The sequence below is a fragment of the Chlorocebus sabaeus genome, chromosome 20, assembly GCF_047675955.1.
Source record: "Chlorocebus sabaeus isolate Y175 chromosome 20, mChlSab1.0.hap1, whole genome shotgun sequence".
NCBI classification, from domain to species: Eukaryota; Metazoa; Chordata; class Mammalia; order Primates; family Cercopithecidae; genus Chlorocebus; species Chlorocebus sabaeus.
The window spans coordinates 102128314-102271694 of NC_132923.1; the positions used below are offsets into that span (position 1 = coordinate 102128314).

Sequence of the window (143381 nt, forward strand, 5' to 3'; positions counted from 1 at the left end):
GTACTCCAGCCTGGGAGACAAGAGCAAAAATCCATCTCAAACAACAACAACAACACAGCTGGTTATAGCCATATGACATTTTCCAGGTCCTGAGACTGAGTGTGGAAGCCTGGAAAGCTAGGTTGAGGGCTTCTAAAAGCCAGGGTGAAATCCCCCCTAATCTTGAAATGCTTAGAACACAAAGTCCAACTAGAGGAATGAGGCCTGATACAAAAACATGATGGTATCCCCCTCAAAAAATTAGCCAGTTTATAGCTGTGAGGGTGAAGAGGAGCTTGGGAAAAAGGTTAAAATTCTAAGCTCAGAACCTTTCAAGGGAATCTTCTGTAGGTCTAACAGGGTTGAGGAGACAGAGAGCCACAAGATTTTCAATCAAAAACCTAGGAAGCCCTCACATGAAAACAGGAAGGCAATGCAGGTGGACTGCATCCATCTATCTATCTATCTATCTATCTATCTATCTATCTATCTATCTGTCTGTCTGTCTGTCTGTCTGTCTGTCTGTCTGTCTATCTATCTATCTATCTATCTATCTATCTATCTATCTATATTTTTTTGAGACAGAGTCTCATTCTGTTGCCCAGGCTGGAATGCAGTGGTGTGATCTTGACTCACTGCAACCTCCGTCTCCTGGGTTCAAGCAATTCAAGCAATTCTCCTGCCTCAGCCTCCCGAGTTGGGACTGCAGGTGTGCACCACCACACCTGGCTAATTTTTGTATTTTTCATAGAGACAGGACTTCACCATGTTGGCCAGGCTGATCTCGAACTCCTGGCTTCAAGAGATCCTCCCATCTCGGCCTCCCAAAGTGTTGGGATTATAGGCCTGAGCCACTGCGCCCAGCCATGGACTGCATCATATTAAAACTGCAGCCCAGCTCTGCCTCAGTTAACTCCTGATTGGATTGAGGTGGTCAGTCCGTCATCCTATCTGCCTAACGGAGGAAAGCTGGAACTTGGTGGGAAATACCATACAGAACCTCTACAGGTCTTTCATCTACAGGTCTCTGCAGCTCTTTTTACATAGAAAGTCACTAGATATCCAAAGATGCAGGAAAATGTGGCTGATAATCAAGAGAATAGAGAGACAATAGAAACAGACTCATAAATGATCCAGATGTTGAAGTAATAAGACAAGGACTTTAAGTAACTGTAATTAAATAATTATAGGCTGAGCGTGGTGGCTCACACATATAATCCCAGCACTTTGGGAGGCCAAGGTGGGAGGATCACTTGAACCCTGGAGTTTGAGACCAGCCTGGGCAATATGGTGAGATCCCTGTCTCTACAAAAAACGTCTAAAAATTAGCTGGATGTGGTGGTGGTGCACGCCTGTGGTCCCAGCCACTCAGGAAGCTGAGGTGGGAGGATCACTTGAGCTGTGGTTGCACCATGGCACTGCAGCCTGGGCAACAGAGAGAGACAGTCTCAAAAAAACAAAAACAAAAAAACTCAAACTATTAAAAAAACACACAAATTATAATTAAATAATTATAATAATGTAATGATATAATGATAATTAAAGTGGTTTTAAAATAGAGGAAAATATCAACAAATGAGTGAAAAATGGATATTTTTTAACAATTGGAATTCATAAAAAGGAATAAAATTATTGATTTGAGAACTATAGGTAAGATAACATTGACAGGATGTGGGATTCTTTTACAATAGAATAACAGCTAATAAGCAGAATTCGATATTGTATAATTTCTCTCAGTCCAAACCCTATAAACTACAACAAATTAATTGACCTCTTGCTAGAAGCAAATCTATCAATAAACATTAATAATTTATGTTACATGGTAAAATTTCACCAGAGATATCTGGAAAGAAGGAATCACTAGCATTTCAACACTGGTGGAAACAAAGTAAGAAAAGTCTACTATCACGTATTTTATTGGCTTCAGCCATTCAGGAGGATGAGTGATCCAGGGCCTCCTGACATCCTGTAAGCTGTCAGGGCTTTTATCCTGGGGCATTAAAGGAAATTAGAGGTGGGGTAGTTTACCCTTGAACACTCTAAGTACAGCAGCAGTTTTCAGAGACAAGGGGAAACCATAGGAGAAAACTGTCTTTGTAAAAATGTCAGCTGAGAAAAAATTAGGTATCATTTTGGTTTGAAAGAAAATGCAAAGTCTAATATTCCAATTAATTAAAATCATTTTGCTTGGATTGTCAAATTTTGCTTGGAAATTAAGGCATGATGAAAGCCTGGAATACAGATGGGAAAAAGCATGGGATCTGGAGTTAGAGACACCTAGGATAAAATCTCAGCTCCATCATGCTCCAACTCTTAGCAAAATGTTGCTCCTCCACATGCTTGGTTTTTCCCAGGTGTAAAGGAGGAGGCAGCATCCATAAGGCATTTCATATAGTGCTTGGATGTATCAGGGGTCAATTGGTAGTAGTGATAATTCTTACAAATGGGATAGAACTGATGTTTGGAGATAAAATGCTCATTGTTTTTTTTAACCTCCAGTTTCATGCTGGAATTTTTTTTTTTTTTTTTTTTTTGTCTTGCTCTGTTGCCCAGGCCAGAGTGCAGTGGTGTGTGTGATCATGGCTCACTGCAGCCTCGACCTCCTGGGCTCAAGCAATCCTCCCACCTCAGCCTCCCAAGTAAGATTTTGTTTTTAATTGGGCTTTGTTTGAGCAGATTTACTTCTATGGTACTGTAGAAATAAAACACAATGTGATTGAATATGAAATGTGGCATCTAAACACTTGTCACATGCTCAGGACAGACACTGAAACTATACTTCTTCTGAATATTGAAATGAAACTCTGAATATGTGCAAATGTATTTACATTTATGTATTTTTTTCCAAAGTAAAACAGAGAAGATGGAATGTAACAATGAGCAGAAACTAATTAGCAGCACAAATGTCAGAAGTGGAGACGTTTGAGATTCTGTGCTATAATTTATCTTCTGCATTGTGAATTTTAACTAAAACAAGAGGCTGTGCTGAAAAAATAGGTTCCTCTGGCTAATTCAGGGGAATGGCCATTCCGAAAAGCCTGATGTTATCACAAGGTGGGACAAACTTAAGCAAATGGGAACAGCAGCTTATACCCCCTGCTAAAATAAATGCTTACAGATTTCCATTGCAAATGGAACAGAGAATGTTGTTTGCTAGAAGGGTCCCCTTCTAACACTACTTCTTGGCAAGGACTGTGATTGGCAATGACTGGTCAGAGTTGGACTTCCAAACTAAGCCTACAGCCCATCTTTGTCTAAATTCCCCAGGTATCACCATTTGCCGAAAAAACAAAAAATAAGACTGAGCTTTGCCTTTTTCCAAAAAAAAAAAAAAAAAAAAAAAAAAAAAAGGACCAAATGGACATTTAGAACTAAAAAATACACTATCTGAAATTTAGAATTCCTTGAATGGATTTAAGAGAGGACTCAATGTAGGTAATAAAATTAGCCAACTTGAAGACAGGTCATTAGAAAATATCCAAACAGAATGTAAAGCGAATTAAGAATACATTTATTTGTTTGTTTGTTTATTTTATAGGTATTGATTTATTTATTGAGACAGGGTCTCACTCTGGTCCCCTAGCTGGAGTGCAGTGGTGCGATCACAGTTCACTGCAGCTTTGACCTCCTGGCTCAGGTGATCCTCCCACTTCAGCCTCCTGAGCAGCCGAGACTACAGGTGTGAGCTACCATGCCCAGCTAATTTATTTTTTTAACTTTTATTTTAGGTTTGGGGGCACATATGAAGGTTTGTTCTATAGGTAAACTCATGTCACGGGAGTTTGTTGTATAGATTATTTCATCATTAAGGTATTAAGCCTAGTACTCAATACTGGCTAATTGTTTGTATAGATGAGTTTGGCCATGTTGTTCAGGCTGGTCTCCAACTCCTGGCCTCAAGTGATCCGCCTGCTTTGGCCTCCCAAAGTGCTGGGATTACAGGCATGAGCCAGCATGCCAAGCCAAGCATTATTATTATTATTATTATTATTTTAAGTTTAGGTCATAAAAGACATGTGGGATCAATCAAAATTCCATTATGCTTGTAAATGTAGTGCCAGAAGAGAGGAGAGATGGGGCAGAGGGCATATTTAAATAAATGAAAGCCAAGAACTTTTCAAAACTGATGAAAGGCATTGCTATGGTTTAATATGATTTGTCTCCCAAAATGTATGTATTGAAGACCTAGTTCCCAGTGTAACAGTGTTGAGTAGTTGTGGGAACTTTATGAGGTGTTTGGGTCCTGGGGACTCTGCATTAACAGCTCTTTCAGGACTGGATCCATTACCGTGAGAGTGGCTTGTTTGTTGTTTTTGTTTTGAGATGGAGTCTCTGTCGCTCAGGCTGGACTGCAGTGGTGCAATCTCAGCTCACTGCAACCTCTGCCTCCCTGGTTCAAGCAATTCTCCTGCCTTCGCCTTCCGAGTAGCGGGGATTACGTGTGGGCCACCACGCCTGGCTAATTTTTGTATTTTTGGTAGAGACTGGGGTTTCACCATGTTGGCCAGGCTGGTCTGGAACTCCTGACCTCAAGTGATCTGCCTGCCTCAGCCTCCCAAAATGCTAGGATTACAGGCGTGAGCCACCGCACCTGACCGAGAGTGGCTGGTTACAGAGTGCACAGAGTTTGGTCTCTTGTGCATGTGTTCGCTTCCCATTCTGATTTTCTGCCATGTTATGAAAAAGCAGTATGAAAGCCCTTGCCGGAAGCAATATATTTTATAATATAGAGCCTTTCCATGGTTTATTTTCAACCTTTCTGCCTCATTTTATGTAAAGTGAATCTCATAAAAACCAAATAGTTGGTGTTTTTTATCTAATGAGACCAACATTATCTCTTAATTTGATTGTTCAGTTCATTTACATTTAGTGTAATTACTAATATGCTTTGGTTTAAATCTACCATCTTGCTATTTGTTTTCTCTTCGTCTCACCTTTTTGTTGTTCTTTTATATATTTTTCTTGTCTTCTTTTGAATTAATCAGATATTCTTAAATTTTTCTCGATTCTATTAACTCTTTTGTTATACATTCTTTTATAATTCCTTCAATATTTACCCTAGAGATTACAATATTGATTTATTATTGTCTACCTTAGTTTTTATTGTATCACAGATCTATTAATGAAGACTATTCTCAGCTCTGATTTTTTTTTTTTTTTTTGAGATAGAGTCTCGCCCTATCACCCAGGCTGGAGTGCAGTGGCGCGATCTTGGCTCACTACGACCTCTGCCTCCCAGGTTCAAGCGATTCTTCTGCCTCAGCCTCCCAAGTAGCTGGGACTACAGGTGCATGCCATCATGCCCAGCTAATTTTCGTATTTTTGGTAGAGACAGGGTTTCACCATATTGGCCAGGCTTGTCTCGAACTCCTGACCTTGTGATCTGCCCGCATTGGCCTCCCAAAGTGCTGGGATTACAGGCATGAGCCACTGCAGCCAGCCTAGCTCTGAAAATTTTTTTATTTCGCCTTAATTATTTATTTATTTAGAGACAGAGTCTCACTTACTCTGTTACCCAGGCTGGAGTGCGGTGGTGTGATCATTGTCCAATCCCACCCAAACTCCTGGGCAGGAGCAATCCTCCTGCCTCAACCTCCTGAGCAGCTGGGACTATAGGTATATGTTATCTCCCTGGCTAATTTTTAAATTTTCTATAACGAGATGAGGTCTCGTTATATTTCCCAGATTGATCTTGAACTCCTGGCCTCAAGGAATCCTCCTGCCTCAGCCTCCCAGAGTGTTGGGATTACAGGCATGAACCATCTCACCTGATCTTTTTACCTTTATTTTTGAATAATTTTTTCTAGGTTTCCAGTTTTTTCCCCCCTCAACACTTTAAAGATGTCATTATGTTGTCTTCTAGCTTGCATATTTTCTTTGGAAAAATATTTATCACTTTTATTGCTCCTCTGACTGAAATGTGTATTTTCTTCTGTATGATTTTAAGATTTCCTACTGTCTTTGGATTTAAGCTGTTTGACTATTATGTGCCTATGAAGGTTTAGTTTGGTTGCTTGGTGCAATAAAGAAAAAGAAATAAATATTAAAAAGATGGGAATGGAAGAAATAAAGCTATCAATATTTGTAGATAATTCTGTACAAATCCAAAGAATTGACTATTAGAATTTAAAAATGAATTTACCAAGGTCACTATATATAAGATCAATGTGCAAAAACAATGGTATATCTACATTGAAGCATACAATTAGGAAACAAAATAAAATAATATCAGTCGCTATAGTGTATGCACTCATACACAGACAAACACACACACAAATCCTATGAACAAAGTCAATGAAAGATGTTCTTGACTTATAAACTGCAAACTACAAAATGTTTAAGATATTCTTAAAGAAGATTTATATAAATGAAGGGATATACCATGCTTATGAATTGGAAGTCTCAATGTTTTTAAAATGGCAGTGCCCCTTGAATTGATCCATAGATTTAATACAATCTCAGTAACAATCCAAACAGGGTTATTTTTGTGGAAATTGACAAGCCAATTCTAAAATTCATATAGAAATATAAAGGACCTAGAATAGCCAAGGCAGTCTTGACAGTAGAACTAATTTGGAATACTTACACTTCCAGATATCAAGACATATGTTTAAATTTCATGCTTGATTCAGTTTGCTAATATTTGTTGTGTACTTTTTGTATTTATATTCTTGAGGTATATTGACCAATACTTTTCTGTTCTTCAGAGGTCTTTGTATGACCTTGGTAACACGGTAATGCTGATCTTATAAACAAGTTGGGAAGTGTTCTTAACTATTTTCTGAAAACGTTTTATGTAGAAGGTATTATTTCTTCTTTGATGTTTCTAGGATCTCTCAGTTCTCCCCATTTTTTTTTTCTTGTTCAGACGGAGAAGCACAGAGTGCCTTGTCTACTCTGTGCCCTGGCCAGCTGCATGTTTTATCACGCAGGCTTGAACCCAAACGTGGGCCTTGAATATTCCCAGACACCGATAAAATTGTTTAGGTTGTTGCCTGAAATACACATTGCTAAACATGTAGGAAAAAGTAGCTCTCACTCTGAGCCAAATTCCTTAAACCCTCATATCAACTCCATAACCTGATCCCCTCCTTGCAGACATACTTAGGCAGAACCTCTCTGTCGCTCACTGTTCAATGCAATGATCGCTGCATCAGGCTATACATTGCCCTAATACATGTTTTGGACTGATCACCCTGGTGTTTAGTGCCTCTTTCTTTGGAATTCGAACCATCCCCATATCCAGAAGTTCTGGAGTAGGCCCTTGAAGGAATTCCCCTGCCATCGCTTTTGGGGAAAGTCTAGCTATGGGTTCAGCTGGATGGAACAATGATAGAATTCACCAGAATTCATCTGGGTTGAGAGGTTTCTTTATGGGAAGGCTTTAATTAGAAAATCAATTTTTTTTTTTTTTTTTTTTTGAAATGGGATCTCACTTTGTTGCCCAAGCTGGAGTGCAGTGTTGCGATCATGGCTCATTGCAGCCTCGAGCCCCCAGGCTCAAGCGATGCTCCCACCTCAGCCTTCTGAGTAGCTGGGACCACAGGCATGTGTCACTGCACCTGGCTAGTTTATTTTTATTTTTATTTTTGTAGTGATGAGGTCTCCCTGTGTTGCCCAGGCTGGTCTCAAACTCAAGTGATCCTCCCACCTCAGCCTCCCAAAGTGCTGGGATTACAGGTGTGGGGCACTGTGCCTGGCCCAGTTTCTTCAAGAATATAGAGCTATTGAAGTTTTTTGTTTTTTCTCCAGTCAGTATTAGGTGTTTGTTTCTTCCATTGAATTTGTCAATTACATCCAAATTATTGAATTTATTAGATAAAATTGCCATAAGATTATCTTGTTATCACTTTAATATCTGTAGGATCATGATGTTTCCACTTTCATATCTGACATCAATAAATCGTGTCTTTTTTAAATTAAAGGTTTATAAATTTTATTGACCTTTTAAATAACAGCTTTAAGTTTCATTGATTTTTTCTTTTTCTTTCTTTTTTTTTTTGAGACACAGTCTCGCTCTGTCACCCAGGCTGGAATGGCTGGCCTTGGCTCACTGCAACCTCCACCTCCTGGGTTCAAGCAATTCTCCTGCCTCAGCCTCCTAAGTAGCTGGGATTACAGGCACGTGCCACCGTGCCCAGCGATTTTTTCTATTATTTGTTTTCTACTTTTTAAATTTTGCTCTTATCTTCATTATTTCTTTCTTTCTACTAATAAGTAGAAGGAAACTCTCTTTGAGTTTAATATATGCTTCTTTTTTTCTGAAGGTGGAGTCTTATTGATTTTTGACCTTTATTCTTTTCTAATGTCAGCATTTAGAAGTATACCTTGGCCAGGCACGATGGCTCACACCTGTAATCCCAGCACTTTGGGAGGTCGAGGCAGGTGGATCGCCTGAGGTCGGGAGTTCAGTACCAGCTTGGCCAGCATGATGAAACCCTGTCTCTACTAAAAATACAAAAATCAACCAGGCGTGGTGGCAGACACCTGTAATCCCAGGCACTGAGGCAGGAGAATCGCTTGAATCCAGGAGGTGGAGGTTGCAGTGAGCTGAGATCACACCATTGCACTCCAGCGTGGGCAGCAGAGCAAGACTGTCTCAAAAAAAAAAAAAAAAAAAAAAGTATGCATTCTTTGCTAAGCACTACTTTAGCCATGCCCTTATACATTTTGATATATTGTGCTTTCATTATTATTCAGTTTTAAATATTTTCTAATTTCTCTTGTGATATTTTCTTTGACCATGAATTATTTAGAACTTTGTTAATTCCTAGACATGAGTTATTTGCATATATGGCTGTTTTTTACTTTTAATGTAATTTTGTTATGGCCAGAGAACACATTCTGTATGATTGAAATCCTTTTGAATTTATTGAGATTTATTTTGTGGCTCAGCGTATGATCTATTTTGTTGTACGTTCCCTGTGCACTTGAGAAAAATATTTATCCTTCTGTGTTGGTAGAGTGTTCTATTAATGTCAGTTAGGTCAGGTTGGTTGATAATTTTCAAGTCTTCTACGTATTTACTAATTTTTGTCTCCTTGTTGTATCAATTACTGAGACAGGAGTATTGAAATTTCTAACTATAATTGCAGGTATGTCTATTGTTTTTCTCTTCTCTCAGTTTTTGCTTTATGCTGCTGAAAGCTCCTTTATTAGATGAATGTGAATTTAGAGTTATTATGCCCTCTTGTTTAATCGACTCCTTACTATTATGAAATGTAGCTCTTTATCACTGGTAACAGTCCTTGTTCTGAAGTCTACTTTGGTAGATACTAATATAGTCACTTCACTTTATTTTGTTGTATGCTGTATCTTTTTAATCCTTTTACTTTTAGCCTGTCTCTCTTTTTTTTTTTTTTCTTTTTTAATTTTGAGACGGGATCTTGCTTTCTGGAGTGTAGTGTGTGATCTCGGCTCACTGCAACCTCCACCTCCCAGGTTCAAGCGATTCTTGTGTCTTGGCCTCCCAAGTAGCTGAGACTATAGGTGCCACCACCATAGCTGGCTAATTTTTGTATTTTTAGTAGAGACGGGGTTTTGCCATGTTGGTCAGGCTGGTCCCAAACTTCTAGCCTTAAGTGATCTGCCCACCTGGGCTTCCCAAAGTGTTGGAATTAACAGGCATGAGCCACTGTGCCAGGCATGGACAATTGGCTGGGCTTGGTGGCTCACCTCTGTAATCCCAGCACTTTGGGAGGCCAGGGTAGGAGGATCACTTGAGGCCAGGGGTTCAAGACCAGGCTGAGCAACATGGTAAAACTCATCTCTACAAAAAAATACAAAAATTAGCTAAGTGTGGTGGCATGTGCCTATAGTCCCAGCTACAGGGGAGGCTGAGGTGGGAGGATCACTTGAGCCTCGGGAAGCTGAGGCTGCAGTGAGCCATGATTGTGCCACTGCACTTCAGCTTGGATGATAAAGCTCCAATAAATAAATAAATATGGCTCATGCCTGTAATCCTGGCACTTTGGGAGGCCAAGGTGGGCAGATTGCCTGAGTTCAGGAGTTCAAGACAACCCTGGGCAATGTGGAAAATCCTCATCTCTACTAAAAATGCAATAAATAAATAAATAAAAATAAATAACGGGGAGTGGTGGTGCCTGCCTATAGTCCCAGCTACTCAAGAGGCTGAGACATAAGAATCGCATGAACCCAGGAGATGGAGGTTAATCTGCACTCACTACTGGCTTATTAGCTATATTCTTCGTTTTGTTTATTTAGTGGTTGTTCTAGGATTGTAACTTATTTCTATTAACTTTGAAATAATATTATTCTACTTCACATTTCACCTATTATATGAGAACTTCACAAGAGTGTACTTCTGTGCCCTCCCTCCCATCCTTTGTACTAGTGTTGCCATGCATTTGTTTTCTACATATGTTATAAACTCCAATAACAAATTATTACTATCTTTTCTTTAAACATCAGTTTTTTTTTTTATCATGGCAGAAAAAAACCACATAGCATACAATTCACCCTCCCAACAATTTCCAGGTGTGAACTACAATATTCTCAACTACATGCACTTTGTTGTGCAGAAAATCCCCAGAACCTCCCTATTGTGCGTGACTGAAACTCTACACCGCTGAACAATAACTCCCCATGTCCCCTCCGTCAATTATGGTTTACAGACTTTAAAAAATAATAAAAATGTTTTCATAGGCACTGTTTCCAGCACTTTTTATTCCTTCGTGTAGATCCATGTTTTCATCTAGGATCGTTTTTCTTCTACCTTAAGAATTTCCTTTAATATCTCTGCAAGTGCAAGCCTGGTGACTGTGAATTATCTCAGTTTATTTTGGTCTGAAACAAACTTTAGCTTTCCTTGATTTTCAAAACAGCATTATCTAAGTGTCATGTACATACCATAAATTCGCTCATTTTTCTTCATTTTAGAAGAGTATCTTCTCTGCATATAGAGTTCTCAGTTGATGGAGTTTTTTTGCTTTTGTTTTCTGTTCAGTACTTTCAAGATGTTATTCCTTGTCTTCTGGAACTTGCTGTGTTTCTGATAAGAAATTTGCTTCCATCCTTATTTGTGTTTCTCTTACTCGTATTTTGTGTTTTGTCCTAGTTGCTGTTAATATTTTCCCTTTATCACCACTTTTTAGGAATTTTAGTATGATATGCCTTTATGTGCTTTTTTTGGTGTTTATGCTGCTCTGGGTTCTTTGGGCTTTGTGGATCAATGACTTTAGAGGTTTCACCATATTTGGACAAATTTTGGATTGTTTCTTAAAATAGTATTTTGTCTTCCTCCTTCTGTATTTCTGTGGCTCCAATTACAAATATATTCAACCACTTGAAATTGTTCCATTGAGTCTCTGTTTATTTTTCCCACCTTTTTTTCTTCTCTCTGTTCTTCATTTTGAATAGTTGTTATTGTGTCACTGATATTTTTTTCTCCAATTTCTAATTTGCTAATAATTCCATCCAGTGATTTTTTTTTCATGTTGTATTTTTCATACCTAGAAGTTCCATTTATTTATTTATTTATTTTTGAAAAAAGTCTCATTCTGTTGCCCAGACTGGAGTACAGTGGCGTAATCCTAGCTCACTGCAACCTCCACCTCCCAGGTTCAAGTATTCTCCTGTCTCATCCTCCCAAGTAGCTGGGATTACAGGTGCCCACCACCACACCTGGCTAATTTTTGTATTTTTGGTAGAGATGGGGTTTCACCATGTTGGTCAGCCTGGTCTTGAACTCCTGACCTCAGGTGATCCACCTGCCTTGGCCTCCCAAAGTGCTGGGATTACACGTGTAAGTCACCATGCCTGGCTTAGTAATTTTTAAATCTTCCATTTCTCTTTTCACTATATTCATATTTTTCTTCAAATTCCTGAATATATTAAATATATCTATGATAGCTATTTTGTTTTCTAATTCCATAATCTTTCACATTTCTGATGTTTGTTTTTATTGACTATTTTTTCTTTTGTTTATGGATCACATTTTGCTGTTTCTTGGTGTATCTGTTATTTTTGGATTGGATGTTGGGCATTGTGAAATGTATGTTACAGAATTTTAGTGTCTTTCTCTAAAGAACTTTGGGCTTTGTCCTGTGAGGCAGCGAAGCTACTTTAAGATCATATTGATCCTCTTGATATTGAGGATTGAGACTTGTTTTTAAGTTTTATGAGAGATGGTCTGGAATGGTCTCTACTCTGCAGATTTTTGTTTGTTTGTTTGTTTGTTTTGAGGCAGAGTCTCCCTCTGTTGCCCAGACAGGCTGGAGCACAGTGGCACCATCTTGGCTTACTGCAACCTCCGACTCCCGGGTTCAAGTGATTCTCATGCCTAAGCCTTCTGAGTAGCTGGGACTACAGGTATACACCATCACACCCGGCTAAGCTTTGTATTTTTAGTAGAGATGGGCTTTCGTTGTATTGGCCAGGCTGGTCTCAAACTCCTGGCCTCAAGTGATCCACCCATCTTGGCCTCCCCAAATGCTGGGATTACAGGCTTGAGCCACTGTACTCAACCAGATATACAGATAATTTGTCTCTACTACTAATATATTACCCTTCTGTTCTTTACTAAATGCCAAGGGTGTTCAATGAAGACTCTTCACTCTGGCTGGTCAGAGCTTGAATGTCTCCTAACCTTGTGTGAGCTGTGATAAATTTCCACTTTACAACTCTCTACATGTTCTTTATCTAGCTTTGTGGTGTTCACCCTTTCATGCATGACTTAGACTTTGACATAAACTCAAGAGGACCCCTAAACAGATTTCAGAAGCTCCTTTTCTATAGAGTTCTTCTTATTTATAACTCTGCCCTGCTACTTGCAACTACTGTAGGCTCCATGAGAGACAGTTTCTGTTCTCCTCAACTAAACAAGACTTCCGTACTCTGCTGGGATCTGTTATCCTGCACCATGGTCCAGAATGTATCCTCAAGTAGTAAGTTTAGGATTCATAGGGCTTACTATGCTTATTTTCCTTTTCTCAAGTTCGCAGTTTTGTACTATTTGTCTGATGTATGAAAAAAATAGTTTCTTATATTTTGTCATGTTTCCTAGTTATTTGGGTAGAAGGGTAAGCATGGGCCCTATTACTCCATCATTGCCCAAAGCGGAAGTCAAGACACGTATTGCTTTAAGAGTATGTAATTAAGCTGGGTGCGGTGGCTCACGCCTGTAATCCCAGCACTTTGGGAGGCCGAGGCGGGCAGATCACAAGGTCATGAGTTCAAGACCAATCAGGTCAACGTGGTGAAACCCCATCTCTACTAAAAAAATACAAAAATTAGCAGGGCTTGGTGGTGTGGGCCTGTAATCCCAGCTGCTCGGAAGGCTGAGGCAGGAGAATCGCTTGAACCCAGGAGGCAGAGGTTGCAGTGAGCTGAGATCGTGCCACTGTACTCCAGCCTGGTTGACAAGAGCAAGACTTCATCTCAAAAAAACAAAAACAAAACAAAAAAAACCCCCAAAACAAGAGTGTGTAATTGATTCAATAACAGACAAATAGCCCATGGAACAGAATAGAGAGGAAGAAACAGACCCCCACATATACTGTCCTCTGATTTATTACTAAGGTCCCACCGCAATTTAGTGGGAGGAGGAAGATCTTTTAAATACATGATAGAGAAAAAAATGAACCATATCCCTACCTTACATCATCCATATAATTGGGTATGGAGCATAGATGTATGTGTAAAAGGACAAAGCTTTCAAAACAAACCATGGAAGAATATCTTTACAACCTTTAGGTAGGCAAAGATTTATTTCCTTTTTTTCTTTTTTTTTTTTTTAGATGGAGTTTTGCTCTTGTTGCCCAGGCTAGAGTGCAATGGCTCCATCTCGGCTCACTGCAACCTCCGCCTCCCGGGTTCAAGCGATTCTCCTACCTCAGCCTCCCTAGTAGCTGGGATTACAGGCATGCACCACCACGCCCAGCTAATTTTGTATTTTTTAGTAGAGACAGGGTTTCTCCATGTTGGTCAGGTTGGTCTCAAACTCCCAACCTCGGGTGATACGCCTGCCTCAGCCTCCCAAAGTGCTGGGATTACAGGCGTGAGCCACCGTGCCTGGCCAGGCAAAGATTTCTTAAACAGGACATAAGAATAACTAAAAGAAAGACTGGTAATTGACTTCATTAAAATAAAAATCTTCTCAACAAATCACAAACTTAAGACAGTATAAAGGCAAACCGCAACTTGGGAGAGAATGTTTGCAATACATATTTTGGAAAAAGAACTCATAACTGGATTATATCATGAAACCTTTCAGAGCAGTTTTTTAAAAAGACTGACAACATAAGTTTCAAAAAGATCAAAAGACTTGGATAGGCATTTCGCAAAAGAAGATATCCAAATGGCTAATCAACATTTCTAAAAGTGTTCAACGTCATTATCTATCAAGTACAGGCAAATTAAAACTACCATTAGGTACCACCTCATCTCCATCTAATTTTAGAATGGCTAAAGTGAATAGACTGATGAATCTAAGAGTTGGTGAAGATACAGAGAAGCTAGGAGTCTCATATATTGCTTACGTGAGTATAAATTTCCGTAAACATTTTAGAAAACTACTTGGCAGCATCTACTAAAGCTAAGCAAACATATAATGCCTGACTGGGCAACTCAGCTCCTGGGCTGAGTGTATACCCAAGAAAAATGAATGCATATGTCCACTAAAAGACATGTATATAGCATACTCATAGCAGCATTAATAGTAATAGCCACGAATTTGAAGTGAAACAAATGTTACTCAACAGTAGAATGAATACATTATGATATAGTTGTATCTGGAATACTACACAGCAATGACAAAGAATTAACTGGATGCAGTAACATGGGTGAACCTCACAGACATAAAGTTGAGCAAAAGAAGACATGAAAAATTACACTCTTTGGGTTCTCTTTTTATATAAAGTTCAGGTAAAATATTGTGTGATAATAGAGTTCAGAATAGTGATAATATTTCTTGAGAGGTGTTAGCTGGTATAGTGCATAAGGGAGACATTATGGGGTACTGAAAATTTCTGTATCTTTATCTGATGGAAATTACATATGTAACAGTGGCTCTGTACACTCAAGGTTTGTGCACTTTGTTGCCTATAAATTACATCCCAATTAAAAAAAATCTTGTACTTCTTACAGCACGCATAAAACTAATGATGTGCTAATTATTTTTGACTTCCATATTTTCTTCTGGTAGTTCACATTATATATATTAAAGTTAGTTGTTCAACATGACTCTGGTTCCTGCACAATCTAGTTGAATGGAGTAATAGTTACATTTTGAAATTTTACGTATGCAGTGGTTCCTTGGTATCCATGGGAGGCTGGTTCCAGAACCTTCTTGGATATCAAAATCTGCAAATGCAAAAGTCCCTGATATTAAATGGCATGGTATTTGCATATAACCTATGCACATCCTCCTCTATACTTTAAATCATCTCCAGATTACTTATAATATCTAATGCAAGGTAAAAGTTATATAAATAATTGTTGTATTGTTTAGGTAATAATGACAAGGAAGAAAGTCTGTATGTTCAGTGCAGACACAACCATTCATTTCTTTCCTGAATATTTTCGATCCCTGGTTGGTTCAATCATTGGACGCAGAACCATGGATATAGAGGGCTGACTGTTGTTTCTTCTTTCACTATGTTGCCCGTTAAATTATTAATTTCATTTTGAACTCGCCATCTCAGACAGTGATTGTTTATCATTACTTTTTTATCCATTTTACAGGTTTGTCCATTCTATCATAAAATTTCAAAATATTTTCTACTGAACCTAGAAAATAGATATTTTTCTTTCCTGGAAATAATGTGCTTTTGTTGGCTAAATATCAAAACATAACATTGTTCTTTTAAGAATATCATGCCAACGTTTTATATCAAAGTTTATATTTAATACTCTCAATTGTTGCTATTTTTAAGCCTTTTAAAGATATAATTATTAAATACAATTTCAACAGCTCTGGATTTAGAGAGACAGATATCCATGTGTTCTTTAATAAATTGTGGTGTGTGTGTGTATGTGTGTGTGTGATGTAAGGCCCTCTAAAGCACAGGGACCAGAGACAGACTCTTTTTGCTTCAATTCAAAGAGGCTACTGGCTGGGTTCATCTGGTTTTTTCCCTAACACCTGTTTGTAGTAAGCAGTTGTAAATATCCCGATATTGAGAGCACTTCTCATTTCAAATATTTAGTTCTGTTGTCCCCATAGGCAAGAGTGACTAACATTTACTGAGTGTTTCCTATGTGCCAGGCATTGTTCTAAGCATTTTACATTTATTTACTCATTAAATACTCAGTATTTACTCATAAGGATTCTGTAAGTCTGGATGCGGTGGCTCATGCCTGTAATCCCAGCATGTTGGGAGGCCGAGGTGGGTGGATCACCTGAGGTCAGAAGTTTGAGACCAGCCTGACCAACATGGTGAAACCCCATTGCTAATAAAAATACAGAAATTAGCTGGGCATGGTGGCTCACACCTGTTATCCCAGCACTTTGGAAGGCTAAGGCGGGTGGATCACTTGAGGTCCGGAGTTTGAGACCAGCCGGGCCAACATGGTAAAACCCCGTCTCTGCTAAAAATACAAAAATTAGCTGGGCGTGGTGATGCATGCCTGTAATCCCAGCTACCTGGGAGGCTGAGGCAGGAGAATCACTTGAACCCAGGAGGCGGAGGTTGCAGTGAGCTGAGATTGTGCCATTGCACTCCAGCCTGGGCAACAAGAGCAAAACCCTGTCTCAGAAAAAAAAAAAAAAAAAAAAAAAGAATTCTGTAAAGTAGGTAGGTACCATGATTATCCCAATTTTACAGATGAGGAGATTGGGGATAGAGAGGTTAAGCAAATTTCCTAAAGCATTGAAACATCCCAAGAATGTCAATACTTTGGTATTAAAAATTTCTCTCTCAAGTGTGGGAGAAGCACAAAAATGTGCTTGTCATCAAACCTACCTATCCAGCCCCAACATTTCTCTGGAGTTTTAATCCCATAATTCCAACTGAGTACTAGAAATATTATTTTGTGTGTTCCATAGGCATCTTCAACTCATGTTTAAAATCAAACTTATAATTTATAATTTTCTCCTCCATACCTCCTTTCTCTCCTGTGTTTCTTATTTTAGTGAATGGCACCACAATCCACTCAGTCATCCAAACCAAACTCTGGGATGACCTTGGGCTCTTCTTTCTCCTACCACCGAGTCCTTCTTAACTTGAACATATACATGAATACTGATAATGTTGTTTTGTGATCAGGGTTGGTGACAGGCATATGTTTACTTTGTGACATATTTATCAAATCGTACACTTCTAATTTATGCACTGTATGTAGATATATACACATCTATATACACATACAATGCAATTACAATTTAATAAAGCTATTTAAATTTTTAAAAATTTAATTCATTAAAAATGAAAAAATGTACTTTAAAAATGTACCTCTAAAACTGCTTTAAATTATATAAATGTAACAGAATGCCATGATTAGGTATGAATTAGGGCTCAGGTCTTTCGGAGAAAAGTTAGGCAAATCTCTTCCCTTTGTATCCATTTGTATTTACAATTTACACAAGGCCTGAGTAATCTCTGAAGAAAAGTCCTGACCTATTTCAGACATATACAAATAAGACTATGGACTGCGGGTGACCCCAACAGAAGCTGGAGGGCAGGGAAGGAGATCAGAAGTCAGTGAGGGAGACTTACTATAAATAGAAGGAGTTGGGCACATGAACCAACTCTAGCAGTAGATCCTAAGTAGTGGAACGGAGTGCTGGGTCTCGATACAAGACAGAGGCTAGTACTGGAGGTAGTTTCAATTTGGTCACTCCGGTGGTAGATGTGCACCCTGGGAGACATGGGTTATGAGTTTGAGTTGAAAGAATGAAACCACCAATCTCTAAAACCTGATGAGGTTTAGTCAACCTTACTATGACCCCCTCCTTTCTTCCACTGAGTACTCCTCAAGGGGAGCATCTCTTTCTTACTTCCAAGGAGCAAAAACACAAACCTCTCCCTTGAATGCAATGCAGCCTCCAAGTTCCATGGCCTTCAGGCTACGGCCGAATTCCCGCTCCACCTGCATGTGGCATGGCTGAGTTCCTGCTTCATTGGTTCCTAGTGGTGGTGGTGGTGATAACATCAGCAGGAATGGAGTTGCAGCAGGAGTTTGACTCTTGTGAAATCATTAGGGCCTGAGGTTATGGAGTCCCTGCCTGGATGTCCAAGGCAATGAGAAAAAGAGCCATATAACTAACAGCTCAAGCAATTTTACTGCAGGACTTCTCCAACTGAGCATAACACAGAAAAATCATTCGCTCCATTTCACAAGAGATAACTTTAATCTCAGGCATCAAGCCAAAGCAGCAGCATTTCAATTCCACTAACAATGGCACATGGCAATGATTGGAGTCAACTGCCACTGTGGAGAGGCCCTTCCCTGAATGGTTGGTTCTGAGTATACAGATTTATGGCTTGGCTAGCCATGGCCTAAAGCCTCCACACTTTGCTTGCTTGCAAAAATTCTAGGTTAACTGGGCATGGTGGCTCATGCCTATAATCCCAGCACTTTCAGAGACTGAGGTAGGGGGATCACCTGAGCTCAGGAGTTTGAGACCAGCCTGGGCAACATGGTGAAAACCCGTCTCTACAAAAAATACAAAAATCAGTTGGCCATGGTAGTGTGCGCCTGTTGTCTCAGCTACTTGGGAGATTGAGGCAGAATTGCTTGAGCCTGGGAGGAGGAGGTTGCAGTAAGCCGAGATCATGCCATTGCAGTTCAGCCTGGGTGACAGAGCAAGACCTTGTATCAAAAAAAAAAAAAAAAAAAAGAAGAAGAAGAAAATAATAAACATCTCAGAAAGTTTGAGATTTCTGCTCACCTTCATGAAATTTTTAATTTTTATATTTTTAGATAGGGTCTCACTATGTTGTCCAGTCTGGAGTTCAGTGGCTATTGACTGGCACAATCATATCACACTGAAGCCTCAAACTGTCCTCCTGCTTCAACCTTCCGAGTAGCTGGGACTACTTGGAAGTAGCCCCTGCACCCAGACCTTTGTGAGATTTTATAATATCTCAGCATGAAAGTCTAGGATGCAAGAAATAATAAAAAAGAAAATGGTAAATATGTGGATTAATAGGGCCGGGAATGGTGGGTCTCACCTATAATCCCAGCATTTTAGGAGGACAAGGCAGGAGGATTGCTTGAGTCCAGGAGTTCAACACCAACCTGGGCAGCATAGTGAGACCTCATCTCTACAAAAAAATAAACAAGAATTAGCTGGGCATGGTGGTGTGTGCTTGTAGTCCCAGCCACCTGGGAGGCTGAGGTGGGAATTGCTTGAGCCTGGGTGGAAGAGGCTGCAATGAGCTGAGATTGCGTCACTGCACTCTAGCCTGGGTGACAGAGCAAGACACTCTGTCTCAAAAAAAAAAAAAAAAAAGATAAATGTAAGTAGATCTTGAGTGTATAAAACTGTAATAATAAGGTCTAGTGGGTTTTTCAATAGAATTAAAACATGACAATTTTGTGTGTCTGTGTGAGTAGGTATATGTATATATATATAGAGAGAGGAAAGAATGGAGTTACGGTGTGTCTAAGTTTCATGTATTTTGGAGTTTGATTAACTTCAGACTTTGATAAGTTAAGTATATATGCTAAAATTTCTGGAGCAATCATTAAAAGAACAGAAAGAATGTATAAATTCCAAAATAGTTGTAGGAAATTTGAAATAAGAGACATTCAAGGGAAGTGGAAATCCAAGTACCATTTCAGAATGATTAAACTGTGTGGGGATAGTGGTAAGAGATGAGGTTAATGATATAGGCATCGACCTCACAGGCTGCGATAGCTTAGATTATGTATATATATAATATATAATATATTATATATATTTTATCATATATAATATATTATATATTATTTATATATTTTATAATATATTATATAATATATACTATATAATATATAAATAATCTATTATATATAATATATTATATAATATATTATGTATATATTATATATATTTTATATATATATATAATCTGAGTTTTGTGTGTGTGTGTGAGAAACCCACCAGAACTTATTATTGTGTCTGTGTGTGTGTGTTTTTCCAGACATGGTCTCACTCTGTCACCCAGGCTGGAGTACAGTGGTGCGATCATGGCTCATTGCAGCTCCACCTTAACCTTCCAGACTCAACCAATCCTCCTACTTCAACCTCCATGTAGCTGGGACTGCAGGTGCATGCCTCCACTCCCGGCTAATTTTTTTTGTATTTATGTAAAGACGAGGTCTTTTTTTCTTGCCTGGGCTGTTCTCAAACTCCTGGGCTCAAGTGATCTGCCCACCTTGGCCTCCCAGAGTGCTGAGAAGACAGGCGTGAGCCACTGTGCCTGGTCTCGATTTCCTTTTAATTATTCTACTTGAAATTAGTTGGGCATCCATAGCTTGATATCTTCATCAGTTCTGGAAAATAATCAGCCCTTGTCTCTCCACATATTGCTCCTGCCCCATTCTCTCCCTCTCTTTTGGGCTTCGGATTAGATATAACTTGGGCTGTTTCATGTTCCCTTCTTAACTTGTCTCTCATAGTCTCTCTCTAGGATGCTTTTTGTGTGTATTTTTCAGATCTCTCTTCCTGTTCATTGATTCAATTAGCACCTGCTTCCAGTTGGCTGTAAAACCAATTTATTGAGTTTTATGTTTCAGTTATATTTTTCACTTCTAGATGCTCCGTTTAGGTCCTTTCGTTATTTGCTTGGTCATTCTTTAAATGTGTTTTCTGCTCATATTTTGTCTTTTATTTTTTAATGACTTAAGATTCATAGAATTGGATAAATCATAATTCTTGGTTTATGGTTCACTGTCATCAGTGCACATGGACCTGTTATTTGTGTATGAGTATATATCTGTGGATATTTGTAAAAGAATGTAATAAATGCCTAGAATTCCACAACCCAACTCACGAGCTACAAGAGCACTCTCCCTGATTCTCCCCTATCCTACAACTCTGCCTCCTCCTCTCCAAATTTGTGATTTATACTCTGGTTTCTCTTCAAATTGTATAAATTTTTTGCCTTTTACCAAATTTGTGATTTACATTCCCTGTGTTTTTATAGTTTTATCAAATGTATCTGTGGCCCAAATATTATTCAGTTTTAGTCACTTTATGGTATATATAATCTTCTGGGACTTTTCAAAAACCCCTCAATGTTATATTCACTTAGATTTATTCATATTTTTGCATGCTGTATGTAATCTTTCATTGTGTGACTATTCTATGATTATTTTATCCATTCTTCTGTTAATGGGCGTTTGGTTGTTTCTAGTTTTCTTTCCCCTACCACAAACAATCTTGCTATGAATACTTTTGTATCTGTCTCTTGATTAAATATGAGCAGAAGTTCCATTGGGTACATATTGATAACTAGGGGTGAAATGCTAAGTTTTAAGTGTATGTAAGATTAGTAGTCAGCCAGTACACATCAGCAGAACTATTGGCTAGCATCTGGTTTGGCTGGATCTGTTCTGCTTGGTCAGTCCCATGCAGTACTCGTTGTTAAAACTTTGAATGTTATCCCTGAGGGACTATGAATGGCAAACTTTGCAAGCCAAATTATTTTAAAATGATTATTCTAATCTATACACCACCAAAAATGTGTAGGAAATCCTGTTGATTCACATTCTGTCCAACAGTTGAGATTATCAGATTTCTTACTTTTTGCCAATCTGATGAGAGCAAATTGGTTTCTCATTCTGGTCTTCATTTGCGTTTCCCTTGTTACTAATAAATTTGAGCATGTCCTCAAGCGTGTATCTGCTATATGTGTTTTCTCTGAGAAGTTCCTGCTTAGTTATCTTGCTCAGGTATCTTATTCATGTATCATGTATTTTTCTATTTGATTGCCTTTTTCTTATTGATTTGAAGGAGTTCATATTAAAAAATAAAAAAAAATCCTAGATCCTGATTCTTGGCCAGTTATGCTTGTTATAAATAGCTCCTCCCCATTTATAGTTTGTCTTTTCACTTTCTTTAAGATGATTTATGAACAGAAGTTCCTAACTTTAATATAGTCAAAGGTATCCAGCTTTTCTTTCCTAGATAGTGCTTTTTTTTTTTTTTCAATTTGTTTAAGAAAATCTTCTTAATTCAAGGTCAGAAAGATATTTACCTATACTTCTGTGATGGTTAATTTTGTGTGTTAACTTTAGTGGGTCATGGAGTGCCCAGATACTTGGCTAAACATTATTTCTGTGTGTGTTTGTGAGAGTGTTTCTGAATGAGATTAACATTTAAATTGCAGACTGAGAAAGTAGATCACCCTCCCCAATGTGGTTGGGCCTCATCCAGTTCATTGAAGCCCTGAGTGGAATAAAAAAACCGAGTAAGAAAGAATTCTTTTTCTCTGCTCGACTGTCTTCAAGCTGGGACATCAGTTCTTCTCCCGTCTTTGGACTTGAACTGGAACTCTACTGTTAGCTCTCCTGCGTCTCCAGCTTGCCTTACTGCAGATATTGAGACTTCTCAGCTTCTGTAATTGTGTGAGCCAATTCCTTATACTTATCTATCTACCTGTCTGTCTATCTATGCATCTATGCATCTATCTATCTATCTATCCATCCATGCATACACACACACACACACACACACACACGCATGTACACACATTTGTTGGTTCTGTTTGTCAAAAGAACCTAGACAAGTGCAACTTCTTTTATTATTATTATTTTTTTTGACACAGAGTCTCCCTCTGTCACCCAGGCTTGAGTGCAGTGGCACAATCTTGGCTCACTGCAACATCCACCTCCTGGGTTCAAGCGATTCTCGTGCCTCAGCCTCCCGAGTAGCTGGAACTATAGGTGCGCACCACCACACCCAGGTAAATTTTGTATTTTTAGTAGAGACAGGGTTTCGCCATGTTGGCCAGGCTGGTCTCAAACTCCTCAAGTAATCCACCCACCTCAGCCTCCCAAAGTGCTGAGATTACAGGCGTGAGCCACTATGCCTGCCCGCAACTGCTGTTAAGAGTTTTGCATTTGACATTTAAATCATTAACCCAATCCAGCTGGAGATGAATTGTGTATTGTGTGAAGTAGGAATTCAATTAATTACTTTTCAAAACGGGTAATCCTTTTCCCTCCTTTTTCCACTTATCTGCCATGCTGCCTCTGTTACACATCTAAGTTCCACATATAAATATGTTTTTGAGCTCTCTAGTCTATTGTACTGATCATGTTGTCTCTCTGAGCCAGCACCACATGGTCTTGATGCTATATCTTTTTAATAAGTACTGATCCTGATAAGGCAAATAACACCTCTTTATTCTTCTTCTTCAGAAGTGTTTTGGTTAATTAATGAAATCTCCTAGTACCCGGTTTGAAGGTTTTAATACCATTTTGAATTAAAAGCATTCTGAATCCTTGGAAAAAATGACTATTTTGTACAGAAAATGCACAAACTGAATTGAAATGCTTTCTTATATTAAAAAACAAGGAAATTACCAAATATGGGCTTGTGAAGGACCCAGCAGCCAACTTAAAGAAACTACCTTTGGTCAAATTTGGGAAAAATAGAGCATAATAGAATACCTTCAGTGGATTAAAAGATATCAAACATGTTTAAATGCATGAGTTCATTATCTTACCAAAGGCCAGGCACGGTGGCTTATGCCTGTAATCTCAGCACTTTGGGAGGCTGAGGTGGGTGGATTACTTCAGACCAGGAGTTCAAGACCAGCCTGGGCACCATGGGAAAAACCTGTCTCTACAAAAATTACAACAATTAGCTGGAGGTGTTGGCATGTGCCTGTGGTCCTAGCTATTCTGGAGACTCAGGTGGGAGGAGCATCTGAGCCTGGGAGGTTGAGACCTCAGTGAGTCGTAATTGTGCCACTGTACTCCAGCCTGGGTGACAGAGTGAGACCCTGTTTCAAAAAAAAGTTATAATTTTACCAGAGAAAATCCCACAAAATCCTTATTAGTCACCTTTGTAATATGCAAGGGAACTATTACTTTTATTTCATTTTTATTGAGTTAAAAAAGACACATACTAAAGTGCATCTTAAAAGTATAGATCTTAATATATACAACCTAATGTACAATCTTAAATGTATTGACTGATGAAAATTTACATGTATGTATATCTATGCAACCATTACTCAAAAGATATGTAAGATATATCTACTAATGGAAATATACAACATTACTAATGAAATCTTGCCTAAAAATTGAACCTGCATCTGATCAAACCTCTAAAATGAATTACAAATTTACAGGAAATATAGGGGATAGATAAATATGATAAAACTTCAGAGGCAAAACCCAAACTGGGAAATTCTCAGGATAAACAATTTGGTTTCTTCAACAAACACAATTGCTGGAATAAAAAAGAAGGCGGGAACCTACAGATTAAAAAAGACTTAAGTGGGCCGGGAGCCATGGCTCACGCCTGTAATCGCAGCACTTTGGGAGGCTGAGGTGGGTGGATCATTCGAGGTCAGGAGTTCGAGACCAGCCTGGCCAACATGGTGAAATCCATCTGTACTAAAAATACAAAAATTAACAGGGTGTGGTGACGCATGCCCGTAATCCCAGCTATAGGGGAGGCTGAGGTGGGAAAATTGCTTGAACCCAGGAGGCGGAGGTTGCAGTCAGTCGAGATTGCACCACTGCCCTTCAACCTGGGCAACAGAGTGAGACTCCGTCTCAGAAAAAAAATAAAGACTTAGATGACATCAATTGATTGCAATGTATAAGAAGAATCAGAGAAATTTGATTGGATATTTAACTAGATATTTAATGATATTATGATATTAAGAAATTATTAAAATTTTTAGATGTGGTAATAGTATTGTGATTATGTTGAACAAAAATCTCTTTTATTATAGAGATAGCTACTAAAATATTTATCGATAAAGTACTATGTTTAGCAATTGCTTCAAAATAGTACAAAGAGGGGAAGAGTAGAAAATACAGATTATGGCTGGGCATGGTGGCTCACGTCCGTAATCCCAGCACTTTAGGAGGCCAAGGCAGGTGGATCACCTGAGGTCAGGAGTTTGAGACCAGCCTGGCCAAATGGTGAAACCCTGTCTCTACTAAAAATACAAAAATTAGCTGGGCCTGGTGGTGCCCATCTGTGGTCCTAGCTACTCAGGAGGCTGAGGCAGGCAAATCACTTGAACCCTGGATGCGGAGGTTGCAGTGAGCTGAGATAGCACCAGTGCACTGCAGCCTGGGCAACACAGCAAGACTCCATCTCAAAAAAAATATATATATATATAATATATGCATAGATTAAACAAAACTGGCTAAGAGTTTATCATCACTGAATCTGGGTAAAAAACACATGGGGAGATATTTTTCTATTCTATTTAAAAACTGTTTGAAATTTGTCATGATGAAAAGTTAAAAAATTGTAACTTAGTTCCTGGTTCTTAACTTTTTCATACTAATTTCAGAATCAGGTTATCAAATTGCATGTATTTTGATTGAAATTGCATTGAATCTAGGGATTAATATTGGAAGAACTGACATCATTGCAAATTATAATTTTTAAATACACGAATGTGAAATATCTCTCCACTTATTAAGTATTTAAAAATGACTCAGTAAATATTCATAATTTTATTCATCTTTCGTTATATTTATTATTAAATATATAACTTTTTGTAATGATTGTAAGTGGTATGCTTTTAAAAATTATGTTTTATTATTGTGCAAATATAAACATGCAAATGACTTTTGTATATTGATATTTTATCCAGATTCCTTGGTAAGTACAAGTACTCTAACAATTTGTTTAGATTCTTTTTTATTTTCCAGGTGAATTTTGTGTCATCTGAAAATAATGATAATTTTATTTTTTTCCTTTTTTAATCCTAATATGCATGCACCTAATAAAGTAGCATTAAAATATATAAAGAAAATTTAATAGGGCTACCATAGACAAGAGGTAGACAAATCCTCCACTATGGTGGGAGATTTCAACACATTTTAAAAGTTGTTGATAGGTCAAACAGAAATTTAGTAAATATGTTGAAGATATGAACAATGAAACTGAAAAACAGAGGCTTAACATATACATAATTCTGCTTTTTACGGTCAGAGACTACAAAATCTTCTCCAGAATTGTCTTAGTTGTCCAATTGCTGTGGAAACTTGGTAGTGTAAAACAACTACAAGTATTTCTTATTTCTTATTTATTATTTCAGGAATTTAGGAGTGGCTTAGTTGGGTGGTTTTGGCTTAAGATTTCTCATGAAATTCAGAGAGATGTTGTCAGGAGCTGCAGTCATCTGATGGCTTGACTGGAGCCGAAGGATCTGCTGTCAAACTGACTCACTCACATAATCACAAGGTTGGTGCTAATGACTAGAAGTGATGCAGGACAGATGAACCCCCAAATTGGGGCTTAGCCCAGGAGGGTCCTTGGCTTCACCAAGGAAGGAATTCAAGGGCTAGCAGTGGTGTTAGACAACAACATCTATTGAATGGGCCGTGCACAGGAGCAGCAGAGGTGCTGCTCCTTGCAGAGCAGGGCTACCCTATAGGCGGTGTGCCCAGAGTAGCAGCTGAGAGGCAGTTGTGCACTCATATTTATACTGACTTTTAATTATGTGCAAATTAGGGGGCAGTTTATGCAGACATTTCTAGGAAAACGGTGTTAACTTCTGGATTCATTGCCAGGTCAGGTCATTGCCGTGGAAAGGGACAGTAACATCTAGGTGCAATGGTAAACTGACATGGCACACTGTGGGAGGCATGTCTTATAGAAAGCTGCTTCTGCCGCAGCCCTGTTTTAGATAGTTGTCTATTTGGTCCCGTGTCCCCACCTCTGGAGTTGAGTCCCACTTCCTGCCTCAGAAGGAGGGCTCAGTTCTGCCCCATGTAGGTCTGCTTGAGTGTCTTCATGACATGGCAGCTAGCTTCCCAGAGTTAGCTATTGAACTACCTCAGACAGCAAGGTGAAAGCTGCAATGTATTTTATGATCTAGCCTCAGGAGTCATACACTGTCATTTCTGCAAATTCTATTGCTTGTACATATTAGCCCTATTATCCAGTGTGGGAGGAGGCTACCCAAGGCCAGACATACAATGAGATGAGAGTAAATGAAGCCACCTTGGAGACTGACAGCTGCGAACACACACAGAACATTTACAAGCCTTGATCACATACTAGTCACAGAGCAAGTTTCAACAAACTTCAAAGAATAAGTACCATACAGGCAAGATTCTTTGAGCACAATTCAATTAAGTTAGAAGTTAATAACAAAAATATAAACTAAATGTTACTATCTAGAAATGAAAAATACACTTCCAAATAACTCATAGGTCAAAAAAATCATAATATGGATTTAAAAATACTTAGAACTAAATGATAATGAAAACATGAGATGCAGTGAAAACAGTTCTTTAAAGATAGTTTATAGCCTTATATATTTATATTAAAAAAGAAGAAAAGCTGAAAATTAAGGAATTATATTTTCAACTTAAGCAATTTCTTAATGAGTAAACCCAAAGGGCGTAGAAAGAAGTAGATAATAAAAATGAGAGCAGAATCAACAAATTAGAAAAGATATAACAGAGAAAATCAACAAAGTTAGGAAGCTAAGCATTTGATTCTTTTTCTTTTTGAATAGAGACAGGGTCTCACTATGTTGCCCATACTGGTCTTGAACTCCTGAGCTCAAGCAATCCTCACGACCTTAGCCTCCCAAAGTGCTAGGATTACAGGCGTGAGCCACCACACTTGGCCTAATTCTTTTTTTTTTTCTTGAGAAGGAGTCTTGCTCTGTCACCCAGGCTAGAGTGCAGTGGTGCGACCTCAGCTCACTGCAACCTCTGTCCCCCAGATTCAAGCGATTCTCCTGCCTCAGCCTCCTGAGTAGCTGGGACTACAGGCACCCATCACCACACCCTGCTAATTTTTGTATTTTTAGTAGAGACGGGGGTTTCACCATGTTGGCCAGGCTGGTCTCAAACTCCTGACCTCAAATGATCCACCCACCTTGGCCTCTCAAAGTACTAAGATTACAGGTGTGAGCCACCACACCTGGCCTAATTCTTTAAAATGATTAAAATATGGATCTCTGGCAATGTGAATCAAGAAAAAGAAAGCAAGTACAAATAAATATTATAAAGGAGGACATAATTATAGGTAAAGCAGATATTTAAATGATAGAATAATTTTATAATAACTTTATGGCAATACATTTGGAAACTTAGACAAAATAGACATATCCTTTAAAAACACAATGTATGGCTGGATGCGGTGGCTCACGCCTGTAATCCCGGCACTTTGGGAGGCCGAGGCGGGCAGATCGTGAGGTCGGAGATCGAGACCATCCTGGCTAACACGGTGAAACTCCGTCTCTACTAAAAATACAATAAATTAGCCGGGCGTGGTGGCAGGCACCTGTAGTCCCAGCTACTCAGGAGGCTGAGGCAGGAGAATGGCGTGAACCCGGGAGGCAGAGCTTGCAGTGAGCTGAGATTGCACCACTGCACTCCAGCCTGGAGGACAAGAGTGAAACTCTGTCTCAAAAAAAGAAAAACAAACAAACAAACAAACAAAAAACCCAAAAAAACCCCACAACTTATTAGAAGTGGTTGAAAAAATAGAAAACCTGAACTAGTACTTTAGATAGTCCTGTGACATGGTTTGACTCTGTGTCCCCACCCGAATCTCATGTTGAATTGTAATCCGCAGTGTTGGGGGAGGGGCCTGGTGGGAGGTGATTGGATGATGGGGGTGGATTTCCCCCTTGCCATTCTCATGACAGTGAGTTCTCATGAGATCTGGCTGTTTAAAAGTGTATAGCACTTCCCCCTTTGCTCTCTCTCTCTCTCCTGCTCCTACACATGAAGACGTGCTCATGTCCCCTCTGCCTTCTACCATGATTGTAAGTTTCCTGCGGGCTTCCAGTCATGCTTTCTGTACAGCCTGCAGAACTGTGAGTAAATTAAACCTCTTTTCTTCATAAATTACCCGGTCTCGACGAGAACTGGGTGATTTACAGCAGTGTGAGAACGGACTAATGCATCCTGTTAAGGAAATAGAAGCAATAAGAAAAAAAAATTAATGAATAAACACCAGTTCTACAGATGAAACACATGTCTTACACAAATCTCACAAAAACTTACAAATAACGGATCATTCCGGTCTTACACAAACTTTTTCAGAGAAAAAGAAAAGAGGTGGCTGGGCACGGCTACAGATTAGCTGGGCATGGTGGTGCACACCTGTAATCCCAGCTACTTGGGAGGCTGAGGCAAGAGAATCGCTTGAACCCTGGAGACGAAGGTTGCGGTCAGCCGAGATCGCACCATTGCACTCCAGCCTGAGCAACATGAGTGAAACTTTCTCTCAAAAAAAAAAAAAAAAGAAAAGAAAAGAGGTAAAACTCCCCCAACTCATTCTACAAAGCTAGACTAACCTAGATGCCAAATCATAGGTAACAAAGACAGGAAAATGTCAGACTTATTTTTGTTTATTAATATAGATGCAAAAATCCAAAATAAAATATTCAGATTGAGTCTGATGGTATTATCTGTGTAAAATAAGTCATAACATTCTATGAGTGAGTTGGGTTTATCCCAGGAAAGTAAAATTTAATATTAGGAAAATCTCTAAATATAACTGAACACATTATATGATCAAGTGAAAAGATCCAGCCTTTGATTAATTTCAACGTACATTTGATAAAAACTCTCAGTAAATTAGAAATCAAGTAGAACTTCATTCACCTGATCAAGAGGGGTCTCCAAAAACCCTATGATAAATGTCATCCTAAAGAAGAACTATCAGAAACATTAAAGTTATGAACATGACAAATATACCCACCATCACCACTTCTGTCCAACATTATACTCTAGGACCCAGCCAGCACAATAAGACAAGAAAAATAAGCCAAACGAGCAAGATTATTTTATTTCTCTAAATATACTCAACATAGTTATTTTACATTCTGTGTCTCATAATACTATTAGTTGTTATTTGCAGGTATTTTTCTACTATGTGTTGTTTTTGCTGGTTGTATCAGTTAGGTTTCTCCAGGAAACAGAGCCAGTGGTCTATATGTAGACATATCGAAGGGGATTTATCAGGGGAATTGGCTGACACAATTATGAAGGCCAAGAAGTCCAACGATATACTGTCTAAAAGCTGGAAAACCAGGAAAGCCATTGGTATAATTCAGCCTGAGCCCAAAGGCCTGAGAATTGAGGCAGACAATGGTATAACTCTCAGTTTGAGGCTGAAGGCTTGAGAACCAGGAGCTCTAACGTCCAAGGGCCGGAGAAGATGGATATCCCAGCTCAAGAAGAAAGCAGCTTTGCCTTGCTCTGCCTTTTCCCCTCTATCTGGGACCTCAATGAATTGGATGATGCCTGCTTACACTGATAAGGTCGGATCTGTACTCAGTTTGCTGATTCAAACGCTAATATCTTCTGGTAACATCCTCACAGACATACTGAGAAAGAATGTTTCACCAGCTATCTGAGTATCCCTTAACCCAGTCAAGTTAACACATAAAAATGAACAATCACATTGTTTCTTGTTTACAGTGCCATGTTTCCTTGTTCAGTGATAGACATTTAACTGTAAGTCATTCATTTTATTTGGAATTTTATCTGTGGAAATTATTTGAGGCCCAAGACAAAGATTTACATTTGCTTCTGCTGGGCACCTGAGGCACTACCAGTCTGGTACATTTTATACCAAATTATTGGCTTGAGTTTTTCCAGATCCTCTAGGTAGAGTGGATCTGACTGCATATGGTGTGAAATCTAACTTGTAGTAATGGATACTCAGGAGGTGATGCTTCCTTCCTACACTCATTACTACTGCCGAGGTTTAAAGCATGCAATTTTCTTACAATTTCCTAGGTTTGAGGATGGGGTGAGTTTTTTCTAGCTCTCCTGTACATTGAGAGTACAGCCCTTTGGGGTTCTAAGCTTATGCAGGGGAGTATGTGACCATGTTTGGCAGACTCGGGTTTTATCTTTTATCTCTGGTGCCCTGAGAGATCATGAAAACTGAAGTTAAATTTCATCTGTCAGCAAATGACCCTGTATTAGTTACTAAGTGCCATAATATTGTGGCATAATACCATACCATACCAAAGCTCAGTAGCTTAAATTAATGAGTATTCATTATTGCTCAAGAGTCTTCAAATTGGCTCGACGGTTCTTCTCATTCAGCTGGTCTCACTAATGTGTCTGCAGTCAGCTGTGGACAGGTGGATATCTCTGCTGCTCTTGCCTGGGCTCTCTCACATGTTTGGAGATCTGCTGGCTACAGGCTGGTGCATGATGATCTTAGCTGGGATGGTTGTGATGGCACAGCTCTCTTCCACCTTGTCACTCATCCTCCAGCTGTCTCAGGCTTGAGGCTTGTTCTTATAGTGAAGGCAGGAGACCAAAAGAAAGAGTAGAAGTATTCATGTCTCTGAAGGCCTAAGCTTGGAACTGGCACACCATGATCTCTTCCAGATTCCACTGGCGAAAGCAAGTTACAAGTCCACTCAGATTTAAGGGGTGGGAAAGCAGGGTCTGCCGCTTTTTTTTTTTTTTTTCTTCCTCCTCAGAGATCCTTGTTCCAAAGAGTCCACCTCTTGATGCAGGGAGCTGCAAAGTCACAGGGCAAAGGAGATGGATTCAGGTGGAGGCAGAGAATTGATGCTCTTTTTGCAACTCATCTATCACAGCCCCCAAGACTAAAGTTGGCTTCAGTGCTCTGCTTACTTCTCTGGTTCTGCCTTTACCTAGATTTTGGCTGGAGTGATTCTTATTTTCTTGCCAGCACATTGATACATTTAAGAATATTAAAAAATATACATATTTATACATATATATTCTCTTCTTTATTGTGTTTTAATAAAAATTATTTTATTTTTGTTTTGTTTTGCTATTTATCATGTTTTCAGTGGGAAGATCAAACAAGGCACCTGTCATACTGTCTGACTGACACTGGGTGAGTCTCTGTCTTTGCACATGTGACTGTCTACCTGAAAGTCTCTCTCCCAATCTTTGAGACTTCACTCAAATGCTGCTTTTGTGCTTTTTTTTTTTTTTTGAGATGGAATCTCGCTCTGTCATCCAGGCTGGAGTGCAGTGGCGTTATCTCTGCTCACTGCAAGCTCCACCTCCCAGGTTCACGCCATTCTCCCGCCTTAGCCTCCCGAGTAGCTGGGACTACAGGTGCCCACCACCATGCCCGGCTAATTTTGTTTTTGTATTTTTAGTAGGGACAAGGTTTCACCGTGTTAGCCAGGATGGTCTCGATCTCCTGACCTGGTGATCTGCCTGCCTCTGCCTCCCAAAGTGCTTGGATTATAGGAGTGAGCCACCACGCCCAGCTTTTTGTGCTTCTTTGTCTGTCCTCTTCACCTAGGCAGAGCTAGGCCCAGGGTGAGCCCCTTGTTCAAAAATTATTAACAATTTTAAGACAGTGACAGCAGAATATTCTACTAAGAGTGATGCCCTTCTACATGTGGAGTTCTGTACAACCACACAGGTCACAATTCCATGAAGCTGGCCCGTATAGTAATTATTGGTTTACATCTCCATTTCCCTTACTAATCACTGGATGGCTATGAGAGAACGCTGACTAAGGTAAGCCTGTCTGATTAATCTGTATGCCCCCAAGAGGCTAGCAAGGTGCCAGGTATAATCAGTAAAGGGTTGTTGAATGAACAAATGAAAATAACATCATGTTCTCAATTCTAAAATGCACCAACTCTGATAGCTTTAACAGAAAGGTAGAAGAGTCATATTAAATGTCCTCGTTTATTGTAAGATGCTTTCCAGTTTCAGAATAGTTTACAAAATACAGGTCTTAGAACTGCGAAAACACTGTGGTGCTATTTAGCATCCTCTGTGATGGCTGTTCTTTTTTTTTTTTTTTTGAGACGGAGTTCCAGGCTGGAGTGCAATGGCACGATCTCAGCTCACTGCAACCTCTGCCTCCCGGTTTCAAGTGATTCGCCTGCCTCAGTGTCTGAGTAGCTGGGATTACAGGTGCCCGCCACCACACCAGACTAATTTTTGTATTTTGGGTAGAGACGGGGTTTCACCATGTTGGCCAGGCTGATCTCGAACTCCTGACCTCAGGTGATCCGCCTGCCTCAGCCTCCCAAAGTGCTAGGATTACAGGCGTGAGCCACTGCGCCTGGCTGTCGGCTGTTCTTTTTTTTTTTTTTTTTTTAATCTTTAAGACTGAGTCTGGCTCTGTTGCCCAGGCGGCAGTGTGGCACAATCTCAGCTCACTGCAATCTCCGCCTCCCGGGTTCAAGCAATTCTCCTACCTCAGCCTCCTGAGTAGCTGGGATTACAGGCACATGCCACTGCACCCGGCTAATTTTTTGTATTTTTAGTAGAGACGGGGTTTTACTATGTTGGCCAGGCTGGTCTTGGACTCCTGACCTCAGGTAATCTGCCCCCCCTCGGCCTCCCAAAGTGCTAGGATTACAAGCGTGAGCTACCGCGCTAGGCCTGAGGGCTCTTCTTATGCTCCACGGAAAGTGAGATGTTTCCTTCAGTTCTAAAGTAGGTTCCTGGGAACAACTTTCTCTCTTATTTTCTCTGACATTTGCTCTTGACTGAACCCTGGGCTGGAAATGGTCTGCAACCTCAGTTCATGATTGAAGACAATGAACTGTTCTTGTGAGCAGCAGGGTAGGTGACCAATCCACTAGTCTCTTACCAGACTTCTAGGTCTCCCTTGGGAGGAGGGCTCTCCAAGCCCCTTATGTTAGTTAATATAATGTGGCATCTTAAAACCTCATCTCCCTGAGGAAAAGAGGTCTTGGTTCCCAGTTGTAGCTCTTCTGGGTCTTTAGCTTCTCCGTCCCCTGCCTCGGTTTCCCCCTTTATACAGGGAGGAGAGCCGGTGGCTCCACAAGGAAACAGAGAGCAGGAAGTTGTTGGGGTGCAGGGTGGGGGCTGTTGAATCAGAACAACTCCAAGGTATGTTCCTAGAGAGGTGGGCAGTCTCCCAAGCCTCCGAAGCTCACACCTCACCACCCCAAGTTTTCAAGATCGGAAAAGGTAGAGGAGGGAAGAGGGCCCACTGAACCTCCACCCCCAACTTTCAGCGCCGGAGGCAGTGTTCCCTCACACGCACCCTGGAAAGCCAGAATCCGGAGCCACCCCTTCCCCCAAGTCTTCAGCCCCTCCCCCTGCGGCTTCCCCACCGCGGCCCCCTCCCCCCCATTACAGCATCGCTCTGGGCGCCAAGACGGATTCAAGCCAGGGGACTGCTGCAGTCAGCTCTCCGCCTCTCGGCTCCCGCAGCCTGTGTCCGGGCTCCGCAGCCTCCAGCTGTGCTTCGAACAGTCCCTTTCCCCCGACCCCGACACCGCCACCGCCACGGCACAATCCCAGGCTCAGGGCCCACAGGCGGGCGGGCACAGTGGGCACAGGCGGGGGCCCAGCACAGGCTGCAGGTACAGCGGGGCTCTCCCTCCACACTGGGGATGCCTCGGCTGTACGGACTGTGGGTGGGGGATGCCTGCCAGCGGCTCCGAGGCCGGGCACAGCGCCCCATCCTGGCAGGGGCTGGGGCAGAAGAAGAGGGGCCCCCTGACCCCAGGCCAGTAGCTGAGGTCGGGCGGCCGACTGGGAAAGCCCGAAGGAGAGTCTCCTAAGCGGACGGGCCTGGGAGCTGTGTGTGACATTCAGGGCGTGACTGCGCCTCGGCGGGGGGCGAGACCCGGTCAGTGAGGCTAAGCTGGCCCCCGGCCGCCCGCCCGCCGCCGGGCTTGGGTCCCTGTGCCCAGGTCGGCTGTGCGTGGCCGTGACACTTCGGGTGCCTGTTCCTGGGTCCCCGGGGAGGGGGATCTCATTCCTGCCCCTACGCTGGGCGCCCCCAGCACCGTCGCTCAGCGAGGTGGGCGCTCCTCGGGGACCCCGGCGGCCGCCCGCGGGCGGCGACCTCGGCTCTCCTGGGTCCGCGCGGGGGCGAGGAGCTCGGTCCCCCTCCCTCTCCCTCTCCCTCTCCCGGCTTGGTCGCCCTGCGCGGGGGCGGGGGCGGGGGCGGAGCGCGCGGGCGGGATCCCCCCCGCCTCCCCTTCCCGGTCCCCGGGAAATCCAGCCTCCGTGGCTTGGCCGCCTCCCGCTCCCGCGCCCGCTGCCGCTCGGCGCTCGCTCGGGGCTCCGCAGCCGGCGCGGCCCCTCAGCTGGGGGCTCCGCAGTGCCGGGCCCCGGTCCCTGCCCGCCTGCCCAACGCCGCAACGCCCCCGGCCCGGGCCGCTGGCACCATGTAACCCGGCCGTAGCCCGAGCCGGGCCAGGTAAGCCGCGGGGAGGAGTGGGGACGGGGCCGCGCTTGCGGCGCCCTCTGCAGCGCCCCCCAGGCTCGGCCCGGCTGCGGCCCGGGCGCCGCCCACGCCCCGGGCTCCAGCGGCCTCGGCTCCGGGCCCCGGGAGGGGGGAGGGGCTGGGCCTCCTCGGCTGCCCCCGCCCCTGCCCCGGCCTGGCTGCCAGCGGGCCAGACCCGAGGGGCGGGCGGGGACCACGCGGACCGCGGACCCACTCTCCCGGTCAGTGCCGCGGGGGCAGGCCAGCCCCGGCCCAGCCCTCGCCCGCTGGAGGCTTGGGTCTGGGAGGGAGTAGCCCGCTGGTTGGGGGGGGAAGTCGTAGTGTTGGGGAGATCCGGAGAGAAGTTTCCTCTGCAGGTGTGTGAATGTGAGTGCGTGTCGCTGTGTGTCTGTGCCGAGTGTGTCACTGTGTGGGTCTGTGGGTGATTGTGTGTGCCGGTGAGTGTATGCCGTGTGTGCGTGTGCCACTGTGGGCGAGAGTGTGTGTGCATGTTAGTGGGTGTATGCAGCGTGAGTGTGGAGGGTGGTACTGTGTATGTATCTGTGGACATGTGAGTGAATGAGTGTGTGTTGTCCCCGTGTGTGTCTCTGTGAGTGTGTGAATGGATGTGTGTGCCGGTGTGACTATCTCTGTGAGTGGATCCCGGTATCTGCCCTGTGTGACTGTGTGTGTGTGTGCGAGTGTGCGCGCGTGCGTTGGCTGTGTGAGAGAGAGTGTATCTGAGCACGGTTAACTCTGAATCACCCACACCTGTGCTTTGTCCCCCCACCGTCCTCCCATTCCTGGTGGGATATAGGACAGGGAGATGAGACTTTTCCGAGGTCAGATCATCCCCCCTTCTCTGGGGACCCCTGACCCTTCATTCCATTCAGGCAAGAGCTATGTGGCACTCCCCATCTTGGTCTCTACCTTCACCTACCTCGGGGGGTGCCCTCTGGGATGTTGCTGGTCATGTCCTTCCTGCATGCTGAGGTCCCTGGTGGGTGGGAGGGGGGATCTGGGGTGAGCTGGAGTATGTGCCTGTGTGTGCTGCTTCTCCTTTTGGGGGTCTGGGAACTTGTGTCATCTCAATAATGCTTCACCGAGGGCCTTTTAGAGCTAGGAGATGAGGAGGCCAGGTGGAAGCGTCTGCCCTGTTAGTCATCAGAGCAGGTGGCGCTCTCCTAGACTTCCAAGTCCCAAGCCTTCAAGTTCTGGGTCATTGGTTCAGTCCACTGGCTCCGGGTGGGTCTGTACTAAGCTCTTTGAAGTAATAATAATAAAATAATGCCCTCATATTAGTTCAGGGCTTTTGAAAATGCTGCCCTCTGAACTCTTCTTATTTCCCCAACAGCCTTGGGAAGCAGGCAGGACAGGTATCACATTAAGCCATATGAAATTGCCAATATTCAACTGTTTTTATTTAACCTACAAAAACAGCAATTTCACATGGTTCAACCAATTATAATGCCGATTTACAGATGAGGATGTTGAGGCTTGAGAAATGAATTGCATTTCCCACAACCACACACTGCTAGTCAGTGGTACAGAAAGACTTCAGCCCAGGTCTTTCAGTGACCCAAAGCACTGGGCTGGGCCAAGGTTAGAGAGTGGTACTTCCTGGTGTGCTCTCTCTGACCCTGGGGGCACTGCCCTCTACCTCTGCGCAGCATTCCCTGAATGCTGGGGCTACTTCTGCACCCAGCTGCCAATGCCTAAAAGGGGGGGGGGGAAGAGAGGAGGGAGGGGAGGGAGAGGCTTCGTGAGCTGGCAGTGAATCAGGGTCTAAAAAGGGAGCTGGGAGGGCTAGGGTGGCAGGTGTTTCTAAAAGGAACATGAACATAGGATGAACGGCCTCACATACAGCCCCCGCATCTCCCACCCGCCACTGCCCCACTGATCTGGCAGGCAGAGCTCACTGAATTTTGTGCCAGGGGGCTCACATCCAAGGAGTGAGCTTGTATGTAGCTGTAGAATGATGGCCAGGAGAGGAACCTTCGAATTGACTTGGTCCAATGTCTTCATTACAAACTGGGGACTCTGAAGCCCTGAGAAGGGAGCGGATTTGCCCAAGGTCACACAACAAATTTGTGGGTTCCTAGGCTAATCTTAGACCAGGAACTTTGCAATCCTCCATGTTGCCTTCTATTCCTGAACTCTCCCCACCCCCATCAGAGCTGAGTACAGGGGATTTTTGGAAAAGAAATGAAGACTCAAAAAGCCTAAGGCTGTACATCTTTCAACTTGGGACTCCTTGCCAAAGAGAGGGTGCTACAGATGTCGCTGGGGATGGGGATTCCTAGCCACACCCACCACCGAGGTAGGCCATGGGCTTGTCTTGTCTTGATTCCTGCTGGTGAGGGGCTGGAGCTGCTACAGGCCAGACTCCCAGACTTTCTCGTGTTAGTACCTGCTTTCAGCGGCTGCCTGACACCTAACATCATCTCTTCCAGCTGATGTTGGGGCTCGAGCTGGCTAAGCTCGTTTTCCTTCATCCTCCCCAATTTCCAATGCATTTTGCCTCTAGCTGGATGGACTATTCCTTACCTTATTGGGTTCCTAATGAATAGAGAAACTTCTGGGGCTTGTCTGATTTAGGAAGGGTCTGTAGTTACCCCTAAACCCTTTCTAATGAAATCTTCCAGGAGTCTAGGACAAATGATAAAGGGATTGCCCCCATATTACAGGTGGGGAGACTGAAATTCAGCAAGGGGCCCCGTATTTGGTTGCTTTTTAGTTTTTTGGGGGTGAGGTGGTGAAGGGAGCAAATGATGATAAAAACTTTTGCCTAGAGGAGCTTCCAAAGACCCCTTCCGGTCTTACCATCCCCATGGTCAGGAAACCTTCCCAGATTCTGATTTCATTCCCACTTGGTAGAGTCAAAGCTTTGTCACTCAGTGGGGGTTGGAAGAACAGCTGTGTACCCTCCACTATGCAAGCATTATGTCTTGATTTCCTCTTTATCCACCCCGCCCCTCCCCAGTCTGAAGGCTGCTGGCTCAGCGGGCCTCCTGCTGTCTGGGGAGTCTGGGTTTGAGCTGGGGTGAGGCAGTGGCACCATCGTTATGGTAACGAGCTGCCAGCTCATCGTTGCTAATAACTTGTCAGGCCCCTGGGCTCTATGCAGCATCTCTTCCTACCAGCCCTTCTTCCCATGTCACAGACAGAAAAAGTGAGGCTTTGAGGGAGGGGTCTGGGAATAAGGGAGTCTGGAGAAGTGGGTGGCCTTGTCCCTGGGACTGTAGCTGGAGAGCTGCGGGGAGGCTTCTTGGAAGCTGGTTTACACATATGGTTACATAGGCTTGCATATGATTGCGTGGGCTGTTAACATGTGAAAACACTCAGAACATGCTTGTATAAACTTATACATGCTAGCTGACATGTTCATGTGTTTTTACACAGCAGCCCACAGGCAAACATGCTTCCAAGCTTCAGAACATGCTTGTGCCTGAATACTGTCTCTACCATCTGCACATAAGGCACCCAAGAAATCTGGGTTTGTGGGGGTGTCCAGGTATGTGGGTGGGGATCTGATCTTTTTCTGATGCAGCTTCAAAGTGTCTTGTTAACAAAGGGACAGAATGGTCCCAGGGTTCCTTCTTCTTCCTTCCAGTCAAGAACTCAGAGTGGAAGTGGGCTGGGGATGGTGTCGGGGGCCCAAGCTCCTAGCTCCCAAAGGTCCCTGCTTCTATGCCCTTTGAGCTCAGGTAGTCTCTGCCCCCCTCACTCTCTGTTCTTTCTCATCCTCTCCTCTTCCTGTGTGTAAATATTAAAGAGCTGAGCCTGCAGGGCTGATGTAGACATGGGGAGAGAATGCAATTAAAAAGGATTCCCTCGCCCCCATCTCGACACCCCCGCCCCGCAGTCCCTCGCTCCTGCTTCTTCCCCTCTCCCCTCTCCCCTCCCTTCACTCAGTGCTTCCACATGTCTCTCCTCCCCCCAGTCCAGATGGGAGCTGGCTCCTTCAGAAAGGGGGCTCAGAACAGGGTTTGGGGAGCTACCTCTCTCTGCCTCCCCCCACCACATCTGTCTGCAGGGCTGGAAGCCCCCACGTGAGTATTTCTTTTATTTTTGGGGTGGTGATTAAGAAGGAAAGTGGTTTTTAGAACCAGCTGTGAGTGGCGTTGAGAGGCTTTGGGCTGAAGGAAGGTGGGTGGGGTCCTCTCTCAAGGCTCGCTCAGGGAAGCCCCATGTCTGGGTTTCTTTTCTCTCTTGGGACATAGAGGGAAGGTAGGGGGGATTGTCAGGTGCCCCCGGTGGATGGGAGCGACAGTGGGAGGGGCAGGGGAGAGGGGCTTCTGTTCTAAAGAGGGTGTGTGGTGGGGTAAGCCTGTTCCTTCCTGGCAGCCTGGGTTTCTGAATACCGGGGCCGGGAATGTCGCTGGGAACTGTCCCGGGTGCTGAATGGGACTCGGCGGGGATTTGCTCGTTCGGAGCTGTCCCGAGTGCTGAATGAGGCTTCGTTTGGTCCCGATGGTGGAAAGGCGGTGGGCAGTGGGAAGGGCTCACTAGAAAAATTCTCCCAGATGACCCACTTTCCAAGGGCACAGTCCCTGGATGGAAATATGTATTTGGGGTTCTTCCTATGTTTTAGGTCTTACAGTTGTTAGTGGTATTTAGGAAACCTTCCGCCAAGGGGCCCCTCTCCCCTTTTGCTGTTTCAGTTCCCCCTCTCCCTTCCAAAACCATCCTACTGTTATTATTGGGGTAGAGTTGGAGAATGATTTTGTGCCTGTGAGATCTCATCTCCTGGGAACGTTTTTTTAGCGCAACAAGCTCAGAGATATTGATACCAACCTTTCACCTACTGGGGCCCAGAAATTCAGGCTCAAGGTGCTTCTGGATTAAGAGAACTTGGGTCTTTCTGGTTAGGTGTGGGGTGGTTACAGCTCAGTAGTTCAGGATCACTTGATTGACCGCTTGCTATTCCCTTGCCCACCATACTTTGGGATTTGGGAGAGGGGACACTGAAATATTCTGCAAGCCTGTCTTGTGTTCTGTCCATTTCCAAACCTAGCTCAGAGCAGCATTTGGGAGAGACTTTTTGTTGGGGAGGAAGATTTTTAAGCAAAAGATTCAAGGAGTGGGTGGGGTTGTTCAGTGCCATGGAGAAGAGAAGGAGGAGGCTACTGGAGACAGGGCAGTGGGAAAAGAGGAAGATCTGGGGGAGTAAAAAATATTCAAATGGAGGGATGAGGTCTGGATCTCAGTCTTTAGTTCTCTTGGATATCTTTCTCCTTATTACTTAGAGTCAGGGTCATTTCAAGTATCTGTATCTTATGCACTGTCTTTGTAACAGTGAAGGGAATAGAGCAAGGAGTTATTTCTCAAGGTCCCTTCCCTTGTCATCCCAGGGGAATGAGAGCCAAATGTCAGGACATGCAGATGAGTCTGTAGGGGAATAACAGGCAGGAAGGGTTGATGGTGGCTTCGCCTCCCATCCCCAAGAGTACAATCAAATATTCAAATGGGATCCTCCCTGTGAGGAGAGGAAGGAGACAGTTTCCAGATAATACTGGGCAAAAATTGGGTGTGGCAGAGAGTTCAAGAAAAGGGAGAGGAATCTAGGGACCTCAAACTGAACCAGTTGATCCCTTCCCAGATGTGACTTGTAGTTCATAAGGAGCCCCTCACCCATCATGTTTTTGATGTAACTCATCAAGATGATTCCTGCCTTCTCTAGCTGCTTGGGAGGAGCTGAGTTTTCCTCTGCTGTGGGTGCTGGAAGGTGGTGGGTGTGGGTGTGGGTGCCTGTTTGGGGAGGGGAGGTGTTTGTGCTCCACTCAGCTCCCTTGGTTACATAACAGCTTTGATAAGACTTTACTTTGGAGCTGCTGCTCCTGCCTGAAGCAGTCACCCCTCCACCCCCACATGAAATGCTAGATGTCCACCCCCTTTTCCCTGGCCCCTTGGAGAGTCCTGCTCTTCCTGATCCACTGTTCCAGCAGCTGCTTCCCTGCCAGGAGGTGTCTGCAGCTTGCCTCTCTGCTCCTTTCCCAGCTTCTGTTTTTAAAATACTTGCTTCTTTTGTTATTTGAGCCCAGGTCGTCCCCTTTACATTTTTAAGCCCCCTGGTCTAACCTCTCCCTTGGCAGGGCCCACAGGCTGGGAAGGGAGGGGTTCACTCATCATGAAGTTGCCCTCTAGGGAAGAAAAGGGGTGTCCTAGGAGGTTTTAGTGCCCACAGTTAATTTCCTTACTGTTTCTTCCTCTGCCCCAATAACTGTTTTGGAGTTTGAGAGTGTTAGACTTTTACCCAGAGGTACTGGGAGGAAGGCCTTTGGCCTTGATATTTTCTCTTTCTTTTCTTTCATTCTTTCTTTTTTAGAGTTAAGGGGTTGCGTATACGGGGGGATTGTTTCCTGGGTTTGAAGAGGTACACCTACTTTATTGTTACTCCTACCAAGGTTGTCTGAGGAAATATTCGTTTCTCTAGGCATGGGATGAGGGCATAACAGAGCCCTTTTTAAAAAAGTGATGTTTCTTTTCCCCCTGAGAGTGGGTGGGAATGGGATGTGTCCAGGAGTGGGTATATCTCATTGATAACAGGAACAACTTTCCAAATAGAGAAGTGGGAGACTAGCAAGAGGAGAGAGCAAACGCAAACTTGTGATGTACTTGGAGAGAATACGAACTTTGTGGACAGGATAGAAGCCAGGGGAGAGGCTGGATATCTCTGCAAGATCTGGGACTCCATGGACATGCATGTGTATTTCTGCCTGTGAGTGGGTATATGACTGTGTATATGTCCATAAGTATGTGTGAGTATGCTGTGTATATGTGTATAAGCACATTTATTTGTATAAGTGTGAATGTGTGTATATATACGTATGACTCTATGTATGCATTCAGGGATATATGTGAATGAGAAGGAAATTACTGAACTAACTAGTGTGTGTGTCTGTGTGTGTGTGTGTGGTGTGCTTATCCAGTAATGCATATGTGTGAGTGTAAGCATGCATGTGAGCATGTATGTGGGGCACGCATATACATACTGTATCAACCACATATGAATATATGTACACAAGTTGAGCCAAACCTGTGAATAAATGTGAGAAAGAGAGAGAGACCAATTCTGACTGAATATTGGGCTACCCAAAAGTGTCTTCCCATTACCTTGAACTTGATCACCCTGCTACTTGTAGCTCTTCTCAAGAAAGTAGGCTCTCTGAGGTCTCTCAAATTCTCATGTCCTTGGGAGCCAGCTCTTCTCCATCATATGAAAGGAGTTTGCAGAGGGAAAACCTATAAGGCCTTGGGGATAGCCGAGTAAGAAATCCAGGCTTCAGGCTGTTCAGATGCTGTGGTGCTCAGAGCTGTCTGTGGGGAAAGCGGATGGGAACTTAAATATTAACATTGCTACAGAGGTTTCAAAATCCAACAAGTTGGGCCTAATGGATGAAAGGGATAGTGAGCAAGAGGGGAGCCCAAGTGCGTGCATAAGCCTCACACATACAAGACGTAGCAATACACGTGTACAGGTACATAAGCATATTACTTGTCTGTGCCATAATAGGGATATATCAACATAGGTGCACTTTCTAACATGTACATCCATTAACAAATCTACAGGAGTGTCTATACCAACATGGGGATTTGTCAGCATGCACATACATGCTAACACATATACATGTGAACAGAATATACAGAAATATGTGGGCATATGCTAACATTTGTCTGATTACAACCCATGGCCATACATTTGTGCATCTCACTCATCCAGGTTAACAATAGCTTGCAAACATATCCTTCCCCATCACACGTGCCTCACCCAGTGCATCCATTCATTCAACCAGTGGTTATTTTATGCCTCTAATGTGCCACATGCTGTGTTGGGCACTAGGGATGGTCCCTGACCTCGAATAACTTGCAATCTTGGGAGGATAAAGGACCTGGAACCAAATAAGGAGAGTGTTAAGGAGGGTAGATACACTTAAGTGTTCATTGGAGGGATTGGGGACCTAAAGAGAGGTAGGTTGGCTCTGGAGTGGGGAAGGGAAAGGTTTGGTAAAGGATCCATAGAAGGGGAGGCTTTTGAGTTGAGGCTTAAAAGTTGAACAGGTGCTTACCAGGTGAGCAACTGTGGGAACAGGTATTTCAGTGACAGGAAATATTCCAGATGGTCTTCCCACTTCCACCCTTGCCAGCCCCACCTCCAAAGACTCTTCCCCAAAAAGCAGCCAGAGTAAAATGAGGTCTTTCCTTTCCAGTTGCTTTCCATCTCACTCACAGTGAAATCCAAAGTGTAGTGCATCCTGAGCAACATGAGTGCTATGTGTGCAAAGTCCCCTATTACCTCCTGGATCTCAGGGGCCACTCCTACGTGGGCTTCTTTTCTGTTCCATAAAAAGCACAGTTCCATGTGGAGGCAATCGCCCTTGCTTTTCCCCTCAGCCTGAAATGCTCTTCCCCCAGATATCCAGGCAACTCACTTCCTCACTGTATTCAAGTCTTTGCTCAAAAGTCACGTATTTGGAAAGACCTCCCCAATAGTCTATCTTAAATAGCCCATTGTCATTCTATCTCCTCACTGCATTATTATTATTATTATTTATCTCAGTACTTGCCACCACCATTATTTTATATGTTTGCTTATCATCCCTCTTTTTCCACTAGAATATAAACTTCATGAACATGGGAGCTTCATCTGTTTTGTTCATTACTGTATCTACAGTGTCCAGAAGAGTATTCAGCTTGGAGTAGGCACTCGATACATATTTGTTGAATAAAGAAATTTTACATAGCTGGCAGCCAGTGAGGAGAAAGGATCAAGGTGGAGCAAGACGCAAGGCCGGGAGACCAGTTAGGAACCTGTTGTCATAGCTTTGGTGAGCAATTAGGATGAGAGTGGCCTGACTTAGAACACCAGCAGTGGGGGTGGAGAAAAGGAGACACACTCTACAAACACATGCATGCACAAATATACATGCATGTGCTTGTACTTTAATCACATCTGCTGTTTTAGTAGGGGAAGGCTAAGGAGGAAAGTAAAAGTGTCTTTATGTGTATGTGTGGTATGTATGTCATGAACACCTCATGACAGGCTGGACACCCTCCAGCTAATGCCGACTGCAGTTCTCCCTTCCTTTGGATCTTGTCACCAATATCCCATGTATGTTAATTCTGGCCAGCCAGGCTGCAGAGGCCTGCCACGCAGGGGTCTCTGTGGTTCCACCCTGTCAGTGACGCAGGGCTCCTGCCGTAGGGAACAGGAGTCGGGAGCTGGGTCTTGAACAAAGGGAATAGTCTTAGGAGGTCAGAGCCACATATAGAGACTTAGAGACACTTGGAGAGAGGCACGTGGACTGTGAGAGGAGTAGAGAGAAGGGGAATGGCTGCGGAGAGCTCAGAGATGGAAAGCTCAGGCATGGCCCAGACTTCCTGAAGCCAGATATGGTAGGGGCGGGACAGCATCCTCAGGCAGCTTCTAATGCCTGGCCCTAACCTCTTCCCTTCTTCCCTTCTTCTCCTGCTCCACTCTTGGTCCTCTACCCTGGTGGTGTTGATGCCTTAGCCAAGTATGGACTTAGAGATGATTTGTCCCCAGGGTTGTGATGTGAATTCAGGTATACGGGGAGACCTAGAGGAAGGGATCCCCATTTCTATAAGACATTTTGTGGTCTGGCAGTAGGGGAGGAATTTCTCTGAGTGTCTCAACTTTGGTTGTTTCCTTTCCTTTCCTTTTTTTTTTTTTTAGATGGAGTCTTGCTCTGTCACCCAGGCTGGGATGCAGTGGCATGATCTCAGCTCACTGCAACCTCTGCAGCCTGGGTTCAAGCGATTCCCCTGCCTCAGCTTCCTGAGTAGCTGGGATTACAGGCATGTGCCACCACACCCGACTAATTTTTGTATTTTTAGTAGAGATGGGGGTTTCACCATGTTGGCCAGGCTGGTCTCAAACTCCTGACCTCAAGTGATCCGCCCACCTCGGCCTCCCAAAGTGCTGGGATTACAGGCGTGAGTCACTGAGCCCGGCCTGGTTGTTTTCCTTTCTCCCAAGAGAGCATGGAGAATTGAGCTTGTGTGGCAAAATGAGCAACTGAGGTTAAACCTCAGGCAGGACCAATCAGCTGCTAGCATGAAGAGACTACCATAGTATGTGGGGAAAGCTGGGAGGATAGCTACTAAGAAAAGGAGGAAGTGGGAGTTGGGGGTCTGCCCCACCCCATGCCACTCCAGGGACCTCTGGTGGAGGGGAGTGGTCAAGGCCTAAGATCCTCTTTGGCACTTCCTTCCCCAGACCTGCAAGCACGGGGCTGGGTTGCTTCATGACTGAGAGGCCAGTGATAGATCCCCTTCCAGGCTCTAGGGGTGTAGGGGGGCCTCTTGCCTCTCTCTTCTCTCATCTGGGCTAGGGGCCAGGGTGCTGCAGCCGCTCCCCTCCCACCTGGGCTGTGAGCATGGGGGTTGGGCCGAAGCAGCCGCCAGAGCCGCCCACCTGCCCGCGGTGTCATGGCAACGACTCTGCCCACGTGGACGATGAGGAAAGGGAGGAGAAGAGAGGAGAGGAGGTTTCACAGCAGACACGGGGATGGGAGGGGTTCCTCAGGGTCCTGCGTGCGGAAGCCCCCACCCCTCTAGCTTGGCCCCGGCCCTAGCTCCTTTCACCCCAGATCCCCTGGGGCAGGGTGGGGCTGGTATTCCAGCCCTGACTTCGGAGTGTGCATGTCCTTGGATGTCCTGAGTAATGATGACCTTGGCTTCCCGCACTGTGGGGTCCTGGCCAGGGTCCTAGGGTATATGGGGCTTTGGCATGTTCAGGCGTCTCCCTCTCTCCTTACCTCACAAGTCGGGGATGGTGCCTGGGGCTGAGGGGATAAGAGCCCGACCTACTTCTCCATTTTCTCACTATTTTTCAAAAGGAAAATGACCCACTTTTCAGCCAATCGGACTGGGGCCTGTTCCCCGGCTGATTTCCTGAGCCCCCCTGCCCGGGCCTCTGCCCCATCCTCAGCCTATTAGCCACATGCTGGACCCACTTCCTAAGGGCAGCAGGTGAACCTGTGTGGAGGGGTCCTCCCCTGCCATCTGCACCAGGCTGAGTTTGTTCTCAGGGGGGCAGGGGTGGGCTAAGGCCTGGCTGAGACCACATCAGCTCTGCATTGAGCAGACCCCTTGTCTGCCTCCACCCTGGGCACTCTGAGGGTCCTGCTTGCCATCCCCATAGACCCCCAGGACACACCTTGAGGCGAGGCAGGAAGGGCTCCGGAAGGGTGGAAGGAGGATTCTGCCCCTCCTCTCTCCCTGTGTCAGTGGATGGTGGCAGGCCGTCTTCCCAAGCTGCTTCACTTCCATGTGAAAAGGGAGCCTGTGGCACTGGAGAACCATGCCTGCCTGTCTGTCTATCTGTCTGTATGCCTGACTGGCAGAGTTCCTCTGAGAGACCCCCCAGAGGGTTCTGCCTGTGCCTCATTTCCCAAGCCCCTCCTTTTCTCTAGGATATTGGTCTGGGCCTCCGAGCCCCCTCCCTCCCTCAGCTATATTGGCCTGGGCTGGCTTGGGGGGTGATTAGGGATTTAATTATTTAGTTTCTCCAGCTCAGTAGATTAATTCCATCCATCACAGGCAGGCTGAGCCTTCTTCCCCTCTCTGGATGGCCTGGCCAACCCCAGAGAGAAGGAGCATCATGGCTCACCTGGGCGTAGTACTGCATCTGGGAACAATGGATAAAGTTCTTGTTTGGGGAGGATTTGGTGAGTGATCTTGAGCGGATGTGGGTGCCTAAGCGCTGTGAAATGGTCATGTATTTCTGTCATATGGGGATAAACATGTGGACACGTATTTAAGGTTTTGTATCTGTGCAGCTTCTATGCACACAAGCATCAAAGTCTATTGGATGGATAGGTGTGGTGGCTCAAGCCTATAATCCTAGCACTTTGGGAGGCCAAGGCAGGAGGACCTCTTGAGCCCAGGAGTTCAAGACCAGCCATGGCAACATAGTGACACTGTCTCTACAAAAAAATAAAAAATTAGTCAGGCACGGTGGTACATGCCTGTAGTCCCAGGTACTCGGGAGGCTGAGGCAGGAGGATTGCTTGAGCCTGGGAGGTCAAAGCTGCAGTGAGCCATGATAGTGCCACTGCACTCCAGTCTGGGTGACAGAGCAAAATCATATCTGGGAAAAAAAAAAAAGGAAAAAGGATCTATCAGATGGAAATGCACACGAGGTGTATGAACCCTCTCAGGAGCAAGTTTGTGTGGATCTGTGTATAGTGCGTGACACTGACTATATAGATGAGGTCAGGTGCTGTGTAAGTTGTGTGTGGATGACTGTGTGGCTGTGTCATTTGCCTCTGGCTGAACACCTGTTAATTTGTGAATGAGCAGTCTTGGGGCCGTGTATAGCTGTGTCTGAGGAAACGATGACAGAGATGGAAGGTTTCCCGGGGCTGAGTGATGAGAAAGGGCACACTGGGGTCCACCTATTGGCCTCCTCAGACCAGTTTGGTCAGGGAGACATGCTACTTTAAAGGCGCTCTGAGGTTGAGCACGGTGGCTCACGCCTGTAGTCCCAGCACTTTGGGAAGCTGAGGCCGGCAGATCACGAGGTCAGGGAGACCGAGACCATCCTGGCCAACATGATGAAACCCTGTCTCTACTAAACTACAAAAAAGAATTAGCCAGGCCTGGTGGCACCAGCCTGTAGTCCCAGCTACTCGGGAAGCTGAGGCAGGGGAATCGCTTGAACCTGGGAGGCAGAGGTTGCAGTGAGCCAAGATCGCGCCAGTGCACTCCAGCCTGGTGACAGAGCGAGACTCTGTCTCTAAATAAATAAATAAATACATAAATAAAATAAACTTTAAATGAAAGTGTTCGTTCAGCCTGGGCCTTGGTCAGGCCTGGACCCAGACTGAGATTCAAATCCTTCTTCCACCATCTGTATGACCTTGGGAAATTTTCTTTACATTTATAAGCTTCAGCTTCCTCACCCATAAAATGGGAGTAATGATAGTGTTTACTGCAAAGGATAGTTGTGAGGATTATACGAAGAAAAACATCTAAAGCACTTAACGCTGGGTCTGGACAATTGTAGGTATTCAGGAGCCTAACCTTAGACTTCAGAGTTGAAAGGCACCAGAGGTTGTCTGGTCTGAAATGTATTCAATGTATTCAGTGCTTGAATGCACACTGTACCATCCTGCAAAGCGGTCCTCTGCTTGCATGCCTCCCCAGACAGGACACTCCCAGCTCTTTAGGAAAGCCACATCACGCTGGAGCAGTTCTATCTGCTGGGAAGTTCTGGTCCAGCTGCAGGGAGTCATTGCCTTCCTTTCCCCCCTGTTTCTCCCCGTTTCGCTATGCCTCAGCTGTGGGGCACTCCTTGATGGCTCAGTTGCTGACCTTGAACTCACTGAGCACCTCCTGTATGCCATGTCTGTCCATGTAGCAATAGATCCCCTGAATCCTGGCCTTCAAGGAACTCACAGCTTACAAACAACTCTTTACCCCACTGTGGGGAAGGAATAGAGGTATGAGACCCAAGAGGAGCTGGCAATTGTGTCCTGGGATTGATGGGAGGGTACTTGTAGGGGAGGCCTCTTGGAAAAGAGTACACCTGCGTGGCAGTGGAGGGTTTAAGGTTGGGAGGACAGGGGTTTTGCAGTCTGTGCTGCCTTTTCTCTCTGTGTGCTCTCATGCTGTGTCTCTCAGCTCCTGGCTGTCTTCTGTGAAACCCAGAGAGAGCAGAGGTATAGACATCCCTGAAGCTGGGGCAGGGTCAGGCAGGGTTTCAGGCAGAGCTGAGGGGTGGGAGGTGCCACGACATGAACCTGGCAGTCAGCCAACCAGCCAGTCTTCGTGGTTGGCTTCCTGTGGTTGACTCTTCTGTGGGAAAGGCCCAGAAAAAGGGCTCAGGCCCCGTTGCTAGAAGCCCTTGTCCCAGTTCACAGAGAGAGCTTACGGGACAATGTGCTAATCCAGGAGGCAGTCCTAAGCTCTGGACACAAAGAGGGGACCAGATGCCTGGGCCAGAGAGTAGGAAAGGTCATCGGTGTGGCCAGGCTGAGAAACTCCTGCCCAGTGGACCCCTGCCATGGGCTTGGACTCCTATCTGCTATTCTTTGACGGCCCTGGCAGGCTCAGGTGTGGAGCATCCTGGAGGCTAGGGTAGCAGCAGCCCAAATCATATGCAAATGAAAGAAGGTGCTTTGGTGCTAAAGTCAAAAAAAGCCAACATAGGGAGATATATGTGCAGTTGCGTTGGATAGGTCACCTTAGTTACTCATTGCCACAAGCTAAGGAAGTAGGTATTGTGATCCCATTTTACAGATGAGAAAACTGAGGCTCTGGCAGATAACACAAATTGCTCATGGTCTTAAAGATAGGTTGTGACATAATGGATGGAGGTGGATGATTGGCTCTCCAATACCCAGCTGTGAGGTTGCTGGGCTTTCCCTTCCAGATCCCTGGAGTTGGAAGAGAGGCCACTAACCCTGGCTACAGGAATTTGTGGGAGTCTGCAAATCAAGGTCCTCTCGTCCTCTCAGGTGCCACCATCTTTGGCTACCAGGACTGCTCTGCTGTCTTTGGTATGCTTAGGGTGTGGGAGGTCTTCAAAAGGAGCCCAGGCCAACAGAAATTCCTACATGTATGAAACAGATGAGTTTTCAGACTACCCATTTCTGATCCAAACCAAGTCATGTATGGATAGTTACAGCCTTTGCCCAAAGCTGTCTAGAGATCCTCTCCCTGTCTCCAAGTCTCATGCATTTAAGTAGTTTCTCCCTAGTTAGCAATAGTTAACCCTCAGCACCCTGCTAGATACTTTACCTTCATTATCTTAGTCCTCGTTGACATCACAGTGAGTAAGGGGCTACTCTTGCTCCCATTTGAAAATGGGGAAACTGAACTTGAGAGAGGCGAAGAGGCTTCCTTGAGGCCACACGTCTAGTAAGTGGTGGGCCTGGGATATGAACTCAAAACAGTTTAGCATAAGACCCAGAAGCCACAGTTTCTCACCAGCTGCCCCTAACGAGGGTCCTAGAAGAGTTCTGGTCCTAGAAGAGTTCTGGTCCTAGAAGTCCTCCCTTTCAGCAGTTGTGCAGTCTTCCCCAAAGAAGGCCCCTAGAGACTTTCAGGAGAGGGGAAAAGTGGAAATGATAAGGCAGCATAGCCTAAGAATTGGTTCAGTTGACAGAAAAGGAAGAGATAACTGAGAAAAGGCTGGAAGCAGATGGCCATGGCTGCAATTAGGGGACATGAAGGAGTGAGGCTGATCAGGCTGAATTGTGTCTCAAAGGGCCTTTGGCAGCCCTGGAGAAGGAGGAGGAAACCCAGGCTCTGCTTCCGATGCCTGTTGGGTACATGGCGCTAGCTGGGAAGGGAGCTGGGGCCCAGCAAGTCTGAGTGAAGAGACCTGTGTGGGACTAGGTGGTAGACCCCGAACCCTGCTCCTACAGTCCATCCCTGAAAGTTGTGTCTCATTCTTTCTCTCTGCAGCATGGGGAGGGCCACCTTTTTCCTTCTTACTCTCCCTTCTCCCTCCACTACCTTCCCTGAGCTCTGTAGAGGGACATATCTGGGGGAGACCTAGATGCAACTGGAAAAGCACCATCTTTACCTGCTAAGCAGAGTGGCTAGACAAACATCATGAACAAGGCCCCGGGTATAGAGGCTGGATTTCTAATGCCAAATTCTCCAGGACTCTCCAAAGCCTTTGAAGAGAAAGGAGTGGAGGTCCTTTCTGTGGGCTGTTGTACATAGGAGCAGAGTGGATGAGGGCAGCAAGGGAAAACATTCATTCACAGAACAGGTATTTTTTCAAACACTGTTTAGTGGCAGGCATTGTTCTAGACGCTCAAAATGCTGCAGCACACAAACAGACACAGTCCCTGCCCTTCTGGAGCTTATGTTCTACTATGGGGAGACATACTGTAAACATGCAATAGACAAAGAACATAATTTCAAAGGGCAATCAGTGCTCTGAGGGCAATGAAGCAGGTGATATAGAGCATACCCAGGGTTGCAGCTCAACTATAGTTGGAGTGAGTGGTCAGATAGGCCTGTCTGTCTCTTCTGAGACAGAGGAAGCCATGGGAATATCTGGGGCAGAGTGTTCCAGCAGAGAGAACATCAAGTGCAAAGCCCCCTGAGGTGGGATTTTCAAAGAGATTATAGGTAGTGTGGGTTATTCACAGGCTGAGCACTGTCCAGTGGGTCAGGAGATGGATTTAGACTTGTATCTGCCTAAATGGCTTGAGTGTTTTGGAGCTGTAAACCCATTTTCTGTAAAATTTCTGCCCTAAGCCCCTAGGAAGACTTGATTAAATAAAGTAATAAAGATGAGTGAATAAAACCGCAAGCCTCCCTCCTTCCGTTCTGTTTCCCCTTCTTCCTTCTCCATTTTCTGGGGTAGTGAGGGGAAGAGGAGGTGATTTCCCTTGGGGTCCTAAGGTGTGGGGTTGGATACAAGGCATGCCAAGTCTTCAGCAACAGGGGTGGGTAGTGGGGTTGAGGGAGGCCAGGGACTAGGACACCAGCCCAACTACAGAGATCCTGCTACAGGCATCTGGGCAAGGCCAGTGTCAAATCAGTCAGGGGGCTCAGGCAGAACTGGATGCAGGAAGAGACCAGGGGCTGAGGGGGCAGAGGGATGCCTATCCATGGGCACAGTTGAATAATCAGGGGTATGAGCTGCAGGTCAGAGGCTCTGTGTTAGGGCTCCCAGTGTGAAGGGCTGGACAGAGAAACTGAGGCACAATCCTGTCTATACTGGTTGGTTAACACAGGGAGAGGGGGTGGGTAGACAAAGCCTAAAACTTTGGGATCCCAGGGACACACATGGCTTCTCACGGGCATGGAGGAGCCAGGCTGACAGCAGCAAAATGAATTCTAGGCCTCACTTGCTAGAAGTTCTACTGTGTTGGAACTGGTGTGGAGATGACCTTATAGGCTCCAGGTGAGGGGACTGGATAGGGCTGACCTTCACAAGGGAACAACTCTAACCTTTTGCTGCTGTTTGGATCATCATGTCCAGCTTGTAGCTCTCCCAGACAGCTTCCTGGGGAAGGAGTGAATTGGCTAAAATTTGGTTTTTGAAATCTTCATCTTGGCCCAAGGCATCACTTTGTGCCAAACGCTGAGATACTGGCCTTTGTCAAACACACCTGAATCTCTGGGTACCTGGATGTGGACAATCTAGAGTAAGAATGCCTTATCTTTTCCCCAGGTGAGTATCTTTGGTCTTAGATGGTCATCCAGAGAAATTAAGTGACCTACCCAATGTTACTGTAAACCAATGGAGGAAACAATGATAAAGATAGCTACCGTTAGCGAGTATTTATCATGTGCCAGCGACAGTGCTAAGGGATTTATATGCTTTACCTTGTTAAACCTTACATCATTCACATCTTTATTATGGCTCTAATATTATCCCCATTTTACAGATGAGGAAACAGGTTAAGAGAGGTGAATCACTTACTTAAGTACACACAGCCATTAAGTGAGTGGAAAGGGATTTGAGCCCACAGAGTCTGATGGCAGAGTCCATACCAATAACTGCTTTAATCAAGGGAGTCTGAGTTGCCTAGTTCTCAAGAAAGGAAAACCAACCGATTTGGCTGGGCAGGGCCCTAGGGGAGAGGGAGAGAAAAACTCTGACTCCTTCTCCCATTTTCCATTCTTTTTCTGGAAGGTAATTGCTTGGGGCAGTGACAATCTCCTGGCGAATTACACAGCTGGTTTCCCAGTGAGATTTGTAACAACAACCCCGCCAGCCTGGCAGCCCCCAGCAAGTTCCGGTTTAAGAAACTAATTGCTGGATTGTGTAGTTGGTGCTAAATTGGGTAATTTCTTGGTGACGGCATCTGTGCCACTTCTTCCATTCCCAGATAGATTTGAGCTACATCAGAGAAGAATTTGTCACACACGGCACCCTCCCAGACTCCTTCACTCACCACTTTCCAGCCAACCATAGACTACTGCAAAAGTGGCTGCTTCCCTCGGCTCTCTCACCATTCGGGCAGCTCTCTGTGTCCTGGGATAGTGGATGGATGACTTGGTGCAATAAAAATGAGAAAATAACACCAGCACCCAGAATTGTCATAGGACTTCAGGGAGTGTCCTTTATTCTATACTAATGTGACCTTGGGCTTAGTATAAACTCAGTGCTCACCACACATGGGAAAAGGCTAAATCACACTCTGGTTAGCTCTGGGAGATATGTATGGATGAGGTCTTTTTATTTGTTTGTTTACTTTAAAAAAAAAAACATATTCACTTTCATTACTTTGCTCACTTCAGAATGGCATTGAATAAGTTTGACTTCTCTGGGCTGGCAACACAGATAGGAGAAAAGCTAAGGCTTTGGAATCGGCCAACACTGGATTTGACTTCTGGCTTTGACAGCAGCTCTCAGTGTGATCTTGGGGAGCTCAAGTTAGCCTCTCCAAATCTCAGTTTCTTCTTCTGTACACTGGAAGGTGGTGGGGGGCGGACAATACCTATCCCTTGGAATAGTTGTGGGAATCACACAAAATATCATAAATGAAAGGATCTTGTTCTTTGTAGACTCACATGCACTCAGCAAATGCCTGCCATATGCTAAGCATTGTTCTAGGGACTGGGGACAATTCAGTGGATAAGATGGATAAAATTCCTGCATTTATGTGGAGCTTACATTCTAGTGGGAGAGACGGACAATCTAGGAGTCACACATATTTTAAATGGTAACAGTATAAGAGACAGGTACATGGTGCCTTGAGAGCAAACAGCAGGGGGATCTGACCTAGTCAGGGAGGCCAGAGAAAGCTTCCCCGAGGAAGCAACAACTGGGCTGAGATCTGAAGGGTGTGTAGGAGTTAGCAAGGCAGAGGTGGGTAGGAAAAGCTTTCCCAACAGGGGGAATAGGCCGCGTGATGCGAGGGATCATGGGACTGACAAAAGACTGTCCTGGCTGCCGCAGAGAAAGCAAGGGGAGCATGTTGTGAGAGGATGTTGGAAAAGTAGGAAGGGCCAGACCCTGCAGGTCTTGTTGGACAAGTGAAGGCATTTTATCCTAAGAACATCAATAAACCAATGAAGAGTTTTAAGCAGAGAAGTGACATGATGAGATTTGCATTTTCAAGTGACCATTTGGATTGGAGTGGGGTAAGAACGGAAGCAGGGAGACCAGTTAGGGGAAGACATGCAGGCATGCAGGCAGGAGATGGTGTTCTCAGGAACAGTTGGATTCATTAGCAGTGCTTTCTGCTGCAAATACTACAGGAAATCTGGCCAACAGTGGTTTAAATAAAGAGCGCATTCCTTATCACATGTAGACCTGGAGTAAAGCAACTGTTCACGTTGGTTCCATGGCCCGATGATGTCAGAACTGACATCTCTGCAGTTCTCTAGGCCTCTTGTGGTGGCACGATAGCGGCCCTAGCTCTGGCCATCATGGTTGTAGTCAAGCTAAAAATAAGGGGAGGAAAGATGGCACTAGCAATTCCTGCCCCTTTGGTCACAAAGGCGAAGTCTTTCCCAGAAACCCTCATTATGCTTCCATGTATATATCATTAACCAAAATGGAATCATGTGGCCTCTAGTTACAAAGGAGGCTGAGATAAGGACAAGGAGGCTGGGAATAAGTTTTAGCGAGTCAGCCAACAGTGATATGGTGGATATGGAATAAATGGGTACATCTGCTTTTTTTTTTTTTTTTTTAGGAAGCAAAATCCACAGGGCATGGTGATGGACTGAATTATTAGTGTCTTCCTCACTTGTTTTTCCCTCCCATTGATTTTGTTTAGTAATGGAGTGAAGGCGAGTGATATGGGGGGAGGAATGTGATCATAAAGCATAATATATAGGAGGAAGCCAGTTGTTAATTAAATATTTTCTTTAGAAAATCCATAAATTGGATATCTCCTACTCCCAGTAATTTGGATTTTGATTATACTGTTTACTATTTGGACACTGGGGATTTTGTAAATCCAGAGAAAGGCTTCTCATGAGGGATTACACTGTATTAATCTTTTAGAGTTTGTAAGAGTGATTTTATTATTTGATACTCATTGAAATCCTGGGAGATAGGTGAGCAGGTATCCTGAGGCTTAGAGAGGGTAGGCCGCCTCTGGTACGTCAGGTGTCACATACGTTCTGGTCTCAGGACCTGTGCTTTTTCACTATACAGGGCTGCCCTGTAGCATCTGGGTAAAGGAGTTGAGGGGTGATCTGTCTGGAGAGCAGCAATTATAGGGCTCATCTTCTCCAAGACAAGAGCAAGGAGAATGTGGATTGATGCCAGAGGGGCTGAAGTTTCATAGGATCTTGATGAAAGCTGAACAGCTTGCCAGCAGCACCTGCGTGAAGCAGGAGACAGAGGGGCACCTGGGAATGTCCACCCCTGGGAAGTTCCATGAGGCCCTAGCTTGATGTCGCCACACACAGAGCAAATGGGACGATCTGGGCTTCTGCCAAAGTGGCCTTTTGTGCCGTGAGTCTCAGATACAGGTCTTGCCTGGGGCAGGAAGAGGAAAGAGAATGACATGGATGAAGGACCAGGCTGTCTTTCTGTCTTCTTTCCAAGGCAGAGAGATGCTTCCAAGTGCTTTTTCAACAACTACTTGAGAGGCCATCTTGACCTGAAATTCCCTCTGTTTCCCCAAAGAAGGGCAATGGAGGAGAATTGTCATCCAGAACCAGGCAGCTGGTATCCGTGAGGTCACCCAAGTCTCCCTTTAGGCAGTGTAACAAACAGCTTCTACAGTTCAGGCTCCAGGGTGGGCCAGGGGCTGGGCATGTCTCACCCTGTTCTCTATGGAAGATTCTTAGGAAACCACAGTCTTCTTCATTGTCTCATATCCTTCAGGGTCAGGAAGTTCTTCCTGATGTCTGACTGTGCCTCTTCCACTACTATTAATCATGCTTGCAAAGCTAGCTCTTCTTCCTGATGTCCCTGTGTCTAATAATGGCATCATTAGTCTTCCAGTCACGGCTGCTGCAAACTTCAGGGTCGTCTTACTTTCTGAATTTCTCTTTCCTATTCCCACTATTTGCCATTCCCTGTCTGCCAGAACCCTCTGAGCCTACCCCTTAGAATTCCCTATTTGCACACCTCTTCTCCCTGTGCTTGTTTTTTCCTCCACTGGGTAGGTTCTCTTCCCCATCACCTATGTGTATGGGACACACAGACATCTTGTACTCCATCACAAACACCCTCTCCTCTGAGAAGTCTTCCTTGACTGCCCTCTATTGAATCTAGTCCCATCCTCATCTGACGTAGCCTAACATTTTGGTACCTCTTTACAGCACAGTCATTTGTTCGTCTACTTAGTGAATATTTATTAAGGACTGGCTCTGGGCAAAGCCCTGAGTTAGGTGCTGGAGATGCAGAGATGAATAGGACTTGGTTCCTATCCTGAAGAAGACCACATTCTAAGTGGGGAGACAGAAACCAAAACAGACATTTTCAATGCAGTGTGAAGGCTGCTTTCATGGGGACACCCAGGGTGTTATAAAAGCCCGATAAAGAGCATAACCTAGAATAAAAGCACAGAAAGTCTTTAAGGGAAGGTGGGGCTTAATATGAGTAAGTGTTAGCCAGGGGGAGGGCTTTGAGGTGGATGAAAGGAAATTCTAGGAGGAGGGTACAGTTTGTGCAAAAATAAAGTGGCCTGAAATAACTCTGTCACGTGAGAGGTTGTTCCCCTGTTAGACTATAAACCCCTCGAGGACAGGGACCACTCTTAAATCACCTCTATACACTTCCCACTCTCTTGCTTATGGTAGCTGTTCAACAAATGTTTGTGGAATGGAATCATATTTGAGGGCAATGAAAAAAAAAAAAAAATGCAGTGGCTCAGCACCATGGACAGATCCCACAGACACCTGCAGTTGGAGGTAGTCCAACCTGTAAGCTCATTTGCATGTATTTGAATAATGAAGCCAACCTCATTTCCCTGGGGGTTCAAAGGCTCTGCATCATGGCGGATCCAATCAGTCCTGGTTTTGTGGGGGTTGGGAAGGGAAACTGTCAGGGCCAGAGACCAGTCCTCTGAGGACTGTGGGAAAACATCTCTCCCCTTTTGCTTACCATCCTTTTCTTTTCCATCAGGAGCCAGTGGTCCTGAGCCTTCTGAAGTTAGGATTCTGCCTGGTGGTGGGGATCCTGACATTAAGGATGGGACACCCTGGATGGTGAGTGATAGAAGAGTCTGGGAGCGGGGATTAGACTCAGGTTCTCATGCCAGAATAATGGGTTTGAATCTTGATTCAAAGTGACTCATCCACTTACTGGCTGTGTGACCTCACCATTTTGAGCTCAATTTTCTCATGGGTAAGTGTGGATAATATCTGCATTACAAGATTTCAGTAAGATTAGAGAGTATCAGGTATGCACAATACCTGGTATATAGCAAGTACTTGGGAAATAGTAGGAGATGAGGGATGAGCAGGATCTGAAGAAAGGTGGGTGTGGGGAGGTGGTGGTAGGGAGAAAGAGAATGAGTCTCGGAGGTGCCGCTGTCTGGAGCCTTTGAGGCTGTCATCCCTCCTAGTCAGCAGATGGCCCAGGAGCCTGGTCGAGGATGAGGGAGGGCACCGTCTGCCAGCTCCTCTGTCCCTGTCCCTCCTGCTGTCACTCCCTCCTGCCGTAGCTCCTATCCTGGCAGCTCCTGGAGTCCTGATTGGAGGCAGCTCTTGCTGGGAGCTGACCTCTCTGTCCTGTAGCCTTGGCAAGCCTGGGATGGAGGCCAGGAGCACTGGTTCCTGAGTTTTTTCTCCATCGCTTTCCTGTCTTGCATTCCCTCTGTTCCTGGGAGGAGGAACTCCTGAGTTCCAATCCCAGTTTAGGATTCAGATGCTACTTTGTGTAGCTGCTGTTCTTCTTCACGGATTTTCCTCCTTCATGATTCCCCTCCAGTGGAATGGGAGTGGAGGGTGGGGGGTAAAAGGCAAAAGGGGTAATTTCATAGGGGAAATATTTGGAACCCAGAAGAGGAAGGAGGAAGAGTCATCTCAGATTCTCCTTATTTCAATCCACAGGAGAGGGAGAATGAGCCTGCGGCCAGATGGAATGCACAGGGCATGGAAGGAAGGGGAGGGATTTTTCTGTGGGATGGTGCTGGATATGTAGATTTGGGTCCAGTGTTCTCTTTGTTCACAGCAGCTGGGAGCTGTGACCCTGAGGCTTGGCTCTTGCAACAGTGGGGTGTAGGGCAGGGTTGGGGTAGAGATGTGGCTGTGGATCTATTTGCCTAATGCCAGCTTGTTAAAAGCTAGTTCACCTAAAGACTGGTTCCTTTGAATATTTTATGTCTCCCTGGGTATCCTTTTGTTTTTGGTAAACTAAGGATATACACACACACACAAACACACATCCCAAAGTATATCTATATATTTACAAATAAATGTGTATGTATGTATATATGTAAATATTTCTATGCATATATAAATATATATGCATTTATAAATGTTTATTAATATACATTTACAAATATAAAATCAAACAAATATATATATATATATATATATATATATATATATATATATATATAAAAATTTAGAGGCCAGGTCTTGCTCTGTTGCCTGGGCTGGAGTGCAGTGGTATAATACAATCATAGTTCACTGCAGCTTTGAGCTCTTGTGCTCAAGAAGTGATCCTCCTGTCTTGGACTCCCAAAGTGCTAGAAGTACAGGTGTGAACCACTGTGCCCAGTCTCTAAGGACACTTAAAAACCCATTTGACTGAGGGAATATCCTCCTGTGAATAAGTATTTATCGGATTTGCAGCATTCGTTGAATGATGGGATTACTTTGTGCCCTTGAGTGTCTATCTGTCTATTATGACTGTTTAAAGGAGTTTTTAGTCCATTTGTGGGAGGATAGTAAAATTAATCATAATAAATTGATATGTATTACCTAAAGGGATACAAGGATGCCTAATAAAAGATGGTTTTAGGTGAAGAGGGCTGTTCAATTCAAATACCTTTTCTCCCTATTTTTCTAGGAGGTTCCTGGGGCCTGGCCCCCAAGACTATGAAGAGCCTTTGCTGAGGCCATGAGGGGTTACCATGGCGACCGAGGCAGCCATCCCCGCCCAGCCCGCTTTGCTGACCAGCAGCATATGGACGTGGGCCCAGCTGCCAGGGCCCCATACCTGCTGGGCTCCAGGGAGGCCTTCTCCACTGAGCCCCGCTTCTGTGCCCCGAGAGCTGGCCTGGGACACATTTCTCCCGAAGGGCCCCTGAGCCTGAGTGAGGGGCCGTCGGTAGGCCCTGAGGGAGGGCCAGGGGGGGCCGGGGTTGGGGGGGGTAGCAGCACCTTCCCCAGGATGTACCCTGGCCAGAGCCCCTTCGACACCTGTGAAGACTGTGTGGGCCACCCACAGGGCAAGGGTGCCCCCCGCCTGCCTCCTACACTCCTGGATCAGTTTGAAAAGCAGTTGCCAGTTCAACAAGATGGCTTCCACACACTACCATACCAGCGAGGGCCAGCAGGGGCAGGGCCCGGGCCAGCGCCAGGGACTGGCACTGCCCCAGAGCCCCGCAGCGAGAGCCCTAGCCGCATCCGGCACCTGGTTCATTCTGTGCAGAAGCTCTTTGCCAAGTCCCACTCTCTGGAGGCGCCGGGGAAGCGGGACTATAATGGGCCCAAGGCTGAGGGAAGAGGTGGCTCTGGAGGAGACAGCTACCCTGGCCCAGGCTCCGGAGGCCCCCACACCTCCCACCACCACCATCACCACCACCATCACCACCACCACCAGTCCCGGCACAGCAAGAGGAGCAAGAGCAAGGACCGCAAGGGGGATGGGCGGCATCAGGCCAAGTCTACAGGCTGGTGGAGCTCCGATGACAACTTGGACAGTGATAGTGGCTTCCTGGCGGGTGGCAGGCCCCCTGGGGAGCCTGGTGGTCCCTTCTGCCTGGAGGGTCCAGATGGGTCCTACCGGGACTTGAGCTTCAAGGGGCGCTCGGGCGGGTCGGAAGGCCGCTGCCTTGCCTGCACTGGCATGTCCATGTCACTGGATGGACAGTCGGTCAAGCGAAGTGCCTGGCATACCATGATGGTCAGCCAGGGCCGGGATGGATACCCGGGGGCCGGGCCAGGCAAGGGACTCCTGGGTCCGGAGACCAAGGCCAAAGCCAGGACTTATCACTATCTGCAGGTGAGGCTTTTTGGGGGTTGGGGAACAGGGTCCTCAGCCTTCACCAGTCTTGTCAACCAGGGAGCAGTGGAAAGTGTTGGGTGAGAGCCAGCTGTCCCTGTGATGGAGGGCCTGGATGCCGGGAGGCTCTGCCCTGCCCCATTGGGTCACTCTGAGCTCCTTTGGGGCTTCACTTTCCCTATTTGTGCCATGAAGGGCCCTTCTGTTCTAATGATGTGTCAGTCCCTGGAGACTTCCGCCTGACCTACTGTTTTGGACAGGCTGTGCTGATCTCTGTCTTAGGAGGTTGGAGGCATAATGAAGTTGAGGACAGGCAGTGGACAGGATACTGAGGTGCACCTTAGCTGTGGCTGCTCTTAAGATTGAAGGTCAGCAGTTGGAAAGCAAAGCCTTCTCCAGCCCTCTTTTCTGCTATAATCCGGGTGGCCCACATGTTTGAATATGAAGATCCGTTATTTCCAGAATGTGCCTCTGCTGAAGTTTGTCATTCCGGGGTACCTGTGGTGGGACAGCCGAAGCTGTGGAGGGGTCCTGGGAGTTTCATGTGTCTCATGTGTTTTCCTAGGTTAGGGGACAAACTGGATTTCAGCCCTGATACAATTCAGGCAGGGCCTCCTGGGAGTGGATGGTGCAGGTGATAGCTGGCATGCTGTTCTCATCTTGTCTTACCATCTCTATGGTCTCTGCAGGTGAGGCCAGGAGCTCTGATTCCTACTTTTTATGGAGCCTTCACCCCAGCCTCATCCAGCCCACATCGTTTTCTTAAGTCATGCCATAATTTTAGGAGAAAAAGTCAATGCAAGTTCTGGAGGTTCAGTGTATTTCTGCATTCCACATAGCTGATACAGATCTATTTATTCAATGAGCATTTCCTGGGTGCTGTGGATACAAAGATGAAGATACAGATGCTTCTTGTGAGGAGCTCACAGTGTACAGTGGGAATAGACAAGGAAGCAGATAGAATATAGTGTGGTGAGGCTGTGATAGGAGAGAGTCCTGGGCTTCTTGGGAACACAGAGGAGACACCTCACCGACCTGGGTGAGGAATGTCCCCTGAGCTGAATCTCGGTGGAGGAGTTGCCGACTAAAGGTATTCTGGGAAGAGACTATACAGCATGTTCAAAGGTGTGGAAAATAGAGTCTGCGTGTGTCTTGGTGGGACATTGGCCTTGCTAGGTAAGTTGTGCACAAGTTAGGGCTCTCCTGGAGAACTCATGAAGGCCCAAGGGAGCACATAGGGCCACAGAGCAAATAAGAAGGGACTTCTGGATTCAGGACTTCTGGATTGGCCTGGTTTGCCCCCTCCCTGGGTAGGGAGGTGCTCTAAGCTGGGAACTGAAGGGTCCAGGGAGGGAACACCCATCCTTTCTCCCCCATAGCCGACTCCTTGCCATCCCTGAAGACTCACTGCCATTTCACTGCTCCCTGCTGCTTCTCCAGGGCTGCCCTGACCTCCCTGGGGGCTTCCTTTTTAACATGCACCTCACAGTGTCCTGCAGAGGAGTGAGGAGCTCTGCAGTGGCTAGAGTGGGAACCCTGCAGTGTGGCCTTCCCATCTGCTGGCCTGCCTCTCTCCACCTGCCTGCTGCTCTCTGTAGAGAATGGGGAAGGGGAATGATCCCTCTGATCTGGAGTTCCAGGGTATCTGAGGACTGGGATGTCTGAGCCCATGTGGGGTAGAACCAAGGGGCTACAGGGACCCTCCAGAAAACCTCGTGCTCCCCTGGTACAAAAGCAGGGGAGACTGGCCACATGCGGCCAGGTGTCTTTGTCGGACTCCCAATCCGATTGTTGAAGCCCTGTTTCTCCCACTGGATACCAGCTTTGTCTTAAGCCTCTTCCAGAATCCCTCTGTCCACTCTGAGCCCCTGTTTCTTTATGGAGCCTCATCTCTTTGTTTCCCATCTTCCGATTGAGCCCCAGCCCCTCGAAGAGGCCTGCTCCTCCCCATGGGTTCCTTCTCATCCCGAGTCTCCACCTACCCCCTGAACCCTATGCTGTCCCTGAGGTGTTACCCCTTTTGGAGCTCCCATCCCTACCCCATTTAACCTGTTCTTTACAACAAGGGTTTTAAATCCACCCTACCTCCCCCAAACCTCTCCCCCACGTCTTCACTTACACCTCATTTTCCGAAGTGTAGGCTGACATCACAGACTCCCTCAGCTTCCTGACAGCATCTCTCTAGACACATCCAGATTCTCAGCCACCCTCATCCCCTTCCTTGGCTCATAGGAAAAGCTGGGACCACCCATCCCAGGCTGATCCTTCCTCCAGGGCTTGAGCCCATCTCCTCATGACCCCCTCCATCCCTGAACTGTTCTCCTCCCTTCTGAGGTTTAAAGACTATTTTTACTGGCTCTTTCTGTCATCCTGAAAACATGTCCAAAGTTACTTGCATCCTAAAAAATATTTCTGCAGCTCCATCCCACCTTCCATGTCCTTCATAATCAAGTTCTTAGAGCATAGACGCCTCTTCTTCACTTCCCTTCAATTCTCCCCTCACTGTGGTCTGATTTCCACACTTCCTGTCATTGACATGCCCTGGCAGTGGCCATAGATGATCTCTTGAGAGCTGTCTTCAAAAGGTACTTTTTGGTGCCTATAATAATTGTTACCATTTATTGAGCACTTTCTATGTCCTGGAAACTCTCTATTGGCTCATTTATCTTTGCCACCAACCCTCCGATGTAGGCATAAGTATCATGACCAACTCGCAGACAAGGAAACTGACACTTAGAGGTTAATCCGTTTTGCTTAAGTTCACCTATCCAGCAAGTGATGGGGCCAGAATTGCACATGAATCTTCTAACTCCCGAGCCTGAGTTACTAACCTCTGAACGCACTGTGGCATTTGACATAATCGACTCCTTTTATTCTTGAAATGTCTCCTGTTTCTATGACATGGCATTTTCCTGACTTCCCTCCTACCCCTCTGCCCACTCCTTCTCAGGTGACTTCACAGGCTCCTCTTCCTTTCTTCACAGTCCCTTTTTAAATGTCAGTGGATCTCTGCTCATCTCTCTTCTTCTCTCCCCGGGCTGTCTCATTCACTGCTATGGATTCAGCTGCCGCCCATGACTCCCACATGTCCGCCTCCAACCCCGATCTCCCCACTGAATCCCAGAACCAAACATCCAACCACCTGCTCAACAGTTCTATGCCAAGCTCAAGGTGCTCAACCCCGACCCTACCACCTTTTCCCAGACTTGTTTCTCTGGGGTTCTATGGCTCAGTGAGCGGCAGCACCCTCCTCCAGGTCCTCAGCCAGCAGCCTGGCAGTCATCCTCGACTCCTCCCGCCCCCTTATCCCCCACGTCTAATCAGGCTCACTGATGCTCCTTAACACCTCTCATTTCCATCTCCTTCTCTTCCCCCTCATTGTCATTGTCTTAATTTAGGCCTCATCATCTCTTGCCTGGATAACAGCGTCAGCCTCCTAATTGGTCGTCCTCTCGCCACTTGAGCCTCTGCCCTGCTCCTGGCCCTCCACAATCCAGCCTCTGTTTGGACTGTGGGAGAGCTCTTTCTGCAACACAAATCTGATGTCACTCCCCTGCATGAAGCCCTCTGTGGCTCCCCACAGCGGGGAAGGAGAGAGGATTTGGAATGTAAGCAGGTTGAAAGGATGAAGGAAAAGGAAGGGTAGAAGGTTGACTGAGGTCAGGTGATGCCTGACTGCCGGGCATGGAATTGACACAGGTCACTTTGGCCTCTGATCATCAACTGCTTGACGCCTGTCATGTCACTCCCTCAGACTCTCTAGGTGGCCCTTAATTAAGTGCAGAAGGTCTGTGGAGGATGACGAGGTGTCTCTTGTAAGGGAGGGGGACAGCCTGAGACCCTCCCCTTCTGCCTCTGCATGTACCTGAGTGGGCCTGTTTAAGCCAGGGCAGAGCACCTCCCACTGGCAGTGGGGAAAGAGTCCTGGCCTCTAGATTTACTAGGGTCAAGTCTGAGAGACAGAGGCCCCTGTTCCTGCAGGTGCCGCAAGATGACTGGGGGGGTTACCCCACTGGTGGCAAGGATGGGGAGATCCCCTGCCGCAGGATGCGGAGCGGCAGCTACATCAAAGCCATGGGGGATGAGGAGAGCGGAGACTCAGACGGCAGCCCCAAGACATCTCCCAAAGCAGTCGCCCGACGCTTCACCACCCGTCGCTCCTCCAGCGTGGACCAGGCCAGGATCAAGTAAGGACAGGGAGGGCCGGGGGGTGCGGGTCGGGAGGCTGATGCTGGATTCCTGCGGGAGATGTGTGTAGAGTGGGTGAAAGTCAGGTAGTCCTGCTTAGGGTTCAACTGGGGTGTCTCACTCCGCTCCACATAAAGGGAGGGTCTTGGTGGGAGTCCTTCTCTGGTGCCTCTTTGGGAGTCTCTTTACCCAGGATCTCCTAAGGGATCTCTCTTTGGGGGTTCTGAGGAATAGGACTTGCTCAGGGGCCCCAGTGCTATTATCTCCCCTCCCCCACCTCCTAGCAGTCCTCTGTTCTGACTCCGGAATTTTGCCCTTCCCAGCTGCTGTGTCCCACCCCGGATCCACCCCCGGAGCTCCATCCCTGGCTACAGCCGTTCCCTCACCACTGGACAGGTAGGGAGAGGCCCAGTATGCCTGGAGGAAAGAGTGAAAAGGGGATTCGGTGCCATGCTTAGCTTAGGACTTAAAATCAGAGGGTCTGCCCGTGGAGAGAGCTCAGGCCTGGCTCTGGGGAAACTGGGAAACCTGCCTTAGGACTCCTGGAGCTGACTCAGGCTGGGAGTCTCAGAGAATCACAGCCTTAAAACCCACCAAGTGTCCTCAAAGTGATGAGCTTGTAAGGGCAACTCCAGAGCCCTGGGGCTCTCCACAGGCCCGATTGCTTCCTCCCTGCCCCCGTGTAAAAGGTAGGATTGATTTGTACAGACAGGGCACAGGCCAAGCTGCAGTCTCAGACATGATCTGGGCCTGAATTCTGCCACCCTGCCCCTCTGTCCTGAGGAACCACAAGCAAGAGACCTTACTTTTCAACACCTCTGTTTCTCATCTTTAAAATGGCAATAGTAGGGACAGTTATTTTGCAGGGGTTTTGTGAGAGTTCCGTGAGAAAATGTATGCAAACACAAGGTACTTGGCCTGAAAATGGCATTTGAGAAATGTGAGTTCCATATCTAAGTACAGACTTTCCCTTTAATTAGACGGAAGCAGTGCCGTTTAGTAATTAAACACACGAGATGGGGTTGAATTCCAGCTTGGCTACTTACCAGCTGAGTGACCTGGGGCAAGTTACTTGACTTTTTTTGAGCCCCACTTTCCCTTTTTAAAAATAGGCATCATAATAGTGTTCTTGGCACATAGCCAGCATTCAATAAAGGTTAGCTATTTTTACTGTATGCTGGGGAAAAAATGCAATGCAAAAGACCATCCACGTTGGCTCCCATTGTTCACTGCTGCAGTCTCTCAGTATTCCTTTTCCATCGCCTGAACCAGGGAATCTGATTGGCACAGCTCTCTTTTTACATCAGACCAGCCTATGTTGTTAAACCCACGAGTTAAATGCTTAGCCCTCATTTTACCTGGCCCATCAGTCACATGTAACACAGTTGAAGACTCCCTCCTTCCTGAAAGACTGTACTTGGTTGGCTTGGAGGACACCATGCCCTCTACATTCTCCTGGATTCTCTCCCTGGCTGCTTATCCTCAGTCTGTGTCTTGGGTGCCTCTGCAACTCCCCAGGATGTGAACACTGGAGTTTTCTAGAACTCAACCCCTGGACTTCTCTCTATACCTACTCCTTAGGTGATCTTGTCCGGGCTCATGGCTGAGAGCCTGATGACTACCAAATGTATATCTCCAGCCCAAACTCTCCCGTAAATGCCAGGCATATATGTCTAACTGTGCATTGAAGTCTCATTTGGATGTTTAGTAGACATCTCAAACTTAAGATGTCCAAAACTAAACTGCTGATACACACACCCTCCACAATCCCCTCCCGTCCCTCGCTGCCGCAGTTGCTGCTCTATCCTCTGAATTCTCCATTTCAGATGACAACTTTATCCTTCTAGAAGCTCTGGTTTAAAAGCCTGAAGTCAGTTTGACCACTTTCTCTCTCTCACAACTCACATCCAATCCTTCAGCTAATCCTGCTGGTCCCACCTTTAACATATATCCAGGATCCAACCGCTCCTCACCACCTCCACTGCCACCGGTTCTTCCAGGCACCATGTCCTTTTGTCTGGATGATGGCACTGCCTTCTAGTTGGTCTCCTGTATTTGCTCTTGCTCCACTTCATCCTCTCTCATTACAGCCTGCATGATCTTTAAAAACTATAATCACACTCACTCACTCTTCTGCTCAAAACCCTCACTTTGCTCAGAGTAAACTCAGGAACCTAACCATGGCTTTCAAGGCCTGCATGACCTGGTGACCTCGCTGGAGTGGAGCTGCCTCTGAGTTCCTCTTCTAACGCTGTTCCCCTCCCTCTCCAGCCACACGAGACTCCCTAGGGCCCTTGCATTTGCTACTACCTTTGCCTGGGTGTCACCTTCCCAGACACTCCCATGGATCACTTCCTCACTTCTTTCAGGTCTTTTCCCAAAGGCTCTAAAATTTTAATTTAACGCCCCCCTTCCAACATTTCCTATTCCCCTTCTCTGTGCTGTCATTGTTGAGGTCTTCTCCGCCTTCTTCCTCCTGCTCTTTTTCCTTCTTCTTAGCACTTTGCACTATCTAACATCACATATACTTGACATATTTAGCCTGGAGGTATGACTTCTTATTCTTGCTTTATAGAAGATGAAATAAGTTTAAACCACTAGAGATGTCACCCTATTATGTCTCATAATACTTTTTTTCCCCTTAAGTCTATTGTTTTTTTGTTTAGTATTTGCCTGGAACACCTTGTTCCATCTTTTACTTTAAAGCTTTTTGTCTACGTCTCAGGTATATTTTTTGAAAATAATTATAGCTACATTTTACCTATATCCATTCTGATAATTGCTTGAGAGTTTAGTACATTTATATTTATTGTGATTACTGATAATCTGTGATTACCCCTTGGCCTAAACCTAGGGTACTGTGATGACCCAGGCCCTAACCCTTGGATTTATTTCTATCATCTTATTTTGGGACTTGTATTTATCTTGCCTTTGGGCTGATGCTTTTCTGTTCCTTTGCTGCCTCCTTTTGGTTTGAGTTTTCTTTATTCTTCTCCCCACCAAATCCCACACTGGTTTAGTAGTTATATATCCTATTTTATTCTTTGTGGTTACCCTTATAATTTTCATATGCATATTTGACTTAATGACTGAAGCTGACAGTTTTTTCTGTACTCCTCCTGAACAATGCAGAGACCCTAGGACTTTTTTTTTTTTTTTTTTTTTTTTTTTGTGACGGAGTCTGGCTTTGTTGCCCAGGTCAGAGTGCAGTGGCTAGATCTCTGCTCACTGCAACCTCCGCCACCCAGGTTCAAGCGATTCTCCTGCCTCAGCCTCCCGAATAACTGCCCCACTATACCTGGCTAATTGTTTTGTATTTTTAGTAGAGACAGGTTTCACTATGTTGGCCAGGCTGGTTCCAAACTCCTGACATCAGGTGATCCACCTGCCTTGGCCTCCCAAAGTGCTGGGATTACAGATGTGAGCCACCATACCTGGCCAACATTTTGATTTTGATGACCTCTTCCCTTCTTGTTCTTTTTTTTGGCAACAAAAATTTATTTTCTCACAGTTCTGGAGGCTAGAAATCTGATCAAGCTGTCAGCTGGAGTGGTTTCTACCATTCAGTGATTTGTATTTTTATATTTTTTATGTTGCTGTTTGGAGAAAAAAACATTTTAAATTTGATGGTGCATAATTAATCAATTTTTCTCTTCTTGATTGTGCTTTGGTGCAAAATTTAAGAAATCTTTGTCTAATGCAAGATCACAAAAAATTACTCTAATATTTCTACTAAGCATTTTGTAGTTTAATATGTATATTTAGATGTATGACCCACTTTGAGTAGTGTGTGTGTGTGTGTGTGTAATTCGAGTTAGGGGTCCAGCTTTATCTTTTGGAATGTGGATATCCAATTTTCCCAGCATCATTTGTTGAAAAGGCTTTTCTTTCCTCATTGAAATTTCTTGGCCCCTTTTTCAAAATCAATTTACTGTAAATGCATGTGTTTATTAATGAACCTTAAAACTTATTCCATTGGTCTGCATGAACCTATCTTTATGCTATTACCACATGCTTTGATTGCTGTAACTGTGTAGTAAGTGTTGATTTTGGTAAGTTGAAATTATACGATTTTGTTACTCCTTTTAAAGATTGCTTTGTGTTTTGTGTTTCCTTTGCGTACACACATGATTTTTGGGTAGGCTTGTTGATTTCTATAAGAAAATGTAGTTGGGAATTTGAAGGGATTGCCCTGAATGTATAGATGGGGTATTGTATTCTTAACAATATTAAGTGTTATTATCCTTGAATATTGGATGTATTTCCATTCATTAAGTTCTTCTTTGGTTTCTTTCAGTATTTATTTTATTTTTATTGTTATTATTATTTTAATTATTATTATTATTTTTTTGAGATAGAGTCTTGCTTTGTCGCCCAGGCTGGAGTACAGTGGCATGATCTCAGCTCACTGCAAGCTCTGCCTCCCGGGTTCACGCCATTCTCCTGCCTCAGCCTCCCGAGTAGCTGGCACTACAGGTGCCCGCCACAACACCTGGCTAATTTTTTTTTTTGGTATTTTTAGTAGAGACGGAGTTTCACTGTGCTAGCTAGGATGGTCTCAATCTCCTGACCTCGTGATCCACCCGCCTTGGCCTCCCAAAGTGCTGGGTTTACAGGCGTGACCCACCATGCCTGGCCTATTTTACTTTTAATTTTTATTATACATTGACAAATTGTAGGTGTATATATTTATGGGGTACAAAGTAATGTTATGATTTATGAATACAATGTGGAATAATTAAATCAAGTGAATTGACAGGCCCATCACCTCAAATACTTAAGTGAACTTAGGACACTTTAATTTCCTTGACTTCTTCCCTTCTTATGTGGACTTATTGCCCAGTATTTTAGTTCTACCTTTTAACCTGTCAAATTAGTCTCCATTATTATTGTTACTTTTTATATTATTAGCTCTTGATTATATATACTCACATCTCTACCTTTTTTACTCCTCACTTTACCCCCTTACATCTCATTGTTTCCACCTATATTCTTGGTAATTTTTTCAGTGAATATCTGTTAGTAGCAAACTTGAACTTTAACAAAAAATATATTTTACCCATACTGTTTGATACAGTTTAGCTTATTGTGGGAATTCTAGCTTAACATTAACTTTCTCTCAGTGTTTTGAAGATACTCTTTTGTCATCTGTATGTTGTTGCTGTTAAGGAGTCTACTATCAACCCGATTGTCTTTGTAGGTAGTTTTAATTTCTCTCAGGTTGCTGTTGAGATCTTGCTTTGATTTTTATCATTCTGCAGTTTCACTATGATATGTTCATGTGTGTGCTCCATAGATCTGTGGATTCATGTTTTTCTTCAATTCTGGAAAATTCTCTCATGTTATAATTTGCATAGTATATCTTTTCCCCATTCTTTTACTTTCAACTGTTTGTGTTTCAGATTTAAGGTATGTCTCTCGTAGATGGCATCTAATGGTTTTTTTTTTTTTTTTTTTTGCTTTATCTTATCACTATGCGTTTTGAATGAATGTTTTGTCCATTTGTGTTTTATTTTATTTATTTAATTTGTTTTTGAGGCAGGGTTTTGCTCTGTCACCTAAGCTACAATGTAGTGGTGTGAACATGACTCACTGCAGCCTTGACTTCCCAGGCTCAATCAATCCTCCCACCTCAGTTCCCCAAGTAGCTGGGACTAGAGACACATACCACCATGCCCAGCTAATTTTGTATTTCTGGTAGAGATGGGACTTCACTATGTTGCCCAGGCTGGTCTCAAAACTTCAAGGGACCCACCCACTTTGGCTTCCCAAAGTTCTGGGATTACAGGCATGAGCCTGCATGCCAGGCCTTCACATCTTAATGTGGTTATTGATGTGGTTGGATTGTCTCATATTATTTTTTGATCCTCTGTTCCTTCTTTAGTGACTTCTTTTGTATTAAATCAATAAATATTTTAGTGTACCATTTACATTTATTTGTTAATTTTTTGCTATACAATTTGAGTTACTTTCTTAGTGATTGCACTAGGAATTACAATGTATATCCTAGCTTATCAAAATATAATTACAGTAAAATATAGAAGCATTGCTCTAATATAACTCATTTTCCCCCTTTGTGCTATTACTGTCATATGTTACCTATATATGTTTTAAACCTAACACTTGTTATAAACAAACATTGGTATTATAATAAGTGTTTTGTGTAATCTTATGTCTTTTAAAGAGGTTAAGAGAGGAAGTGAGGAAAATATATTTATAGAGGCTCTTGTATTTACTCACATATTTACCATTTCTGGTGCTCTTTATTTCTTCTTCTGTATTTGAGTTACCATTGGGTGTTACTTTATTTTCCTTTTAGCCTGAAGGACTTCCATTAGTGCTTCTCATAATATAAGTCTCTTGGCAATAAATTATTCAGTCTACAATTATTCAGTAACATCTGGAAATGTTATTTTCACTTTGTGTTGGAAGAATAGTTTTGCTGGATATAGAATTCCTGGCTGACAGTTATTTTTCTTTCAGCACTTTGAATATACCATTCCACTGCCTTCTGGTGTTCATTGTTTCTGATGAAAAGTGAGTTGTTTCCCTCTGTGTGATGAATTGTTCTTCTTGTGCGGCTATTAAGATTTTCTCTGTTTTCAGCTTTCAACATTTTGACTATAATTTGTGTGACTATGGATCTCTTAGCGTTTAGCCTACTTTAGGTTCATTGGGCTTCTTTGATCTCTAATGTTTTTTGTTTTTAAATTAAATTTGGTAGCTAGGCACAGTAGTGGGCACCTGTAGCCCTAGCCCCTTGGGAAGTGGGGGCAGGAGGATTGCTTCAGCCCAAGAGTTTGACCTGTAGTGCACTATGATTGTTATGATTGTGCCTGTGAATAGCCACTTCACTCAAGCCTGGGCAACATAGTGAGACCTCACCTCTAAAAAAAAAAAACAAAAAACAAAAAACAAAAACAAGAACAAAAACAAAAGGAAAGTTTTTGGCTACTGTCTCTCCAAATATCTTTTCTGCCCTATCTCTTCCTTTTTCTCTTTTTTCTCCTCCTCCTTCTGGAACTCCCATTACATGTATGGTGATATGCTTGATGTTGTCCCATAGGCCTCTGAGGTTGTGTTCATTTCTGTTTAATATTTTTTCTCTCCATTATTCATATTGGATAATTTATACAGATCCACCTTCATGTTTCTGATCATTTATCATGTTGACCCCCTCTACTGAATTTTTAATTTGTTACTATCCTCTTCAGCTCCAGAATTTCAATTTGTTCCTTTTTTAATCTCTCTCTCTTTGTTGTGATTTGTATTCATGAAGTCATTGTTGTTATGCTTTCCTTTAAATCTTTAAACATGGTTTCCTTTAATTCTTCGATATATTAATAATAGCTGCTTTGTAGTCTTTGTCTGATAAATCCAACATTTGGGGATATGCATACCTTCTTGTTTATTTGCATGTCTCATAATTTTTTGTTAAATACTGAACATTTTAGCTAATATATTGTAGCAATTCTAGATTCTTATGTTTTCCTCTTGAAGATTGTTATTGCTTTATTTGTTTGTTAATCTGAATGAAATCTGTGAAATCTGTCTTCCCTACAGCATGTGGCCTCTAATGTTTCCATTCAGTTTTATTTCCTTCTTATTTTTATTTTTAAGCCTTGTTTCTTAGAGGGTTCCCCCATATCTGCATAGCTTAGTGTTCAGCCAGAGATTTTTTGGAGGTTGTGCTCAAGAACCTCAAGCTAGTTAGACTTTCTCTCTGCCTATAGTTCTACGTGTGAGCTGGGGAGGGCAAAGTTCAGGTTGTTTTCAAACCTACCCTGGCTTTTACTCTTCACCAGACTCTTTTATTTCCCCTGCACACGTATATAGGCTCCATTCGTTAGGGATGTGTGGGTGGCTCAGTCTTCTCTGCTCTCTGCTGTGCATTCACCCAGCTTCGAGTTAACCCAAACTATGTGGAGAGCTTATTAAACTCCCTAGGTCTGTCTCACCCCCTGGAAGTTTCTGATAAATTCCTGGCTAGTTTGCCAGTCCATTGTTTGGCCCAAACATTGCTGAAACCCAGCCTAACAGTGCTGCTGGCCTTCCCCGTTCTTGATATTATAACTGACAATGCCCCAAATTAAGTGGAGCCCCCTGGCAGAGGCAGTGAAGCAGCTGATTTTTCACATGCGGCACCACGTTTGTTGAAGTATTGCAACTGATAGCGTTGGGGACCTGGTGAACGAGGGCAGCCTCAGGATAATATAGAGTCATGCTATTCTTACCCAAAGTTCAGTAATTTTTATGAATACATGTTTCTTTGTCATATGTCTTTTATTGATTTGCAGAGTGATAAAATGGTGGTTTTTGACAGTTTTGTCCTGCTTTAGTCTTATTTTCTTCTGTTTTCAGTTTTATCTTTTAAGTTTAGAACTTTTAAACATCATTTAAAAGTTATTTTGTTTTAGCTAGGGTAGCACTAGCTGCTATAACAGAGAAATCTTGAATTCTCAATGGCTTAACCCAATAAAAGTTTGGTTTTTGTTTATGTCACAATTTGTATTTTCTATTGCTATGTAAGTTATCCCCAAATGTAGTGTCTTTAAACAATGAGTATTTATTGTCTCACAGTTTCTGTGGGTCAGGAACCTGAGTGCAGCCTGGCTGTGGGTGTGACTGGGTCAAGTGCCTCACAAAGTTGCAATCAAGGTTTTCGCCAAGGCTGCAGCATCTCAAGGCTTGACTGGGTGAAGATCTGCTTCCATGCTCACTCACATGGCGGTTGGCAGGCTACAGATTCTTGCTGGCTACTGACCAGGGACATCAATTTCTTCTATGTGGGACTCACTATAGGGCTACTCACAGCATAGCAGCTTGCCTCCCCCAGAGCAAAGGCTCTGAGAGAAAGAGAATAAGAAAAGGTGTCTAAGATGGAAGCCATGGTCTGTTTGTAACCTAATCTCAGAAGTGATATCCCATTGTGTCTGCCATATTCCATTCATTAGAAGTGGGCCAATAAGTCCAGTCTATACTCATGAGAAAGGGATTACACAAGGGTGTGAGTTCCAGGAGATAGAGATCATTAGGAGCTATGTCAGAGGCTGTCTCCCACATAGTACACTCACCTTCATTGGAAATTTATCTGTGAGAAGCATGAGCAGCTTAGGAGTGAGTTCCCCAGGAAATATTTTGCAGTTGCTTCTGTTAGAATATCCATGGTTTGGGATGATTTTATGTTAATTTTTAATTTTGGGGGTGTGGCCCATGAAGGTTCATGCAGATACACGGTACTGTAGCTGTGTGAGGACCAGCTTGTAGGTACAGACTCTTAGGGGATTTGCCTCTTTTCCCTTCCCGCCGTTCTTGTACTTCAGACTAGCTTCCTTGTCATCAGCCTGTGGTGATGACTAATTTTTTTATTCTAGTCTACATTTTCATCAAAGGTTTCACTTTTCCTAACTTTATGCAGGTTCTCCTTTCCAATTCCATGCTTCATGTGGGCCCAAAGCCTTCCTCCTATGCCCAAGTGGGTGTTTAAAACTTAAGTCTTTACCAAAATGCTGAGACCAACAGCCCCTGCCCCCACTTCCCGCCTCCACTGGGCTGTTTGCAGCATTGGCTCATACAGTTAATATTCTGATTTTCCAGTCTCCTCTTTGCTTTTGTCCCCTGGGGACTTATCTCGCTTTCTTGTGAGCTCAGCTATGCATATAAAGCAACATTTGTTATATTTTATCCAATGTTTTGAAATGGGAGAGTTTTCTAAAGGTTATCTAAACTAAATAACACATGTAAAGTATACAGGATGTTGCCTGGCCCCCTGTTGGACCCACCAACTCTAGTCTGGACAATTTCCAATTAGACACAAAGCATTTTTACTTTAAATATGCCATGAGCTTGGAAATGGCTACTGATTCTCAGTCCGGTTTGGAGAAAGGCTAAGGACCTCCTCCCAAGAGGATCCTTTGACTTTGACTCTCCTGTAAGTGGGTGTGGAGGGAAGCAGTGTGGATGGAAGTCAGTGCAGGGATAATAGGAACATTCATAGTACAATGTTATAGTTTTACAATTGTAAGATAGTAAAGATCAACTTGGGTGCAATATTTCTCTGCGAGTCTCTTGAGTCCGTGTTTCCCTTGTGTCCTGGTCTCCTGTTGGAACCCCAGAAGCTCCTCTTGGCCAGCTGAGCTGGCAGGTGTATGACCCCAGGGAGTTGTTCACCCTCTTTTGTCTGCGTTGGATAGAATTGGTTGTGAATATTGCCTGTGGGTGGGATTTCAAGAGCTTCAGAACCCCAGGGAAAGAGGCACTTCTCATTCTGAGTGGTATTGTCACTGTGATTTAAGAGCCTCTTGCTGCTAATAATAGTAGCTAAAGTTTATTGAGCATCTACTGTGTGCCAGATATTATGCCTAGTGCTTTATACACAGAAGAGGGCTAGAGATACAGAAACATACTACAGAGTGACATTCCTTTCATCCTTGGTGTCTGGACTTGAGACCAGCGTGCTTTCTGCTAGGGTTAGATTAGCTCCCCTGTGCTCCAAGAGGGACACTCTGGGCTGCATTTGTTCTAGTTGGGGAGTGTCTTGAGCCTAGCCCAGAAATAGCAGGAGTTAGTTCAGTTCCTGTGTTTTAGGAAATACACTGGCAACTGTTGTCCTTGGTGCCCCAGAAATACAGAGACAGAAAGACTGAGAGGTAGATGACAGAGCATCATGGTGAAAGCCACAACTGTCACACAAGTGTGGCTTGTGACAGTCAAGTATGAGATAATTTAACTTCTATGGTGTCTCGGATAGATTTTTCCATGGCCTGTGATTTCCATACACTTGTAATGAAGCTCCTTTAGAAAAAGCTTCAAAAAGTTCAGACAATTCTTCTTTTTAATTAGTGGACCCACACTGAAACCACTGAATCTAAATCTCCAGCAAATTTGACTCTGAGCTTCTAAGCAGCCAAAGCAAGAGAGGTGTTTTGTTAACCCTGGGTTCAGATCCTTGGGGTGGGGCCTGAGTTAATGTAGGTTTAACAAGCTCCCCAAGAGATTCTGTTGCTCAATCAGCCTTACGTGGGAGCCAGGAAGCATGACATTTCAGTTTTATCACTTACCAGCTGGGCATCCTTAGACAATTCATCTGCCCTCTCTGGGTCTTTTTGCCCATTAATAGATTGGAATAGAAATGGCTCTATTTGAAGTAGAATCCAGCAAAATCATGTTATGCTTTGGAGGCTGAATTATGGAAACATTGAGCTGCAGTTTACACATGGATCAGGCCACTCCTTTGAGCCTCTGTTGACTGCACATAAATATAATGCCATGAATCTTTCCTGGGAGATGTCACAAGATGCAGCCATGTGATACTTGCTGTTACATTTGCCATGGGATACTGTCGAGGACCTTGTCCATGACGTCATCCAATGGACTCTACATAATCATCCACAGGGGATGACTGTCTCTTAGTCTCAGGGACAGGAATTGTTGTGGTTCTTTTCGGCATCTGGCCTGTGTTTACCAGGGAGGCCCTGAGACCTTTGCATGCCACTAGCTGAGGGCTTACTATGTTTCAGTACCTGTACCACAAGCCTCACATATTTTTCTTTGAGTTCCCTCAATAGCCCTGTGAAGATGGTACCATTATCACTCCCATTTGACAGGTGAGCAAACTGAGGCCCCCAAACTTTAACTTCCCCAAGCCATTCTGCTAGGAAGTGTTAGAGCAAGCACTTGAATCTTGGAGAGGTCTCACTCATAGCCCATGCAGGCAACTCTGAGGCTATACTCCCTGATGCTTTGCCTGCTTGGAAGCTCAGGGTTAAATATGTGCCCATCTTAAGCAATGTTCAGGACTTTGTCACCTGTGTTCTGGGGGTAGCACTTACCTCTGGTAGCACCTTTTCCTGCCTTTACTTTTTCTTTGCACCAGTTTTCTCATGTAATGTGAATGAAGCTGCAACCTCTGTGGTATATTTAGTCTTCGTGTGGTGGTGTGCGGCACAGTTCCATGAACAAAATTTTTGTTTTGCTTTTTTTCATGCTTTAAAAATTTTTTTTTTTTAACACCATGGATTCTGCACCACCAAAATACCAAAAACAAAACCAAGAACCTCATCCAGCAATGGCTAAGCTTTCCTCAGTGGGGGAGGGTAGAGAAGGAGCCCACAGGTTAAGCCAGAACCCGAGTGAGTGGGTAGAAGGTGGGGGAAGGCTTGGGACACTGGTAGGTTAATAACTTTGCTCCATCACTTACCCATTAGTTTCCGTCCTGCCACTTGGTATTTTATATTTATATATATATATATATATAAAATATAAACATACATATAAAATATAAACATACATATAAAATACCAAGTGGCAGGACGGAAACTAATGGGTATATATATCATTTTTCAGTCAATTTTGTAATGTAATGGATTATAAATAATAAAACAAAAGGTGTCCTCCATGTAGTCCCCACCCCCATACTGGGCAGGAGGGTGCATGCCAGGTCCCTGGTCCTCTCTGTTGGGGTCAGGTGAGAGAAACGTCAGGGGCTGGGACTAGGTGGAGAGGAAAACATGGTGGTCTGCAGCCTGGGGTGCAGCCAGCCAGACACCTGGAAGAGGCATAGGTGGGGTGGAGGTGGGGGTGGGGGTGGGATATTTAGAGGAAAGACTGGGCCCCAAGACAAGCCTAGGGAGCTAGAATGGAGCAGAGATGACCCCATCTTTGTTTGCAAAGAGGGTTCCTTTTAGTTCAAACGCGGAAGAGTGGCCCACAGCCTCTGCAGATACAGAGAGGTCTTCCTAAGGCAGAGCACCCCAGGGATTTCCACCCCCTCCCGGCACCTCGTAACTGTCCTCCCGACCCCCTGCCCTCTAGCTCAGCGATGAGTTGAACCAGCAGCTGGAGGCCGTGTGCGGGTCCGTGTTTGGGGAGCTGGAGTCCCAGGCCGTGGACGCCCTGGACCTGCCCGGCTGTTTCCGCATGCGGAGCCACAGCTACCTCCGGGCCATCCAGGCCGGCTGCTCTCAAGACGACGACTGCCTGCCTCTCCTCGCTACCCCTGCCGCTGTCTCAGGGAGGCCCGGCTCCTGTGAGTACACCTCCCTGCCCCTGGCCCGGCCCTAGGCTGGAGAGCGCCCTGGGTCCGGGTTCTGGCCACCCCCTCGACTGTGCTGTGACCCCGCGCAGATCGCTCGCTCCCGGGGTCGGATATAACGGGGAGAGCGTCCCTTGGCGTGTGTGCAGCAGCCGCTGCAGGGTCCCGTAGGGCCTCTTGGGGTGGGAGTCGGGCGCGGGCCCAGGACCCAGCCAGGGCCGCTAGCCTCACGCACTGCGCTTCTGCGCCCGCCGGCCACAGCCTTCAACTTCAGAAAGGCCCCGCCCCCCATCCCGCCGGGAAGCCAGGCCCCGCCCCGCATCTCCATCACCGCCCAGAGCAGCACGGACTCCGCGCACGAGAGCTTCACGGCAGCCGAGGGCCCCGCCCGGCGCTGCAGCTCCGCCGACGGGCTGGACGGCCCCGCCATGGGTGCGCGCACCTTGGAGTTGGCGCCGGTGCCGCCCCGGGCCAGCCCCAAGCCCCCCACACTCATCATCAAGACCATCCCTGGCAGGGAGGAGCTAAGGAGCCTGGCGCGGCAGCGGAAGTGGCGGCCGTCCATTGGGGTGCAGGTATGGAACGGGGAGGCGCCCACAAGGGCTCGGAGCCTGGCGGGTTGGGGTTGGGGTTGGGGTTGGGGCTGGGGTGAGGGGCCGGAAGCGGCCTTCTGGATATATCGACCTTCTTCCTGGCTTCCCCTGAGCTGCAAGTGAGCCCCGTGCCTGGACATCGACGGGGCTGCTCCAGCTAGCCTCCGCCCACTCCCTCGTCCCTCGTCCTGGCTAATGGAGGGATGGAGGGCCGTGCCCAGTGGTTGCCACTTTGAGGCCTGTGACCGATCGCCTGGGTCTCTCATCTTGTTCAGGCGGATGGTCTTTGCAGGACCTGCCAGCTGGCTTGGGGCGCAGCCATTGCTAGCCATTCTCCCCGGGAAGGGTTTTCACCTTGGCTCGCCACAGCCACTGACTCCTCCACCCTGCCACCAGGTGGAGACGATCTCAGATTCAGACACCGAGAACAGGAGCCGGAGGGAGTTCCACTCCATTGGCGTGCAGGTGGAAGAGGACAAGAGGTGGGTCACGGTGGGACTGCCCAGGCTTTGTTGGGGGAGAGGAAGAGAGAGAGGGCTACATAGTGTCCCCGCTAGCCCAGTCTCCCTGCACCTCCTCTTTTCCTGGAGGTGAGACCAAGCCTTTTTACAGAGGGTGGTCAGAGCAGCCACAGAGGCTGTCCACAGAGATGTCACCAGGGGAGTCATCAAACCTAGAGTTCTTGTGCCCATGCCCACCCCAGGTGCTCAGAGTCAGACGGGAGATAGCAGTTGCAGGGAAGAAGAGGATGGGAGAGGTTACATGTAGGTGCTGAGCAGGACTCCAGCAATTGTCCTTTCCAGGGGATGACAGGATCTGCCAATCCCTTATTACATCCTGTGGTGTACAAGTATGTGAGCTCAAAAAGAAACAAACAGGAAGATTGCCTCTCAGGGGCCCCTGGCAGATACAACACTCCTCCTCACTTGGCTCACACAAGCATTTAATCAGTCGGGGGTACCTATTACATGCCTGAGTCTGTGGTGTACCCGAGATAGTACAATTACCAGCAGCCACTATTCTGGCATTAGGTGGCCTCAGAAACATTGACTCCTTAATTTTCACGGAAGAATTAGCATTGCCAGCTCTGGAGAGGATACCAGAAAGAGGCCTCTCTGTTGTTGGGTGCCTATGGGGAGAAAGAGTGTCTGGGAACTTGCCAGGGGCTGGCCATCATGGTTTCATGGTATTCTGAGCTTCCCAGGCATACAACTAGAGGAATAAAACTAGTCTCCCAGGCCGGGTGCGGTGGCTCACGCCTGTAATCCCAGCACTTTGGGAGGCTAGGGTGGGCGGGTCACTTGAGGCCAGGAGCTCAAGACCAGCCTGGCCAACATGGCAAAACCCCATCTCTACTAAAAATACAAAAATTAGCTGAGCGTGGTGGCACACTCCTGTAGTCTCAGCTGCTCGAGAAGCTGCGGCACGAGGATTGGTTGAACCCAAGAGCTTGAGGTTGCAGCAAGCTGAGATTGCACCACTGCACTCCAGCCTGGGTGACTGAGTGAGACTGTCTCAAAAAAAAACCCAAAACACAAAAAACTAGTGTCCCACTAGCAGTGGTTCCTCATAGCTCTATTCCTAGTTGCCGTCCTTCGCCCAGATTTCCCCAGCTATTTCTGGGATGTCCTTGGGATGTCTTGTGTTTGTGTCTGATCAAGTCTTTCTGGTGTTCCTATGGGATTCACCATTTTTCTCAACTTCTGCTTTGGCTCCCTGAAGTTCTGTGTGCTCCTGGGGCTATAAATGCCTTCATCGAGGGTGGCAGAATGCTGCCCTGGTTGCCTGCATGACTTCTAAAGCTGCTGTCCTCCAAACTTTTACTGTGCCACAAAGATTTCAGAAAAATACCATTTTGTGGCAAACCCAATTTGCAAATCTGTGACTTGAATTACAGAGAGATGGGATAGGAGTCATGGACGGATGCAACTCTATGGTCTGAATCCTGCCCACCCCCAACTCTAGTGCTATCCCATGGACCACCAAGCCCACTCACTCCCTTTAGAGGCTTTTTGGTTCCCTGTCTAGTTAGGTCCAAGGGGGTGGGAGGTCCCCCCATTCCTCCTAATAACCCTTGAATCTTGGGAAGAGTGCTGCAGGCCTTCTAGCTGAGACTCTTGCTAAATCAGCAAACTCTTGTCATTCATTTGTTGATTCATTCATTCATCAGATACTTACTAAGCACGTGTTGTATGATAGCTCCTATGCACTGTGTTAAATGCTTCAGGAAACATCAAAGACATGACTCCTGCCCTCACAGAAGTTATGGCCTAGGGGGAAATCAAGGCAATGAATAATCCTTGACTAAAAATATGACTACATATTATGATATAATAGGTAGTGGAATATTATTGCACATTATGTGGGAATATGAAAGAAGAAGAGGAGATAAGAGAGAAAGGACCTTATTTAGATTAAGCAGGTGACATTTAAGCTGAGACTCGAGGATTGACTAAGAACTCTCAGGTGATGACTGGAGGGAAAAGCATTCTGGGGAGAGGGACTAGCATATGTGGAGGTGTTGGGGCAGGAAAGAGTTTAACATGCATCGGGAACTGAAAGAACGTCGATGTGGCTGGTGTGGAGTGGGGCAGGGGAGTGGGGAGGGAGTTAATTGGAGAACAGGCAGGGGGCAGGTTACGCAGAGCATGGACATGATAAGGACTTGGAATCTATGAGTAATGAGTAGCCATGAAAAGGTTAAAAAAGGAGTGTAACATGATCTAACTTATGTTCATGAAAGATCACAAGCTGCTGAGTGGAGAATGAATTAGAAGAAAGTAATAGTGGAAACGAGAAGGCTAGTTAGGAGAATTTTTCATGATCCAGAAGACAGGTGATTGTGTTTTGCAGTATGGTGGCTATTGTGATTGGGATGTTTTTCTTCTATTGTATTTTACAACTAGACACTGCTAGTGTGTGGGAGCACTGTTAGGTTTTTTTTTTTTTTTTTTTTTTTTTTTGAGCGAGAGTTTCGCTCTTGTCCTCCAGGCTGGAGTGCAGCGGCGCAATCTCAGCTCACTGCAAGCTCTGCCTCCCGGGTTCACGCCATTCTCCTGCCTCAGCCTCTTGAGTAGCTGGGATTACAGGCACCTGCCACTACACCTGGCTAATTTTTTGTATTTTTAGTAGAAACGGGGTGTTGCCATGTTAGCCAAGCTGGTCTCAAACTTCTGACCTCAGGTGATCCACCTGCCTCAGCCTCCCAAAGTGCTGGGAATACAGGCGTGAGCCACCGCACCTGGCCTCTACTGTTAGGTTTTGTATGTTTTGTATGTTGATTTTGTATTCAGTAACGTTGCTGCTGAATTAGGTCTCTCTTACTAGTCTCATAGGTTATTTGAAAATCATGATGGGCTTCCTATATATAGTCAGTTATTTTTCTGCGAATGAAGATATTTCTTTTAAATCTGTATTTTTCATTTATTTTTCTTGTAATACTGCATTGAATAGGACTTCTGTTCACTGTTGAGTAGTATTGACTTTAGTGGCTATGCTTTTCAAGATGATGTTTGCTACATATTTTGATGGATACCATTTGTCAGGTTAAGGAAATTCTTTTCTATTCCTAGTTGGCTACACATCTTATTTTTATTTTTTAAAATAGAGAACATGAGTGGAATTTTATTGAATGCTTTCTTAGAATCTATTTAGATGATCATGATTTTTCTTCAATGTGTAACACGGTGAATTATATGAATGGATTTTCTGTTCTTTCATTCCTGGGATAAACCCTGCTTGATCCCATTGTCAGGTTGGATTAAATTTGGCTGTGAGTCACAGGGCCTCAGTAGTGTCTTAAACAAGTGTATTTTTCTCTCATTAAAAAAAAAAAAAAAAAAAGCCAGCTTAGATGTAGGGAGTGCAATGTCAGGACTCCAGACTCCTTCTATTTTGTACATCACTTCATGTCCAGGGACCTCAAGTTCAAGCTCCTCCAGGCATGTCTGCATTCTGACCAGTGAGAAGGAGAAAAGAGGAAGAGGGATGCAGTCCTTCCTTTTTAAAAAGACTTCCTGAAAGTTACACACAACCACTTTCATTACATTGGCTAAAATCTCATCACATGGTGGCACCTAGCTGCAAGGGAGGCTGTGGGGTATAGCCTTGTAGCTGGGAAGCAATGTGGAGGGTGTAAACTACATAGCTAACAATCAGGGTTCTCATGCCTAAAGACAAAGAATAGGTATGTGGAACTCTAGGGGTTTTTGTTACAGTTTTGCTATATTATTTTCGTATACATTATTAGATTTTTGAACAGTTGCTACTTTAAAATTTTAAATCATTTATATTTATGAATATATCATAAGTGATAAATCATAATAATTATAAGCCTACCTTTTTTATTGTTATTCAATTCAGGTATTAGAGCTAAGATAGGCTCCTAAAATGAATGTGGTAGGTTTCTCTGTGTTTTTGTTCTTTGGAACAATTTCTGTAAGACAAGAATTATCTATTCCTTAAGGTTTGGTAAAGGTTGCCTATAAAATTATCTAGGTCTGATGGCTTTTGCGGGTAGGAGAGACTTTTAAAACTACAGCTTCAGTTTCTTTAGTGATTATTGACCTGTTCTGGTTTTATTTTTTTTATTGAATCATTTTGGTGATTTATATTTTTCTAAAAAAAGAAACATTTTATAAAAATTGACGGTTTTCAAAGTTTTTGGCACAAATATTCTTTCTCATAGTATTAAAATGTGTTATCAATATTTATTGCATCTCTATATTGATATCTCCCTTTGCATTTCTTCTTCTTTTTTTTTTTTTTTTTTTTGAGACAGAGTTTCACTCTGTTGCCCAGGCTGCAGTGCAGTGGTGCGAGCTTGGCTCACTGCAACCTCCACCTCCCAAGTAGCTGGGATTACAGGCATCTGCCACCATGCCTGGCTAATTTTTGTACTTTTAGTAGAGATGAGTTTTCGCTATGGTGACCAGGCTGGTCTCAAACTCCTGTCCTCAAGTGATCCGCCTACCTCAGCCTCCCAAAGTCCTGGGATTACAGGCCTGAGCCACTGTGCTTGGCTCCCTTTTTATTTCTAATACCATGTATTTATGTCTTACTTCTCTTTCTTGAATCAGCCTTGCCTGAGGTTTGTATATTTTATCATTTAAATATATTTTTAGGCTGGGCACAGTAACTCACACCTATAATCCCAGTACTTTGGGAGGCTGAGGTGGGAGGATTGCTTGAGGTCAGGAGTTCAAGATGAGCCTGAGCAACATAGTGAGACCAGATCTCTACAAAAAAATGCAAAAATTAGCTGGGCTTGGTGGTGTGCATCTGTAGTTCCAGCTCCCGGGGAGGCTGAGGCAGGTGGATAACTTGAGCCCATGGGTTTGAGGCTGCCGTGATCTCTGATCACACCCCTGTACTTCAGCCTGTCTTTGAGACAGTGAGACCCTGTGTCAAAGAAAGAAAAGGGGGGGAAAGAAAAAAAAGTATGTTGAAATTTATATTTTATTCGTCTTTTAAAAAAGCTAGTGTTTGGTTTTGGTGAGCAATCTTTAATATTTCCTTTCTTCTACTACTTTTGATTATTTTCTTTCATCTGCTGTGTTTGTCTTTTTTTCTGCCTCTTGAACTCATCCCTAACTTTCAATATTTGTTATGTTTTAACATGTGCTGTTAGGGCTGTAACTTCCCTTATATCTATATACTTTCATGGCTGTATCTCATAAGTTTTGAGAAGCAGCATTTTTATTGTACATTTCTGAAGATGTAACTTTCATCTTTCATCACTTTTCTCATAATTTCCTTTTTAACCTATGAATTTTTAGAATAATTTTTTTTAAGTTTTCAGATGAATTTTTTTTGACAGGGGACTGCCTTTTCATTACAGATTTCTAAATATGCTCCATTGTGGTCATATTATGTATCTGTTATATTTATTCCTTAGAATTTGTTGAGACTTCGTTCATTATATATTTGTATATCATATATCAGGGGTCCCCAAACCCCAGGCAGGGGACTGGTACTTGTCCATGGCCTGTTAGGAACCAGGCACAACAGGAGGTGCACAGCAGGCGAGTGAGCATTACTGCCTCAGCTCCACCTCCTGTCAGATCTGCGGTAGCGTTCGATTCTCATTGGAGCCTGAACCCTATTGTGAACTGTGTATGTGAGGGATCTAGGTTGTGTGCTCCTTATGAGCATCTAATGTTTGATAATCTGTCTCCCATTACCCCCAGATGGGACCGTCTAGTTGCAGGAAAACAAGCTCAGAGCTCCTATTGATTCTACATTATGATGAGTTGAATAATTATTTTATTATATATTACAATGTAATAATAATAGAAATAAAATGCCCAATAAATGTAATGTGCTTGAATCATCCCAAAACCATCCCCTACCACGCCCCACTGCAACTTCTGGAAAAATTGTCTTCTGCGAAACTAGTCCGTGGTGCCAAAAAGGTTGGGGACCACTGTCATATATGGTCAAATTTATAAATTATATTTTTCAAATGTTTATCTCTTTTTTTGTACATTTGATCTACCAGTTCTGAGAGGTGTGTTAAAAATATCTCACCACGATTGTGGATATGTCATTTTCCCTGGTAACTTTGTTAATTTTTACTTCAGTTTGAGAGTGTGCTGTTTATAAGCATTCAAGCTTGTGATTGTTGTATCTTCTTGGTGGCTTGGCTCTTTTATCATTAAATAGGCTGCTTTTCATCCTTACTAATGGCTTTTGCCTTGAAGTCTTTTTTGCCTGATTTTTACTGCTATGACTGCTTGCTTTTGGTTAATTTTCCAATACATCTTTTTCCATCCTTTTATTTTCGACCTTCCTATGTCCTTATGTTTTAGATGTGTTGCTTTTTTTTTTTTTTAATTTTTATTTTTTTGAGATGAGTCTTGCTTTGTCGCCCAGGCTAGAGTGCATTGGCATGATCTCAGCTCACTGCAACCTCGCCTCCTGGGTTCTAGCAATTCTCCTGCCTCAGCCACCTGGGTAGCTGGGATTACAGGCATGTGCCACCACACCTGGCTAATTTTTTGTATTTTTAGTAGAGACAGGGTTTCGCCATGTTGGTCAGGCTGGTCTCGAACTCCTGACCTTAGGTGATCCACCTGGCTCGGCCTCCCAAAGTGTTGGGATTACAGAAGTGAGCCACTGTGCCTGGTCTATATGTGTTGCTTATAAGCGATATGTAACTAGAATTTAGACATATTTAATCCATGTGTATATTTTTCTTTACTGATTTGAGTTTATTTCTGTCATCTCTTTAAAAATTTTCTAGTTGACATGCTTTTTCTTTGCTGTCTCCCTCTCCTACTTTTTATCTTACGTTGAACTGCTCAACAGTAAATAGAGTTTACTTTATTTCTCTTCTTCTCTCCACTGGTTTGGAAGTTTACATTTTAGTAGTGATTTCCCTTAAAAATTTAACAGATATACTTAATTTCATATTTTCCTAATAAAGTCTAACATTGGTCAGTACTTCTGTCCCTCTTAGGCACAAAACAAGACTTTTGGAACACTTTAATTTCCTTCTTAATTTTCTCTTCCCATCTTCCATGTTAGGTTTATCTAGCAGTTTGAATATACCTCTTTAAAAGTCTGCGAAATCAGCTGCTGTTGTATCTTTTATGCTTTAACAGTTTAGAAAGTGTGTTTCCATAATTTGTGTGTTCACTATTGTTTGTTACTGCCCTCTTCTTCCTCCTGGTTCAGTTTCCTCACTGCAAGCTCCGCCTCCCGGGTTCACGCCATTCTCCTGCCTCAGCCTCCGGAATAGCTGGGACTACAGGCGCCTGCCACCTCGCCCGGCTAGTTTTTTGTATTTTTTTTAGTAGAGACTGGGTTTCACTGGGTTAGCCAGGATGGTCTCGATCTCCTGACCTCGTGATCCGCCCGTCTCGGCCTCCCAAAGTGCTGGGATTACAGGCTTGAGCCACCGCGCCCGGCCGCATTGCTTGAAATTTTAAAGTTAATATCTTCCCTTGAGGCTTGATGTTTCTTGTGTTTCACGGGGGTAATACTCATTTGAACCCCACACCCCCACACAAGGAAGCCTTCATGTTCTGATTTCCCAGGATTCTCCTTCCAGGCCACATTCCTGCATCCCTGGCATGAGTGTTTCCAGGCCAAGTTTGCAAATGAAACAGACCTTCTTGGCTGCCGGCTTTGTGCACAGGGTCTCTTTCCAGCTCCCCTTGCTGCACAGGTTTGGGGTCTCTCCTCTCATCCTCCTTCAACATTTTTGTCCAGCCTCTAGCATATGTCTGGCCTGATCTCCCTGTGGTTCACTTGGCTTAGACCCTCTCTGACTATACGGGTTTTCAATTTCCTTCCTGTTTCTGGTACCCTGAAAATTCTCATTCCTATTTTCAAGCCCAGCATTGTAGCAAAAACACCCTTTTGGTTTCTTAAAACCCAGCATTTCTATGTGTTTAGGGTGTGAGTGGGAGCTTCCTAAGTTAGTTCAGTCTACTGTATTGATCGGTGGTCTGGGTAAGGCTGATAGCAGTGGATACAGAGAGAAGTGGGCCAATTTGAGCAGTGTTTTGGAGTGAAAGTCAGGGAAGGGCAGGGACAGGCAGAGAACGTGGCCTTCCTTGCTGTCATGTAAGTGGTTGGTGAGGTCTTGATGTGGCGGACTGAGGAGAGGACATGGTGTTGAATAAGCATCTAAAGAACCAAATTGCCTGGGACAGGTGATCACACTGGGAATTCAGAGGGAGTGACAGGTGGGGAGAGGGGAAATCTGGCCCATCTCTTTGGCCAGGCTCCCTGGCCTGTCTGCTGCAGGCGTCCTTAGTCATACACTTGCACAGTCCTTTCTGTCCCTTATGTCCCTGGCACTTTAAGTCTGACTCCTCACACACCATGCCCCAACTGGTGCATAAAAGTGAGCCATGAATTCCAGCAGCCTCGCCTGGCCAGCATTCAGGCCTAGCCCGCAGCACACAGCCCAGCCCCATTTTCTTTGACTCTCTTGTCCTTACTGCTGTTTCGCTCATCCCAGTATCTGTTTCTTTCTCTGTGCTTTGGTTTTAAAAATTGCTGGGCAGGAAACATCTCTTTTCTTCTGCCTTTCAGGATGTTCCCTCTTGGGTGAGGATTTTGGACTTATTGTCCCTTCTGTCTGGGAATTGTCTGTGAGTCCTTCCAGTTGCCCAGCATCAGTGATCACTTGGCGTAGAATATACGAGGAGGGGGCTGGCACCCCTTCAGTTCTATCTCCACTGCACACACCCCCGCCAAGATTCATCTGTCCATAGATATTTATTGGATCTGTATTATTTGCCAAACACTGCTGGGCACTGAGGATGCAAAGGTGAGCAGAACCAGAGACAGCTCCTGCCCATGCAAAGCTTACCACCAAGTTAATCTAAGAATCTCATTAATGACATAGCCACTGTGCCAGGTGCCGCAAAGGAGAAGCATGTGAGCCATGACAATGTAGACTATGGGGCTTTGAGTCTGCCAGAGGTGTCAGGCATGGCTTCCCTGGGAAGTGACGTTTGGATGGAGATCTGAAGGATGAACAAAAATTAACTGATTGAAAAATGGAAGATAAGGTTCCAGGCAGAAAGAATAGCATATGCTAAGGCCTTGTGGTGAGAGAGAACATACTTAATCAGTTACCAGCCATGTCTCAACGTGTCCTTACGGCACCCGTTTCCCTAGACCCAGCACACTCTGGGCCATGATAAAAGGATGCATCAAATGCCCTGCTGAATATTAGCAAGTGGCCTTTTGAAGTCATCGAAAATGGGATTTTTGCCTCCAACTCTCTCTAACCATGGGGATCTGCCTATATCTTCCACCTCTAGATTCCCCCCAGAAAGACCTTATCTTAAACTGTAAATTTAGCAAAAACAAAACCAACAACATCAACAGCAAAACCTGCCAAAATAAAGAAACGAAAACCACCAGGATGCCCAGTTAAGTTTGATGATCAGATAAACAATGAATACATTTTAGTATGTCACATGCAATATTTGGGACATACTTATACTAAAAAAATCTGTTATTTATCTGAAATTCAAATTCAACTGGGAGTCCTATATTTTATCTGACCTCCCTACTCATACCTGCTTGTGCCCACTAAGGGCCACCCGGAGAACTCTGTGGAGGAAGACCTGCCTACCCTTTCCTTAATATTATGGTCATTTCTAGCTTTGGGACCTTGGGAAGGGTATATGCTGAAAGAATGGCCCCTTAAGCCTGGGAAGGAAGCTTCCATCCCCATGAAGTTATATTCCAAGAACAGTCCTGCAAAAACAACGAGGAGCTGACTACCCAAAGCCCTGGGCACAGATGCTGCCTCCATTCCTAAGCCTGCAACTTTAGGACAGTTCCTGACTGACCCTCATGATTCCTCCTGAATCTCCCACCCTAGCCTCCGCTTGGCATCCCTGTCACAGCCCCCAGGCTGGAGTGGTGGGTTCAGTGAGCCCTGCTTGATTATATGTTTAGGCTCTTAGATGCCTTCACACAGGAGCTTCTATAGCAGCTAGTTTGAAGGCTATGCCTAGTTGAAATGACACCGTCCTTCCCCCTCTCTACCCACTCCCCCTCCCACCCCTCCAGCCTGCTGCCAAATACTCCTGGCAAAACCTCTCGACAACTTCTGGATACTGAGCTTTCCTTGGATACTGTGTCTCTTGGGATAATCCAGCTTCTACCCAGAGGCTTTTATGTTATCCCCCAGAGAATCACAGTAGAAACTCTCCCTGAAGTAGAATCACAGTGGAAACTCTCCCTGAAGTAACCATGATAACAGCTTGCAGAATCATCAGGAATGTAATCATTGTCACCTTGGAGAACTCAAAGGGAGGAGGCTTCTGCAGCCACATTTAAAGGCTTGGGAGAAAATACTTTGAACGCATTGTTACGCATTAATGACAATTCACAGCTGAAGCCAGTTTCTATCCTGTGCTGACAGCTGTTGGTGGACACCACAGCAGATACTGCCAAATCCAAAACTAAATAGCGACATAAGCCCTGAACTTCACTATTCTAAAAATTCATCTGTTATAGTTAGGAGTGGGTTTGACTGTGAGTTCTAGAAAACCCCCAAACAACAGTGATTTAAATATGATAGAAGTTTATTTCTCTCTTACTTAGAGGAAATGCAGGGAGACTTAGTTGAGGTCTGGTGGGTGCCCCACAGTGTCAGGACCCGGAGCCTTCTATCTTATTCTTCATCCCCCACCCCACTTAGCACTTCCCTTTGGTCTCATGTTTCAAAATGGCTGCTGGAGGTCCAGCCTTCATGTCTGCATTCTGGTGACTGGGAAGGAGGAAGAGACAAGGAAGGGCATACCTCCTCCTTTTAAGGACACTTTCTGGAAGTTGCACATGCCACTTCTACTTTTGTCTCATGGGCTAGAACTTACTCACATGGGTACATGTAGTTGGTAGGGAGAATGGGAAAGAATCTTTATTCAAAGTAGCCATGCGTCCAACATAAAATGGTGGGGTTCTGTTACTAAGGGGGAAGTGGAGAGTGGATCTTAGAAGACAGTTAGTGGTCTCTACCATCCTTCCTTCCTTCCAACCAACCAACCAACCAACCAGCCAACGTTTCTGTGTGATGAACTGCCCTATTTAGTGAGGAGACACTTATGCAAATAACCAGCCATGATACAATGTGATATGGAGTATAAAAGAGTTTTGTTCAAAGCGCTGTGGGAGAACAGATGGAAATGATCAACAGCAATCATAATAATTAATAACTACAATGCCCTAGCCGGGTTCTCAGTGCTACATTCCGATGATTGTGTTTGTCCAGCTCCCTTTCTTTTCAGTGAGAGCTGCAAACCATTCTACTTCTCTAGAATAGCTAACACAATGGGCAGGCAGGGTGCTGTTCTGAGTTCTTTATGGATATTATCTCACAACAATCTTATGAACTGTTACTATTATCATTCTCATTTACAGATGGGGAAATGAGGCACAAGCCACAGAGCTGGGTTTTGGACCCGGGCAAGGCTCCAGAGCACACAGGCCTAACCGCTCTGTTCTAATGCCCCCACTAAAGCTGCTCATTTTCATTCCTTTCCCTACTCCCCAGACATCTCCAGCAGATAACCACCCCTCCTCACCCACTTCATTGTGATGACTGGGGTCAACTGGTGGGACTTCTGTCCACTTCCAAGCCAAACCCCAGCTTACTTAGATATCTTCCCTTGTCTCTTCCACCAGCCCTGCCTTCATTTTAGGAGTCAACCCCCTTAAGCCTCGGTTTTCTGATCTACTAGTAGGGCTGATACTAACACCCATAGAGTGGGACTGTTTGTGAGGACTGAGCGTGTTTATTCATGGAAAGTGCTTCTCCTGGCACATACTAAGTGCTCAGAAGATGTTATTCTTTTTTATCCCCTTTATATCTGGTTCCTTCTCTCTTCTCTCTCTTCATTCCATTTCTCTTTACAGGTTGTGTTAATTTCGTATTCCTGCTGAAAAAAAATGATCATAAATTCAGTGATAGAAAACAATGCATATTTATTATCTGGGGTCAGAGTCTCAATGGGGTTTCAAACTGGACTCTGGAAGGCTCTGGGAAGAATCCATTTGGTCACTTTTTCCAGTTTGTAGAGGCTGACTGCACTCCTTCGCTTGCAGCCTGCTTCTGTCTTCAGAGCCAGCAGTGGTGGGCTGAGTCCCCAGGTTGCATTATTTTAACCTTGATTCTGTCGTTCCATCTTCTTCTCTGACTCTGCTGCCTCCCTCTTTCATTTACAAAATGTGATTACACCAGGATAATCCAGGAGAGTCTCCTCTTCTTAGTATCCTTAACTTAATCACATCTGCAAATTCCTTTTTTGCTGTGGAAGGTGACATATTCACAGGTTCTGGGGATTAGGATGTGGATTCCTTTGGTGGCTGTTATTCTGCCTACAGGTTCTTTCCTCTTGGGATACAGCAAGCAAGAAGCACCCAAAACAAAATAACCCTCTTTAACAGTACATTCTCTTCTGCCTTCCTCCCTTCTCAGCCAGGCTCTTTGAGGGTTGCCTTGACTCGTTTTCTCCACCTCCTGACAACCTGCTGCAGTCTGCATCTGCCCCCACATTCCACCAAACCCACTCTTGCTTGGATCACCCGTGGCTTCCAGATTGCCAAATCCGTGGGCACCTTTCATTCTTAACCGGCTGCGTTTTCCATATTAGCTGCCCATTCCATCATGAGACCTTTCTGTCCCCTCTCTGCTTTTATGTCACTTTCTGCTGGTTTTCTCCCTCTTCCTTTCCAGCTTAGACTCCTCTATGAGCTGCACCATCTCCACCCACCCCTGAAATGTCCATGTTTCCCCGGGGTTTGGATCTTGGATCCGTTGTTCTTTTCTTGGGTGAGCTTGTCCCACACTGCTGGTTTTAAATGCCACTTGCATAGGGATGAGCACCTCCTGCTTGTGCTGTACACATCTCTGGCTGCTGGCCGGGAGCGTTGGTGAGGACTGTGCTTCCGGTCATCCCATCGGCTCCTCGACTTCCTTGGTCTCCTTTGAGGCAGACATGTGAGAGAGCTCACTGAGGCAGTGACTTGAGAAGCATGCAGCCCGGGGCACTTGGTGCTTCTGTTCCCGGCAGTATGGCTGTTTCCATACTGTTTCCATCGCGATGGAATGGGATTCTCTCAGGACATCTCAGAGGACAGGTGGAAGGCAGCGAACATGGCAGTGCCGAAGGACAGAGCTGTGTTTAGCAGGGGTGACAGGAAAGCACGCAGGCGTGGCAGATCATCAGGCACGTATTTATTGGAGCACACCCCTCCATTACCTTTGCGGTTTGCAACAGCTGTAGCTCTGAAGGAGCCACAAGCTAACTAGAGCACAAAGGCACACGCACATTCAAAGCAAGTGAAGGTGCATCCTAACTGCAGTTAGACACGCAAGACTCTCCCCAGAAAGAACAATCTGCCGGAACGGCAGGGCTGCCTGTGAAGCCAGGAGGACTGCTGAGGGAGGTGTGGTACTCAGGAGTGGTCTTGGGGGCAGAGGGGGCTGAAACAGGTGAAACAGGACTTAAGCAGGGAATGGACATTTCAGGCAGGTAAATAGCATGTGCAAAGACTTGGAGTCAACTTGGGGAACAAGGAGAATGTGGGGGAGATGAGGTTGAAGAGGAGGACTGTGTCCAGGGCATCAGGGCCTCAGATAATGCTGGTACAGGAAGTCTGAACTTTGTCTTGTTGGTAGTAGGGGACTGTGGAAGCGTTTTGAGCAGGGGAATGACTTGGCAGAGCTCAGCTTTAGGAAGACTATTCCAGTCTTGGGTGGACTGGGGAGGGCCCCAGATCTTAAAATATGCAAAATATAATTTTAGAGAGAGGAGTTACCTTGGCAATTACTTATCTATTTCTATAATTGTATATATGTGTGTATTTTTAGATGTATATATGTGTGTATATTTATATCTAATTATATATATATTTTAAGTACATACACATACACATTGGATGACCTAGATGGAGGGTGAGTGACAAAGGCACACAGTGACAAAGCCAGCATTAGAACTCAGAGCTAACTCCTGGTCCCATGCTCTTCCTCTGCAGTGTACTCATGGAGGCAGAGGTATCTGAAAGGAGGCCAGTTTAATCATCAGGGCAGATGGTGGTACAAGCCTTGACCAGGGCAGGACAGGGCAGACACTGAGGGGAAGACTGTGTGGGAGGCAATGAGGATATGTTCTCTCTTCTTCTCCCTCTCTGGGTGGGGGTTGGGACATAGGGCTCGTTGGAGACTGCACATGAGTGCATCTCTCCTTCCTGGGTCCTGCAGCATCCTTCTGGGCCTGGTTTCTATGGCAACAGGCTCCCAGCAGGCAGCCTGCCAGCTGGAGAGAAGTAGGCAGGCAGGCAGGGAGAGAAGGCCTGGGCAGCAAGAGGAAGGCTGAAGTTGCGGGGGTTGGGAGAGTCTCTTGGGGAGGTGGAGGGACCCCTAGAGCTGGCCCCACAATCCCTTCTGACCACGTAGGGGTGGAGGTAGCTCAGGACACACAGGCTTTTCTTTTGTGGTCCTTGAATTTCCAAACCTTGATCTTCTGTTTATCCCCCACCTCCCACATCTCCTGGCTCCCACTTCTTAAAGTATTGCCTGGTCCCAACCTCATGCATCTTAAGGGACCACTGACTTCTTTATAGAAAAGAACTCTGAATTCAGGGAAAAAATGAACAAGGTCAGTTGACTTTCTGGTTTGCATAAGATTTGCATATTATTAACTCAAAAACAAGAAATTTCCAAGCCCTATGTCATTCCTGCAAATAACTTAATTCAGCTCCACTGGCACTGACTGACTGTGTCTGGCCAGGCTCTGGGCTGAGCCATCGGGGTCCCTAGAGAAGTCCTCCCAGCTGCAGGCCCACTCCACCCGCAGCTGCTCCAAGGCATTTCTTCCTGTGATGTTCTAGCAGCTGGTGCAGTGCGAAGTGCTTGGACTGTGGAGCCCAACAGCCCTGAGTCCAAATCCTGGCTCTGCTACTTTGAAGCTGGGTTGACTTGGTTTACTCATCTCTAGGTAGGGCTGAGGACACTCTAGTGCAGCTGGTGTAAACTAGCATAGACATAGCATTTGTTAAAATATTGAAATACTTCGGCCAGGCATGGTGGCTCATGCCTGTAATCCCAGCACTTTGGAAGGCCGAGGGGGGCAGATAACCTGAGGTTGGGAGTTTGAGACTGGCCTGATCAACATGGAGAAACCCTGTCTCTTCCAAAAAGAGACAAATGGTGCATGCCTGTAATCCCAGTTACTCAGGAGGCTGAAGCAGGAGCATCACTTGAACCCAGGAGGCAGAGGTTGTGGTGAGCCGAGATCGTGCCATTGCACTCCAGCCTGGGCAACAAGAGCAAAACTCCATCTCAAAAAAAAAAAAAAAGAAAAAAAAAATGGAAATACTTCTGCCTTCACTGGTAAAGAGCCACCACCCTGGCTCCTCTGACCCACCCCACAATCTAGCCTCTCCAGGGCACTGCTGCAGCATTTTGGTCTGTGCCTGCTCTGCCTGGCGTATGCCAGCATCTGCTCTGTCCATGGACTGAACTGATTGCTAAATAGTATGGATGTCACCCCTGTCTAGAGGCAGTGCAATAGGTAGGTATATTATGTACATAACTGTTGCAAGGACCTATATATATATATATATATATATATTTTTTTTTTTTTTTTTTTTTTTTTGAGACGGAATCTCGCTCTCTCGCCCAGGCTAGAGTGCAGTGGCGGATCTCGGCTCACTGCAAGCTCTGCCTCCCAGGTTCACACCATTCTCCTGCCTCAGCCTCCCGAATAGCTGGGACTACAGGTGCCCGCTACCATGCCCGGCTAATTTTTTGTATTTTTAGTAGAGATGGGGTTTCACCGTGTTAGCCAGGATGGTTTCGATCTTCTGACCTCATGATCCGCCCACCTCGGCCTCGCAAAGTGCTGGGATTACAGGTGTGAGCCACCGCGCCTGGCCAGGACCAATATATTTAAAGTGCATAGGTTAATGTCCATCACTTTGTAGGTTCCCTTCCTCATTCCCTTCCTTTTTTTTGGCTTGGGGTGGGGGTGAGAACTGGGATGAGCCTGGGCAATGGGGGATGACAGCCACCCCTCTCCCCAGGCGAGCAAGGTTCAAGCGCTCCAACAGTGTGACGGCCGGCGTGCAGGCAGACCTGGAGCTGGAGGGCCTGGCAGGCCTGGCCACGGTTGCCACAGAAGACAAGGCCCTGCAGTTTGGACGTTCCTTCCAGAGGCACGCCTCTGAGCCCCAGCCTGGGCCCCGGGCCCCCACTTACTCAGTCTTCCGCACGGTCCACACGCAGGGCCAGTGGGCCTACCGCGAGGGCTACCCACTGCCGTACGAGCCGCCGGCCACTGATGGGTCGCCCGGCCCCGCCCCCGCCCCCACCCCCGGCCCCGGGGCCGGCCGCCGTGACTCCTGGATAGAGCGCGGTTCACGTAGCCTCCCCGACTCAGGCCGCGCGTCCCCCTGCCCACGGGACGGCGAGTGGTTCATCAAGATGCTGCGGGCAGAGGTGGAGAAGCTGGAGCACTGGTGCCAGCAGATGGAGCGTGAGGCGGAGGACTATGAGCTACCCGAGGAGAGTGAGTCACGGCATCGGAATGAGGGGACTCTGGGGACCATGGCCTAGTGTGTGCTCAGGCGACCCTGATGGGGGTGGCTGGGGCTGCAGTGTAACAGGAGGCCCCTTCAGTTTGTGCCTCACTGGTCTGCATTGGAGCGTGGCGGGTCAACATTGGCAGCAAGGCATGCTGGGAGCTCTTGGAAGGGAGCAGGGTGCACACGGTGCAGCTTTAGAGGCCAGGGGCTGGGACTGCAGACAATGCAGGCCAAAGGGCTGGACCTTCTATGGATGGCTACTAGTCCAAATCACCAAGTTTATGGGGACTAAGATCTGGACTGGTGTGGGGATCCAGGTGGTGGGACCAAGATTACAGGGAGGGAGGCAGTTCACAATGTCAGATCCTGTCTGAGGCATAGATGAGGGAGATTCAGCCAGGGAGACATGGCCCTGGCCCGAGGGAAAGCCTGGCCCTTCCTGTAAGTCAGATCCACTGAGAGACACAGTCTTACTCCAGAATCTCTGAGTTGAGGGGATAGTGACTATGAAGATGTGTTACGTACATTAAATTACTTGGTCATTCTTAAAGAGCCAAGGAGTCTTGCATGCACTGGTGAGTGATGAACAAAGCTTAGCCAATGGGTGGTCACTGAGCTAATGCCCCGGCCAAGGCTATAGGTTAGGCTGGGGCTGGTTTCTGTCTGTTTTCTGATATGGGAGGGAGAAAGGATAAAGGAGGATGAGCACTCAGGAAATGTAGGCTGTATGAAGGAGGGAACATCAGGGTCTGAGGATACAGTCTTGGTGTAGTGGAGCAAGAACTTGTTATGAACTTGAGGATAGGATGGGGCTGGGGCTGGAGAAGATTGATGGATAGACAGTGCCAAGCAACCGAGGGGTCACCATTCAGGGCAGACTTCCTGGAGTCTGGGGAAGGAGATGCATCATTTCCCTCCCTGAATTTCCTTCTGCTTTCTAGTCCTGGAGAAGATCCGCAGTGCTGTGGGCAGCACACAACTTCTCCTGTCCCAGAAGGTTCAGCAGTTCTTCCGGCTGTGTCAGCAAAGCATGGTGAGTGCCCATAGTAGTAGATCCTACCAGATATATGTGACCCAGAGTGTGTGTGTTCTGGAGGTGAGACAGGCAGGTGACCCAGAGTGTGTGTGTTCTGGAGGTGAGACAGGCAGGTGACCCAGAGTGTGTGTGTACCAGAGGTGAGACCAGGCCTGCATGCCTGCAGGGGTAGCTGTCAATCTTGTGCCTGGAGGTAGGACCAGGTGTTTGTGCACAAGAAGGGAGGGCTGGGCTCTTTCTTGTCCCCCTGTCTCCCAGCCCCCACCCACTCTCCCAGGCTGAGGTTCCTGGCAGTTAGGGTGGATAGGACTTTCTCTTGTCCTTGTTGCGGGAAGTCAGGGACCCCAAATGGAGGGACTGGCTGACACCATGGCAGAAGAACATAAATTGTGAAGATTTCGTGGACATTTATTAGTTCCTCAAATTAATACTTTTATAATTTCTTACACCTGTCTTTACTGCAATCTCTGAACATAAATTCTGAAGATTTCATGGACACTTATCACTTCCCCAGTCAATATTCTTGTGATTTCCTATGCCTGTCTTTAATCTTTTAATCTTGTCATCTTTGTAAGCTGAGGATGTATGTTGCCTCAGGACCCTGTGATGATTGTGTTAACTGCACAAATTGTTTGTAGAGCATGTGTATTTGAACAATATGAAAGCTGGGCACCTTAAGAACAGGATAACAGCGATTTTCAGGGGACAAGGGAGATAACCTTAAAGTCTGGCTGCCTGTGGGCCGGGCAGAACAGAGCCGTATTTCTCTTCTTTCAAAAGCAAATAGGAGAAATATTGCTGAATTCTTTTTCTCAGCAAGGAACATCCCTGAGAAGGAGAATGCATTCCCAAGGGGAGGTCTCTGAAATAGCTGCTTTGGGAATGTCTGTCTTTTACAGTTGTAGATAAGGGATGAAATAAGCTCTGGTCTCCTGTAGCACTCCCAGGCCTATTAGGACAAGGAAATTCCCGCCTAATAAATTTTGGTCAGATGCGTTGTCTACTCTCAAACCCTGTCTCCTGATAAGATACTATCAATGACAATGCATGCCCAAAACTTTTATTAGTAATTTTAATTTCGCCCTGGTCCTGTGATCTTGCCCTGCCTCCATTTGCCTTGTGATATTTTATTACCTTGTGAAGCATGCGATGTCTGTGACCCACACCCTATTTGTACACTCCCTCCCCTTTTGAAAATCACTAATAAAAACTTGCTGGTTTTGTGGCTTGGGGGCATCACGGAAGCTGCCGACATCTGATGCCTCCCCTGGACACCCAGCTTTAAATTTTCCCTCTTTTGTACTCTTTCCCTTTGTTTCTCAGACTGGCCAACACTTAGGGAAAATAGAAAAGAACCCACGAAGAATTATCGGGGGCAGGTTCCCTGGGTAGTCCTGCCTGGGGCTCAGACCTCCCTGACCAATCACTTTCCCTCTGTCTTCCTCTGCTGCAGGATCCCACTGCGTTCCCTGTGCCCACCTTCCAGGACCTGGCGGGTTTCTGGGACCTCCTACAGCTCTCCATCGAGGATGTGACCCTCAAGTTCCTGGAGCTACAGCAACTCAAGGCCAACAGCTGGAAACTCCTGGAGCCTAAGGTGGGGCTGGGGTCCCTTCAGGCAAAGAGGCCAGACTCTGGGAAATTCCCCTTCCCAGAGAGGTGAAGGGTGGGACGAACAAGGGGGCAGGGGAAGGGACCCATGGGCAGCAAGGGCAGCCTTGGACAGGTGATAGGTGACCATCCCCTTCCAGAGTGACCATGCTCGTGGCCACTGCCGTCTGCTTGGCCCCAGTGCTCATCAGTGCTTGAGCTGCCAGAACCCCAAGGCTTCCCGGGGGGGGGGGGGGGCGGGACGGGAGGGGCGGGGAGTGGTGGCTGCAGCTGGAGGAGCAAAAGGCAAAAGTAGACCTTACAGAAGGACAGACCGTCTTCAGTTCGGGCCTAGGCATCGAGGGCAGAGCCTTGAGAGTCCCCTCAGCCGCCAGGTCGCTGGACCTTGTCTGCGATGAGGGCCAGAGGCCTGGTATGTGCACCCTCATTGCGGAGCCTGGGTCGGGAACTCCCTCCTCCGGGTCGGGACCCCCAGTGAAAACCCGGTTCTGATGCGAGCTGTTGAGAACGGCGCCACCAGGGGGCGCTCGAACGCGCCGCGCTTTGGTGGAAAATGTGGGGATTTGACCTTGTCGGAACAGGCGCAGGTGGGGCTTCAGGTCGCGGGATCCGTGGCGGATTCTGAGCGCCATCGCGTTCGGAGCCACGCGGTTGTCAGCGCTCCGGGGGCGGGCACCGGGGTGTTGGGATAGTTCGGCGCCCCAGCTCAGCGCTGTCCTCTACTCCGCAGGAGGAGAAGAAGGTCCCTCCGCCGATACCAAAGAAGCCCCTGCGGGGCCGGGGCGTGCCGGTGAAGGAGCGCTCCCTGGACTCCGTGGACCGGCAGCGGCAGGAAGCGCGCAAGCGGCTCCTGGCGGCCAAGCGCGCCGCTTCCTTCCGCCACAGCTCGGCCACCGAGAGCGCTGACAGCATTGAGATCTACATCCCCGAGGCCCAGACCAGGCTGTGACCGGTCCGGCCCGCCCAGCCCGGCCTGGGCCCGCGGTTCTCCACCCGTACTGTACACCCAGCGTCGAGGTCACTGTGAACGCGGGCCGCCCCGTGCGCCCGCCCCACCGGCACCGCACGCCCCAGCCCCCGGGCCCATCACACTCTCGTGGGTTTTTTACCTTCCTGACCCCACGCGAAGGCGCCCGGGCTGGGCAGGGGGCCGTGCCTCTCCGCCCTGCGCCCCTCACCTGGATCCCCCGCCCACCTGGTCCGACGCTTTGTCCCCACCTCCTTCCAATGGGCACCATCTCTGCCATTCTTTCCCCCAACGGGCCAGGCCGGGCCGGGCCCCCCATCTGGGCTCTGCGTCCCCTCCCCCCACCCCGCGGGGCTGGGCTTCGTGGGGATCAAGCTTCGTGGCTTTTTATGAAGAATCCCGAACCCCGCCTAGGAGCCCGCCCCACTCTCCCAGGGGCTCCATCCTCAGCCCTCTGCCCACTGGGCCCAGGGACCACAGTGGCTGGACCAACCCAGGACCAGGGCGCCTGGGCCTCTCCCCTTTCCCAGCGGCTGGGTAGGGGAGATGGGGGCTTCCCCTCACCACACCTGTGGCTGTTCCCACATCCCCTTGAGTATCCCAGGAAAAATAAAACGGCAGAACTGCACTCGAGCCAGCTGCTCTCTCCAGAAGAGGCCACCTCCATCCCGTGTGTGGGAGGACGGGGGTGAAGGGAGAAGGGGCCGGGAGCCCACTCTCTTGGTTTGGAGACAGCAGGGGTGTTGCCTGAGCTCCTCCCAGGGATGGGCCAGCTGGTGGAAAGGAGATTCGGCCCCCTGATGCCCACAGTAAGGACCTGGACCCTCTTGGAGGGGCCCAGGTGGGGTGAAGAGGGGGAGGGTGTCAATTTCTCCTCTTTTCCGGTTTCGCTGTATCCCATTCTGCCTCCCAGTCCCCAGGGTTCCCCAGAGAGGGAAGTCCGGAGCTCGCTGAGCACACAGCATGTGCTTGATAAACCGGGAGTGTGGTGATTGTTAGGTATTGACAAATAACTGGTTTCCCTTCCCCTAGGGACACAATGTTCCTTCTGCTCCAGTCATTCCTGATCAGCAGCAGAAAAACTTCAGTTCTGCCACATTTTCTGATGCCTCCTATGGGTGGCCACCTTGGTGGAGGCTGGGGTGGGGGAAGAGGAAGTACAAAGAACAGAGCTCTCCTGGGAAGCTAAATGGCAAACAGAACCTAGTATCGATGGCTTTATTGAGTGGCCAGTGTGGGTCAGGCAAGGGGTGAGTGCTTTACATGAATGTGGCTGGTCCTTAAAACAGAAGAGAAAGCCAAAGCTCAGGGCAGGTTACACGACCTGTCTGAGGTCGCAGGGCTAAATGTGGTGGACCCAGGTCTAATGCCAAATCATGAGCTTTTAGCTTTGCAGGCTGCTTAGACCAGAGAGGGCTGATGGCATTCTCCACCCAGAAAGTCCCTTTCCACTTCTTGAGCAGTCCTTTGGATTGGTGTGTCACCTCCAGGCAGGAGGAAAATCCTTCAGGATTGGCTGCTTTTCTGGGCCACACTGGATCAGCTAATTCTTCTCATTCATTTATTCAGCAGACATTTATCCCTTTCGGGCGCCACAGGAATAGCCTTGAACAAGATGTAGTTTCTACCCTTAATGGAGCTTATGGTCATATGGGAAAAACAGACAAATAAGCAAGCAGTTAAAATACAGGGGTGAGTGCCAGAAAGATGATTAGGGATTAGCTGCTGAAGGAGGGCCAGGGTTGAGAAGAATGTTCCAAGATCAGGGAACAGCTGTGCAAAGGCCTGGAGGAGGAAGAGACATTGGGAGCACAGGGTCTTGATTATATCAGTGTTTGGGTCTCATGGAGGCAGGTGGCCTGGGTCTTGTGGGCTGTAGGGAGCCATAGAAGGGTTTTGAACAGAAGAGTGGCATGAACGTTTTACAGACTGGTTTGGTAGACAACTTCTGAAAAGCAAGAGATGGTCCACAATACAAACTCACATGAGCCTGGAAGGTGAGGAGGGCTGTAATGTGATCTGAATTCCCAAAAGCAGTTAGTTTGGAGGTGATCCCACACAGACTCTGGAGCCTGGTCCAAGACTTAGTGAATAGACTCTGCCCTCGAATAAGGTTTTAACAAGTGCTCCACAAGATTCTGAGCAGCCAGGTTTGGGAAGACTTATATTGGATGACTGTCTAAGGGTCTCCAGTAGAAGGGCTGGGTCAGTTTACCTCTCTGAGATTGTTTTATCATCTCTAAAATTGGGGCATGGGTGAGGTTTGAACTCAGAGCAACGCTGTAAAACAGATATTGTTATCATCCCCATTTACAGATGAGCAAACTGGGGTGTGGAGAGGTTTAAACAGCTTACCTCAAACCATGAAGCCAGGAAGTGGCTGAGTCTGAGTTTAACCTTTACATTATACAGCATTTTATGGGTCTATGACTTTTCATAGACTTTTCTATGTCTGGTGTGGATGAGTCTCCTTTGGTTCTTGTGGCCTAGGTAGTTATGCTGAGCCCCATAGATCAGTGAATGATTAGGTACAGTCCTTTGGCTTATGTTGCTTACAGTCTGGCCATGGCCAGCACATAAACAGAAAGTTATGGTGCAAAGGGAGACCTGCTCTCTCAGAGGGGCCAAGGGGTTGAGAGAGGAGAGAGCCTCTAGCAACCAGGGTGTTTTAGTCCATTTTGTGCTGCTATAACAGTATACTGCAGGCTGGGTAACTTATAATGAACAGGTATTTATTGGCTCACAGTTCTGGGTGCTGGGGAATTCAGTGTCAAGGTGCTGGCAACTCTTGAGGGCCTTCTTGCTGTGTCATCCCATGGCAGGTGAGAAGGGAAGAGAGGGCAAGAGGGAGTTGAACTTGCCCTTTTATAAGGGCGTCAGTTCCACCCATGAGAGTGCAACCCTCATGGCCTAATAACCTCTTAAAGGCCCCACCTCTTAATACTTACAATGACAAATTTCAGTGTAAGTTTTGGAGGGTACAACCATAGCACAGGCAGTCTGGGAGAGCTTTCTGCCTTGTGAGCTGGATCTTGCAGGATGAATTAGCATTTTGTAGTCAAGGAAGAGAAGGGAGAAATTCATTTCCGGCCAAGGGACAAACCTGGGCAAAGCCGTGGAGGCACATGTGTGTTGGGAATGAAAGCACAGGCTGGAGAGGGTGACAGGTTATGGTGGCTGTGGAGGGCGTGGAGGAGATATGGCCAGGAGGAACCCATAGAGTTGGGGGTGGGGGGCTAAGATGGAGGCCTCATAGTTTTATTGGCTCATAGTTTTATTTAAAGATAAAACTATGGCCAAAAGACAGGACGTGGACTGGAGGGGGCAACAAGACAGCAGGGAGACCATTGAGGGAGCTGCTAAAGTGGTCCAGGTAAGAGAGAATGATGTTGACTTTGAGAGACATTTAGGAGGCATACGTGCTGCAAGCTGGATCTGGAGAATAACACAAAGATGGGACGCCTTGAAGGTGTCACTCAGATTTCTGGCTTAATGAATGAGTAATGCCACAAATGGACATAGGACATTACAGAAGGAGCAATACAGTTGGGAAATACTTAACATGTCAATAACCATTTACTGAGCACTGAGAAGGTGCAAACTACTATGCCAAGCACTTTATACACATTTAGGTGATTTAATACTCACAGCAACCCTAGGAGTGGGTACTATTATTGTCTTTTTTTAAAACAAAGAGTGTAAATAGCTTTTCTGAGATAAGCAGACAAGAGTCAGGATTTGAACCCATGGCTATCTGATTTCTAAGTCTGTGCTCCTGAGCCCCTCAGCAATTCTGCTTGAGGGAACTGCTAGCCATGACTCAAGACTCAGCTCAAGGCCTGGTTCCTCTAGGGAGCCTTCCCTGAATCTTCCTGGCCGGGCTGAAGATCCTCCTCTGTGCTGCGTGTGTATACTTCTGTCATCACATTTCTTATATTCTATTGACATTTTGTAGACCCATCTGTTTCTTTAGTCAGAGAACTCTGGAGGCAGGTTGGTCCCAGCCATTTTTGCATCCCCAATGCCTAGCACATGATTGGCTGGCCAAATGCCAGTTACTCTGGGCAGTTCTGTTCCCTTCTCGTCTCCACATATTCAGTTAGTGAACAGGTTCTGCTAACCACGGTCTCCTAAATATTTCTTTGTACTGTTGGGGCTCAGAAAGCGATACCCCAAAGACTGGCGCTTTGACATGGTGAGAGGCCTTCAAAGCTGCCTCAGAATCAAGGTCCCTCTAACCTTCTCTCCCAAGTATAGGGAGGCACTCTCTCTAGGATGTCCTAATCTAATCAAGAAAACTTCTTTCCAAAAGAAACAAAATTGCCTTCCTCCCCTCCGCGAAATCTCATCTATCTCAGAAAAGAAGACTGAGGAAGGCAACTACGCCTGGATGGATTTTTCACAAGATGATGCCTGCTTCTCGGGCGCATTCAAATTCTAAAGAGAATCATTTTCAAGTTAATTTCTGTCCATTTTTTCGCCCTAAGAATCACGTGCTTCCCTCAAAAGAATTGTCTATATTCTCCATCTCTCCCCTTCCCCTTTGAAAAAGGGTGTATAAGCTTCTGTACCCCATTGGGTTATTGGGTAATCATTCTCCTGTGACCCTTCCCTTCCCGCCCCCTCGCCCCCCACCCCGTGCTATGCACGTTAAAATAAAATTTTGTATGTCTTTTCTCCTATTAATCTGCCTTTTGTCAGTTGATTTTCAGTGAACCTTGGTCCCTACAACACTGTTCCCCTTTCTCCATCTTAACTGCCAGAACTTAGCTTTGAGCTTTTGAGATAATAGGGGAAGGGTGCCTAACGTGGTAAGCAGTCTATGTATGAGGCTTCCTCTGGAGGTGTCCCTGAAGTTTGAAAATTGTGCCAGAGCACAATTTGGCATAGTAAAGAAAGGCGGGAAGGGCACTGCATGGGCAGGCACGGTGGCTCATGCCTGTAATCCCAGCACTTTGGGAGGCTGAGGTGGGCAGATTGCTTGAGCTCAGGAGTTTGAGACCAGCCTGAGCAACATGGTGAAACCCAGTCTCTACAAAAAGTACAAAAATTAGCGAGGCCTGGTGGTGTGCATCTGTGGTCCCAGCTACTCGGAGGGCTGAAGTGGGAGGATCACTTGAGCCCAGGAGGTCGAGGCTGCAGTAAGCTATGATTGTGCCACTGCACTCCAGCCTGGGTGACAGAGCGAGATCTTGTTTAAAAAAAAGCGGCCGGGCGCAGTGGCTGACGTCTGTAATCCCAGCACTTTGGGAGGCTGAGGCAGGCGGATCACCTGAGGTGGGGAGTTCGAGACCAGCTTGACCAACATGGAAAAACCCCTTCTCTATTAAAAATACAAAATTAGCCGGGCGTGGTGGTGCATGCCTGTGACCCCACCTACTCGGGAGGCTGAGGCAGGAGAGAATCGCTTGAACCTGGGAGGTGGAGGTTGTGGTGAGCCGAGATCGCGCCATTGCACTCCAGCCTGAGCAACAAGAGTGAAACTAAAAAGAAAAAAAAAAAAAAAAGGTGGGAAGGACACTCTAGGTAGATGAAAAAGCATCAGTAATTCACTGGGTGTGAAACAGCGTGGTCTGCCGGGTTTTGTATGTGCGAGCAAAATAAATATGCAGGCTGAGATTAGTGGGATGAAGGTAGGAAGGGCCTTGTGGGACCGTTAAGAAGTTTGAGCTTTGGGACTTCTCTGTATATGATAAAATTGATGTCTGTATAGGGTACAGTGGGGACACAGAGGAGGAAGTGAATACTTGTACCCAAGAGGTCATGTAAGACTTAGGTTTTACTATATTTCAATTATTTTTACACTAACACTAGCCACATTTATTTCCCTGCTGGCTGTGTGCCTGCCACAGTACTTTACAAATATTGTCTCATCCAACCCTCACACCATCCCTGCGAAATGGGTGTTTTTACCTCTACACAGAACGGGAAGGGAGGCTCAGACAGGTTAATAATGTTCCCAAGGTCACTAGAAAGCTAGCCCGGATCCCAAGAGGTCTTAAAGCACTAAATTATACTTTCCTAAGAAGAGCTGCTTGAGGTCAGGGATCATGTCTTTTGTTTTTGCGTGCCAAGACCTAGGTCTTAGAAGACACCTAATAAACATCAGTTGAAAAAAATGACTGGATGATCTTTCACTTTTTCCACGCAGAAAGCACGTGGCGACAGCACTGAGAAACATCCAGGCCACCAGGGGGCGCGACGTCCATTTCAGCGCAGTGGGGCCCGGTTGCGGACGCCTAGCTTCCTTCCGTCCTTTGGCTAAAGTTCAGCCAATCCCTGCGCTCCGAGAGCTGGCGGCCAGTGGGCAGGGTCACAGGGCAAGGTCCCGCGGGCCGCTGGGAGCGGCGACTTCCGTGCTCCCGGCGAGCGGGCGGAGAGCGGGGGCCACACTGGGGAGTGTGGGCTGGGCCGCAGGTGAGCGCGCGGTCCCGGCGAGCAGGTGCGGTCAGCCCAGGCCCGTAACCTCTGAGTTACGGGAGGAGTGATCGCTAGGGTCCACCCCGGTCCCGGCCAGACCTGCCAGCCCCACTGTCTGGCGGGTGCTCTGGTGCCCAGTCTGGCAGCCCAGGTAGCCCTCCGCAGACAGGGCTTATCGGCACCTCAGTGAGGACGGACGTTGATGAGGCCACGAATGAGGTGGGCTAGGGGCAGTGGACCGGGAGCCCCACAGAAGGGAGAAGGGTAGTCATTTGGATGGACCCTGACCTCACTTGCGCTCCCATTCCTGGACTGCGCTTGAGTGACTGTCAGGGTTAATTCTTTCACCTTCTCAGGCCTCCTCTGTCCTTGTTAGCAGTTCTTGAATTTAGGACTACGGCTTCTGGCCTCGTTGGGCCTCCGGGCCCCCGCACTGGGGCAGGTTTCCCAGCAACTCAGCTGACTTTTACCGGATGCTTTTGGCAGACGTCCTCCATGCCGGGCTGGAAATATGCGTCACAGTGTTTTTCAGACACTTTTGCCTCTTTCATTGTGATACCTTGTCTGGGGATGACTATGATGGAGTCTTTAGGTTTTTGCAATCAGCAAAGGCGTCTGTTATGCTCCTGCCACCTTCTGGGGGAGAGTGGGTGGAGAATGTTGTGATTTTACACTAGGGAGTTGTTTGGGCTGTCATTCATGCGTTCAGCAGACCTTTTTTGGGCACTCTGCCAGGCAGGGTGGGAGAGGTGCCTGGATGGATAGGGCACAATGGGGCCAGACAGACATGGTGCTTAGCCTTTTGGAGCTTAAAGTGTCTTGAGAAATGCAAACAGGGTAAGCCAGCACCGTGCCTGACACAGCGCAAGTGGTTGTAAGTGTTGAATAAAGGAATGAATTGACTTACTTGGGAATGATTAGAATGTGAGCAGGACGGTAGAGAGAGACTTTATGCTGCATGTGAGAGATCGTTGTGAACTCAGGCTCGATATGTTTTAAGACAGATTTGAAAGTCTGGACAGTTGCTATTTAGGGAAGCATTTACTTCTACAGAGGACTTGCTTTAAAGGTGGAAGTAAAATGAGGAAGTATTAGGTTTGGGATTCTTCAGAGGTGCCTCTTTTAACTATTGTTATGTCTCTGAATTTCACAAATCCCTGAGTATAATCTCAGGGTTTGGGAAAGGGGAAGCTCTTCTAGGTAATGAAATGCCAGGCTGATGGGAAAAAAACTGTAGGAAGCTCTCTCCAAATCCAGGATTTGAACAGAAACCGTATACCTCTGCAGTGTGTTCGCTAGAAAGAGTGTAGACTTTGAAGTTGGAGAGGCCTGGGTTCAAAATCAGTGGCTCTATCACTTCTGGTGATTTTGGGTAAGTTAACATCATGTCTGTGAGCCTTTGTGGCCTTAACAAGAGCCTGGGCTAATAATTCCTACATCATAGAGGTGTTATGAGGATCAGGTGATGGTTAGTGTGTAAATTGTCATAGTGCCTGGTGCTAAGACAATAAGGAGGGGAGTCTTGGAGATGCTGCAGTTTTATTTATTTATTTATTTATGATTTTAAATTTCATGATGCTCCCTTACTGGGGGGATCCTCAACCCCCTGGGCCACAGACCGGTGGTGGTTTTCAGCCCATTAGGAACGGAGCCGCACAGCAGGAGGCGAGCGGTGGGCCAGCTGGGAAGCATTACCGCCTGAGCTCCACCTTCTGATAGATCAGCAGTGGCATTAGATTCCTACAGGAGTGCAGACCCTATTGTGAACTGCGCATGCGAGGGATCCGGGTTGTGTGCTCCTTATGAGAATCTAATGCCTGATGATCTGAGCTGGAACAGTTTCATCCCGAAACCATCCCTCTCCACCCTCAATCTGTGGAAAAATTGTCTTCCACGAAACTGGTCCCTGGTGCCAAATATAGGTTGCGGACTGCTGCCTTATAGTGTTACGTCCAGAGAACAATGGGATTCCTTCAAAGAGAATTGGGAACCAAAGAGAGAGGGAGAGAATCATCTTATCCTTGGTGAGGTTTCGATTGTTCACTTTAGATCAGAGATAGCAGTGTTGGAGAAGTACCTACGGGGGCATAAACAGAAAGATCTTTTAGTGGATATTTTTGGGTAAGTCTCTTAACCCTCTGATAGTGGGTTATGTATCTACCTCACGTGGTGGACATGAGGATTAAGAGAGAGAGTGCATACGATTGCCTAGCCCAAGGCCTAGCATGTAATAAGTGCTCAATACATGGTAGCTGTGTTATTATAACTGTGAATGATCTTTGATAATTGATAATGTAATAATCATTTGAGACGGAATGACCATTAGAGTGACCCATTTTGTGTGTTTTTACATTACTTTGGCATTGCCCTACTTCATTTCAGGAGGCCCTGGGACAATTCCACTCCTCTCCCTGTCCCCGCACCCCCACCCCAGCTCCCGGCCAGGGCTTGTACAGTGTTTTTTCACAGTAAATCTTCAAGTTCTACGGTATCCAGAGTATGTATAATGATTTGTGATATTTTCAGGAGCTTTTTATGTAAATACGACGGTATGGGTTTCATTGAAGACAGGAATTTTTTTTTTCTTCTTGAGACGGGTTTTCGTTCTGCCGCCTGCGCTGGAGTGCAGTGGCATAATCTCAGCTCACTGCAACCTCGCCTCCCAGATTCAAGTGATTTCTCCTGCCTCAGCCTCCTGAGTAACAGGGATTACAGGTGTGAGCCACCGTCTTTAGCCAAGATAGGATTCTTTGAAAGTGATTTAGTCAGCAGATTTGTGAAGTATAGGTTTGTCCCCTTGTTAGAAAAGCCAGGTTCAGAATAAGATAAAACCATTATCTATTTACCTAAAATCCAGAATAATTAGGTAACACATTATGTATTTGACTGTTTAAATATACTCCTTATGCTTTACATGAGGAAAAGGAACGACTTTTCATATGGTGGAGAATTGTAGAATTGTGTGTCATGGGGAGAAGGTGGCTGGCTGCGCTCATGGAGAAATTTCATAGAGCAGAGAAAGGCGTCTTTTTCCCTTCTTGAAATGTTGGCAAACTAGGGCCTGGGGTCAATGGGCTTGAAGCTCTATTAGGTAAGGCTCAGAGGTCCCCTTGTGGGGAACATTGTCATATATTGGTGCACACTTGTCAAAGATTACAGTCTGTAAACTGGAGATCCCTCCTTCTTCCCTAACAATGGAATCTTTTGAAATTTCCTAGATTATTTCAGGGACCCACCTCTCGCATTGCTCTGCATGGGGGTGGGTGCTCAGTAAGTTGTGCCAGGCTGGCCAGGCACGGTGACTCACGCCTGTAATCCCAGCACTTTGGGAGGCTGAGGTGGGCGAATCACGAGGTCAGGAGTTCAAGACCAGCCTGACCAACACGGTGAAACCCTGTCTCTACTAAACAAATACAAAAATTAGCTGTAATCCCAGCTACTTGAGACGCTAAGGCAGATAATTGCTTGAACCTGGGAGGTGGAGGTTGCAGTGAGCCGAGATCGCACCACTGTACTCCAGCCTGGGCGACAGAGCAAGACTCCGTCTCAAAAACAAAACAAAACAAAAAGTAAAAAACATTGTGCCAGGCTGCCTGGTAAGTGGAGAGCCCTAGTGGGTTGCTCTTATTTGGTGGGAGGTGATGCTGGGTTCTCTCTAATGCTGCCTTGTGCTCTTCCACAGATGTCATGTGGCCTGTGTTTTGGACCGTGGTTCGTACCTATGCTCCTTATGTCACATTCCCTGTTGCCTTCGTGGTCGGGGCTGTGGGCTACCACCTGGAATGGTTCATCAGGGGAAAGGACCCCCAGCCCGTGGAGGAGGAAAAGAGCATCTCAGAGCGCCGGGAGGATCGCAAGCTGGATGAGCTTCTAGGCAAGGACCACACGCAGGTGGTGAGCCTTAAGGACAAGCTAGAATTTGCCCCGAAAGCTGTGCTGAACAGAAACCGCCCAGAGAAGAATTGATGGAGGACACAGGGCCCTACGGTCCTACTGTGGGCGGTGACTTGTCCTGCTACCATGTTGACAGAGCCCCAGAACCCACATCTAATTGGCTTTGTTGCTTATTCTGGCCCCTCCCACACCACACAGCCACACAAATACTGGCTGCTCCTTGATGTCCAGGCAGACCCAGCGGCAGCCAAAGGGCCAGTGAAGAGGAAGGCCGCATCTGTTGTGTGGTGGCCACAAGCACTCAGGCATCTGAGTTTACTGGTGCACTGCTGGGAGGAGTGTTATGAGATGAACGTTGGCTGTCAATCTTTGTGGGCAGGTGGTTTGGCCTTGAGTGGGAATGGCTGGGATTTGGGTGTTGCCTTTAGGAGGGATACCTGCATGTCTAGTTCCAGTCTGCACTGGGAAGAATTCAAATATGCACCTGGCTCCCTTCACTGTTTTGCCCTATCCTTTGTGCTCATTCTTACTGAAATCTGTCTTGTCAGCTCAGGAATGGGATTCTCCCGGGAAGGAAAGCATTTTTCTGTTCTGGGAAGCCCAGACTGTTCACTTTGGGGCAGGGACGAACATGTGCCTCGTGAATTTGCTTGAAAACAGTCCCCATCATCTACCCCCATCACTGTAGAGTGCAAAACTTGATTAAAGTGGTATCTGAGAACCATAATGATCGAATCTTATCATCTAGATGGTATTTGGGAGTCTTCTTAGGAGTTAGGCAAGTACAGGCGTTTTAGAGCAGGATAACATTGGTATTAAAGGGTGTCAAGGAGCCCTGGAAACTGCTTTACTAGTGCGGTTGCATTGAACCCTGGAGGCACAGATTCCCAGGAACCTTTTTACCATCATTACAATTGGCCGTAGCAGCTTCAAGTCTAAATGGAAGTAGACCACACACACACGCACACGCCTTTCCCTATAAAAGTATATACTCACATTCAAGACAATTTGGTAGGGATTTTAAAAAGGGCACCCATGTTCCCAGCTCGTTAATAACAACCATTAACATTTTGTTGTCTTTTACTAATTCTCTGCATAGGTTTTAAAGATAGTTATTACTGTACATTTAATTTTATATACTTTTCTCACATTATCATTTTTCCATTTTGTGTGGTCATCATTCACGGCTCAGTGCAACCTTGACCTCCTGGGCTCAAGTGATCCTCCCACTTCAGCCCCCCAAATAGCTGGGACTACAGGAGTATGCCACCATGCCCAACTAATTTTTTAATTTTTTGTAGAACCAGGTCTCACTATGTTTCCCAGGCTGGTCTCAAACGATCCTCCGGCCTTGGCCTGTAGTTTTTTTTTTTTTTTTTTTTGGAGATGGAGTCTCATTCTGTCACCCAGGCTGGAATGCAGTGGTGTGATCTTGGCTCAAAGCAACCTCTGCCTCCTGGGTTCAAGTGATTCTTCTGCCTCAGCTCCCTAAGTAGCTGGGATTACAGGTGTGCACCATCACGCCTGGCTAGTTTTTGTGTTTTTAGTAAAGATGGGGGTTTCACCATGTTGGCCAGGCTGGTCTCGAACTCCTGACCTCAAGTGATTCCATCTGCCTCAGCTTCCCCAGAGTGCTGGGATTACAGGTGTGAGGCACCGTGCCTGGCAGCCTGTAGTTTTCTTTTTTTTAAAATATGGAGTCTCGCTGTATTGCCCAGTCTGGAGTTCAGTGATGCGATCTCGGCTCACTGCAACCTCTGCCTCCCGGGTTCAAGCGATTCTCCTGCCTCAACCTCCTGAGTAGCTGGGATTACAGGTGTGCGCCACCACGCCTGGCTGATCTTTGTATTTTCAGTAGAGACAGGGTTTCACCATGTTGGTCAGGCTGGTCTCGAACTTCTGGCCTTGTGATCCGCCTGCCTTGGCCTCCTAAAGTGCTGGGATTACAGGCATGAGCCACCACACCGGCTGTAGTTGTTTTTAATAGCACCATAATTGTCTATCAAGTGGGAGTATGGCATAAGTTTATTCTGGACAGTTTCCATATTGCCGGACATTTCAATTGTTTCTGGTTGTTCACTTGTTTAGATACTGCCATGAATATCTTATATGAAGCTTTTCCTGCATTTTGGAATAAACAGTAAAAATAGTAAATGTCACTTTGGATGAAATGGGATAAATGAGCAGTTTTGAGGATCTCATGCATAACACCAAATGTCTTTCCTAAAGGGCTCTAGGAGTTTCTACTAAATGTTACCACTTAAGATGTTGCTGGTAAGGCTGTGAGGGGAGTAAAAGCAGACGGCAGGAAGAAGCATAAGAAGCTGTTGCCTCTTGAAGCCGTCTGATGTTTAAGTCAGCAAAGGGCAGTACTGAGCATTTCGTGAATTAATCTGCCTCTAAAAGGGAGTAGGTATTGGCCCTCCTTCTTAGACTGTCTCTCCTGAGGCCTGATGGTGTTCACAGGTGGGTGAGGGTGGAGTTCCTGAACAGAGGTGCCAGCTGTGAAGAGGTGCCAGCTGGAGGTACCTTCCAGGACCTGGTGGTGGCCTGAGAGGAGGGAGCAGGTTGAGTCATTGGCTTCTTCTAGGTCACTGAGGCCTAGTGGGAATGTGGAAATGATCTGCTGTTGCTTCGCAGGGAACAAATCCGATGGAGCCTGGGGAGAGGCTGTTAGCTACCAAGTAAGGAGATTTCTGGTTCTGGCTGATGAGCAGGCCTCATTGGCACACCAGTGCTGCCACCCTATGGCAGTCCTGGGCATTACCAAGCCTGCAATCACTTCCCTGGGCTAAACCAAACACTGGTGCCGGCAGAGGTCAGGTGACGAATGAGCCACCACGCTGGCAGAAAGTACAGACCTGCCGAAAGGGGGCAGTGGCGACTCACCTTCCAATCTGCTGCTCATCCAGTGGTACCAGATCTTTGAATTTTTCTAAAAGATGTTCTAAGAGTTCCAGGGAGTGTAAAAAAAAAAAAAAAAAAAAAGAAAAGATGCTAGAAATTCAGGGTTGTCTGGTGTGTGTAACCTTCTGATTTTTAAGTGTTGATAGTTCATTTTACAAAATTCTAAGCATGCTAACCTACCTGTGGGGTTAATTTGACCCAGTGGCTGCCAATTTGTGACCTCTCAAACTGCCTCCTTCTTCTGATGACACCTAAGAAATATGCTTTTTTTTTTTTCGATCTATCAACTTGTGACAAATATTAGATCCCAGAATTGGTTTCCCTCAAAACCCTTTTGGGCATCCTGTACAAAGACAGCTTAATAACCTAAGAAAAATGTGAGGATGGAAAGCCTACAGAAATAATAGCAAACACATTTTCCCACGGACATTTTTGGATTTTCAGATCTTTTAAAATATCCCTGTCACCACCCATTGGCCTGCACTCGGTGTCTGGTCGAGAGAGCCCTATCTTTCGGAATCCAGGTGGCTCCCTTCTTCCAGTCTCACTTTGATTGTGCCCCCTTTTAAATACTTTCCTTTCCAAGAGCACGTCGTCACTGAATTTCTTCCTCTAGCAAGTCTATTAGTATTCTCAGCTAGATCTTTCTTTCCCACAGGCTGGCTGAAATCAGTCATTGCAGTGGCTGTAAGATACTATATGTGCTCTTGCCTCTGCTCAGGTGACATTAGGTAGCAAGGTTTATGTAGATGTGGGTATAGACAGGTCAGGGTTGCTGGAATGAACCAAGGTACAGACTGGTTTTCTTCCATGCTTGCTGATTCACCTTGGAGGCAGTGACCCTCTTTTTGACTGGCCTTCCAGTCACAGTTCACTGAAACACATGAGTGAGTGGACGTGCTTGGGGCTTTTTGCTCCCACCACTTGCGTCCGTCTCTTCCCAGCCCTGTGATGGTGTTGGCTTTAGTATAGCGTTATCCTGTCCGAGCACGGCAGGAATCACTTCTCTCCCTGCAGCGGTTCAGTGTCTGGTGCTTTTCCACTCTTTCTAGACCCTTTCCTGTGCCTGTTGCTGTGTTAGCACAAGTCGACTGGGCAGCTGCCAGAACAAGCCTGCCAGGGAGCCTTTTGACTCTGGTCAGCTCCCCAGGGCTCCAGCGTGGTGGGACTGTCGCTGAGTGAAACATCATGGAATTAGCCTTGCCAGAGTCTGGGTTGGGAGCCAGGCAGTGAAAATGTAAAAGCCCCTCCGTCTTGCCTCACTTTTTCTTTTCCACTTTGCTTTCGATCTCTAAGTACTTGTAAAGTAGGGAGCCAGGGCCGTGTAGCAGAGGAAAAATAAAGTGGATTCTCGAGTCTGACAGACTTGAATTATGAATACTGCCTCAACAATTAACTGGATGACCTTGGGCAAGTCACTTAGCCCTTCTGAACCTCAATATCCTCACCTGTAAAATAGGGGTAAGAATTTTTGTTGGGTCGTTGTGAGGATGAGGTGATTATGTAAAGTTCTTAGCATAGTGACTAAACTTTATATAATTACCTCTCAGCATAGTGACTATGCTAAGAACTTTACATACATTGTCACAGACTATGCTAGAATTTTACATACATTACCTCATCGTCACAACCACCAGTGGGTACTCAGTAAATGTTAGCAGCTTGAATTGTATTGCAGGAAGAACCTACGTTTCCTGCAATAGTTGCATGTATCCTTGTGCTCCTGGTGAGGTGGGGGTCTCGGGGAGAGAGCAGCCTTGGCTGAGGGACAATAGGGACCCTCATAGACCTGGTGGTTGAGAGCTGCTGATAAATATTTCACAGAAAAGAACTGGCTTGCGTAAGAACCAAGAAGCACAGGCTGGTCAGGAGATTGCAGGCTTCCCACCTGCCTTCGTGGTAGCTCCATCAGGGCAGTCTGCAAAGTCAGAGGGAAGCAGATTGGCCAGAATGCCCAGGAGGTCACAGATCAGGAGAGTTGGGAGAGGAAAGAGCCTTGGACTTGGAGGCAAGAGGTCTGAGTGGTGGCCTGGGGTATGCTGCTTCACCTCTCCTGGCCTTGGTTTCCTTGCAAAATGGGGAACGTGTTCCCTGCTGATCCTGTGAAGAGGGAGAAAACCAGTTTAGAGTGCTTTGAAAACATGCAAGTGCTGGATATTACAGCCCAGTAAAACTTCCTTTATCTAGTTGGGATGGCAGCCAGTCTGAATAATAAAATACAAATACATGTGCTATTATTTCTTTCCTGTACACAGCCTATTTTAAAGTATTTGCTAAGTAGAAGTCTTTACGGGAATCAATTTGAAGAGTGAGGAGTAATTAGTAACTGGTGTATCTGTTTTCATCCTGTTCCAGCAGTGCCTCTGGTACTTGAAAAACAGTTTATTCTTTTTGAATTAAACTTGTTAACATCAATGATCTGTTAATCAGATCCTTTTTACATAATACAAAAGTAAACCCTGGCTTTGTTTTTTGTTAAAAATGCCGAATGGGCCCTTCTAATTATTGAGGTTTTTTTTTTTTTTTTTTTTTTTGAGACAGAGTCTGGCTCTGTCGCCCAGGCTGGAGTGCAGTGGCCGGATCTCAGCTCACTGCAAGCTCCGCCTCCCGGGTTTATGCCATTCTTCTGCCTCAGCCTCCCAAGTAGCTGGGACTACAGGCGCCCGCCACCTCGCCCGGCTAGTTTTTTTGTATTTTTTAGTAGAGACGGGGTTTCACCGTGTTAGCCAGGATGGTCTCGATCTCCTGACCTCGTGATCCGCCCGTCTCGGCCTCCCAAAGTGCTGGGATTACAGGCTTGAGCCACCGAGCCCGGCCTAATTATTGAGGTTTAAAAAAATCTTTACTAGCGCCCCAGCAAGGGCAGCTTTTCCATCTAGAAGAATCCAAAGTCCTTAGGGCCCTTATTCCCTCTCTCAGTGCCCAGTTTCTTCACTTCCAACCCCCGCTCCAATGTCCATTTCTCCTTCTCTGAGCCTAAGCTGCTAAGTGCAGCAGGAGTAGTTTGTATAACCATCTTGCCTGGCCCTCTTCCTTCATGGGTTGTGGATGGCAACAGAGTCTGCAACACTTCAAGGTAATCTTTTTTTTTTTTTTTGAGATGGAGTCTCACTTTGTCACCCAGGCTGGAGTGCAGTGGTGCATCTCAGCTCACTGCAAGCTCTGCCTCCCGGGTTCACACCATTCTTCTGCCTCAGCCTCCCAAGTAGCTGGGACTACAGGCGCCTGCCACCAAGCCCGGCTAATTTTTTGTATTTTTAGTAGAGACGGAGTTTCACTGTGTTAGCCAGGATGGTCTTGATCTCCTGACCTTGTGATCCACCCGCCTCGTCCTCCCAAAGTGCTGGTATTACAGGTGTGAGTCACTGCGCCCGGCGAAGGTAATCTTTTTTAAATCCAAGCTCCTCGAGGATCTCAACCCCATCCCCGTGCCCTTTGTTGCTCTTTACTGCTTGCTGTCTGCCTCCACCAATACAGCGGTGAGGGCATTTTGGTTCAAAGCCTTTGTAATTGCAAATCTTGTTATACTGGTCATATTCTAGCTTTTTGAAGTACACAACGTTCTCTTCATAGGATTCTCCCTTGACATCACCACATCTCAGTTTCCTTTTTCAGCTCTCCTGCCCCTGCTCCCTCCTGTTCTAATGTGAATGTTCTTCCAGCTTCGTTCTTGCCTCTGTTTTCTTGCTGGACAGTCTTAGCCTCATCTGTGGCTTCACCCACCCCAGTGGCGATGACTCTCAAATGTATATCTCTAGTTCTGAATTTCCCCTTAAATTGTAGATCATTATCCAAAACGGCATACCACCCGTCTCTGTCTAGATTTACCATAGAGTATAATGGTTGAAATGTTGACCTGGGTTTGAAGCCTAACTCTGTAATCTAGCTGTGTGACTAGAGAAGTTATTTAAAGTTTATGAACGTCATCTGTAAAATGGGGTGAATTCTGCCTGCTTCACAGAGTGGTGACATTGACATAATGTTCATGTTTATAAGACACCTAGTGCAGTGTCTGGCAGAGTCTCTTCCCTCTGTCCTGTTCAGGTTGTTTTTGATCTTGTCCCTCCTCCTTCCCATGGATTCCATCACCCACCGTGGTGGCCACTTCTACATCTGAAATCCATCCTTTGTTTTCCCCCTTACTCCCCTGCTTTTGGTCTTCTTCATTTCTTGCCTGAGCTTTTGGTCTCTTCCTGAAAATTCTCCCCATTTCTGCCAGCATTTTCTTTCTAAAGACCTTCCTGACTCCTCGCCTACAGGAAACAAATGAAAGGCCCTTGCATGTCATGCAAGCTCTTTCACCATCGTGCCCCCGCCCACCTCCTTAGCTTCATCTCCCATTGTTCCCCATGATGGGACCTAGGTTTTGCCACATCTTGAATATGTTATGCCCATTTAAACTTTGAGACCTCCATGTGCCCTACACATTGTGCCTCCCTGGTACTTCCCTCACTGGCTGCCTGGTAACTGGTCAACTCCTAGTTACACTACAGGATTTAGCATGCAGGGCCACATGCAGTTTTCCTAAGCACAGATTGTCATTCCTGCTTTGCTTCTCTAGCCCTGTGTTCGTTCTACTGTAAGAATGTCGTTACAAGGCACTGGGATTGGTGTGTGTCTGTATCCCCCCTAGACTGTGAGTTCCTTGAGGGCAGGACCAATTCTTACTCCTCTGCCCCTTGCAGAGTGCCTCACAAATGATCATTGTCAATAAATGTTGAATGAATTAAGAGGCCCTGGAGTGTGATTCTGGGATGGAGCAGGTACTGGGGCTGGGTGTGGGGACAAGTCTCAGAAGGCTAGGGAGCAGGGCCGCCAGGTGTGTGCTTTGAAGTGCCTGGCAGCTTAGAGCTAATGGCAGCTGTGTTTTGCTACAGTGTTACCTTCCCCAAGGCTGGCAATGGGATGAACCAAAAGAAACTGCTGGCTTAATTTTCTAGGGGACGGGGACTTGGGCAGAAGACTGCATTTCCCTCCTGGGTAGGACCTGGACCAGGATAGCCCGTGATGAATTTGACCCTGATGACTCTATGGTGGGGAACAATGTCCTCAGGAAAGCATTCAGGAAACCCTTCGTGTAGTAGTGATCAAAGCTCTGCAGCAGCTCAGCAGGGTGGATGGGAAAACTCCAAGGAATCCAGCGAGGCCCTGGGTCTGAGCCCAGGGATCCTCTTAATGCACTTACCAGGTGGCGCTCTCCAGCCTCTCGGTGGACCCTTGGGCCAACCCTTTGGTTTGAGGAATCCTGGGAAGGGGTGAGAATGACTTCTTGGAGATCCTGTGGGAGCCACTTCTTCTGGAGTGTCTCTGTTTTATCTCCATCTTCCCCTTCATGCCTTCCCTTTAGCCATGTGCCTAAGAGGGTGGGGTGGGCTGGCAGATGAAGCCTGTAAGCACTGAAAATAGAGATAGAGAAGGCTCCGGTTTCCCCACCTCCTCAAGAAGCAGACTATAAATCTTGTATTTATATGAAACCCTCTTTCCACTTGTCTGTCATTCTTAAGGATTCAATTAAAAGAGAGAAAATCACCGATTCTCCTTCTACCCCTGGAGTGGGAAATGTCTCCCCCAAGATAATAGGATTCTTAGCAGAGCTGGCCCTGTGGCCGCCCCATGCCCCCTCCCTTTTTCAGCTTGCACCTTGTCATCATGCCAAACCAAGGTCAGCTTCTGGCCTGCAGTTTGCTTGACTTGACGATGAGGGGAAACCCTCTTGGGTGCCTGCCGGCCGTAGGGCATAGTCACAGCCCCTCTGGTGGCTCATGTGACTTACCTCTGATGAAGGCTGCAGCCTGCTTTTCCTGCCCCCTCCCAGTTTTGTTTTCCCAGCACACAGACTAAAGATCAACTCTTAGGGTACCTCTGCCCCTTTGATCCTCTCCAAGCTGTTTTCTCCACGTGCGGGAGGGTAGGAGGTCACAGTCTTTCCCACAGATGCGAGTCCTGTGTGTTTATAATTTGGTTGATTGATGACAAGGTGGATTGTTCAGCTGCTGTTGTCCCTAAAGCCCTGTCCTTGGCTGGCTCTCACCTCGCTGATATATGCTGGGGCCTTGATGGGCTCAGACCCCACCCCACCCCACCTCGCACCCTGCAATCCACTCTCCTCAAGAAGCTCAGCTCTGGAGCTAGACTGCTCCCATTCAAAGCCCAGCACTGCCTCTCACAGCTGCAGTCCTTTGCAAGCTTCTTCTCAGTGTCTCCTGTGTCAAATGGGGCTAATGTATGACTTACAGGGTTATTGCGAGGATTCAAGGAAAACACACCAAAGCATCTGGAACAGTGGCTCACATATAGTTAGCACTAGGAAAAGTTGGTTATTGTGATTAGGAGTATTTTTTCCATTTCATACATTTAGCCACACTTTAGGACCCTGATTTCTCTCTGGGCTCTAAGAGGGGGTGCTGGAGTGTAGTGGGGAAACAGGCCTACAGTAACCCTGTGGCCAACAGCTGGGGAACCATGAGGGTACCCTGATCCTCAGTCCTGAGGCCTGTTGACTGTGCTGTTTGTTGCTTCTCTGCCCCTGTTTCACTGCCCCCCTCCGAGTCCCCAGGCCCTTCCTGGACTGCCTTGGTGTCTTGCAGCAATCCCAACCTGCACACAGCCTTGGCTGGCTCACTGATTGGCCTTCAGGCAGATAGAGATTTCTGGAGGAGGCTGGAGAAGCTGAGGGTTGGTTGAGGGTGGCACTGAGCTGAGGGGACCCTGCTCGGGCTACTGTGGCTCTTGGGAGTGTATGCGGAGGGGGTCCCCCAGACTGTTGCTCATGACCCCCAGACAGGGGAAGTGTGTTAGTCTATCAGGGCTGCCGTAATGAAACACCGCAGAGTGGCTCACCAGCCACAGAGACTTATTTTCTCACCGTTCTGGAGGCTGGAAGTCCAAGATCAAGGGGCCAACTTGATTGGGTTTTTCTGAGGCCTCTCTCTCGGGCTTGCAGGTGGGCACCCTTTTGCTGCCTGTTTACATGGGCATCTCTCTGTGCCTGTGCACTCCTGGTATGTCCAAATTTCCTCTTAAAAAGACACCATCGGGTTAGATTAGGGCCCACCCTAATGGCCACATTTAACTTAATCTTGTCTTTAAAAGCCTATCTCCAAATATAGTCATATTATGAAGAAATATGAAGTTTAGGACTTCAACATATGAATCTTATGGGGACACATTTCAGCAGTAACAGAAAGACAGACAACAGCAGCATGAAGCGGGCTGCTGCCGCTGGGGAACCCTCTGCACAGGAGAGTGGTTGCAGCCAGAGCCTTTAATGGGGAGGCGCTCAGCCCACCCTTGGGAGAGGCTGGTGTTGGGTCCTCCTCCCTCTCTCCCACAAGAGGCCTTAGAGTCAGAACTAAACGCCTGAGGCCGGAAGGCTCTGTGAGCTGATTATCCCTGTGGTCTCTGGGGTGAAGGAACAGTCAGCAGGCCCCAGGCATTGTCCCATCCTTCCCCTGCCTTATCAGAGCCTCGACTCCCTTCCGCCTCTAGGCTGTGACCCAGGCTGTCCCCATAAGCAGTGACTTTGAAGGGGGTAACACCACCACCTTTGTTTTAGCTGAGCTCTGCAGCTCTCCCCATACCCCACCTGGCAGGGAGTGGTTTAGAAAAAGCACTGAGAGTTCAAACATCACTTCTATTATTTTTTCCAGGAGATTTTCTTGTCTGACTGAGTTGGTTTAGGCTGATATTCTAGTAAAGACTTTCCTCTCTGAGTGCATGTGTTTTCTGATAAAAGCTGAGGGCGGGTTGGGAAGTGGCTCAGAAACTTTCTGGGAATCAGAATTGGCCATAGATGACAAGTAAGCGCTTTGCCTGGCCCTGGAGCCCACCTCCCCATCAGTCTTTCACGCAGCCCTATTAGGTGGTCTTGAGATCATCTCAGGGTCCTCTGATGGTGCACTGCCCTCCCCCAGCATCCTGCATCTTCCTCTGGGGTCAGCAGTTCTGGGTCTCTCACGCCCTCTTGCCCCCCCAGGCCCAGAAGCCAGCATTGGAGGGGCAAGACGGATGGATGCTTTAGGTCCAGCCGCCCGCTGCCTTCTGCCCAGCCAGGTCCACAGACTCCTAGGATTGCAGAGGTTCCCTGGCTTCTTGGAAAAAGGCTAGAAGGCAGCCACCCCGCTTTTCCTGTGGACTTCATTAGTCTTGGGAACCCAAGGTAGACAAATCCCGGAAAAGAAGGAGAAGGAGAACGGTGCTCACTGAGCTCCTTTAGGCTAAGTGTTGGGCTGGATGCTTCTGATATCTCATTTAATCCTCTCAGGAGCCCTGCAAAGCAGGGGTTGTTTTCTCCATTTTATAGATGGGGAAACTGAGACTCAGGGGCTAAGTAACTGAATCGCATGTTGAGCGAGTGGTTGTGCTGGAAGTGGAGCCTAGGTCTGTGGGCTTTGGAGCTCTGTTCTACCTCCAGTGAAGCTGGCTGTTCCTCCCAGCTTCACTGTGCCCTTGGCCTTTCTTCCCCTTGGACAGTGGAGGGTGGAGGGTGGGAAAGTCAGTGGGGGCTTCCCCCCCTCCTCTTTCCTTTCATCTCCAGAGACCTCTTTGTTTTCCCTGATTCCTGGACACACTGGGCTCAGGGCTCCTGACTGACTGGGCTGCAGCTCTCAGAGCTCCAATGACTAGGAGGGAATGAATGGGTTGTCACCTCTTGACCTGTACCCCCACCCCCACTATGTCTCCTACCCCAGTGACCACAATGGCCCGAGGCTAATTCAGTGCTGTCGTTGTTGACTGTGGAGAACAATGCTCAGAGACAGGCTGCTGGCGGGACTGGGTGCAGCCACCTGCCCCCCTCCAGCACTGTTTCTCCTGTGCTAGGAAGTTGGGAGATGACTTTCCATGTATGAGATATGAGGGTCCTGAGAGCAGGCGTGAGAGAAGGGAGCAAACAGTAACCTCCCCATTCCCCCATATTCAAACCATTTCCCAGTGCCAAGCAAGGCTGTGGGTACTGTCGGCTTCCTCTTACTAGGCTGTGGGTCACATGGCTCCCCTCTCACTAGCTGTGGGACCCTGGGCAAAGCCACTTAGCTTCTCTGTGTCCTAGTCTTTAATATAGGGATTTACTACCTCCTTCACCAAGTAACTGAGGAGAAAGCTCTTAGCATAGTGCCTCATTCCATAGAAGACATCCGTTCTCCCTCTTGCCCCTGCTTCCCTGGTAACTGGCAGGTGCGCTTGATCTTTTGGGCCAGCTTCTGCTGGGAGGCAAGGTGCTGCAGGGAGGCACAACCTGGGAGAGCCTTTCCTGAGTCCAGCTGGAGCCAGAGATAAAGGAGGCCTCCCTGCTTCCCCAGCTCTCTTGCTTCACTTTGCTTTTTGTAACACGGAGGAAGCTGAAGGCATTGTGATTATCGGCTCCGGGAAGATAAACTTGAAGGGTGACTTAATGAGCATTTGTAAACCTATCAAGGTTATCATTCAGGGCAGAGTGACCAGCGGACACGCGGAAATGGGTTTAGTATGCAGCAAAGGTATGTGAGTAGACATGAGAAAGCCTTTCCCAGCAGGAGAAGGCCTGGGAACTTGGAAGGGGGGTTGGGGGTGAGACTGAGGAAGCCTGTAAAATCTTTAAAAATAGGTCATTTTGTTCTGACTGGACTTGGGTGGGGTTTGGTTAAGAGGAGAAGGGACAGGTCAGAGACCAGCCAGGAATTCACCCTTGAATCAGAAGTCAGGTGAGACTGGCTGGTGGCATCCTTAGGCAAGCAGAGTTGCATATTATAGGGGAGCCTGGGCTAGGGGGTAGACAGGGAAACCCTGCCTCTGCACCCACCCCCAGCTTTGCCTTGCTGTATTTTCAGAGACAGCACAGGAAGTGGGCCTTCACAATGTCAGGATACAGGAAACTATCGGACTATTGAAGGCCACTTCCTGTGAGCTGGTCATTCACATATATTTGTCACTGGCTATCAGGCCTTTTGGGCTCTGCCATTGTCTGGAGGGACTGCAAAAGACTAGGGGCCGCCAGCAGAGGCTTTTGGACACAGAATACACTATTGTGCTGAACTGGCAGCACCCCATGGGGTGGGGAGGAAAGTGGTGGGTAAGAAAGGGGACGCCTGGCTCTCATTGTCATTGGTTGCACAATGGGGTTGGGGGTTGGGTCCTCTCCTGCTCATGGGAGCCTGAACTTCTGGGAGATGAGATGGCTACACAGAAGCCTGGCTTTAGGCATGATACCAGAGTGAGCTGGAAAGGAGGTCCATCGCTTTATTAGCAGCTTTCTAGATCTCTGCCAATGGTCAGTGTGACAGCATGGGTTTGGAGTCAGGCAGACCTAGATTTTGAAGTCATCCCTCACTGCTATCAGCGGTGCAGCTTTGCACATATACCACCCTACCCCTCTGAGCTTTAGTCCTGCTCCTGTGAGATGAGGATAGTAAGAGCTGACTCATAGGGATGATCATTGCTTGAAATAATCTGTTGAAGTCTTTCACTTGGTACCTGGTACTTATTAGATGTCTAAGAAATGTGAGTTCCTTCTCCACCCTCATCTCCTTCCCTTGTAGCTCACTTCTGACCCTACTGCCTGGTCTGCCAGTGGGCAAGTGAATTAGTGAGAGCAGGGCTATGAAGAGATATTTTAATATCAGCCCAAACAAAGCATTATTTCTGCCTTTTTTTAATGCCAAGAATATCAAATAGACCATTAATTATCTGCACTAATGGATGGCACAGTCACAGATAATTTTTTCTGGCCATGTGCCTTTGGCCTTGTGTGTGAGTCTGGGTGTGTCTGATTTCTGGAAGTTCACATCAATGCAGTTGTAACAGGGCAGACCTGCTCTGGAGGAGGCGAGTTAGAGAACTGTCTAGCAGCCCATGAATTTGACCTACTCAACTCTGAGACCCATCGCTGCCAGGAAGAGGCCACTCTCTTTCTCAGCTGTCTGATAGGTGGAAAACCATGGACTTTGGAGGCAGTCACTTGGGTTCAGATCTTGACTCTGGCCCTAACTAATGGTGTGACAAGGAAAGTTATTTGACTTCTTTGAGTCTCTGTCTCTTTACTTATAATCTGAGCTTAATCATATTTACTTTGCAGGTCTCTGTGAAGATAAAATAAGGTAATGCACATGCTCCTCACCTAGTCATGTTTTCCTTCCATTTCTTTCCCTTCTCCTCTTGTCTCTGTCACTCAACCCTACCCTGAGCAGAGATCCCTTTCTAATCATTACTGGTGTACAGATATAGTTAAGTGTTTGGACTTGAGGATCCTACTGCCCTACAGCATAGGAGAACCAGGCCTCTGTTCAATGTGGTAGCCATTAGCCACATGTGACTATTTAAAGTAATATGAACACAAATGAAAAATAAGCTCCTAACTAGCCACACGTGGCTGGTGGCTAGTGTATTGGACGGTGGGGACCAACGTTTCTATCACTGCACAATGTCCTGTTGAATGGTGCTGAGCGAGAGGGTGTGATATAACCGGGAACCTGATAAGTGGAAGGAAATAAATTAATGAGGAAAAAGGATTTGGGTGACTGAGAACTGAGTGAAATAGTATCCCTCTACTATTTGGAGTGTCTGTGGGGTTTGGATTCTTGATATTGGTTCTCTTCTTCCATTGGTGGAGTTAATCCAGTGCACACTTGGTCTAACACTCAAAGGCCAGGAACTTCTGGGGCTGGATGGAGAAAGCTGCCCAAGCAGGCCCTGTGCTCCACAGATGGGTCATGGCCAGGCCTTACTGACTAACAGAGTTTGCCTTGTGTTCTATGGCCCCCATACAGGTGTAAATTGTGACTGCTTAGGCCCAGGGAAGCCACAACTGCCCTAGAACTCTTTATCCCAACACCTGCCACTCTAGATTCTTCCCTTTTTCTCCCATCCTTGGCACAGAAACCATAGACAATCACATGGCTTTTCCCTAATGTCAATGACAGACTCATCCCCCAAGCATCGATTGTAGTTCCAGCATGTGGCTCGAAGTCTCTCCCTCCTCTGCTATAGGCACCGATCTTACCACTCTTAGCCAGGCTGCTCCCTGAGCCTCCATGGGCTGCGGGCTCTGGAATTATTAGCTTTGTTGCCAACATCCTGGTGTGCATAAGTCCTGGGCACCCCTGGACCAAAGCCATCTAACCTCAGCTGCACATTCCCAGTTTATACAGTTTATCAGCCCTGCTTTGCTTCCTGACACTGATTAGCCTTGTCAGCGTCCCTCTCTGCTCCCCTTGGAGGAGTGGGGTCGGGTGTCTGTACTCCTAAGCTCTGGACTGGGATCCTGCTCTGAACACGCCTGTTTCCTGAAACCCTAATTCTGAAATCTGTCTGCTGTGAACATCAAAATGGCCTCAAGATATCAGCATTGGGCTGGATCTTGCTTTTGGAATAAATCACTCTCCCTGCCCTGTCCCACCTTCCTGTCCTTTCGCATCAGCTGTACCAACAGTGGAGGCTCAGCAAGCCTGGCACCTGAGGCCATGGGTGTTGGACAGGTCTAGGAAGGCCCCGTGGGCTGGTCTACTATGGTAGGTTCCCAGACAGTCACAGCAGTTAGAATTCATAGGAGCTTGGCAGGTGACACGGTTAGGAGCCTATCTGGGATCACATGTGAGGCCAAGTTTTCCCCAAACTTGGGAGGGATCAGGGTCTCTAGCCCAGAGTATGTTCTGCTCCCATTGCTCATTTCATAGTTGTAGATCTTGAGGCAAAGAAAAGAGAACTGGTCACGCAAGGCCACCCTGGGGTGTCTGAGTAGTGATCAAGCATCCAGGTTTTTTCTGAAGTCTCCTAGCCCTTTTCAATCAAGCCTGGGGTCACTCTCTTGCTCTGTAGCATAGAACAAGCTGTTCTCTTGTCCCCATCTGATATTTTCCTCTTTCCCTCCCTGCCCGTATGAAGTTGTGTGAGAAAGGTGGTCCACGGGCACCAGGTTTCCAAAGACACTGGCAACTGCCTCACCACCAATTCTTACCTCCACCCCACCTGACTGCCAGCCAAGGGGTGGTGGTATCCGGGGAGGGATCTCGATCCCAGAAACAAACAATGTCACTGCCCGTGCCATTGTTGGGAGAAACCCAAGGGACAGTCTAACGGGGGCCTCCCTCTACCTCCCCACCCCCCAGGGCTTTTCTTTTCCCTGGTGCTGCTGCCCTTTGTCCTTCCTATCTTGGGATGGATGGGAAAGGGCATATGGGGGTTGGATAGGGCTTTAGGCAAGTGACCAAAATCCAACTCATTCAGGCAAAAAGAACTTACTAGTTCCCAGGGCAGCTTTGGCGACAGACATGAGATTCCCCAGTACTGTCTCCCTGCCCCTCACCTCCGCATCTCTCTCTGGGGTGGCCCCAACCTCTCCCGGCAGACCTATTTCTTCCAGGTGGAGGAAAGCAGGGCCACTGATAACCCCCAGGTCTTCTGTGTTCCAGGTTCTGTCAGTCACAGGAGAGGGCTGACTATCAAATTTGGTTTCTAAATCCAAAAATCCTAAAGAAGGGGGACACTAGCCCAGGTACTTGTGTCCCTTGACTACTAAATAGTGTCTGGGAAGAAGACGTGTTAGGTAAGACAAGGCAGCTTCTGCAATGGCCTGTGGTTGGGGTCACAGTTCCCAGAGAAGGCACATGGTTCCTCAGATGATGTTACAAGAAGGAACAGGTGTGACAGTTGCTCTTGGGCAGGGCAGGGGTTTGCAGGGATGGACTCAGCCTTCTCTGCTTTGATGATTTCTTTCTTTTCTTTTCTTTTTTTTTTTTTGAGATGGAGTCTTGCTCTGTTGCCCAGGCTGGAGAACATGTGGTGTGATCTCGGCTCACTGCAACCTCCGCCTGCTGGGTTCAAGCGATTCCCCTGCCTTAGCCTCCTGAGTAGCTGAGATTACAGGCGCGCGCCACCATGCCTGGCTAATTTTTGTATTTTTAGTAGAGATGGGGTTTCGTCAAGTTGGTCAGGTTGGTCTCAAACTCCTGACCTAGTGATCCACCCACCTTGGCCTCCCAAAGTGCTGGGATTACAGCTGTGAGGCACCGCACCTGGCTGGTCATTTCTTAGAAGTGCACTAACCTTAAAAATGGAACTGAGGTGAGGTCTGGAAACGGGTGTTAAGAGTGGCCCAAGTAGCCTGGTGTCTTGGAAAGTATGTGGCTGTAGAGCCAGGCTCGAGAGACCAAGGCTAGGCATTAGCTCCACCCCGGCAAGTGACTTGGCCTTTCTGATCCCATCTCTAAAAGTGCACGAGATATGAGTTTCCCTGACCTCATCAACCTGTGGATTCAAATGAAATCACACTGGCTTTAATGTTCTACTTTTTCTGCCTCATATTCCTCCCCATTTCTAGAACCCCAGACTTCTGCCTACTCAGAGAGACCCCGGGCTACCTCTCATGTGCGCACAGGCTGCTAGTTCATGACTGGCCCTGGCTTGCAAGCTACAGAAGGGCTGCAGGGCCCCTGGAGGAATCATTACTCCATCTGTGTCCAGTGCTGTCCTGGTGTCCTCAAACTTGCAGACAGCCCGGGTTCCAGGTGGCACCATATTTCCATTGGTCTTTATTGAACTGGAGCCATTTGAAGCTCCATGAAGAAGGCGGGAGAAGGTTCCTTTTACCACATCCAGATCATACCTTGTCACTGGCCCCAAAGCAGCTCAGTTGGTGAGCATTCTCTCACAAAATCCCCCAGGAAAGAAAGTTCTTTGGCCTCTGCCAGAAGATCCCTTGTCTCTTCCTGAGGTTCTGCCCTGGTCCTAGGAGCTGGGCCAGAGAAGGGTCATCTGGCCCTGACCTCCTCCAGAGGCCTGCCCCCTGCACACTCCTTCCATATCAGACCTTCCCCTTGTAAATATATGCTGGGAGGAGCAGATACTGGCTTTTCCACGTATCAGATATACCCGGCTCTGAATCCTGACTTGCCATATCTGGAAAGCCCTTCTTCATCAGAATTACAGTGTCCTTTTAGAAGGATTGTTGTGTGGATTAAGGGAGACACAGGATATGTGCTCAACAAATGTTAGTTCCATTTCCTCAGTTCACAAACTCATTGCTCTCCTATTAGGAAGGCGGGGATGCTAGCACCCCTTATTTATGCAGCTGCTTGGAAACCAGGGGAGTAGGGGAGCAGACCCTGAAGGCCAGGAAGGCCTGGCATGGCTTGGCCAATGAAGCTGGCATTCATCCAGCCCAGCAACTCTTCTATGGACTTTTCATGGGAGCTCCATGGGTCCAAATGTGGTGGAATCAAAGATCCTAACTGGTGGTTAGATGGGCCAGGGTATGAGACCAAAGGTCATGGAGAGGTAATCCTGGCTGAGATGTGGGCTGGAAACCTCCAACATAGGAGGCGAGCAAGAGAATATACATCTCTTTTTCTTTTTCTTTTCTTTTTTTTTTTTTGAGACGGAGTCTCGCTTTGTCGCCCAGGCTGGAGTGCAGTGGCCAGATCTCAGCTCCCTGCAAGCTCCGCCTCCCGGGTTCATGCCATTCTCCAGCCTCAGCCTCCGGAGTAGCTGGGACTACAGGCGCCCACCACCTCGCCTGGCTAGTTTTTTGCATTTTTTAGGAGAGACGGGGTTTCACCGTGTTAGCCAGGATGGTCTCAATCTCCTGACCTCGTGATCCACCCGTCTCGGCCTCCCAAAGTGCTGGGATTACAGGCTTAAGCCACCGCGCCCGGCCCCCCCCACCCTTTTTTTTTTTTGAGATGGAGTCTTGCTCTGTCGCCCAGACTGGAGTGCAGTGGTGTGATCTCGGCTAACTGCAACCTCTGCCTCCCGGGTTCAAGCAATTCTCCTGCCTCAGCCTCCCGAGTAGGTGGGATTATAGTGCCTGCCACCATGCCCGGCTAATTTTTGTATTTTTAGAAGAGATGGGATTTCACCATGTTTGCCAGGCTGGTCTCGAACTCCTGACTTCAAGTGATCCACCACCTTGGCCTCTCAAAGTGTTGGAATTACAGGCGTGAGCCACTGTGCCCAGCCCAAGAATGTACATTTTGGGCATCCTGAAAACCAGTGTTTCACCTGGACTGCCCCTGCAGCAGGTGCATCTGCCCTGCTGCATATGAAAGCCCAGCTTCCCTCCCGGGCAGGAGTCCTTCTGCGGCAGTCCCGTTGGTGGTCACTCAGCTACTGCTAGGATGCTTCTGAAATCAGGTCCACCGAATGGGAATGACCTGTGCTCTAGATTCAAAGCCATTTCCACGTGTTGGAATGAGAAAAGTCTAACGGGTAGAGGGTAAAATAACAAACTGCATAAAGACAGGATGGGGAGAACTGGTTTAAAGATAGTTAATCTAAAAAGCAACCTTGGGGGCTGGCACTTTGTGAGCCCTGTAATCCCAGCACTTTGGGAGGCCCAGGTGGCAGGAGTTGAAGACCAGCCTGGCCAACATGGTGAAACCTCATTTCTACTAAAAATACAAAAATTAACTGGGGATTGTGGTGTGTGCCTGTAATCCCAGCTGCTCAGGAGGCTGAGGCAGGAGAAATGCTTGACAACCAGGAGGCAGAGTTTGCAGTGAGCCAAGATTGCACCACTGAATTCCAGCCTGGGTGACAAAGCGAGACTCTGTCTCAAAAAAAAAAGCAACCTTGGCGGAGGCTCAGGGGTGGGGACAGGGACTCCACAAGGGGGCAGGGGAAAAGGACTAGGCTGAAGTCATTGAGCAGTTACTTGGGAAGTGTGAGAGCTTCCTGAAAGGACGTGTCCTCCTCAGTGAGATGTTCTGGGTTCTGGGAACCAGGCCTAACTGTCCCCCAACCCCTCCCCCTGTTCCTTAGGAAAGGCCTCCAGAGAAAGTTCTTTCTGGATCATTCAGTCCCCAGTAAAAGTTGGGACTAGTTCATTGACCCATAAAGGGATACATGGAGGTGGTGTCCTTGGGGACCAGGCAGGATAAGGAATCAAGTGGAAGCTGCTCCAGGAACACTGAAGCTGGTAGCTTCCCAGAGGAGGTGGCTTGTAACCTCAAGAAGGCTCATAGCTGCCCTTTGCCTGAGTACCTAAGATAGGGAGGTGGCCACTGTGCCCTGCTGTGTCTGTCCGGCCTTCAATGCCCATGTAGAGACACATGGAAACCCAGGATTAGCCACATGGATGAGTCGAGGTGCAGTTGCCCACATGGGCACAGACAAGGGCACACACACACCTGTATGCAGAAACGGGCGCTGACATATGCACACCAGCGCCTTCCCATCTTCAGCCACTCTCGCTCTGGAGAATTCATCCAGGCCCAGGACTGCTTGACCCCTCCTTCTCTGCCCTCACACCCAGACTCCAGCCAGCCCCACCCCTGAGAAAGTACAGCTCAGGGGTCCCCAGGGCTGCACAGGAAATGCTTTGCACACTACGGGTCAGCCAGGCTATTTTCTGTCCCAGGACTGGAGGGAGGTTGGGCCAGGAGCAGCCAGTCATGACACAGTCAGCTATTTTCTGCTTCTTTCTCTATAGCTTTTTCTCTGCCTCTACCATTTGCAGTCAGTGTTTCTCTGTCTCTGTGTCCCTGTCCTGTCCCTGTATTTTTCCTTTAGGCCTCAGGGTCTTTTGACCCAGTGCCTTTGCTGCATTTCACTCAGCGATTATCTATGTACCCCATAAAACTTGGTTCAGTGCCACCTCTTCCAGAAAGCTTTCTCTGACCCCTCACTCCAGTCCAATTTAGATGCCCTTTCCCTTTGCTCCCAGAGCTCTGCGCAGAAAAGCTTTCTGAGCTCTGTGTGGTTGCAGATGCAGTTCGCCCCTGCTTCCCCAGGTGGACTGTGAGAAACTTGAGGGGAGGTGTCCTGTCTTTTTCTTCGTTGTTTTTTGAGACAGGGTCTCGCTCTGTTGTCCGTGCTGGAGTTCTGTGGTGTGATCATGGCTCACTGCATCCTTGATCTCCTGGGTTCAAGCCATTCTCCCACCTCAGCTTCCCAAGTAGTTGGGACCACAGGCACATGCCACCCTGACTAGTTAATTTTTAAATTTTTTTAGAGATGGGATCTTGCTATGTTGCCCAGGCTGGCCTAAAACTCCTGAGCTTAAGCACATCTTCCTGCCTCAGTCTCTCAGAGTGCTGGGATTATAAGCACAGGTGACCTGTCGTAATGACTGTTTGTCAGCATCTGCACACATAGGTATACGTTCATATCTGCATCCACGTTCACTTCATTTATTCATTTCCTTGTATACTGGAAGACCCTACTGTGATGATTAAAAGCCCAGACTCTGGAGTCAGACTGCCTGAATTATCATCTCAGCTGTGTGACCTTGGGCAAGTTGTTTGAACTCCTTGTGTCTCAGTTTCCTCTACTATATAGTGGGGATGATCCCAGTACCTGCTGCACTGAGTTGTTGGGAGGCTGAAGCAAATTAATACATGTGAAGCACTAACAATAGTCCCTGGCCCACTGCAGGTACTCCCACGTGTTAGCTGTGTTCTTATTTCACAAGTGATAAGATGGAGAAAATTGCATTTACCAGTACTTCCCTCAGGGAGCACACTGTCTGCTTGGGAAGGATGCTTTGACTAGTTGCTAGGGGGTAAGCCCTCTTGTCAAAGGATATACCCTTGAGTAACGACAAATGGTTGCTGAACTCTTTATTTAAAGAGGGTAGGCTGAGTGCAGTGGTTCACGCCTGTTATGCCAGCACTTTGGGAGGCCGAGGTGGGCGGATCACTTGAGGTCAGGAGTTCGAGACCAGCCTGGCCAACATGGTGAAACCTCCTTCGACTTAAAATACACAAATTAGCCGAGCATGGTGACACGCGCCTGTAATCCCAGCTACTCGGGAGGCTGAGGCAGGGGAGTCAGTCGAACCTGGGAGGCAGAGGCCAAGATTGCGCCACTGCACTCTAGCCTGGGTGACAGAGTGAGACTCCATCTCAAAATAAATAATTAAATAAATAAATAAAATAAAGAGGGTAAGCCAGGTGCCATGTCACATGTCTATAATCTCAGCACTTTGAGAGGCTGAGGTGTGAGGATCCCTTGAGCACAGGAGTTCGAGGCTGCAGTGAGCTATGATTGTGCCACTGCACTGCAGCCTGGGCAACAAAGTGAGACTCTGTGTCTAAAAAAAAAGAAAAAAAAATGATAGATTGGGCAACTGCAGGGCTTTTGTTTAACTGAGTGAGATGTGCTGCAGGTTTTGGGCCAGAACTGAATTGTTTGAGACAGGAGAGTCTGGGCATGGTATGGGGCAAGGGCAAGAAAGAGGATGTATTCGTTTCCTATTGTTGCTGAAACAAATTACCACAAATGTGGTGGCCTCAGGCAACAGAAATTTATTATCCAACAGTTCTGGAGGCCAGAATTCTGAAGTGGATCTTACTGGGCTAAAATCCAGGTGTCAGCAGGCTGCATCCTTTCTTTAGGCTCTAAGGGAGAACCTGTTTTCTTATCCTTTTTAGCTTCTAGAGGCCATGCACATTCCTTGGCACATGGCTCCCTTCCACCATCTTTAAGCCAGCTCAAGTGACATCACATTACTCTGACCTCCACTTCTCCCTTCCTCTTGCACTTTTTTTTTTGTCTTGAGACACTCACTTTGCTGCCCAGGCTGGTGTGCAGTGGTGCCATTTCAGCTCACTGCAACCACCATCCCCTAGGCTCAAGCGATCCTTTCTCCTCAGCCTCCTAAGTAGCCGGAACTATAGGCATGTGTCACCATGCCTGGCTAATTTTTGTATTTTTTATAGAGACAGGGTTTCATCATGTTGCCCAGGCTGGTCTCGAACTCCTGGGTTCAAGCGATCTGCCCTCCTTGGCCTCCCAAAGTGCTGAGATTACAGGCGTGAGCCACCATACCCGGCCTCCTCTTATATTTTTACTGACTCCCTTGATAAACCAGGATAAAATCCCTGTCTTAAGGTCAGCTGATTAACAACTTTAATTCCATCTGCAGCCTTAATTCCATTTTGCCATGTAACCTAACATATTCACAGGTTCTGGGATTAAGACATGGACATCTTGGGGGTGAGGGCCTCATTTTGTCTTCCACCAAGGACTACTGCTGATGGGAAGGAGACTGGGGGATACACGTATCTGTTGAGTACTGGGGGGCTTTGCTGTGGTGTGTGCATCACCTCTGACTTCCTTACAAAACCTTCAGTGCTCAGGTGCTTTGGGGTATGCATTTTCTTGGGGGGACAGATGAAGACATGTGGAATCTTGGCTCAAGGATTGGCAGGAGGCAAAATCTGAGGCTTCCCTCACCAGGGAGAACTGAAAGCTGGGTCACATATTCATTCAGTCAACCTGTATGAGCCAGGCTGGGCTCAAGGGTCATCGCCTTCAAATCATTCACAACCTATTAGAGGGGACAGGTGTACAAACAGGTAAGAGTCACTCTGGGATAGGAGGATGAGTGATGGCAGTCTACATGGTTGCAGCACAAAGGAGGCACCCAACTTAGCCTGGAGGGAGGAGAGGCTGGGCAGACTTCCCTGAGGAAGTGATGCCTCAGCTGAACTGAGAAGGATGAATAGCAATTCACCAGGTGAAGCGAGGGCAGCACATTCTAGGCAGCCTGGACCATCAGAGAAAGGGTGTGGAGACGAAGGTGCAAGCTGACATGGTGTGTGCGTGTGTACATTGTGTGTGTGTGTGTGTGTGTGTGAGAGAGAGAGAGAGAGACTATAAGGAAAGTTCTGGCACAATAGCAGCACTCAGTGAATATTTCTAGAATAAACACTTCAGTGTTATGCTGTCTTATCTCTGTTTCTTGGCAGATCACAGCCCTGTCAAACTAAACCAAATAGGAGACACCTCCTTTTAGGGAAGCCCCCAGGGTTACTGTAACCCATCTGATAAATCTTTTTTTCAGGATCTCTCGTTAGGAAAAAGAGGAAAGTTTGTTTCATATCTGATGTCCAATGTAACAATAACTCTCCACAATTGCAGAATCCTTTACACTTTGCTGGATACTTTCATTTGAAATGTCTCAACTGATCAGTGTTTTCTTTTTCCGCTGTAGAAACTGAGGCTCAGAGAATTAACTATTGTTTCTCAAGGTCACACAGCCATGTGGCAGATCCGGGCCTGGACTCCAGCATCTGCGCTTCACAACCAGGCCCTGGCACCTGCTGATTACCGAGTGTCCTGCCCCTTCCCTCTGGCTGTGGAGGCAGCTGGGGAGCAGGGCTGAGTCGCTTGGTGCAGCCCATGATGTTTCCCCCTCTTTCCCGGAAGGAGTTTCCTGAAGGTGGAAGTGAGACCTGAAGGCATAAAGAGTGTGCATTGTTCAGCTGCACCTGGTGGTGAGCTCATGTCAGCAGACAGAACAGGGAAGGCAGCACCAGACCAGGGATTGGACACCGCCTGAGCAGTTTCCTTGGCCCAGGTCCCTACCTCCATCTTTGCTTCCTCTTTCTGGGAACTGCTCCCTTCCTTGAGTCCTGAGCTGACTCTTATGAGGCCAGGGACCTGGTGAGACCAGGAAAGTCCCTCAGTTTCCCTGTCTGAATATTAGGGGGTTAGGTTAGATCAGTTTGCCTAAGTGTGATCTGCTGAACATGAGTCCTACAAAATACTCCACGAGAATCGAGTTGTATGGTCAAATAAACCAGGGAAAAGCTGTTGATTTCTTCTAGATGTTCCCAGTGCACATTGGCATAGTAAAGACTCTGAGCTGTCCGGAAATGAAGGAACCCAAGCTCACCAGTGTTTCTCAAGTGACTTATTTGACTGCAGAACCTTTCTCATCCTCCTTACAGTGTTCTGTTGGTACCGTTCATCACATCACAGATGGGTTCAGTCTCTTGGTGGGTATCAACCCAGTGACCACAACCAAGAAAGATTTAGCAAGGGGATTTTATTACATGTAACAAATAAGGAGAACGCCAGGGGTAGTTTCCAAAGCAGTGTCTCCCTGAGCTGGGACTGAGTCAGGTTTTATAAGCCTAGGATAATGAGGCGTGATCTTATTGGATCTTGCAATGAGGTGATGTTGGGACACACGATCTGACTGGACCCTGCCATGTAGTATCAGCTTCTTTTTTTTTTTCCTCTTTTTCTTTTTTTTTGAGACAGAGTCTTGCTCTGTCACCCAGGCTGGAGTGCAGTAGCGCCATCTCGGGTCACTGCAACCTCTGCTTCCCGGGTTCACACTGTTCTCCTGCCTCAGCCTCCCGAGTAGCTGGGACTATAGGTGCCCGCCACCACGCCCGGCTAATTTTTTTGTATTTTTAGTAGAGATGGGGTTTCACCGTGTTAGCCAGGCTGTTCTCCATCTCCTGACCTCGTGATCCGCCCACCTCAGCCTCCCAAAGTGCTGGGATTACAGGCGTTAACCATTGCGCCCAGCCAGCATCAGCTTCTGAATTCAGTCCCCACTCCTCGGACTGAGCCCTTAGGATCCCCCTGTGGTTGCATGCTTGGTTCATCTGGGCCTGCTCTGGTTATGTGACCTGAGGGTCCCTGGCAGACTCAAAACCAACTCACAACTTTCTTACATGCAAGTTGAACCAGACCTGGCTTGGTGGCTCACACCTGTAATCCCAGCACTTTGGGAGGCCAAGGTAGGCGGATCACTTGAGGTCTGGAGTTCAAGACCAGCCTGGCCAACAGTCTCTACTAAAAGTGTAAAAATTAGGTGTGGTGGCAGGTGCCTGTAATCCCAGCTACTCTGGAGGCTGAGGCAGGAGAATCGCTTGAATCCAGGAGGTAGAGGTTGCAGTGTGCTGAGATCGTGCCACTGCACTCTAGCCTGGGGGACAGAGAAAAACTCTGTCTCCAAAAAAAAAAAAAAAAAAAAAAAAAAAAAGTTGAACAGGAATTGTCTGCTGTGGTTACAATAACACTTTGGAAAATGTTGAACAGATGATCTCTAAGGTCCCTCCTCACCTCTACTCCAAAATGTAAGGTCTTTGAGGCTAGGCACTGTTGTTGACACTTGTCCCCTGACTTTGCCTGCCCAGCACCCTAAGCCCCCTCCTTGATTTAAAGGAATCTCATGATTCTTGGAGGGAAGCAGAGCTCCATCTCTCACTATGGAGGTCACAGGGAGCAAGATATTTCCTCCTCCCTGTTTCTGGCTGCTGGGTAGGGGTATGTGATCTTGGCTCCAGACTTAGAATCCAGAGACAATGGCCTAGAGACAAAGGGACAGTGGAGGATTCAGAGAGGCCGTCCCCACAGGCAGGAATGGGCACCTACAGTAGCATTCTGCATGGATTCTAAATGAACACACAGATGGGCCTAGGAGAGAGACTGGGCTTCTTTTGTGTGGATCTAGGAGTTTGTTTCAAGGCTTCAAGTACAAATAGAGAGATTTTAGGTCAAAATATAGACAGAGTTTTGGAGTAGGCTGCCTCTGAAGATAATCTGATTCCTGTTGGTGGAGGTTGCATGAGCAGAAGCTGGTCAGCTTTTGGTAGAGAGGCTAGATCACAATGGGGTCCAATACCTGGCTGGATGATGTATCAGTCAGCTTTTTCTGTGTAAGAACCATAAAACCTCAGCGCTATACAACAGTAAGGGCTTATGGCTCACAGGGCAGGCAGATTTGCTGATGTTGGATGGGCTCATTCACACGTCTGGGGGTTAGTTGGCATTGGCTGGTCTACACGGCCGTGGCTGGCATGACCAGGATGGCTTTGCTGTGCTCCACATGTCCCTCATTCTCTCTCAGGCTCACCCGGGCTTGTTCTCTTGGCTGTGGTGGAGGCACAAGAGAGCAGATACAAATATGCAAGTCCTCTAGAGGCCCAGACTCAGGACTGGTATCGTCACTTCTACTGCATTTTGTTGGTCAGAGTAGGCCACAGGCCAGGCCACATTCACAGGTGAGGAAATAAACTCTACCTCTTCAGTGAGATAAACTGCAAAGCATTAGGACAAAACCTGTGGGCAGAGGGAGGGATGAAGAATTAGGGACATTAATGCAATGCAAAATAAGTGGCAGTTAGACCAGTGTTTTTCAACCTGTGTTCTATGCAAGCCTAAGTTGTGCACATTTTTCTCAGAGATCCCTATAAGCTGTGGGGGAAGCTGAGTGGGTTGGAAGTTTTCCTCCGGACTGTTGTAAAAGCGTTTTAACTTAGTATGAATAATGGTACACATTACTGAGTACTCACTACACATCTGGTATATTTTAGCTCCCTCTTTAATCCCTTAAGAACTTTTGAAATGGGCATTACTACTTTTGTCATTTTGTTGATGAAGATACACTGAACCTTAAAAACTCAACTCTGGTTGAGTAACCAGCCCAGAGTCACATGGCTGGTTTGGTCTGTCTGATCTGAGCATTCTAGCCCTCAAACACTCTGCTCTTCCACCTCCTGTCTTTCCATTCTTGGGGCTGCCGATTGGTTTGACAGGTACTGGGGAGAGACCCAAACGGCAGGGAACCAGAGGACAGGTGAGAGCACAGAGGGAAGGCAGGAGAGCACAGGAGTGGCTGATGGGCAGAGGATGGGGTGGCAGAAGGGATTGAGGTTTTACATGGGGTGAAGAGCAGGTGTGCCTGTTATAGGGGTTACATCCTGAGGCAGAGCCATCCTGAGTGTGGGGGCTCCACCAGGTGAATCTGGGCCAAAAACTCATTTACTTCCTCATTCAACCAAGGACTATCGAGTGCCCACCATGTTCCAGGCACTGCTGTAGGTACTGGGGAATAAGACACACTAGGTTACTGCCCTTTTGAAATTTACTTCCCAATGGAGGGAGACAGACAGTAAACCTATAGGCAAATCCATAATATAACTTCAGACAGTCGTAAGAACTGAAGGCCTGGTCTCCCTGAAGGGGATTCCCCGGTGGGTTCAAGGTTGGATTGATGACAGAATACATAGGCGAGGAGTCACCTTCCAATGGTCCCTGTGGGGCTGTGCTGTCTGGCCAGAGGAAGAGCACAGCCCAGAGGTAGACCGGCAGGAGGCCAAGCCTTTTTGGATTGAATTCTCAGGCCAAGGCCTTAGGTGTTCTGGGGCAGGAAGCAGGTGTGGAGTTGGATAAGGACAGAGCAAAAATAGAGCTGAGGATAGTAAGGAAAGATGAGGGAGGACTGTGAAATCAGAAAGGTGGGGATGGGGAGTTGGGTTAAGTTTGACAGGATGGGGTCTAGTTAGAGAACAGCCTGTGGAACAGGGCCTGGGCGACCCTTAGCTTCCAGGGATCTTAGGTACCAGAGATCAGTTCCAATGCCAGCTCAGAATGCAGTTGCTTAAAGTAATGCATGGAAGATGGATTTTGAGGCAGCCTCCCACTTCAGTGGGAGAGAAAGACCTTATTGATTGGTAATGTCTGCCATGGTCATGTAAGGGAGAGGAGGAGTACAGTACAGCAGTGCAGTGGGGGATTGGTGGGAGCAGCCCACCTTTGGGGGGTATTTTATCACTAATATCCTCTAGAATTGCCAGTGCATGGTGAAAATAAAAAGCTGGCTGAGTTTTAGGCAGCTTTATTGTTCTTTTAAAATGTGCTAGAGACAGTGCACCCCCTTATTGCCCATACCTCGGGTTGACCACTCCCATCCCCCACTTTGGCACGCCCCTGTACACATGCAGATGGTAGAGCAAAAGCAAAGCACCCCTTTCTAGCATCTGTTATAAACCTCCAGGGGCAGGACGCACCCTGCCTTTTTTCTGAAGACCTGGACTCGAAGGATAGCTTTCTGTGTTGCGTTGGTCAAATCACTTGGCTTTTAGAGCTTTTCTTCATCTGTGCAGTGAAACACTTGGTGTGGCCTCATTCTAGCACTCTGGTATACATGGAGCACTCTGGCCCTGAGCTGGTGGACACCAGGGGTTTTGTTTGTACAAGAGCCCTTGGGCCTAGTTGGAGAAATGATTGAAAGGTATTTGAGAGTTGATTATTTGCTTCCTGGACAGTACTATTAAGACCCTCCCCCAGATCGAGGGAAAATAAATACTGCCTCAGCCTTTTGAAGGGAAAGGTCATGGATAGGAATGGAAGACAGAGGTGAAGTGAAGTTAAAGGACATGGACTCTCTCTGGGCAGGGTCAGAATTGGCAAGGACAGCAAGACTTAATCCCTTGGTGGTGTTCAGAGCTGTGAGGTTGGCTGCAGGAGCTATGACCCTTGGAGAGAAGTCATTCTTTTCCTTAGAGCTAAAGAGGGATCAATGGGGCCAGAGTCTCTGTGTGTACAGGGTATGGAGATGGTGCGGCCTGGGGGAGCAAGGGTTATATCCACAAATTGGGGTGATGCTCCCTGCTTTACCAACAGTGGCAAGGCTGTCAGTGTCCTACCCATACCCTCTTGGTACTGACCATCCTTGCACAGCTGTCAACTTGCATTTCTCTGCCTGAGGACATTCTCTGGATACAGGAGCATACTCAGCTTAATCATGGAGCAGTCTGGAAGCTTAGAGAGTTTAGATGCGGGGGACAGCTCTCAACCAATGATGTGTAGGAGTGGTGGATAAATATTCCAGCTTCCTGCATGGAAAGCTGGGGAGGGAGCCCCCAGTCCATGGGCCGCAGTTGAACCCCCTGTCACAACAGGGGAACAATGGCTTGGATGGCATCTCTGGGGGACAATTTTGTTCTGTGCTGTCTCTAAGATGTCCCTAATGGGACTGAGCCCCAGTTGTCCACAGCAGTCCCTGTTCACCCTATATTGGCTTCCTCCTTTATCTCTTTTCTCTTATGGTAGCTTTCTGGGATCAACCCCCAAATAAACCATTTTGCACTCAAATCTTTACCTCCTGCTTTGGGTGAAGGAGGGGGGATCCCAAACTAAGACATTCACCTAACTGGTCTGTTGTGAGCTTTCTGATAAGAGACACAGCTCTGGCAGGTTGATGATGGTTTCTGCAGCAGCTCTCTAGGAAACTAATACAATAACCTGGTAAGTGCTTTGTAAACTAAAGACTCCTACAAATATAAAGGGCTCTGGGACTGATCAGGGCATGGTGAAAAGCACATGAACTCTGTGGTCAGACAGATAAAAATTAATATCCCAATTGGGTACCAATTGCTGCGTGACTTTGAACAAGTCACTCAGCCTCTTTAAACCTCTATTTCCTTATCTGAAGAAGGCCATGGGCAGCAATCCCTACTTCTCATGGTCTCTACAAGCACTGAAAAGCATATTGCTGGCAAAGGGACTGGCATAGAGACTGGCCGAGGAGCAGGCACCCGATAGAGCATTCCAGCTCTTGAAGGCTAGCCTGCTGTGCTTCTGAGGTCAGTGATTATATCTGTGGCCTGGCAGTCTCTTCTCTTTCTCTGAAAGGCTTGTGGTTGGGTGCTTTATTTCTGGCGTGGCAGGCGCTTTCTGTCCCCCGACCTGACTCCGAACCTGGCAGGCTGGCCAGAATGACCTCCAGGGCCAGCCTGGTCCTGGCCCTGCCTCTGCAGCCCCACCTGGCAGCCAGGCCTGTCCATGCTTATCAGTGTCTGTGTTTGCTCAGCGTGGGTACACTCCTCCTCCTCCCCTTTGGAAAACAAGAAAACATGTTTTGCCAGTGACGGGGTGGAGTGGGGTGGCCTCTCTGGCTCCAGGCTGGGCCCCCAGCGAGGCTGCCAGTGGGCGGGCAGCCTGTTGTTGTTGGAGTGGAGAGCTGGCCGGCCAGCCGCCTGTTTCCTCCAGCTGTCCAAGCACGGCGAGCTGGGGAGGAAGCCCCCAGTCCGTGGGCCCCAGTTGAACCCCCTGTCACAACAAGGGAACAATGGCTTGGACGGGCTGGTGGGTGGGTGGGTGGAAAGGCAGCCCCCTCTGATCCCTGCTTCCACCAGTGACAGAGACAGGTTGATGGGGTGGGGAGATTTGCTGTCCTCTTACTTCCCCCACCCTCTGTCTTGTTTTCCACCTTGTTGGGCACACCGTCTCCCACCTCAGGGCCAAGGAAAACAGCAGCCTCAGGAAACATCTCTGGGCTGCTGCTGGGGTTCCACAGCTTTTGGAGGCAGCAGGGCTGGGGGAAGGGGCCAGAGTGGGATTGCCACGGCACAGGCTGCATTCTGCATGGGACTGTCGCTAATGAGTCGTGATCTGTTTCCCCGGGACACCTTGAGGATTTTGTGTCTCTGCATCTTTGTGTCTTCAGGCCCAGTGTATGACCTGGCACAGGGCACATGGCAGAAACAATTTCTTGACCCAATCAGTGAAAGATTGAACATATGAATACATTTAATTTCTAGCTCTGCTACCTGGAGGCTGTGTGACTTCCAGCAGGTTACATAACCTCTCTGAGCCCTATTTTCCTCATCTGTAGAATATGTACCTTATAGAATTATTGTGAAAATTAAATGTGCTTCTAGCATCTCAACTTTCTCATGGGGAGTGTACAACACAATAAACCCAATAGATTTTAGCTATCATCAGACTGTTGCTGTTGGTGGTGGTATTGTCAGTGTGTGATTGAGAGGAGGTTGTTACAGTATTTCCAGTAAGAGGTCTGTACTTACTTTTGTTTCCATGGGTACAGGAAAGAGAGCTGAGCAGATGCCACTTCTACTGGGGCTGAGAGTGCATCTCTCTACTAATCCACAGGCTTCTCTGTATGGTATGCTGGCCCCTGGGAGCCTGGTTAGCTCTAGTAGTCTTTGGGAATTGGGAAAGTAATTCTGGGTCTACCAAGAGACTCATGTGTGTCAGAGGCTGTGCTGGGTCCTTACACATCCATTACCTAGTGTAATTTTCACAACAACTCTGTGAAGAAGACATTATTATCCCTATCTTATAGATAGTGACGCTGAGGCTCAGAGAGATGGTATCACATGGCCTTAGCCTTTTTTGTAGAGCAGAGATTTCAGTCTGGGTCTTTGAAACACCAAGCCATGTTCATTTGATTGTGCCTCCCTGCCTAGCGATAAAGATGTGCTACTTAACATCCTGGACTGTTGGTGGAGATTTGGCTCATCAATGATTGTAGACTCAGGTTGTAACAGGAAGTAAAAATGCAGGTTCAAGTATAGGGCCAGGAATGGAAACTGAAGAGTGAGAGGTTGAGCTCAGTATGAACTACGGCTTTTGAGGAGTTGTGTTCAAAGTAGGAAGGATAAGGATAGAGCAGTATTGTATATGGTTATACATATATCTGGGTATATTGGGTTAGTTAGACTAATACTGTAACAACAACAAAAACAAAAACCCAACTCTCTATTGCTTAACACGATAAAGGTTTGGTTTTTGCTTATTTCAGAGTCCAGTGCAGCGGGGACAGCTCTGCTCCAGGCAGTCATTCTGGGACTCAGGCCCCTGTCATGCTGTGGTTCCATTGTCTTCTAGGGTCTGAGTCTTCCATTGGATCCTCTTTATCCTCCAGCAAACAGAGCATAGAGAAGGCACTACAGCCTTAACTACCTTATTAAGAGGTAACACACATCATTTTTACTCTAATTCTATTGGTGAGAACTAGTTGTGTAGTTCTCCTAGATTCAAGGAGTCTAGAAATGAGGTCCAGCAGCATTGTCAGGAAGAAGAGGGCAACATGACATAAGTGAATCCTAGCAGGCTCTACCACAATAATAATCATTTAAAAATACAGCTAACAATTATTGAACTCTTATGTGTATGATACTGTGCTCCGTAGAGGTTATTTCATTTAATTCCCATTTAATACTTGCAACAACCCTGTGAAGAAGGTAGGTACTTACGGAGATGATTCCTCCACTTTATAGATCAGGAAACTGGTAACTATTCATCTGCTTTCTCTCACTAAAGTTTTGTTTTTGTAGAATTTCATATAAATGTAATTACATGGTATCTTTTGTGTTTGGCTTGTTTCATTTAGCATGCTCTTGAGATTCACCCATGTTATTGGCGTGATCAGTTTTTTTCATTTTAGGTTGTCTACAGGGTTTTGTAGTGGCATTTTATTGTGGTTTTAACTTGCATTTCCTTAATGACTAGTATTGAGCATCATTTCATGTCTTTTAGTTAATACTTTTTATGGAGTTCCATTTATCATTATTTTCTTTTATGGTTTGTGCTTGTTGTGTTGTTAAGAATTCAATGTCACAAATCTTTACCTAAATCAAGAATTTCTCTGGAAGTTTTATATTATTAGCTCTTACGTTTAGGCTTTTAAATCTATTTTAAGTTAATTTTTATGTATGGTGTGAAGTATAGGCTGACATTAATTTTTCTCCATATCCAATCGTTCCAGCACCATTTAATGAAAAAAAAAAAATCCTGACCTCACTGATTTACTTTGGAATATTTGTCAAAAATCAACTGACTATATATGTATATGTCTATTTCTGGATTCGATTCTGTTTTATTTCTCTATATGTTTATCCTTATGTTGATACCACACCCTTTTGATCATAGTAGTTTTACAGTAAATCTTGAAAATAGGTAAGGTATATACACCAATCTTGTTCTTTTTCTAGGCCAGTTTTTATCCAAAAGCGTGCTAAGATTTTCATTGAGGTTGTATTTAATTTGTAAATCAATTTCAGAGGAACCAGCATCTTAAAACATGGAGTCTTGTTATCCATGAACATGGTATCTATCTTATTTATTTAGATCTTTAATTTTCTTCACCATGTGTCATAGTTTTCCGAGTAGAGGTCTTGTGCATATTGTTAAATTGATGCCTAGTTTTTTAAAAAAAATGATTTCAATGCTATTGCAAATAGTGTTTTAAAAAATTCTGATTCCAATGATCCTTTGTGGTATATAAAAATATAGTTAATTTTTGTATATTGGCCTTATAAATTGAGATCCTGCTAAATTCACTTATTATTTCTAGTATCTTCTTGTAGATTCCTTAGGATTTTCTAAATAATGATGTCATCTGAGAATAAAAATAATTTGACTTTTTCCTTTACAAGATATATCACTTTATTTCCTTTTCCTTGTCTCACTGCACTGGACAGTAAAATATTAAACAGAAGTGGTGTGGTCAGACATCCTTGCCTAATTTACCACTAAGTATGATGTTAGTTGTAGGTTTTTTATAGACACTCTTTACCAGATAGAGGAAGTCTATTCTTAGAAAACTGAGTTTATAATCATCAAGTGTTGAATTCTGTCAAATGCTTTTCTTGCATCCTTTGAGATGATCATGTGTTTCAGATATTCTAATGTTACACCGATCCTGCATTCCAAGAATCAGCCCACTTATTCATACTGTATTATCTTTTCTATATATCACTACACTTTTATAAGAATTTTATGTGTCTGTGTTCACAAAGGGTATTAGTCTGTAATTTCTTTTTTTTTTTGGTGTGTTGGGGGTGTGGTGATGGAATCTCACTGTGTCACCCAGGCTGGAGTGCAGTGGTATGATCTTGGCTCACTGGAACTTCCGCCTCCTGGGTTTAAGCATTTCTCTGCCGCAGCCTCCCAAGTAGCTGGGATTGCAGGCGTGTGCCACCATGCCCGGCTGTAGTCTGTAATTTCTTTCTTTTTTGTGAGTATCTGTTATTTTACTCAGGCAGATGCTTGCTTGCAAATTAAGTTGGGATACGTTCCTTCTTTTTCTGTTTTC

At 46.4% G+C, this 143381-nt stretch overlaps 2 protein-coding genes across 5 annotated transcripts; both read left to right on the forward strand.

The window, feature by feature from the left end:
* The first annotated feature begins 35045 nt into the window (after nt 1-35045).
* Nucleotides 35046-102121, forward strand: DLGAP3 (DLG associated protein 3). Of its 2 annotated transcripts, none has more exons than XM_073007516.1 (12): nt 35046-35245; nt 57285-57367; nt 59178-60335; nt 64317-64522; nt 64847-64919; nt 77337-77550; nt 77818-78131; nt 78546-78631; nt 94710-95194; nt 96152-96243; nt 97700-97843; nt 98588-102121. In XM_073007516.1, exons 3-12 carry the CDS (start codon nt 59229-59231, stop codon nt 98804-98806), a joined length of 2940 nt encoding a protein of 979 aa, XP_072863617.1. In that variant the 5' UTR covers nt 35046-35245; nt 57285-57367; nt 59178-59228; the 3' UTR covers nt 98807-102121. The 2 variants fall into 2 exon arrangements, with proteins under 2 accessions (XP_072863617.1, XP_072863618.1); XM_073007517.1 differs by lacking the exon at nt 35046-35245 and adding an exon at nt 37942-39303.
* A 2991-nt stretch (nt 102122-105112) lies between these two features.
* On the forward strand, nt 105113-109865 carry SMIM12 (small integral membrane protein 12). Of its 3 annotated transcripts, none has more exons than XM_007979477.3 (2): nt 105113-105241; nt 108927-109865. In XM_007979477.3, the coding sequence occupies exon 2, from the start codon at nt 108932-108934 to the stop codon at nt 109208-109210; it is 279 nt and encodes a 92-aa protein (XP_007977668.1). In that variant the 5' UTR covers nt 105113-105241; nt 108927-108931; the 3' UTR covers nt 109211-109865. The 3 variants fall into 3 exon arrangements, with proteins under 3 accessions (XP_007977668.1, XP_007977667.1, XP_007977666.1); XM_007979476.3 differs by having other exon boundaries at nt 105179-105266; XM_007979475.3 differs by lacking the exon at nt 105113-105241 and adding an exon at nt 105354-105463.
* The last annotated feature ends 33516 nt before the right edge of the window (nt 109866-143381 follow it).

Excerpts from the sequence above, each read along its gene's own strand:
- DLGAP3 (XM_073007516.1), top strand. The coding sequence starts at position 59,229 with ATGAGGGGTTACCATGGCGACCGAGGCAGCCATCCCCGCCCAGCCCGC. Across the intron at positions 78,632-94,709 it reads CAGGTGGAAGAGGACAAGAG|GCGAGCAAGGTTCAAGCGCT; the intron begins GTGGGTCACGGT and ends CCCTCTCCCCAG. Across the intron at positions 95,195-96,151 it reads CTATGAGCTACCCGAGGAGA|TCCTGGAGAAGATCCGCAGT; the intron begins GTGAGTCACGGC and ends TCTGCTTTCTAG.
- SMIM12 (XM_007979477.3), top strand. The coding sequence starts at position 108,932 with ATGTGGCCTGTGTTTTGGACCGTGGTTCGTACCTATGCTCCTTATGTC.